Genomic DNA, 144179 nt, shown 5'->3' with positions numbered 1-144179 from the left:
AAGTAATTGAGGATACAAAAAGGACCTTGAGGAAAGTATTGCTTTAGAATCAGTTTGGGGTTACCCGTGAGAAAACTCGGGATGATGCTTCTAAATCTAGTCTAAAACTATGAGCATGCCATCCCAAGGTGATCAGAAAAAGGTTGATACCCCATATTTTTCAGAAGTGCGGACAGTTGATTAGATAGAGGAGAATGATCCAGAAGATGCTAGGGATGAGGATATATTTTTTGTAAAAGATTTTGTAAGGCAGTGAGCCTTCCAGGGTTGTTGCCCTTCTTTCCTTGAGTAGTGAGCTCTATGCAGTGTGTCTGAATGCATGTGCATTCCCAATGTAATATTTTTATACTTCTAATACAGTATAATTAAATTGTGGGTCTCACTCCCATCGTGGTTTTCCCCTTAACCAGGTTTTCCACATATAAAATCTGGTGTTGTTGCTTATTATTTGTGTTTCTGCTTCTTCTTTCATTCATTTTCATTAAGTGGTTTTAAAGGAAAAGTTAATAAGGTTATAAATTGTAGAACAAAGATTCACCCCCCCACCCCTCTCAGTGTTCCTTAATTCCAACAGACCTTCCATCCATAGTTGATCAGTATTCTTTACACTATCGGAACAGGCAATTTTTATTTGCATTTTTATCTTGCATGGTTGAGGAGTGTCAATGTGGTCACACATGCAGATTCATATGCCATTTATATTTTTAACTAATAGATATTTTTCTTTTTCTAACATCTAATCATTATCTAAGTAGTGTCTTTAGGGGAACTCATGCAGATTTTTGTCTTCTTGATCCTAATCATCATCGTAATTTTAGAGCAGGTTCTTCATTCAACACTATAGTAGTCCTTTTTTTACAGTTATTTATAACTTCTCTATGCTTCAGAGGAGGTTCTTCATATTCTTATTTTTTATGGTAATTTTCCTTAGAGGCTTCTTAGTCCCTCATTCTCATTATCTCTCATTTGGAGAGGAGTTTTTCCTGATGTGGTTTTCTCATTTTCTTTATTTGTTAGAGATCTTTTAATTTTTACATGCATACTTCATCTAGCCTTTATTTTAGGACCCATCCTTTGAATTCTATGCATTTTCATTTAGAAATTTTGTGCTTCACCCTAAGTTTCACTCAAAGGGGGTCTTAGTGCATTTTATATTTAAAAGGTGTGCTATACTTAGGTTATGTTCACTTAGGAATTTTTTGACATGATTTTAGTTTCCTAAATATGGATTCTGTTTCTCTTAATTTTCTATAAAGAAATTCTTTGTTCCTTTTTTTATTCATTTTGTACTCTTTGTTTTGGAGGAATTTAGCAAAGCTTTTGTTTGTTGCTCTTATTTGTGGAAGGTGTTTTGTCTTGTTGTTTTATTTTGCAAGTGATTTTATTGCAAGCTTCAATAAGAATTTCATATATTTGTGTACAATATTATATTATTCCTCAATATCAATATAATATAATGTTTAATCATTTTTTTAATATTAAATAATTGAATTAATGAAATAATTCCTACATACTTTTCTAATATATCTCTCCCAAAATCAATTCTTTTGGGGTGGGACTCTCATCCACCGTATGGTGCAATAAATTATGTATGACCTAGGGTGGCCTTAAACAAATTGTGACATACCTAGGGATTCCTTTTGCTATTGAGCCAAATCTCAAAGCAATGTGGGAGTGGATTAAGGAAAATATTGACAAGAAGCTTAACATATGGAACAAGCACTAACTCTCCTTGGCAGGTAGAGTACAGGTTTGTCAAAAGGTGCTCTCTTCATTCAATATATACTTCTCTTCCACTTGGCTCTTTAGTAATTATCAATTCAAAAGAAGATCAGGTGCTTGTTGTGGTCTAATGGAAAAGGAGGCAAAATAAAACATGCAATCAAATGACAATGGTGTATAATAAGGAAAGAGGTGAGGGGCCTTAGTCTGAAAGACCTGAGATGGTAGGGGATTTCTTTGGCCTCTAAATGGATTTTTAAATCCCTTAAAGGTGATGATCCTTGTAAAGTTCCTGTGAGACACAATTTGATCCGATTCATCCCCAAGAAAGGCCCAACATGGAAAGGATTACCTTTGTGTGACATTGTTGCTTAGAATTTTGACATTAGAACGATAGGTTCCACAATATTTAAATTTGTCTGGAAGGCTTGGGAAGTTGTGAGAAATTTATTACCAATAATGGGTTATGTGACATGAATGGAGTGGTTAATGGGGAACGTTCTATTTGGTGGAATTTGCACTATAATAATAAGCCTTTGGCTTTGGTTCAAGGGTGTTCAGCAAAACTGTGGGCAACAAAGGGCATATGCATTATGTTTGATATCCTTGACAATGGTCACCTCCTAAGCTGGCAAAAGTTGTTTGAGAGATACAATATCCTTCCCTCTCATCAAAGGATCTATTCTATGCTTGGAAAATCTTTCTCTCCCCTCAACCTCTCTAAGACCTACAACTCTGATCCTTCCATATTCTTGTTCTACCAATGGATTGATGGCTCATATCTATCTAATGTCAAAGCCAATTGGTGCAGGGGTACCTCTTTAACAAGCTATTCATGGATCAAATGATGAGGATTAGGATCATAGGATCATTTTGAATGTCTCTTGTTTATGCATTTTCATGTTTTGAATAAAGACCCCACCTTGTAAACAAATGCCCCAAATTAGGCATCCTATGATAGTTCTGATACTTATATAAGTACAGATCCAATAGCCAACAAGATGAGAGGGGGGGTGAATCATACAAACTTAATCATCCATAAAAACATCAGATTCAACCTCGGTAACATATATATTAGTAATATAACCAAAACTATTAAACATGCAAACTCAAAAGCATATGAACAATATAAACCTCATAACACCAGATTTAATGTGGAAACCCAAATAGGGAAAAACCACTGTGGGATTTCGGACCCACTAAGAAATATGCTCTTCTAGAGTATGCTCGGTTAAAAGCAAATCCTTTTAAAGATTACAAACACATTGCTAGATGTGACCCGGTTAAGGGATTTCCCTCAGATCTGTTAGGATCTTCACTTTGTTAGAAGTGACCTTGTTAAAGGATTTCAAACACTCAATTAGAATGTCACCTTGCTAGAGGGTTTACATATAAGACTATTAAGTCCACTCGGTTAAGAGATTTTCTGTCACTTTCACAAAATAACAGTAATAAAAATCTATCTGCAACTTCACATCTAAAATGCTAAAGTAGATTCCTATTTGTTCAATACAATCTAGACATAGAACTAATCTTGTCCATCTGCTGGGCTTCTATACTCTGTTATTCTAATAGGTCTTCAAGCTTCTGTACTCGATAATCATTATGTAGCATCCATGTGCATACACTTGCCCACATACATTGTTTATCAACAGTTTCCTATTTATAAACAATTAGGTAACCGCTTAATCTCCTTGATCACATTTCCCATGATCAATCATAGCCATCACATCTTTAATCTTGTCCAGGTTCAATGCATCTTTCGATCTAAAAATGTTTTACCCTGCCTTGGAACTTGCATAATAGTCTTGGAACTTGTGCCAAGGTATTGCGGTTCAATCTGAGCTGTAGATCTTCATGCCGACTTTCAATTGCCTTAGATTTGTTAACAAACTTCTTCCACGGCTCACCAATCATTTAATCCGCTCCAGCTCATCAGCTTCCTTCATTAAATACCGCATGTAAACATTTAATGCATTCTGTTATAGCTTAGTTACAACTCGGTAACAACTCGGTGAATACTAAACTCCACTCGGTAGAAATTATGCCTTCATTAACTGATAGCGATAACCTTAGGGTTTATCGACTAGATTCCTTAGGGTTTACCGACTAGGTTCTTTGCTTGAAAACATAGTATAGTATTAACCTTTACAATTTACAACATATGTATGGGGTGGGTGCAAGAAGTTGGGTCCCAATTCCATGGAAGTCTGGGAGCAAAAAATTTTGCTGCTAGAAACGAGTGCCCGTTTTTTAAGAAACAGGCACCCATTTAGCTTTGGAGCCTCAACCCATAAAAATAAAACAGGTGCACATTTTGAAAAATGGGTGCCCGTTTAGGATCGGACCACCGTAGAGAAACAGGTGCACGATTTTTAGAAACGGGCACCTGTTTCTAAAAATAGGTACCCATTTCTAAAAACGTGTACCCGTTTCTAAAAATGGGCACCCATTTCTAAAAACGGGCACACATTTCTTAAAGTACTATAAATTTCAAAACGGGTGCCCGTTTTTTGAATTTTAAATAACGGGCACCCATTTCATAAAAGATGGAGCGGGAAACACACCCATGCCTCATTTTTGGCTTCGGGTTAGGCTTGGTGGGACCAAGCCTATGCTTGGACCTCCAAAAAAATGGCTAAGGCACTGGAATACCAGATTTCTTCCTTGCCATAATTTTTTGAAGGTCTTCCTAATCGTATTTTTGGATGAAATAAAAACCCATTAGAGTTCTCACTGTCCTAATTTCAAAAGTATAAATTTCATAGTGATATGATTAGTTTTACTATTTTTGCATTATTTATTAATCAAAAGTGGAAGCTAAATGTAAAATAGTGAGGTTTAGTAAAACTTTAATAACTATTTTGTTTCTAGGTTTTTTTGAAAATAAATTATATGACATCAATCTACATACAATTATTTTGAATATTAAAAAAAAAATTAAAAAATATGAAATTTTCATCAAATTATGGTGGTCGTACACCAGATGTTTTGAAAATGTACTTTATAGTCAATTAAAAATAATTAAAAAAAATATATTCAATTAAAAAAAATAAAAAAATATTCTCATCAATATTTTGTGTATTAGGTATCTTTTCCCACAAGGATTTGCAAACATTCTTTTATTTACGTCAAAATATGGTGGTCGTGCACATGTGTGGTATGGTTCTGAAATAGGCATTTTGAAAAAGTGGTTTTTAAATATGCCTATTAAAAAGCAATTTCTACAATGTGGGTATTGAAATAAATTACATATTTGAAAATTAGACTCTGAGCAATACATTTTCTATTACTAAAGTTTTTTCAGATTCAAACTCTAAGTACCTCAAATTTTGACATCAATCGACAAAAAAATTGAAAAATAGGGAAAACACTTCCACTTTTTGCCCAAAAGTGGGACTCAACTTCTTGCACACACCCTATGATGTTAAAACAATATAAAACATCATGATCTCATCATTGTCTGACTCGGTAGTAGTTGCCCATTGAATACCTTGTTCATCCCCTTATTTATCATATTCTTTCTTGTGTCTTTTACCGACATCTTTATAATCTTCATATCATACTGAATTAGAAAATCAATTTCTTGACATCAATGACAAAATAATAATATCAAGATAGTAAAACATCTTTAATTAGTTATATCCATAATCATCAACAACCTTCTCAATATCCTTAAGAAATGCCAACAATCTTTCATTGTCTGTTATAATGCAATATTGCCAACATCCTGATAAGCTAATTTGGACAATTTAGTAAATAAGGGTAGGATGATATTTGTTTTGATGTTTTGTAGGATTTTAGGGTGTGTAGGTGGTGTTTGGTTGATCCAATTTGTGTGGATCCCAAACTTGGTTTGGTTGACAACTTTTGTAACAAATGCAACATTTGAAAATTGCAACTTTTGCAAGCAAAAGTGCAACATTTTGACTTTCAATTGATGTAAGCCTCTCAACGTCTCCAACCTCTTCAAAATTTGGTTGGAAAACATTTGGAGAAGGTATATATACTTTGTGGAAATGATTCCCAAGGTTGGGGGCAGTTGGTGATTGAAATTTGAAAGCATAATAGGATAGAAAACTGAGTTTTTCCCTGAAATTCTGAACTCACTATGGTTGTACGTCATTGCAGGGATTGATTCTGACAAACTTGTTCATGGAGAAGTTAGAGGATTGAGTCATCTTTTTTTTTGGTAGTGGTATGAGGTCTTGATATTCTGTGAGCAATGAGAACCCCTTGTTTTACTAATTGTAACCTAGAAAGCAAGGGTTTGGCTAGGGCTTTGACAAAAAGTGGTGATATCTTGCATCTCCTCCATCTAGAAGTTATTTCCTTTGGTTTAATGCAATATTGGTCAGTTTAATTTAAGGTTTTCATGGGTTTTTGGAGGGGAGGCTTTGCTGTGAATAATATTCAATGCAAATCTAGGTAGGCATCTCCATGTGACTAGCTTGGACAAAATTAGGACAGTCATCCTAAAATATCATAGAGGTGTATTCCAAGAATGAATCCCTATAATTAGAGGTTATTTATGATCCCCCACATTCTCATTAAGTTGGTTTTTTGGTTGATAATCTATAAATTGGAGCTGTTTTGTAAATTAGGCCTAATGGCCCTAATTAGGCCCCTTGGCTTCTAAAGGGTTCTAACCCTTGGATTGTAGATCTTGCCAATCCCTTTTGGGAATATATGTAACTCCATAAAGGGTATCTAGAATGGTGAATAGTTTTCTAGGTTGAGTTCAAGATTATGGAGTTAAGGGAAAAATATCCGTTGCATAGGGCTACTAGCCAAGGGGGTAGGTTTCCAAAGGAAGTATAGGGCATTGATGCAAAAGTCCAAAATCAATGCTTGGAATAGTTCCTAGGTGTCATAAATTGACCAAATCTAAGGTTCCCAAGAGAAAGAGTCATGGTGAGGCATGTTGGAGATGTTTAAGCCATTTACTCATCTTGAGTAGGTGCTAGTCTTGAGGAGTTGAGAGTAGTTCAAACCTTTAAGGTGTGGAGTCCTTTTTGTAGGATCGTTTCTATCATTTGAAGGGTCTAAAATAAACCTTTTGGACTAGTCCCTAGGTGTGAGAAGGGGTCTGCATCAAGTGGTATCAGAGCTTAGGATTGTCCTTTGGACCAAAGAAGAAGACAAGATGTCAGAGGAAGAGGGATCCCAAGATCTCCCATCAAGGATGACCAATGTTCAGTTAGTTGTCTTGGTGAAGAAGTAGATTGAAGAGAGAAGAGAAATTAGGGCTAAGAATCAGGCCTTGAGAAATGAAATGGACTAGTTGAAGGGCAAAGTGGAGAGGGGAGAGAGAGATTTTGGAGGAGATGAAGAAGGGGTTGAAGAGGAGATCCCTAGGCATGAAGAACTAGAGGTTCTTGCAGACCAAAGACCCTTGATGAGTGTCCTCAAGTCCATGGAAAGGAGAACAATAGATGTGAAGTTGGATCTACCAGTGTTTGCAGCTAAGATGGAACCTGATATAGTGATGGAGTGGATAGACTCCTTGGACAATTTCTTTGAGATTGAAGACATACTAGAGCACCAAAGGGTGAAAATGGTCCAATCCAAAATGAAAGGTTCTACACTGACTTGGTGGACTTTCATCCAAGATGAAAGGGTGAAAGAGGGGAAGAGAAGAGTTGCTACTTGGAAGAAGATGATGTCTTTGGTGAAGGAAGCCTATGTTCTAGTGGACTATAATGTCCAATTGCACAAGAGGAGACAAAAATTGAAGCAGAAGGATATGGATGTGAGTTCCTACATAGAGGAATTCATGAAGTTATGTGCGAAGGCAAAGGTAAAGGAGAGTGAGGATGAAAAAGTGGTGAGATATCTCAATGGACTGAGATTTTCCATTGAAGAATATTTGAATCTCAACACCTTGGAGACAATCCAAAAATGTTTTCAGTTGGCACTTAAGGTGGAGGAGAAGATAAAGAGAAGGCATGAACAAAATAGCAGAGGAAAAGGGAGACATCAAAGAGGGGGAAGAAGCCCTTTCAAAGGTAAAGGAAATGGTTTTGGATACCAAGGAGAGTCTAGTCAAGAAGGCACTAGAGGAGAGATCAGTTACAACCAAGGAGGAGGCTACAATCAAAGAGGGAACTTTAGGGGAAGAAGACCATTCTATAGAAGAAAATCCCAAGGCAGAGGACCTCCTATATGTTACAATTGTAACCAAGAGGGCCACATAGCCAATAGGTGTCCAGAGAAGGCTACAAGATCCATGGGAGAAAGGAGGAGCAACTTGGTGTAGGAATCCGATCGCCAAAGTGTGGAAAGTGCAAACACCTATCAAAGTTTCAATGCTCCTGATAGCTATGGCTACTCTGAAAGAGGAGAGGATCTGGTGATGAGGAGAGCAGTGACCACAATGAAGGTACCTGATAAGGAGCCCCCACAAAGAAAGTCTCTTTTCAAAACTACCTGCATGGCAGGAGGAAAGGTATGCAAGGTCTTGATAGACTCCACATCTACTGAGAATTTTATGTCACTTGAAATGGTAGAGAAGATTAAGTTGAGAAGGTTTTGACATCCTTATCCCTACAAGGTATCATGGCTCACCCAAGGTCATCAAGCAGTGGTGGAAGAGCAGGCTTGGGTAGAATTTCAGAATGGATCCTACAAGGATAGGTTGCTATTTGATGTAGCCAAGATGGATGCATGTCATCTCCTATTTGGGAGACCATGGTAGTTTGATTTGAAGTCTCGTCATGATGGGATTAGAAACACCTATTCAATCACCAAAGATGGTAAGGTGATAGAACTTTTAACTCTAATGGAGAATGAGATGGAACCAAAGGGGAAGGATGCCAAAGTGTTGTTGGTAGAAGGAAAGCAGTTCATGAAGGAGATTGCAGAAAAAGATGCAGTTTGTTATGGCCTCATTCCTAGTTCCAAGGTGACAAAGAAGGAGCAGTTTGCAGAGAGGAAAGGAGGATAGAGGCACATAGACCCTGGTTTCAAATAGTTACTTGACAAGTACAAAGGCATCATCTCAGATGGAATGCCAAGATCCCTGCCACTGGTAAGAGACATAAATCATTCCACAGATTTCATCCCTGGATCTATCCTACCAAATAAAGTAGCATACAAGCTTACTCCAGACTAGAATGTAGAGATGGAAAGACAAATTGAGGAGTTTCTAGAATAAGGGCTAATTGGTAAAAGTCTAAGCCCATGTGCAATACTTGTTGTCCTTGCACCCAAGAAAGAAGGCACTTGGATGCTTTGCAGAGACTCAAGGGTCATAAAAAAGATAACCATAAGGTATAGGTTTCCAATCCCTAGGATAGAGGATTTACTTGATTTCTTGGGGGGTGCAAAATATTTTACCAAAATTGATCTAAAAAATGGATACCATCAGATTAGAATAAGGCTAGGGAATGAATAGAAAACAACTTTTAAGACCAATGAGGGGTTGTGTGAGTGGAAATTCATGCAATTTGGGTTTTCCAATGCCCCTAGTACCTTCATGAGGTTGATGAATGAGGTCTTGGTGGAGTTTATAGGAAATTTTGTAATAGTGTACCTAGAAGATATCTTGATCTTTAGCCACACAAGGGAAGAGCACCTCAAACATGTAGATATGCTCCTCAAAAGGTTAAATGAAGAGAAGCTAATGATAAACTTGGATAAGTGTTTGTTCATGCATGAGGAGATCATTTACTTGGGCTTTGTAATCTCACAAGGTGAGTTGAAAATGGACCAGGAGAAGGTAAGTACTATACTATCTTGGCCAACACCTAAAACCATGAATGATGTCTAAAGTTTCCATGGCTTAGTAACCTTTTATAGGAAGTTTATAAGGGGATTCAGTCATGTTTGTGCACCAATGCTTGACACCATAAAAGAAGGACAAAAGTGCAATTTCAGTTAGACCAAGGAGGCAGATGACTCATTTGAGACCTTGAAGAAGAAAGTTGCAGAACAACCAGTTCTTGCCCTACCAGACTTCAACAAGATATTTTAGGTGGAATGTGATGCAAGCCACGTGGCTATTGGGGTAGTACTCAGTTAGGAGGGTAGGCCAATCACATTTTTAGTGAAAAACTAAATGATTCCAAGAGGATATATTCATCCTATGATTTGGAGATGTATGCTTTAGTCCAGTCATTGAAGAAGTGGAGACACTACTTATTGACGAAGGAGTTCATAGTTTTCACTGACAATCAGGCTCTAATTTTCATCAACATTCAAGAGAAGTTGAATCACAGGCACATGAAGTGGGTAGAGACCCTACAAGCCTTCACCTTCAACCTCAAGCACAAAAAAGGGGTCAAGAACAAAGTTGTAGATGCCTTAAGCAGGAGGGTCTTAACCATCAACCAAATTAAGATGGAAACTGTTGGTATTGACTCCTTGAAGAACATGTATAATGTTGATCAATATTTTGGAGAGATCTACAATGTATGTGAGTCTTTTGGTGAGAGGTATCATGTTGAATTTTTTGAGTTTTTGATCCAAGAGGGATTTCTATTCAAGAGTGGACAATTATGCATACCTAAGTGTTCAATGAGACTGAATATTAGTAGGGAGAAGCATTGTGGAGCAATGACACGTCATTTTGGCCTTGATAAGACACTACTACTGGCCTAAGTTGTAGGTAGATGTTAGGAGATTTGTAGAGACATGTGTGATCTGTCAAAAAGCCAAAGCGAAATCCACCAATTCAGGCTTGTACCAACCTTTACCCATTCCTTCTAGGCCATTGGAAAGCATAAGCATGGATTTTGTGTTGGGTTTGCCTAGGACAAGGAAGGGGTATGACAGTGCTTTTGTAGTGGTGGACAGATTTAGCAAAATGGCTCATTTCTTGCCATGCAAAACCTCTTGTGATGCCTCATATGTTGTAGACTTATTTTTCAAAGAGATAGTCAGGATACATGGGTTGCCCCTAAACATAGTCTTAGATAGGGATGTGAAGTTCATAGGACATTTTTGGAGGACCCTATGGAAGAATTTGGGAACCAACCTAGCTTTCTCATCAGCTCACTATCCCCAAACGGATGGACAAACTGAAGTTGTAAATAGGTCCTTGACGAACCTATTAAGATTCTTGACAAGACAATATGGAGAAAAATGGGACAACATACTATCACAGGCAGAGTTCTCATATAATGACACCATAGATAGAAGCATTGGGAAATCTCCTTTTCAAATTGTGTATGGCATCCACCCAAGAGGTGTGTTAGAGTTGAGGGATTTACCTAAAGAAGATTCCATTAGTGCAGGTGGTGAAGCTTTTACCTCAGCCATCAAGGAGGTACATGATCAAGTGAAGTCTCATCTTTAACAATCTGTAGAGAAGTACAAGGCTCATGCTGACAAGAAAAAGAGGGATGTGAAGTTTCATGTTGGGGACTTAGTATGGGTGCATTTGAAGAAGTAGAGACTCCCAAAAGACAAACACACAAAGCTCATGCAGAGAGAGATTGGATCATGTCTGATTGTGAATAAGTATGGGAAGAATGCTTATGAAATCCAACTTCCTCCTGATCTTGGATTGTCACCTATTTTCAATGTATGTGATCTAACACCTTATAAAGGCAATGGTAATGAAGAGGAGGAACCAATGCAGGTTGCAGTAGATGATGATATTCTAAAGAATGATCCACCAAATTTGAGCAAGGTTTTGGACACTAGAGTCACAAAGAGAAAAACAAGGAGTACAAAGAGTATTTGGTGGCTTGGCAGGAAAAACCAGACTCTGAAGCAGTTTGGATGATAGAAAACCAAATCTCCAACCATGGTGTAGACCACCAAACCCTGATCTCAAGTGGGCTTGAGATCTCTTCTCCTAGGGAGTATGGTGCATGGGAACCTCTTAAACAAGAAATTCATGGATCATAGGATGAGGATTAGTATCATAGGATGATAGGATCATTTTGAATGTCTCTTATTTATGCATTTTCATGTTTTGAATAAAGATCCCACCTTGTAAACCAATGTCTCAAATTAGGCATCCTGATAAGTCAATTTGGAAAATTTGGTAAATAAGGGTAGGCTAATGTTTGTTTTGATTTTTTGTAGGATTTTAGGGTGTGTAGGTGGTGTTTGGTTGATCCAAGTTGTGTGGATCCCAAACTTGGTTTGGTTGACAACTTTTGTAAAAAATGCAACTTTTGCAAACAAAAGTGCAACATTTTGACTTTCAATTGATGTAAGCCTCTCAACCGCTCCAATCTCTTCAAAATTAGGTTGGAAACCATTTGGAGAAGGTCTATATACCTTGTGGACATGATTCCCAAGGTTGGGGGTGGTTAGTGATTGAAATTTGAAAGCATAATAGGACAAAAAACTGAGTTTTTTGCTGAAATTCTAAACTTGTTGTGGTTGTACATCATTGTACGGATTTATTCTGATATCCTTTGTTCATGGAGCAGCTAGAGGATTGAGTCACCTTTGTTTTTGTGGTGGTTTGAGGTCTTTATCTTCTATGAGCAATGAGAACCCCTTGTTTTACCAACTTTAACACAGAAGGCAAGGGCTTGGCTAGGGTTTTGACAAAAAATGGCCATATCTTGCATCTTCCCCATCTAGAAGTTATTTCCTTTGGTGGAATGCAAGATTGATTAGTGTAATTTAATTTTTTCATGGGGTTTTGCAAGGGAGGATTCGCTATGAAGAATATGATGCAAATCTAGGTAGGCATCTCCATGTGACTACCTTGGACAAAATTAGGACAGACATCCTAAAATCTCATAGCGCTCAATTCCAGGCGTGCAACCCTAGAATTAGAGGTTATTTATGATCCCCCACATGCTCATGAAGTTGTTTTTGTGGTTGAGAATCTAGAAATTGGAATTGCTTTGTAAATTAGGCCTAATAGCCCTAATTAGGCCCCTCGGCTTCTAAATGGTTCAGACCCTTAGGTTGTAGATCTTGCCAATCCCTTTTAGGGATATGTGTAACTCCGTAAAGGGTATTTTGAATGGTGAATATTTTTCTAGGTTGAGTTCAATATTTTTGAGTTAAGGGCAAAATACGCATTGCAGAGGGCTACTAGCCAAGGGGGTAGGTTTCCAAAGGAAGTATAGGGCATTGATGCCAAAGTCCAAAATAAATGTTTCGAATAGTTCCTAGGTGTCATAAATTGACCAAATCCAAGGCCCCCAAGAGCAAGAGTCATGGTGGGGCATGTTGGAGATGTTGAAGCCATTTACTCATCTTGAGTAGGTGCCTTGAGGAGTTGAGAGTAGTTCAAACCTTTAAGGTGTGGAGTCCTTTTTGTAGGATCCTTTCTATCATTTAAAGGGTCTAAAACAAACATTCAGGACCAGTCCCTAAGTGTGAGAAGGGTTCTACATCACAAATGTTGTTTACTCTACTCTCACCTATGAAGGTTCCATCCTCTCTCATGTCGAGTCATGTTGGGGGCTAGGTCTGGATCATAAAGGTTGGCAAAAACTCTTTATTGTTCTATGGAAAAGGCCTAATGAACCCAAAAATTTAACCTTTCTCTGGCTCCTTCCCTTGCACAAGCTGCCTGTCAAGAATCTTGATAATGAGATCTCCCTTTGTTCTTGTTGTAAAGTTCGTGAATCAGTCTCTCACCTCTTCTTTGATTGCCTATTTTCCAAAGAGGTCTAGAATTTGTTTGGTATCAACCTAGGTCATAATGTTTTATTCTCAGTTGCTGTAATGGGTAATATCCAAAGCTTATCTAGAGTTGTTAATTTATTTTGGTCTATATGTTCTCTTAAAAATCTTTGGCTAATTTAGACTTATAGGAATGATGATCTATTCAATGGTAGAGTGAGATTCTTTAAGAGACTTAGTTTTTAAAATTGATATGCAGGTTTCGATAACAATGAGACTCTCCAGAAGAAAATTTGAAAGTTTTTGGCAGGATGGGCAGCCACGTTTCTTCATAGAAGAAATGTCTCATATATTCACATATTCACATAGGCTAGAACCACAGAGGAAAGAACACCTTTTGAAGAAGGATTGAACAATTTAATCTAGGAGATTAGAGCTCAGGAGAGGTGTATATGTGATGTTGCTCAACCTGCTGCTCCAGTAATCAATCCTCAAATTCTGGTGGCTGCTCCTGCTAATCTAGCTGTACTTGTTGCTTTTCCTATCATCCATCTATATGCAGGCCCCATCCTATGGGGGAGATAACTCGAATGGGCAGATGGCCCATTAGGTTGGACAGCATGGATTGCAACTGTTGGTGATTCATCCTTTCCTAGTGTGGATGTTATGTAACATCTCTAGGACTATTATAAAATTTCCTTTTGATCTTCTTTTTGGCCTAGTTAATTGCATATGGTATAAGATCATTCGGGGATGAACTATGCGATGAGAAGTAATTCTTTTTTTTGGGGTTGGATGTTGCATGACAACTTCCTCTTTTTTTGTATCTTTTGTTGTATCTATTATATTTAATGTAAAAAAATATATATATCTTTCTATGTATGGTGTCTATAATTAATTTAAAATTATATTTTATTCTAAGTAACTTGTGAAATTGACAAATTATATGATACAATTTATTTTCCTTTGTTGCTAACTTCGAAATAAGGGAAGGGTTTAGACTCTTGGGTTACACAAATAGCTATTTTGACATAGCCTTTTAATCCTTTGATAATTATCTAATATTTATGATTAATATCATTATAAAATTATTTAAGCGAATACATTTTAGTTATAACCACATTTCATTTTCAAGGTGGTCTTGTCATAGGTTTCTGTTCTAATTTCAAAAACCATCTGACTGCAATTGATGTTAAAATTCAAAAACATTTATAAAAAACAAAAAAAGTCATCACCACTATTTCGTACATTAGTTTGAATATTTTACATGTTAGAGTTTTAGATTTAATTGAGAACAGTCTCGAGTGTGAAGTGTTTTGGAACATTTGTTTTGTTTGTAGAAAACGAGTCCAAATTTGCTTAGACAATTCCATTTTGACGTTGATTGTCATCTCAGCTTAAATCTCGGCAGATATGTCACCAACAATCTTTGAAAACAACTTTCCAAAATCAATTTACCATCAGTTTTCACAAGTCAATTCAGTGTTATTGGAGATAACCCAGAAAACTGAAAAGATTGTGTGAGTAGCGTATGCAATAAGTATTTTAGAATTTCTGGGAAATTAATTTACTATTGCTATCTCTGACCAAGATATTATCGCCCATTGGATAATCATACAAATATACATCATACAAATATTGTTACTATTTGATATCAATTTTATAAATAGTGTCTAAAAATATAATCCTCCATCATTAACTACTTGATACTCTACATACCATTATAATCTCCAATCTAGATGGTAGTGTCCTTAGAATGCCCAATTTTGTATTTTCATCATGAAAGGTGGTTTTTAATCATTTTTTTCGGAAAAATAATTAATACAAAAGTTGTTCTTCTCAAACCCAAGAGTCCTTTTCATGATATTGCTTCATTGACAAGTGTTGTACACCAATAAATATGGTATATTCTTGCTTTGTAAAGTGTGTCATCACCTAGAAGTGTCCAATTGTGCTTTCATTTTAGTGGTTTGAGATAATTAGTTACGCAGTCTCTTATGTAAATTGACCCTTTATTTTATATAATTTATGAGATACCGTTGAGTGGAATTGAGGCAGATGTACCCTTATCCCACTCCTCGTCTTAGAAATTGGTAATGTCATCATCTAACCAAGCATTGTTGGTGTCAACAATTTGATTCTATTGTAAATTGTTATGAATTATGTGTATGCATTGGTGAGTTTTTAAATTATTGTAAATTGTTATAAATTATGTGTATGCATTGGTGAGTTTTTAAATTATTGTAAATTGTTATAAATAATGTGTATGCATTGATGAGTTTTTTCTCATTTTCATTGAATTCCATCGTGCACATTGTGGTGCACATACAACATGTTGCTAACACGTTTTTATGGTTGTCATTGAACATGTGCTAAAAAAATTAGCATAAATCTCAAACAAACACAAACATATTGAGAACACACTTTTTCATCTTTACAAAGGAATACATTCTAGTTATAACCACCTTTCATTTTCATAGTATCCTTTTCATATTTTTATTCTAATTCCAAACATCATCCTGACTGCAACTGTTGTTGAAATTCAGTTTGAAAAATTATTTACGACAACAAACAGTCATCATCACCAATTTGTATCCTATTTTGAATTATTTACATGTTAAAGAAGAGTTTTAGATGTATTTGATAACTTTCTTGACTGTGAAATGTTTTGGAATATTTTATTCATGGCGGCAAAACAGTCCAAATTTCTATATTTTCACGTTGATTTCCATCTTGGCATAAATCTCGGAGGAATATGTCACTAGCAATCTTTGAATATGCCTTATTTCCAACATCAATTTACCATCAATTTTCAAAGTCATTTCAGAATTATGGAAGATACAAACAAAACTGAAAAGACTGTGTAAGTAGCGTATGTAATCAGTATTTCAAAATTTATTGGAGTTTTCATTCTTGGTAATAGTAGGGATTTATACTCTCTAATTCAATTACTTTACATATTCTGTTACTAAGATTGTAAAATGGTAAATCTTACTATTAAGATATTTTGTTTGTGTTCAAATAAATTATCTGATCATTTTTCTCTTACTTTTATTTACATCATGTCTATATTTTTTATGATTTTTAATTTAATTTATGTTTCTTCTTCTCATCATTGTTTTTCTCTTTTATTCATATGTTTAATATCGTCGTCCTTTTCGTTATGTATGTCATGGGTCTTAAATATTGTTCTTCCTTATATGAAAATTTTCTTTATATGAACATTTATGATTGTCTTATTTATGTTTGTTTATCATTTTTTAGTTTGCTTACTTGACTATGGCTAAATTCTTATTGTAGTTTCCTTTGTGCACTAGCAAAAACATTATTCTCTCCAAGTTTTCTTAGGTTTCAATAACCTCAATACAAACTTAATATTTTTTAATGTATAAGGGAAACCCTATATAAAAATTGAATGTATAAAGTCAAATATTTTAAGAAGAGTAAATTGAGTATTGACAAATATAAAGTTTATGATTGTACTCATTAATCTCAATATTTTATGACAATTTATAATGTAATTATTTGATTTTTTATGATTATTTTTATTTAACATTTCTTTATATCAAAGTTAAGAAATAAAGACAAGTTGATAATTAGAATCACAAGATTTAATAATTTTTCTACCCCAACAAAAATCACACACAATAGATTTTTGTGCATGAGATTCAGTTATAACTTAATTAACCTTGAATTCATATTTCTACCATCATCTTGGAATACATTGAATTGGTGTTTATTAGATCAAGGCCCTCTCTTTGCATTCTTAATAAAAAAAATATTATAGAATGAATCAATATTTCACTATAACTTTATACAATCATTTCCATTATTTGTTATTTTATGAAATCTTATTTCTTTGTCAATCTCAATAATTAAAATCTATTTTCATAGTTGTAATTAGTATTTTATAAGTGATTTTTATAACATAAATAAACCACAAAATAAATTTCACATATGATTTCATTCTCTCTCTCTCTCTCTCTCTCACACACACACACACACACACACACACACACACACACACATATATATATATCACATAATTTTTGGTGAGCTAAATGTATTATTCAACAATAGATTATGTTCAAATTATAGGAAGACATATTTGGTATTGTCATACCCAGCTATACGCACATGTATGAATAAAAAATGCATACATAAATAATGGTTTTGTAATGTTATAATACTAAGGGTTAGTATCAGAAATGCAAAATAAACATTATTGAATGTGCAATAGAATGGAAACATATTGCACAAGGAAAAGAGAGTAAAAAGTTCTAAGAAATTATAATAGAACCTCAATCACAACACATTCGAAAGATGTAGATAACTAATAATAAGGAATCAACATCTTTATGAATGATATTGGAAGGGAAAACTTAAAGTCTTGTTTTTCCCTCTAGGTTTACAATGTTAACATAAAACTTATCATCGAGGTAGCCAAGGGAAATTCGGGGCTGGGGCTGGCTAGGTGTGGGGGAGTGATAAGAGATGAAAATAATAGATTCTTAGCAGCAGTGGCATCCCCTTGGGAAACCAAACCAACCACCTTGTTGAAGCCATTTGGGCCTATCAGACCTTACTACTAGTCGATAAAATTAATGGTAAAAATGTTTGGATTGAAGGGGATTTGAACAATATCATCCAATGTCTTAAGGGGACCAATAAGGCTTCAGGGACCGTCAACAATTGGATCGATTTATCGAAAGAGATAATCCTCTCCTTTGATAAATGTTTTATATCCCATGCTTATAGGGAAGCTAACACCATGGTGGATTTTTTTGCCAACAAAGGTGTGATAGACAATAGGAGGATGACATGGAATTTCGAGGATAGCCTGGAGAATGATGTCAGATCTCTCCTTCAATATGATAGATAACATGGGATACGTGGTGGCTCTCTATCAAATTTCTATTTTGAATGCGGTAAAACAATTATTACTATTCATGGCTGATATCATGGGAAGGTTGGAGGAAGATGACTTCATTATTGCTCACACACTTTCTGGGTCTTGAGTGATCTCTTCTGGCTTTTAATCTGCCTACAAATTTTGCTGAACTATTCTAAACCTCAGAACTTTGTGAATGCTAAAATGGGTGGTGATAGGCACCATGTTGAGCCTGTGGATTGTGAAGGTGATGTAGGAGAATTCCCGGTTCGTAGCAATCTTGCATCAACCAAAAATATTTTTTTTCTATTTTTCTTTTTGTTTGCAGTTGCAACTTTTCTTTCTGTGTGTCCCAGTTTTGTGTCACCAGATCCTATGGAGTTGGATTCTACTTGAAGACTTGATCATCTTTCTTGTTTCCAAACCACATCACATTTGGATGATTTTTCGGCAAGATATTGCTATCGGTTTCCTTGATAGTTTCCTATTACCGGTTGACAGTTCTTGTTACCAGTTGATAGTTCTTGTTAGTAGTTGCCTGGACCTATTTTGGTGATCTACTAGAACCTCTTCCGAAGCTTTCAGAGCCTTGGGAATTGATTTTGATGTTCCTTGGTGTGTGCGACCTTTTCCCACGATCTACCTTTCATCCTTTGGATTTTCTGGAGGAATATCTTGGTGGAGGTTGACCTTGTTATTTTACATGTTAGGTCTTGTTCTTCGGGTTTTGATCCCTTTTGGGCTGACTGGATCCTTTGGATCGATATATATATATAATTGTAATTGTGTATTAGAATGAACAAATAGAAGATTCAAGTAGTGAGACTGTGCGTAGAAGATAGATCTTAATATTCAAGGTCATGATTGTGACCTATTATGTATGTTTTGCTAGGTGTGTGAGTCAGTTATGCTGTCACTCGGTTGTTATTGGTTGGTTGTAATCAATTTTCATGGAATTAAAAAATCTGTTCTGTAGTGCCTCCATCATATCTTTGTGTTTCTGTTATGTTACTCTTACTGACTAGTCTGGATTGATCTCTTTGAGGTCCCTCCTCACCAATGACTACTTCAAGTGGTATCAGAGAAAAGTTTTGTTCCAAAGGTTATGTGTCCTGAAATTTTTGTTGTAGGGTGGCGGATTGCAGATCTGACCTATAGCTGCAGAGGACCGACATGAACGATGGTGTGAAGAGGAGCTATGAATGGTGAAGCACATGGGAATACATACCCTGCTATGATGGAGATGTTGCGAGGTATAGCAGCCCAGTTGGAAGCCGTGGAGACAACCCAAAGAAGAGGCTCACATATTGAAGATGTAAGTGAAGATGAAGGAGAAGAATCCCTGATAAAACATGTGAGTGAAGAATTTTTTTTTAGGTTTTTTAGTAGGGTGAATACTAAACCTCATTTTACTCCACCAGAATATGATAGGACATTGGATTCAGATGAATTGATGGATTGAATTTTGAAGATGGAGAAGTATTTTGATTTTGAAAACATTACAGAAGAGAGGAAGGTGAAATATGCATGTACCTAGTTCAAAGGTCATGCATCTCTTTGTTGGGAGCATTTTCAAGTTGATAGAAAGAGAAGAGGTAAAGAGAAGATTAAGACATGGGAGCGAATTATTGCTAATTTGAAGTCGAAGTTTATGCCAGCTGATTATCAAGTGAATCTGTTCCAGAAGTTACAAAATTTGAGACAGAATGAATCTAGTGTGAAGAAGTGCACTGAAGCCTTTTACAAGTTGAATATCAAATCCGAACATTTTGATGATGAAGTTAAACAAGTTACAAAATGTTTGAATGGATTGGGGATGTCTATACAAGATGAACTCAGTTTGATCAAATTGGAGAGTGTTGAAGAGGCTTACCAGTATACCCTAAAGGCAGAAGATAAGCTAAACAATAGACATGAGTAGAAGCAACGAGGCAAAGGTAGAAGGTTTGTCGGAGGAAGATTTCAATGAGGAAGAGGATATACCAGAGATAGAGGAACCTATACAGATCAAAACAAGGACAACGAAGTGAACAAAGAAGGTAATTCATACCGAGAGGATGATAGAAATTTCTACTAGAGGAGAGAACTGGATGGCTACCAGAATGAAAATTTTGGAAGACAAGACAAGAGAACATTAAGAGGAACTTGCTATAAGTGTGAAGGAGAAGGACATCGTGCATTCGAGTGTAACATGACAAAAAATATTGGAAGAGAAGCAGTGGTGGAAGAAAATCCCATCGGATCAGACAATAAACCGGAAGATGGAAAATAGTTGGTGATGAGGAGATCTTTGTGTAATACAGGAGGAGATGAAGAGCCCTTGTAGAGGAAGAATATGTTCAAGACCATATGTAAGGTATCTGGTAAGTGTTGTAAAGTTGTTATTGATAGTGGTAGTTTAGATAATCTTGTTTCAGAAGAGATGGTGAATAAGTTGAAATTGGAGAGATTGAAACACCCTAAGCCTTACCATATAGCATGGATTCAGGATGAACATAAGTTGTTAGTAAGTGAGAAATGTTTGGTGAAATTAAAAATTATGAATTATCATGATGAAGTCTTGTGTGATATCATGCCTATGGATATTTGTCATCTTTTGTTGGCTAGACCTTGGCAGTGTGTGATGGGAGGAAAAATACATACACTATTGTGGCGAATGGGATGAAGCAAACCTTGTTACCTTTGGAGGAACCTTTGAAGAATGAAGTATGTACAAATGCTAGAATCTATTTAGTAGATGGAAGGAAATTCTTGGATGGACTGAGACATGAGAATGTGTGTTTTGCCTTAATTCCTAAGAAGACTGAGAAACCAGAACCAGAAGGAGAACAACCAAAAGAGATACAATAATTTTCTGACATAAAATAAAGACATCATTTCAGATAATGTACCTGATGGATTGCCACCTGTGAGAAGTATTAGTCATTGCATGGACTTGGTTCCCGGAGCTAGTTTTCTGAACAAAGCTGCACACTAGTTGACACTGGAAAAGAATCAAGAATTGAATAGACAAGTGCAAGAGTTGTTGAAGAAAGGTTTGATTAGGGAAATTCTGAGCCCTTGTACAGTACCAACAGTATTAGCACCTAAGAAGAATGGAGAGTGGTGAATGTGTACTGATTCTAGAGCAATAAATAAGATCATAGTGAAATATCAGTTTCCTTTGCCTAGGATGGATGACATAATGGACTGTTCGACTAGAGAAAAATACTTTACAATGATAGATTTGAAGAGTGGATATCATCTGGATCGGGATCAGAGAAGGAGATGAGTGGAAGACAACATTTAAGACAAATGAAGGACTGTATGAATGGTTGGTGATACCTTTTGGGTTGACTAATGCACCAAGTACTTTCATGAGGCTGATGAATGAGGTATTGAAGAAATTCTTAGGTAAGTTTTTTATTGTGTATTTGGATGACATTTTGATTTTTAGTAAGACAAAAGAGGAGCATTTATTGTAGTTGAGACAAGTTTTACAGAGATTGAGAGAAGAGAAGTTGTTTATCAACAACAAGAAGTGTACTTTCATGAAGGATAATCTATTTGGGATTTGTGATATCTGAGGATGGTTTGAAGATGGACCCTAAGAAAGTGACCACAAAAGATCTTCATGCTGCCATAGAAGCTTTGGCCTCAAATCCTTTTGATAATAACCTACAACTTCAATTATCCCAGCTCCATCATCAGAAACAATTTGTAGATAACTATTCTGCTAGAGGAGCTCAAATCAAAGCCAAGTTACATTGGCTCAAGGTGGGTGATAGGGCCTCCAAAGCATTTTTCCTGGCTTTGCATGCCCATCATACCTCTGTAGAGATTAAGAAAATCAAAGAAGGGCATGCTATTCTCATAGATCTGCCCAATATTCTACAAGCCTTTGTCCGTCATTATGAGAAGGTGTTCACAATGCAAGGAAACTCTCTTACCAGAGGCCAAGATTTGCAAGATTGCTTAGCTATTGTTCCCAAAAGGCTTTCCGAGTCTCAATAGACATTTTGTGATCTCTTACTGACCATTTATGATCTCAAGGAAGCCATTTTTTCTAGATGGCTAATGATAAAGCCACTAGGTGTGATGGTTTCCCTTGCAAGTTTTATAAAGCCCTTTGGCCTTGTATTGGTCCTGACCTACATAAGGTCTACCTTGAAGATTTTCACTCCTAGTCCCTGGGAAAGATGCTTAACCAGGGTAACATCAAATTTATCCCTAAGGTTGGGGATCCAAAGGACATTTGCAATTGGAGGCCTATTACCTTGCTCAATGTCTTGTATAAGATCATTGCCAAAGCCTTGACTCTCAAGATTCGTCATCTCTCGCCCTTGGTTGTTCATCCCGAGCAGACTAGATTTATCTAGTCCAGGTCTATTCTGGATAATATTATTGTTGTTTGGGAAGGGATGGATTGGGCCCGATGCTCCAAACAATAAACAATCTTCCTTAAGATTAACTTCACTAAAGTGTATGATCACATTGAGTGGCCATTTATTTTGGCTATGCTCAAAGCTCTTGGCTTTTGCCCCAGATTCATTCAGTTTGTCTAGATGTTATTCAGAGATGCCTCAGCCTGCATCACCATCAATGGTCATCAATTTGAGGCTTTTGGTCTTTTCAGAGCCATTCACCAGGGTTGTCCTTTGGCTCCTACTTTATATGTTCTCACAGCGGAGGGTTTTGGGTACTTGCTAACACCATCTCTGCTGGGCGTGTCCATGGAATTTCCCTACCTGAGTCACCTTCTCAACTTGTCAATGGCCAATTTGTAGATGACTCCTTTCTCACTCTCACTAAGGAAGAAGATAATGTTCAAGCTACTCTTCAATGTCTGGACACTTTTTGCTTGGCTTCCAGGTCGGCCATTCAATGGCACAAGATGCAATGTTATAGACAATCTTTTATTCCTGCCCCACCTTGGATTATTCAATATGGTTGGAAATGGCTTCGTCATGGTGAAATTTTTCCCTTTTTGGGCATTACTTTTTCCTTTCAAGCTTTTCCTGTGGATCTTTGGAATGTTATTTTAACCAGGATTGAGAAAAAATTAGCCTATTGGATAAGCCTCTCTCTCTGGCTAGTAAATTTCAAATTTGTTTGAAGGTTTTGGCTGCCACTCATGTCTATTACTCTTCATGTTGGGCTCCTTCTAAGGCCTCTTACATGAAGTTGGAAAGACTTCTGCGTGCTTTTCTTTGGGCCTTTGATTTTGACCATCAAGGTTTTCACAGAGTCACTTGGGAGTATTGTTGCCTTCCCAAGGAGTCTGGAGGGCTTGACCTTATTTCTACCTAGAAACAAGGGCTTTCTTTTTGTGCTAAATGGATCGTTAGAGCCTTATCTAGTGACGAGGCATGGAAAATCCTTCTTCACCATTGCATTTCTTTGGGGTTTCCTACCAATAGGTTGACTTGGAAGGTAATTTCTATTCAAACCCTGCTCATTATAAAAGACCCAATTCAGATCTAGGGTACTTTTATTGTTAAAAGCATCTAGTGTGTTTGGGAATCTATTAGACTTTGTCTTCAGTGGGCGGGTGATGGTTTTCGTGATGGGATCTCCATGAATCAATAGAACCTCTGGTGGTCACCTCTTTTTCAGGTGCAAGGATTACCGCTGGCCAAAATTGAGGGTGTTAGTGCTCCGTGTTTTCACAAATGTGGCATTCAAACACCTAAGGATCTATTCTCCATAGTTTCTATGAGTCTCTGGTCATGAGATGACCTCCAGGTCCTCTTTCGTCTGTCTTGACCTGATCGACAAACTTATGACCTTCTGGTTTCGGCCTTACCCTCACATTTATTACATAAGATTGGTATTCAGTCTATCAGACCTTGGTGGAAAGATTGGAAGTGGTATCCTTGGACTCCTTTCACCAGCTACAAACCCAAAATGGGTTATTTCTAGTTGGTACCCCCATTTGCGTATGGTCCATATTTTTAACCAGCAGTGGCATTTGCAATCTTCTCATAAATTCTGGAGACTCGGGTATCTTGATGTCTGGTCTGCCACCATTGAACCCAAGATTGCACACTTTTCTTGGTATGTAATTTTTCAACGGTTGCCTTTGGGTTCCACACTTAAGCATTTGGGGGTTCCTAATCCCTAGTACCCTTTTTCTGGTCAACCAGAAATTTTTATGCATATTTTTTGGTTCTGTAGAAGAGCTCAATAGTATTGAAGCTAGATCCATGATTTCTTTCGGCCTTTTCAGCCTGAGCCCTTTTCTAGGCATATGGCTCTTCTCGGAGATTCACCTAGAATCCCCTTCAAGTTTTCCTAGATATGGCATACTTTCAGAATGAAGATCCTATTTACTCTTTGGAAAGATAGAAATGCAGTTCTTTTTACTCACAACTCTTTCAATATTAATGTCTCACTTTATGCTAAAGCTTACATTTGTAATAATGTATTAATGGAGATTCAGGTACAAGCAAATAAAGTGGCTCTTGAGGTGGGCTACTTATAGGAGCTCCTTCAACATTGGGGCAATGTCCCTTGTGCGGTTACCAAATGCCATCAAAATTTATTTCTGTCGACCGTACTCTGCCTTGTGGCTGCCACTATGGCTGAAGTTCCTCTACCCAATGCTTTTAGACCCCGCGGTCCCAAGCTCCTTGCCGCTCCTCTGGTGGGAGAGACAACGCATGGAGGTGCCACTCGACTTCTCCTCCACATTGTGGCTCTGCCTTGGGGTGACCTTTTGTTGCTCCTTTTACTTTGGCTCTTGTTGTCAGTGATGGCTCTGGGTGGCCTGCTACCACCACCTCTAAGTTTCCTCGCCTATATTTGGCTATTTTGCCTCCCAATAGGGAGGAAGGAGAAGAAGTAAAAGACCTTGAAGATGGATGGTATGTGCCAGACCTGACTCCTAGCTCCACTAATGTATGGGGCAAGAAAGATGATCCAGATCCTCCCCCCTCGGCTTCCTTTGGTTGTTAGACACAATGTACCACTGAGAGGGGGGTGAATCAATGGTTTGCAAACATTTCTCTTTAACTATCCTATGTGTCTATACTAGTTAAAAGATATAACTGAAAGAAGACTTACTTACCGGTTAGATGGGGGACTAGCAAAAATGCACTCACACGTATAAGGGACATCACATAACACCAACATATATGAGAAAAACCCAAGATGGGAAGAACTTTGGTGAGAAATGTTGTTGGAGACTACTACTCCAAACCAGCCTCACAATGAAACTCTGATTATAATGTTTAGGGCATCAACCCAAGGACAACTAACCCTTGATTTAGGGCACCAACCCAAGGAGCTACAACCTCTGCACCGAGCTCCAACTCAATGATTACAAATTTTTTTTTTATACCAAAGTTATCTTCTTGTTACAAATGAATTTTGTAACTCTTCTACAAATCTCTCTACTAGATCTTCAATCCAGTTCACTGCCAGTTCTCTCTCTCACCCTCTGAATGCTACAACCTTACTCTCTGCTACACCTACACCGGTTTAGTATCTTCTTCCTCTTTGTCGATTCTCTCTACTGGTTCTCTCTCTGTCACACTACTGCTATCCGCCACCTGTCTTGAAAAATCAGTCAGATATCTACCATATGATTCCTGCCAATTCTCAGCATGCCTTCTTTGTAATCTTTTATGACTCTTCTCTGTCAGTTTGGTCACCATCAGTTTACTCCTCTATCAAAATCAATGGTTGTCTATCGGTTGCCTCACTGTTGCCGGTTGAAATCTTCAACCCTATTCTCTTTCACACTTAGTCTCTCCTTTTATTCTCATTGAGTACTTGACTGATTTTCTCTCACGTGTAGCAACAACACTCTGTCATTCAGGAGCACAAATAATATCTTTGGCTCACATACTTATAGCCATATTTTCCTACCAAGACATGAGTTTGAACATTGGCATGGTTACGGTTTCTGCCATGCACTGAATCTTCATCCGATCTGATCTTTTATCATCGTGACATGTCAAATCTAATCTGATATCATCCTTGATCGATGTTCAGCATACAATCAATGAGCATTTCCCATCTGTCTACCTTACAAAACATGTCTTCTCTATTTATCCATTTGTAACATGTATTTAGGCCTTTTGTGTGATCGATCATGTTACTAATGCGGTTTCCTTCACCCTCTTCGATATTCAAGATCAACCTTTTTTGGATCTCTGATGTTTCCTTCATCTCAAGCCTCAATTCACTTCTTTTCTTCCTCGAGCCTTGTAGTCATCATAAATGTTGGACCAGTCACCAACGACATCAACGACACATCACACCAACGTATGCATGCATGCCACTTCACCTCCATGTGGCCCCTTTGTTAGCATCCAACTTTTCTAGGTCGGTTATGTCGGTCCAGACAAGATTACCGACCAACCACTCCACCGGGTTCATCTACCGATTCACAGACCTATTGGTTAACCCTAACTGGTCAACCTTCAACCTTGCACTATGCTTCTCTTCTAGTGGAGCACCAAAACCAGTTAGCACATATGCCAACCTACCTCATGATCACCTTCATCAGATGGGAGCCTTCTACATCTACACTTTGTTAGCATTAATAGTGAACATACTTACTAGTAAACACCTTGATGACACCATGTCATCAACCTTCAACTGCCTCCATCTATCTGCATCTGTGGCAACACCTTTCTTCACCACTAGACTGATTTTTCTATTAACATGTTTGTCAAAGTGACAACCATATCCTTCAATTCTTGTACTATCAACTCAACATGTCTACCTAGCTGATCCGGTGCATATCCCTGATCTCATGCACCTAAGGCAGCTTAGTGTTTCACCAGTTCATTCGGTGTGAGCCTTCAATCAACCACCTTTAACATTTTGTCTTATCTAAGAGGACTATGATGCATTCCATGCATAATAAGAGATAAGCTCCACTTACCAGTGTTAGTGGATCCTTGTCATCTACATCCTGCAATGCACTCATGTGGCCTCCCTCTTTATATATCATATCTTCAAACAGGCACATGCGATCTTGTTGGGGCTCACTCACTGTCAGTCATCAATTCAGATGGTGGCTGCATCTTTATCTGGTGGGAGTCCTTCTATTCTGCATCCACACAGTATATTGGTGATCTATACATCATTCTCCTCCTGCATTGATGTGATTCAGGTAACATTTTGGCTCTTCATCACAAACAATAGCTCAACATCTCGCTCATCCTTCTTGTACAGTGGTCATAAGCTTGCTGGATGGCAACTACTCTCTATCAACACATCACTTACCAATTGACATCCTTTCCTCACTGGTGATAGACTATACTGGTAACTTGTTCATATCACCAAAACAAGTCAAACACTAAGTTGTGTACAATTGACTCCAATGGTCATTTACCTGAATGGCATTTCCTCCCTTACCGGTGACCTGCAACACTAAGTGACATCAAAGATATCACATCCGATATGTACCAATGATAGTGTTGCACATACATCTCCTATACTGGTAGCCCTTCTATACCGGTTGACATCAATGACAACACAATTCCAACAATCTCCCCCTTTGGCATTGATGTCAACACATGTAGCATCTGACATACTAGATAATGTCTCTCCCCCTTAGTGTGATCCAACTCCCCCCCTTTGGATAATCCATTGATTCTCACACATGTAGTATGTGGTATACTACAGAACCAAATTCTTCCCCTTTGACAACAATGGCAAAGGGCAATGTCAGAGTCTTTCACCTCCTTGTATTTAGCAGTCACTGTTAGATATTTTTCTCCCCTTTTGCTCTTTACCAGATGCATCTCCTCTTTTGATACCAACTGGTACAATTTCTCAAGTTACAACTCTTGAGATGGAGGAATCAACCATCAAATGACACCAATTGAGCTTGCAAAATTGATATTAATCGTTAAACCTATCAATTTTACAGAAGGGTGTGTCAGTGAATACTACTTACTTTCTGGTCACACTGCATCACCTCCCATTTGATCCCAAATCTCTTTAGAATCAAGTGTGACTATACTATGAATACAACCAACCAAATGAAATGTAGATACCCTTAACCATAAAATTCTCCTAGGTATTCCTACAACCATTTCCATCATCTGCAGTTTAGGCAGTCAACACACTTGCAAGTTCAAGCATGTTGGCTCTGCTTCATAAGCACTTGAACTCCCTCTGATTCATACATCTCTGGTCCTCATTATCTATCAGGTCCAATATTGGGGGTCCAATCAACTCCATATACCAATTGAGTTGTGCATATGTGATCATCTGATGATCTTTCAGCTCCATTATATCCACCATAGCTTATGACATGGCCCTGGATCTTCACAATGCCATACAATATCATCATCATGCCATGAATCAAACCAATTAGCCCAAAATCATGCATGCCTGAATGATCAACAATCGGACCAACATATGTCATTCAGGTCTTCGTCAACACCACCCGAGACATAAATTCCTCATTCCATGTTATCGGGGCTAATGCAATGATCTCGAACCTCATTATCTTACATAACCTGCAAGTACCTATCAGTATTCATATCGGTAACATCCTGTACATACCGGTCCATCTTCACTATCGGAGAACCTTCCTATAACTCCTAACATTTTGTGTCACTGTACATCTGATTCCAATTGTAAACCTCCATCTATTGACACATGCAGTAATAAACCAACTCTATTCTATAGGTGTGTAGCCAAGGTAGCCACTACACACACTTATCTTCTCATTTGCTTCCTTCATACCAGCAACAACTTGTTCTTCCATGTGTCCTTCTTCACTGAGGAGGTGAATGATAAGTTCACTATATTAGTCCCCCTAAGATCATGCATCTCCTTTAAGCCTTAGGAGATATCACCTGTGCATTGAATGCACAGTTCCAGTCCATAGTCTTCTTCCTCCACACCTGCTTGGTCTCATTCTTCTTCCCATTTCCAGTCTTGGGAGAATGTCTTGCCTTCTTTTGTTGATGGGTCCTTACATTTTTGAATTTTGCATCACAACTCAAAGTAGTCCTATAGTAGCAAACAACATCCATGCCAACCTCATGATTTGGGAACTTTCTCACATATCGGTTTTACCATCTTCTTCTATTCATGTTTTTGTGACTGGCAACCAAAACCAGTGGGCCTCTTGATCCTACAGGGACATTTCTCCTTTGGTTCCATGCAGGTGTGTCACTTCCATATGCTCTATGTCCACTTCTATGTTGATCATAGTTGGTATATCGACTTCCATGTGACTACAAGTCCTTCCTGCATGCATAGCTTCTATGGCCTCATTTGTTGCAATTATAACAGATACTATTTGCATAACCAAGAGAGGAAATATGCATGTTTCTTTTCCTTGATACATTTTTCTCAAATGCATGAAACCTATGAGATCTTAGATTATTTCTTATAGACCCCTTTCTACATTCTTCTGCCCTATGGCCATGACCATTACATTCAAAGCAATAACCAAAGAAGAAAGGTTTATAACTTAAAAATTTATTTTGGCATGCATGGGGAGATCTTACTGGTTTAGTATCTCCATTTCTGGTTCTCCAGGGATGGATCCTAGGTTGTCCATTCTTTGCATTTCTTCCATCTGATCTTTTCTTTTCCCACACTTGATTTGTCTTGTGGGCAGTAGCATTTCGCTGATCTCTGCCAGTAGGAGGTGTTCTTTGTTGTCTTCTCATGTTCTTGCTTTTGGTGAGGCTGTCTTCTCCCACCTTCTCTTTTCCTTTGGGATCTATATTATTTCTCCTTCTTGTAGCACCAGTCTTCATCCTTGTCTGCATGTCTTCACTAGTTGTGTTTAGATCAACCTTCTTTTGGGGAGCATTTTTAATTCTGAAGGTATGACATATGTTATCTCCATTTGAGGAGACAAATAAAATGTCATTGTGGGGGACATTCTTGTTGGTGGAGCATTCACTAACACCACTTCCTAAATCTTCAGTGTCCTTGGCATGCTTTTTCTTTTTCAACATTTTGTCCAAGGCATCACTATTGCCATCAAACTAGATTCTTTCCTTGAGCTCATCCTGACACTTCTCAAGGTCATTTCATAGAATCTCCATTTCTCCAACCAACTTATGATATTCTTTATCTTTTACTTCTAGCTCAAATGCTAGATCACTGCACCGACACTCCTTGGTGTCTTCTTATTGAGTATTTAATTCTGAGACACATTTCTCAGATTCTTCAAGGCATTTGATCAACCAGTTCTGCTCCACAATAGTAGTATTCTTGAATAAATTGTATTCATTTCTTACTCTACTGAGTTCTTCAAGTGCATTTACAAGCTCTCTTTCAAGATCAACTTATGCTTCCTCTTCTTCTCCATCCATGGCTATGCATCGGACAAAATGGCCTATTTCCATGCCTTCTCCATCGGATGCCCCCATGCCATGCCATGCCATCACGCCTGTCGATGGTCGTCCAATCAAATGCAAATGGTTCCATCAACCCATACATCACACAGATCTCCCTGCCATTAATCCTGAGCGCCCGGTTTTATGCGCTCTTCCTGCCATTAATCCTCAACGCACAGTTTACCTACTCTTTCATTAATGCACTCCGCGCGTAAATTTCCCCCTCCAAATGGACTCGGAGCAGCAAAAAAATCCCCCATTCTTCCACAGATTTTGGTAAACAAGCAGTAATGGAGACTCAGACAACCAGAAGATAGAGTCGATTGATGAAAAATGGTTCCTTAGTTCAAAAACAGATTATCCCAGTTATCTTAAACCATGGTAGGTGTGTAATTTTAGACTGCATTTTACGCTACCAATGTTTGCGATTCCGTAAATATGAAAAACTAAGCTATTTTCCATTTTAAAGGCTAGCTCCAATGTTTAAATCTAAATGGCTTTGTTTTTTCTGCTAATTCGTCAAATATGAAATAAGCTATTGAAAATGGAGATTCAATCTGAATGGCTGAGTGTTTTTTTGATAATTCATTAAATATGAAATAAGCTATTGAAAATGGAGATTTATAATTGACACAAGTTCTTGGTTTCGTAGATTTTTCATTATTGTTAAATATATGTCTTATATAATAATTTTTGTATTTTTATTATTTGACTTTTGTTTACACTTATTTTTTTAATGATAAATTATTGTTTAAACTTATGTTAATGAATTTAAATTACTAATCAATTATATTTTTAAATATTTGTAGGCAACTAAAAGCTATTTCCAAATCAGACGTGGTGAAGCAAGGGCATCTCTACATATTGCACACCAAAAATCAGGTAAGTTTGTCCATAGTAGCTTTCTTCTTCAATCTTTAAAATGCAAATACTTTCCTGTAATAACCCCATTTTCTATGAATTTAAAACAAATGTTAATTGTTTTATAAGGAGTTCAATGGTTTGGTTAATTTTTTAGTTTGATGTCTTGTAAATTGTATGTTTTTAATTTGTCATTTAATCCAACTTACTCTTGTCTTTGAAGTGTCATATCATAACTTGATCAAAACATGTATTCATCACGTATTCATTGGCCTCCATATCTAAGATATAGACATCATAACATGTTATGTTTGCATCCTTATACACTTCCATTATTATTCTTTTTGCAAAATAGGCTGAAACCTCCATAAACATTTATCTCCTAGGTCAAACCATCACATATATATCACCCCATTTAATCAAAACCATTTACATGTAGACATGATCAAACATTATCCTTCATCTTGGATAGTCAAATTTTATCCAAAAATAACTAAAAACAATGAAAAAATGAAAAACCTAAAATAAAATAAGAAAAGTAGAGTCCATAGGCACATGCCATTCATTACTAAACCACACAAAAGGAAAAACATGAAACAAAATATCTTACATCTGCTTCTAACAAAATATCAAACAAACCTTTAAACCTTTGAACCACAATATATGAAATTCTATATTATTGAGGATTTAATGATATTTCTATAATTTTAATATTAGTAAATTATGTAGAATTTCATATATTGTGGTTCAAAGGTTCAAAGTTTTGTTTGATATTTTGTTACGAGTGGATGTAAGATATTCAACATTAATAATATTTTTTAATTTTTCATTTAATCCAACTTACTCTTGTTTTTGAAATGTCATATCATAACTTGTTCACATCATTGTAGACATCCATATCGTAGGTTTGATCACAATCCATATTGTTGCCATCTATTTGTCCTATCAAAAGGGCATCATGTATTCATTGGCATCCATATCTTAGGATATAGACATCATAACATCTTATGTTTGCATCCTTATACACTTCAATTATTATTCTTTGTGCAAATTAGGTTGAAACCTCCATAAACATTTATCTCCTAGGTTTAGACCCATCATTGTATGCATCTTAGGTCAAACCATCACAGACACACACACGCACACACACACACACACACACACACACACACACACACACACACACACACACACACACACACACACACATATATATATATGTCATAACTTCTTATCATATCATATACATCCAACATCCCCCATCACATACATAGACTAATAAAATTACATTTACATCCACACCATAACCTCATATCCTACCATCATTATATCCCTCAAAATAATATATACATAATATCATCACATTTGATCAAAACCATTTACATGTAGACATTAAACATCACCCTTCATCTTTGATAGTCAAATTTTATTCAAAAATTAAAAAAAAAAGGAAGTAAAACCTAAAAGAAAATAAGAAAAGTAGAGTCCATACGTACATGCGACTCATTACTAAACCACATAAAAAGAAAACTATGAAACAAAATATCTTACATCCACTTGTAACAAAATGTCAAACATACCTTTGAACCAAAATATATACAAAATTTTATATTATCGAGGATTCAAATGCAGATAGTTGTGTTCAATTAGAAGATCAAGATGTGTCTGGAGTTGTCATTGGTGAAGACCAAAGAATGGGTAAAATTCTAAATCATCATTTTATAGTCAAATATTTAGATTCTTTTAATTATTTTTTTACTTAATCACATTTTTTTTATAATATAGATGATTGGAATTCATTTGATGCTTCCTCTAATAAATTTCAAAATTTCGTTCATTATTTGAATTCATTACTCCAAAATTTACCAACAAGAGCAGATGAAAGAAATATTTTCAGTGAATGTGTTGAGAGATTTAGAAAAGATATTGATGCATCTCTTTCTTCCAAATTTACACCAAACCCTGGGTCAGAGAACATGCCTATCAAACAAATGTCACCATGGTTTAGTCCAAGTAAAATGCACAAACGTCATTCTATTCATCAAAGACACAATGTCATTTCTCAAGACTTGAACAAAAGAATGGAGTGTGAAAATTTTCAATTCCCCTCTATAGGATGTAGAAAGAAGAAGAAAAAGAATGTCACTAATCACTCAGGCATAGTGATACAAGAAGAAAGTCTTATTATCATGCAACAACAAAGTGAGTACATTTATTATAAAGTATTTTGGTAATTTACATAGCAATGTCTTATTTTTATTTCATATATTAAACATATGTTATTGTAGATTTGGATGATCAAGCAAATACTTGATGACGTCGATTACCTTTTTCATTGATCTAAACCAAACAATAACAGATGAAATAGACCATATAGATGGTAATTTTTTAACTATTAAATGTATTTATTAATTCTATAAAAATATACTCAATTCATATGTCTAATAACTTTTATGTCCTTATTCAAACAAACTAGATAAAATTTGTGGAGATCAATCATCAATGGCCAATGTTATCCCCACTCAGACATTTCGACAAGCCAATCTAGGTATTAAATAATATAATATTCTTCATATTAATTACATAATGTGGCTTTACGGTTGAACATTTTATCTAAGTTGATGTGCATGTTTTTGCAGTTTTAAATGATCAACAAATACATGAAGAACATATGTTGCCCTTTCCTATGGATCTTAACCAAACAACAACAATGGATGCAATGCAAACTAGAGATGGTAAGAAAATTGAAAGTTAAATTTCAATCAAATTTTGGATCTTTAACTTCTAAATTAATTTTATTTAAGTTGACATGTTAAATATGCATGTTATTGTAGCTTTAAATGATCGGGAAAAAAATGATGAATTGAACTTCAATCAATAATGAGTCTTTTACTTGTAAAAACATTATGAATTGAACTTCAATCAATAATGATTCTTTTACTTGTAAATTAATTTTATAACTAGCTCATTATATGTGCAGGTATTGATGATACTATAATGGAGGATCGTGGTCAATATTTTCCTGGATAACCATTATGGTGTATGATACTTTATTGTAATGGATTATTTATTGAGTGTGTAACTCTATTTAGAAATTGGATCTTGGATGGAGTGGCTTGTGTTTTCAAGATAGAGACATTATTTGCATACTATATTTTTGAGTTGGACTTCTATTGTGTATGTGAGAAATTTGCTAAATCCATTATGAATTTTATTCATTTTATGCCATTAGCATGCAATTTTCTTTGGGTCATGTTATTTTTACATGATACTTTAAATATGTTTTGACATCTAACATGTCATGTGTTGTGTAAATTTTTAATGATTTTGAGGTGTACACCAAAGAAATTGTCACTTGATTAAGAATGCAAAACTATAAACATTAACCAAAACTAATAGAGACATGAACTAACTTGTCTAGAACCCTTGATAGTAAACAAGTCAATAAAACACTATATAGGTGTCTAGTAGGATTTTGATTTATTTGACTAGTACTTGTCCATACATATCTTAGCCAAATATAATCTTCTCCCAATTTAAAACTCATTCAAACTAATAATTGATTTAACTATGAAGTGGGTTCTATTTAAATCTTCAAGGAAAACATAGAACTTCATATTGAAATATTCAAAGCATCTCCATTTTAGAAAAGAAAAGACATCATTAAAATGACAATATTGTTTATTTTATTCTATCGAATTAACAAGCATGAGTATTTGGTTCTATTCTTTATAAGTAGGGCAGGATGTATAATTCACTTATTTCTCTATTTATCTTACATCATAGTCCAAAAACAAGTTGTCTAGAGCTTGATTTGGTATAACTAAGTTATCAATGATAAACATAGGTACAACAATAAATGAGAGAAAAATGGTTAATTTATTCATGTATGAAACATTAATTTAATTTTATGAATAATACCACTTTTATTGTATAAAAAAATTCTATTTAATTTTGTATAAATCATTAATTTAATTTAAAATTATTAGTACATTAAAAATATAGTTGTTGAATAATTTAAAATTATTAGTACAATCAATTGATAGAGAAAATATGTTAGAAAAATTAAAATATAAACATGGAAAAAATAATGATATATAATCCTTAAAATAGTAATTAACAACCCGTTTAAATAAATTCACTAAAATGAAAAAATATTTTTACATGCAACGACAATCATTATAAATTTATTTGGATTAAAAAAGAAACATGTTGAATTAATATATTTATTTTGATAATATATTTTTTTTAAAATCAACATACATTTTTTCCAAATTTCGTAAAAAATAATTCAATTAAATAAAATAATCCAAAAACATGGAAACAAAATTTTTGAAAAAAATATTTTAAAAAAATTATAAACATTTTGTTTTTATTAATATTTTTTAAAGCAGGTAAACCGGGCGTTGAGGATTAATGTTAGGAAGAGCGCGTAAAACCGGGCGTTCTGGATTAATGGTAGGGAGATCGGTGTGATGTAGGGGTTGATGGGACCATTTGCGTTTGATTGGATGACTGTCGGCATGATGGCATGGCATGGCATGGGGGCATCTGATGGAGAAGGCATGGAAGCGGGCCATTTTGTCCGTTGCATAGCCATTGCCCACTATTACTGCCAAACACATCTTGCCGGTAGGAGTGATCTACATGATCATCCTCAGATGTGTGCCTCTCATCTTTTGATTCTTGAAACATGAAGAGGTGGGTTCCTTCTTCATCACTGTTGCGGCTACTAGTAGATCTGCCTTCATCATCTGCAGATACATGAGATATATTTGTCATCCTATCTTCACAAACTGGTTATGTAGTGGTAGGCTCATTTCCATAGAGCTTCTTCAATTTGTACCATAATATTTTTGCCGATCTGCATCTATCCACCTATGAGGAGACATCATCTGATAACCCACAGAGTATAGTCTTCATTGCTGCTTCATTGCACTAGTTTCTTTTTTCTACATCAAAATCGATGGGAGGACTGACTTTACTAGGGCAACCGTTTACAACAGACATCCACACATCAAACCCTAGGGAGGACAAGTAAACATCCATTCTGCAACTCCAAATGGAATAGTTTGAACCATCAAATACTGGAGCAGGGATTGACACTAAACAAACCATTGTATCCTTAAGCCAGAGTCTACCTAAGCTAGAGAAAGCTTATCAACCGAGAACCTAGGGCTCTGATACCAATTGTTAGACACAATGTACCAGTGAGAGGGGGGTGAATCAGTGGTTTGCAAACTTTTCTCTTTAACTATTCTATGTGTGTATACTAGTTAACAGATCTAACTGAAAGCAGACTTACTTACCGATTAGATAGGGGACTAACACAAATGCACTCACACATAAAAGGGACATCACATAACACCAACATAAACGAGGAAAACCCAAGATGGGAAAAACCTCGGTGAGAAATGCAGTTGGAGACTACTACTCCAAACTAGCCTCACAATGAAACTCTGATTACAATGTTTATGGCACCACCCCAAGGAGCACCAACCCAAGGAGCTACAACCCCTGCACTGAGCTCCAACTTAGTGATTACAAAAACATATTTTATACCAAAGTTATCTTCTTGTTACAAAAGGATTTTGTAACTCTTCTGCAAATCTCTCTACTGGATCTTCTATCCAGTTCATTGTCGGTTCTCTCTCTCACCCTCTCACTACTGCAACCTTACTCTCTACAACACCTATACCGGTTCAGTCTCTCCTTCTTCTTTGTCGGTTTAGTCTCTTCTTCTTTATCGGTTCTCTCTCTGTCACACTACTGCTATCCACCACAAGTCTTGATAACTGAATCAAATATGTACTATCTAATTCCTATCGGTTCTCAGCTTGCCTTCTCTACAATCTTCAATAACTCTTCTCTGTCGGTTTGGTCACCACTAGTTTACTCCTCTATCAGACTCAATAGTCGTCTATCGGTTGCCTCACTGTTGTTAGTTGAACTCTTCAACCCTATTCTCTTTCACACTCAGTCTCTCCTCTGATTGTAGTTGAGTACTTAACTGATTTCTCTCACATGTTGTAACAACACTCTCTCATTTAGCAGCACAAACAATATCTTTGGCTCGCATACTTATAGCAAAATTTTCCCACCAAGATGTGAGTTTGAAAATTGCCAAGTTTAGGGTTTCTACCATGCACCAAATCTGCATCCAATCTAATCTCTAATTATCATGACATATCAAATCCAATTTGATATCATGTTCTTGATCAATATTCATCACACAATCAATGAGCATCACCCATCTGTCTACCTTGTAAACCACATCTTCTCTATTTAGCCATTTGTAGCATGATTTTTGTCCTTTTGTCTCATCGATCAAGTGACTGATGTTGTTTCCTTCACCCTCTTCGATCTGCAAGATCAACCTTTTCTGGATCTCTATTGTTTCCTTCATCTTGAGCTACAATCCTCTACTTTTATTTCTTGAGCCTCCTAGTTGTCATAAATGTTGGACCAGTCACCAACGACCTCACCAACACATCACACCAACATGTTCATGCATGCCACTTCGCCTCCACGTGGCCCCTTTATCGGCATCCACCTTTGCTAGGTCAGTTATATCTATCCAGACAAGATCACTAACCAACCACTCAATTGGGTTCATCTACTAGTTCACAGACCTGGTGGTTATACCCTAATCGGTTTGCCTTCAACCTTGCATGTTGCTTCTCTTCTAGTGGAGCACCAAAACCAGTTAGCACATATGCTAGCCTACCTCCTGATCACCTTCATCAGATGGGAGCCTTCTTCATCTACACTTTATCAGCATTACCGATGAACATACTTACCGGTAAACACCTTGATGGCAACATGTCATCAACTTTCAACTGCCTCCATCTGTCTGCATATGTGGTAACAAATTTGTTCACCACTAGACTGGTTTTACTATTAACATGTTTGTCAAAGTGAACACCATATCCTTCAATTCCTGTACTGACAACTCAACATGTCTACCCGGCTGATCTGGTGCTATCCCTAATCTCGTGCACCTAAGGCAGCTTAGTGTTTCACCAGTTCATTCGGTGTTAGCCTTCAATCACTTGATTTTAACCTTTTATCTTATCTCGAAGGACTATGATGCATTCCATGCATAATAGGAGATAAGTTCCACTCATCGGTGGTAGTGGATTCTTTTCATCTCCATCATGCAATGCACTCATGTGGCTTCCTTGTTTGTGCAACATATTTTCAAATAGGCACATGTGATCTAATTGGGGCACACTCACTCTCAGTCATTCCTTCACATGGTGACTCCATCTTTATCCGATGGGAGTCCTTCTATTCTGCATCCACACAGTATATCAGTGACCTGTACATCCATCTCCTCCTATGTTAATGTGATTCGGGTAACATTTCGCCTCTTCATCACAAACAACAACTCAACATCTCGCTCATCCTTCTTGTGCACTGGTCATAAACTTGTCGGTTGGCAACTACTCTCTGTCAACACATCAATTACCAGCTGACATCCTTTTGTTACCAGTGATAGACCATACTGGTAACCTATCCATATCATCCACACAAGTCAAACACTAACTTGTGTACCAGTGAGTCCAATGATCATTGTACTGAATGACATTTCCTCCCTTACTAGTGACTTGCAACACTAAGTGACATCAAATATATCACATCTGGTATGTACCAATGACAATGTTGCACATACATCTCTTATACCAGTAGCCCTTCTATACCGGTTGACATCAATGACAACACAATGCCAACACTGCTTTGGCTTCTTGAGGAAGTTTTTTGATTAATAGCTTTGTTTTTTGACTCCGGCTTCTTTCCGTGTGACTCTCATGGGGTGATTTTGTATCCTCGGCCTTTTTTTGTGAATATGTACTTTAATATTATTATCTAATAGAGAAAGTCTATTTGTAAAAAAAAAATTCAATAAACAAGATTGAAACCAAACAAAATATAATGAAAACTGAATTAAAATATTATTTATTATATTAAAATAAATAAAAATATACTAGATCATTTTATTTGAGAAAAAAAATACATTGAAATTATACCTTTCAACCTTACAACCAAATAAACTTTGATTATAACTATAATTTATTTTCAAAGTGGCCTTGTCATAGGTTTCTGCTCTAATTTCGGAAAGCATTCTGACTGCAATTGTTGTTTGAAATTCAAAAAAATATTGAAAAACAGATATAACAAAAAAAAGTCATCATCAGTGTTTTGTACATTAGTTTGAATTGTACACATGTTATAGTTTTCGATGTACATGAGAACAGTCTCGAGTGTGAAGTGTTCTGCAACATTTTCTTCTTTGTGGAAAAGTACTCCAAATCTTTTGACGTCGATTTCCATCTCAGCTTAAATCTCGACGGATATGTGACTAGCAATCTTTGAATATGCATTTTTCCAACATCAATTTCATAGACAATTCAGAGTTATTGGAGATACGCAGAAAACTGAAAAGACTGGGTGAGTAGCGTATGCAATAGGTATTTCAGAATTTTTGGGAAATCTATTTGTTTCACAAAATTAAATAAAAGAATGAGTGGCCATCCTTAAATTACACATACTAAGTAGCATGTTAAGTTTAGAGAATGTCAATCAGTTTTGATTGTGTAACACTTTTAAGCTTAGAAGTCAAAACTTAGTGTGTGGTTTAAGCTGTCAAGAATGAGTGTGGTGACGATAACAATATATAAAATATCTTGAATTTAGTCTAAAATATTTTTTGTTCAAACTTTTTAATGCATTATAAAGAAATTTCTACCTTTTCATCTAATACCATTCTTTTTTCTAATTACAAGATTATTTAAATGGTTAGCATTTTACTAACAAAAAATTAATTTAATATGCAAAATTTATATGATTGTAGAATGACTTATAAAATTGCTATAATTGTTTTATTTTTTCAAATCTAGAAGTTAAATATTTTTATTTTTATTTTTTTGCATTCCTTAAAAATAGTTTTTATTAAATAAATTTATAATTTAAAATGATTTTAGGAAGTGCATTTTCTTGTATAAATTATAGTTGAATATATAATTAATTATTTCAAATCTTATTAAATAAAATTTTAATTTCATTATATTTAAATAATTTATCTTAATATTTGTTAAATTATTAAATTTATTTTAATGTATTTCTCCACAAAATTTATTATATTGGTTTTATCTTCCTCTTCTTACCTACACCATATATTTTATATTCTATTGCATCACCTAATTTTCCAATGATTTTTATTCATATTCATTCTTCTTCTTATAACTGTTGTTTGTCTCTTACAATTTAGCTTTGTTTCGTCTTGTCTTATGGTAGCTATTATTATTTTAAACTTTCTTTGTATGCATGCTATTGACTGTAAATTCTTTTTCTATATAAAAATTTATGATATTAGTATTATAAATTATTAACCATTTCATCACTTGTTTACTAGAATATGGATAACCTCTTATTATAGTTCTCTTTGTATACTAGCACACAAAGACTATCTTGTGCAAGTATCCTTAAGATTGCATACCCTCACTAGAAACTTATACATAATTTTATTATGTAAGAGAAATAATAAACAAATTTAAAATGCATAAATCCAAATGTTTAAGTATAATGAAATGAGTGTTTTTTATTAAGGTAAACGGGTTTTACAGGGACCCAAAACCCAAAAGTTTTACCAAAAACCTGGAAATAAGCATTAAAGTTTGAAACCAGCAGCAAAAGAAAAATGAAAAATGGTCCAAGCCCACAAAATAATCTACAAAAGACCAACGATTCAGACCAACACAAACAGAGACCTACTGATAAGAATGCATCAAATCTGCATTTTTCTGAATCACCTTCCTGTTGATATCCTCCATCTCGTCCATGATAAATCTGGAGTTGCCTTGCTCCGGGTTCTTTCTCCTAGTATGGGTACAAAAATGAGTCATAGTTTGGGATGTAGGTGTTTGACCACCTACACTTTTTACAATCTTCTTCTGCTTAGAGTATGAAGGTGTCACACTAGCAATGGGCTCAACCTTGTAATCTACAATCATGTTGTTGACCATCAACAAACCTTCCAAACTATTATTCATGGTGGCCTTGCCGATCTCAACCAGGTTTTTCAGACTACCTTTGATTTCTGCAACACTCACATCCAAATTCCATATCCTACTTGTTGGCATTAGAGATGAATTGATTGTCTTGCATTGATGTTTTGTCATTGATGTCAACACTAACTGTTATGGTTAGTTACCGACAGACAAGTTTTGGTTACCGATAGAAGATCTAGTGTTACCGGCATAAGAGACCATCAGTTGGACACTTCCAGCATGTTTGGATCAATGGAGTATGTTTGATTTTTTGTGTTACTTGTTCCTTGAGAATATTTTGATTAGTTCGTATTGACTTGATAATTAGATGCTATCATACACTCTTACCGACATTGGTTTAAGGTTTAACCGACAAAGATTTTACTGAGGAATCTTAACAGGATGCATAAGTGGTGTTGGTGTGGCTTCTAGATGGATTTCAGGATGCTGAAGATGTTCTTTGATCATGCTTCAACTACTTGAAGACATTTCTTTGGCATGGTGGACCCAAAATAGGTCCAGTTCCTATCTAGGTTATGGACCAGTATCATGTTAATGTGTACTCTACATGTTACCGGGATATTTTGAGATGATTTATGGATTTGTTATTGTTGTTTTGGTCTTAAGCCAACATGGCATATCATTGCAATATGAATTTATGTAATGATCTTATTGTAATATCTTTTAGGTGGAAAACCTACTTGGTTTAGGCCTTAGGGTTGGTATAAAATGATATAAGATCTCATTGTAATAAGTGTTCATGGTCATGGAATGAAATATCATATGCGAAGTAGATCTGGTCAATCATAGGTGATCAAATTGGGATTAAGGAAGAGGTCAAAGGCCTCCGGTATTGAGCTTAACTAGAACTGTAATCAGGCATGGTAGATGCTATCTCTAGCATTTCATTATTCTGGATTGTTGTCCATATATCTTGAGGTGGTTTTAACCTCTATAGTTAGTGAGACTCTTTTTTAATGAGCAGTATGCTCTAGGAAGTGTGCCTTCCTGTATGTGCAGGCCCCTCATTGTAACACATACTTTATGTAGAAGTATCATTTGACTGTGGGTAGGCTCCCCACCATGGTATTTCCCTTTCCAAGTTTTCCATGTACAAATCATGGTGTTATGTGGTATGGTTGCTTTGCATTGATTATCTGTTTAATTGTTAAGTTGCATTGTTTACCCATATCTATTTTTTCTTTACTGGTACTTAATCTGGTTAAAGGTTATTAAGTGGATTAAATGTTATAATCTGTTAACAACTAATTCAACCCCCCCCCTCCCAGATGTTCACCAGTTATCCTAACAATTAATATCCGAGCTTTGGTCCTCTTTTGCAGAAGCTTAACCACTTGAGGTAGATCCTATGGTAGCTAACACTTCTAATCCACCAACAACTATTTCCAGAAGAGATATCCCTAAGCTTGATGGAATAAATTATGGGATATGGAAAATTTGAATGGAGACTCATCTTAGATGTCTTGGCAAGGATATTTGGGAGATCACTGAGAAAGGATACACACCATATGATCCAACATTTGGCAATCCTGCTCCCGCAGACAGATAAGAATATTGAAAATGATTGCAGAGCTAGAGAAGCCCTCTTGTGTGCACTGACTAATCAACAGATCATGAGATTGACTAATAAATCATTGACAAAGGTTATGTGGGATAAATTGTAAACTCTGAATGAAGGTGACCCTACTATCAAAATTACTAAACTTGATGGTTACCGGGTAAGATATGAAAACTTGAAAATGGAAGATAATGAAAGAATTGTTGTGTTTATGGAAAGAGTAAATGAGATTGTTATGGGAATTCAATGTTGTGGTCGATTTTCGAGTGAAGATGAAATAGTTTCCAAAGTATTGAGAGCCCTTCCACCAACTTACAAGATGAAGTCAACTAGAATTAATGAGTTGGGGACAATGGCTAACCCTTCAGTTAACAGAGACATTTTGATTGGGAAATTATCTGCTTTTGAGATTGAAGAATGTGGATCTTCTGGAGCTGTAAAGTCTGAACCTGCTTTTCATGCATCATCATCATCATCTACTAGAAAAAGTGATTGGAAAGTCTTATATGCAAAAGAATTGGAAGACATGAGGAAAGAATATGAAGAATTTGAGTAACTTGAAGCCTTATTTTCTAGAAGAGTACTTAAAGGTCCAACATGAAGTAAGTACGAAGGAAAAGAACCTTTTAAATGTTTTACATGTAATAAGATTGGTCATTTTGCACCTAGATGTCCTAAAAGGAATGCAAGATTTGAGGAAATAGCTAAGAAATCATTTAAGCCTAACCAGAATAGATATAGATTCAAGAAAAGTAAACAATGCTATGTAGCGGATGAGGAAGGAGTAAGCGATGACTCTCGAGATGAACTGACAAAAGACTTTGCTATTGGATCTGGAAATGGAAAGGAATGGGTGTTCTATAATTTAAAGGAAGATGAACTAGAACCGGCTATCATGAATAAAGAAAAGGCCCTGGCAGCAAAAGTTGAAGATAAGGATGAATGGGTAATTGATAGTGGATGCTCACATCATATGACTGGAGATAAAGGAAATTTCTATCCCTGAAAGAATACAATGGTGCTCAAGTCAGATTTGGAGATGACAAAGCATTTATGATCAAAGGTAGAGGTATTATTTCTTTGGATGGAAAGCATATTACTGATAATGGTTATTATGTAGAAGGTTTAAATCATAATCTTTTGAGTGTTGGTCAATTGGTGGACAAGGGTTTTCAACTGCAGTTTAAAGATAGAAAATGCAAAATCATTAACAAGATTGGTTTGGAGATTGCAACTGGTATTTAGACTCAAGGTAATATCTTTCACTTGAACACTAGTAATAAGACATGTTTGATTGCTCATATTGATGAGAGTTGGTTATGACATAAGAGGTTGTGTCATGTTAATTTTGATTGTATTGTTAAGATTAGTTCAACTAAGGCAGTTAGAGATATACCTAAGATTATGAAGCCTCATAATCCATTATGTAAGGAATGTCAAATGGGAAAGCAAGTTAGAACTTCTTTTAAGAGCATACATGATAAATCTAATGATGTACTTGATTTGATTCACACTGACTTATGTGGTCCAGCAAGGACTAGAAGCTTTCAAGGTGATAGGTATTTCATGTTGATTATTGATGACTATTCTAGAATTATGTGGGTGACTTTTCTAAGGGAGAAGTCTAAAGCCTTTCAGAAATTCAAGATCTTTAAAGAAAAGGTTGAAACATAAACTGGATTGAAAATCAAATGTCTAAGATCATATCGAGGCGGTGAGTTCACTTCTCATGAATCTAATAGTTATTGTGAGACAAATGGAATTAGGAGACAATTATATGCACCTAGGACTCTTCAGCAAAATGGAGTAGTGGAAAGAAAGAACATAACCATTTTGGATGAAACAAGATCTATGATGATAGAAGCCAAATTGCCTCACATCTACAAGAGAGAAGCAGTGAGTACAATAGTCTACACATTCAACAGAGTTCACATCAAAGGTGAAAGTGGTAAGTACTCATATGGTGACAAGTGAGAAATTATCTATCAAGGATACTTCTACACTGGTAAATATGACAAGGTATAAGTCTATGATTGATGGTTTGTTATATTTGAATCAGACTAGATGGGATGTTATGAATGCAGTAAGTATTGTTTCAAGATATCAAAGTAACCCCTAAAGAAAATCATGAATGTGCAGTAAAGAGGATATTCTGGTATTTACAAGGAACAACAAAATATGGTTTATGGTATTCTAAAAATGATGATTTCACTTTATGTGCATATACAGACTCAGATTGGGTAGGAGATACTGATGAGAGGAAGAGCACTTCTGGTGGAGCTTTCTTTCTTGGAAAGAAATTGGTTTCATGGATCAACAAAAAATAGTCATGCATTTATTTATCTACTACATAAGATGAATATGTTGCAGCAACAACTAATTGCACTCAAGTCTTGTGGATGAAGCAAATATAGAAGGATATTAGGGTAAATTGTAGTGAACTGGTAGTTATCTACTGTGATAACTCTGGAGCTATTGACATGTCTAAAAATTTGGTATTTCACTCTAAGACTAAGCATATATCAATAAAGTATAACTTTCTAAAGGACAAGGTAGAAGGAAAGGAAGTCAAATTGGTTTATGTGAACACTAAAGAACAAATTACAAATATATTCACTAAACCATTGTCTAAGGAATCATTTGAGTATTTGAGAGATAGGTTAGGGGTTTCTGCCTCTCCGGAGGAGACTTGATTGATGGAGTGTCATCATTTTGACATGCATTATTAGAGACATTATTCATTTCGATAGTAATGAGTGGTGGTACTACTTAGGGGGAGTAGTCAGCTTTGAGATTCAGAGGTTTACATTACTGCTTTGATATTTTTGTCATATTTCTGGCATTGATGTCAAAGGGGGAGAGATATTGATGTCAAAAATAAATAAAAAAAGTGAGTTGTATACATTAGGGGGAGAGTTACTGATATTGTTAGTTGTCTTCCATAGGGTGAGACTTGTTTGGCATTTCTTGGTACTTAGATGTTTTTCACATCTAGTGTTGCCATCAATGCCAAAAGGAGAAATTGTTGGCATTATGGATGAATTGATTATGTGTTACATTGATGTTTTGTCATTGATGTCAACACTATCTATTATGGTTGGTTACCGACAAATAGGTTTTGGTTACCGGTAGAAGATCTAGTGTTACCGGTAGAAGAGACCATCTGTTGGACACTTCCAATATGTTTGGATCAATGGAGTATGTTTGATTTTATGTGTTACATGTTCCTTGAACATTTTTTGATCAGTTGGTATTGAGTTGGTAATCAGATTCTATCATACACTCTTACCGACATTGGTTTAAGGTTTAACCGGCAAAGCTTTTACTGAGGAATCTTGACATGATCCATAAGCTGGGTTGGTGTGGCTTCTAGATGGATTTCAGGATGCTGAAGATGTTCTTTGATCATGCTTCAGCTACTTGAAGACATTACTTTGGCATGGTGGACCCGAAATAGGTCTAGAGCCTATCTAGGTTATGGACCAGTATCATGTTACCAAGATGTTTCAGGATGATTTATGGATTTGTTATTGTTGTTTTGGTCTTAAGCCGACATGGCATATCATTCTAATATGAATTTATGTAATGATCTTAGTGGAATATCTTTTAGGTGGCTGACCTAATTGGTTTAGGCCTTAGGGTTGGTATAAAATGATATATGATCTCATTGTAATAAGTGTTCGTGGTCATGCAATGTAATATCATATGTGAAGGAGATTTGGTCGATCATAGGTGATCGAAATGGGATTAAGGAAGAGGTAAAAGACCTCCAATATTGAGCTTAATCAGGACTGTAATCAGGCATGGTAGATGCTATCTCTGGCAATTCATTATTCTGGATTGTTGTACATATACCTTGAGTTGGTTTTAACCTCTATAGTCAGTGAGACTCTTTTGTAATGAGAAGTACACTCTAGGCAATGTTCCTTCCTACATGTGCGAGCCCCTCATTGTAACACATACTTTCTGTAGAAGTATCATCTAACTGTCGGTAGGCTTCTGACCATGGTTTTTCGCTTTCCAGGTTTTCCTCGTACAAATCATGGTGTTATGTGGTATGGTTGCTTTGCATTGATTATCTGTTTAATTGTTAAGTTGCATTGTTTACTGGTACCTATTCCTGCTTTACCGATACTTAATCTGGTTAAAGGTTATAAAGTGGATTAAATGTTATAATCTGTTAACAATTGATTGACCCCCCTCCCCTCTCAGTTGTTCACTAGTTATCCTAACACTACTTTCATGATTCAATTTTAACTTGTCCATGTCCTCGCTCACTTTTTGGGTCAACTGGAGGATTTTTTTCTGATTTATTTGGTCCCAAAGTGTTTGTAAAAGTATCAACAATACCCTTAATACCTTATTTAAGGACTTCGATCTCCATACCCATTTTCTGGAGGCACTCCATCTGACTGCTGGTTGTAAGGGAAGTACAATCATCCAAGTCAAGGTCAATGACAATCCTCCCCTATTTCCCAAGATCAAAATTAATGTGGATTTCAATTTTAATCTACTTTTCATTATCAATGTTGTCCCCCCTTTCCATATTTGGGCTTCTTAGGTCTGGGAGAGACAAAGTCAATAGGCTTAGTCCCTAAAATTTGGTATTTACTAGAAGCCCACCTAGGGTGCTTGTTGTGTCTACTACTACCCCTCATAGGGGTAAGAATGGGACCCTCACCAGTAGATGGACAATACTTAGGATCATCAAATAAGTCTTGATCCTGCCAATCCTTGACAAGCCTAGAATCTTCCCCTTCCGAATTCGTATCATAAACTACCTAGACCTTTGGTTTGGATGAAGAGACATGGGTATTCAAAATAGGGGATGCCTTGACTTCATGGGCCTTAGCATAATTCATAATGAGACAAATAAGGCCCTCATGGAGGACCAAGTTGTCCACATTCTCAACATGTTTCTCCAGAATATGCTTTAAGGAAGACAAAAGATAAAAAGGGATGAAGATTTTCCTATCATGTCTGAAGTGATTCAAAATGAAAAAGTGATAGAAAAAATGACCGCATACCAACCATCAAGAGTAATGTATCACATGATCACTTCCGCCACATCAACCTAGGGCATCTGAAGATCCTTTTGATTATAGCCACCATCAGCCATCTTTTGAACCTTATTCCTCTCCTTCAGCTTGTCGAAGAAGGTTGAACTAGCTTCATTTGCAGATTTCCTCTCTCTATACAACTTCCTTCTCTCCATCTGTAGGCCAGTAATTTCAGCAATAAAGTCTTCATCAATCCTAAATTCTACACTGTAGACCTTCAGGATACCATTATCCCATCCATTCACAAATTATTCAGTGGCATTTGATGAATAACCCTTCAACCTTTCAATATATGGCACTGATCCTCCATCCAAAATCTCATTCCAAACCGCAGAGTTCCTTTTCCAATTTTCAAAAGAGGTGGGTTCCATCCTATTCTTGTCACCCCCCATGAAATGCCCAATTCTGCTAAAACTGGAAAGTACACCCAAACCACACATCAACAAACCAACCCAGAAACAAGTGAAGCCTCTAGAATAGCAGGAGTTGGTCGTTGAGAAAACCTTCCACCAGAAAAAATTATCCCAATAGCTTTCAGTCATTATGAATTGGTGATGAGTGGCCGCTTAATTTGGCATCCCTTCTAGATAGTTCTCACAAGTTCCTTAGTAAACTTTCTATTTCCATCCACCATTTAGCCTCCATGTAATCCACCCCAAGATTTGCCATATAATTTGCAGGGGCATTCCCTTCTTGATATGTCTGTGAAGCTTCAAAGTCCTCCAAGTTGGCAATCAAATGAGTGTTGATAGTTATGAAAAGGATAATTCTATTAATTCTATCTTAATATTTGATTATTAATTTGTACAATAATTTTTAATTTAAGATTATGTTTATATGAAACTAAGAAGTAAAGATGATTCATTATAATTGGAAGCTTCTATAAGTAATTTGCCTAATCTAAACCACAAAAGATATAATTTCACGTGAGAGATTCTATTATCACATAGATGTTCATTCCAAAAAAGTGATTTAAATATATATGTTTTGTAGGTCATGAAAATATCATGCAAATCATAAGATAAAATATTTGTTTCCAAATACTTAGTAGAATAGAATTTTGTTCAATATTTTAAACACTTAACAAAAATTACCAACAAAAGTTAAAGGTTTGAGATTTTTTATTTATTTATTTCAGGATGAATCTTATAGTTTCTCATCTAGGCTGACATTTTTGCAACTTATTTATAGATTTTAAATAGACTTTTTGTTTAAAAGATTTCTAACATTTGAAGTATGTAATATTATAGGTTCCTAACAAGTAAGATCCTTAGCAAAAATCTATTCAATAATTTACACATCATCAATAAATAGCATATTATGTTGTTGAATTAATATTTAATTCTAACTTTAGATAATTGCTTAAATTATTTGATTATTTCTATCAAAACTCTTTTTGCATTTCAAATTTTAAGAATTCAAACCATCACAATTATAGGGGTTTATGATGATTTACCTAGCATTGATCCAATAAAAAATAAATTTGTACATGAGAATAATTTTTATCTATACAACTAACTTTGCACACATGGTTTGTTTAAAACTTTTTAAAATGATCAAATAGTTAATTACATGCTAAATGTGCTACTTAACTATCTTTTTTCTTAATCATTATATTATAACAAAAATCATAAGAAAAAATGTTTAGTGCCAACAAACGCATTGTACAAAATAATCTTCAATATTTCATAAGAAAAGTTGTTAAAAAATCATAAAAAATAAAAATATTATATTTTTTTAGATAATGTGATTCAATTATTTTATTTAGGGGTTCAACTATTGTGGCTTCTAAAACTTTACTAGCTATACATCTTAAAAATATTTCTACCATCTGATGTGCATATTTCTTAACTTTTGTCTAAAAATATGGTTCACATCATGAAATACTTGGTATTTTACAAACTGTTATAAGCTCTAGTCTATACTAGTGTCCTCGGAATGCTCAATTATGTTGTTTAATCATTTAAAAGTGTTTTATAATAATTTATTATTGAACTATCAAATTAAAAATTTGTTCCTCTTTACCCCAACATTCTTTTCACGATTTTATTTCATTGATGAGTGTCATACATTATGAGTTATGGCATCTCCTTGCTTTGTAAAATGTGTGATCAATTGGAAGTAACTTATCAACTTTAATTTAGTGGTTTGACCATCTTGGTTGGGTAATCTATTGTGTAGGTTGGCCTTTGTGTTGATTTTTTCTAAGGTAGTGTTCAGTGGAATTAGGGTGGATGTAATGTCATCCTACTTCTTGTCTTATAAAATGATAGTGCCATTATTTAGTCAAACGGCGTTGACTCCTAAGCATCTTTTGTAGGTGTCAAATTTTTGAATAAGTTTATTGTAAATTATTGTAAATTATTTTGGGGGGCATGGATTGGAGGTTGATGATTTCCTAATCATATCCTTGTATATTTTCTGTCTCTCTCTCTCTCAATCATCCATTTAGGTCCTCTATGTTGTTGAATTCCATTTGACACTTGTGTGTGCATTAAGGTGAGAATGAAATATGTTGTTGATGGACCTTCGTGGTTTTCATTGTTCTATTTAAAAAAGAAGTTTTTCATCAAGATTTACCTTGGTCATTCCTATGAGGCATTACATTAGTCATACATATATAGAGCTTTCTTATATAAAATAGATAAGAACTTATCCAAAATTCTTAGTGGTTTTAAGAAAAAGAAGAATATGATGATGTATGATGTATGCCACTTTTTCTAAGAAAATAAGGTAATCTAAATAGTTGGTAATGATGGCTCTCATGGTGTGTATGATAGAATTCATCTTAAAGATGGTGAAATTATAAGAAAAGATGTTTTGTATAAATATGGCCAAGTGTTTGTTGATTTATTTAATATTTTCATGGTAAATTGTATCCATGGGCCTCTCTTTTAAAAGTCATCTTTGATTGAAACTTTGAGTTCATGAAAATGAGATAGGGTTAGATTTCCTATTTAATGATTACAATACTTCTTCTGCATTCATTTTACCACTAAACATAGGGATGTCATCTTTACACTATGAGGATTCTCTGCCAATGTACTTTAGGACCTCAACAAATACTCTCTGATCTGTAGGTACCTTAGCTTCCCACCTTGGGGTTTCTTCTTTTCCCCCCTGTTCTTCTTCTCCATCAAAGTCACATTCACCTTCCTTTCCTTTGCCCTTGGCCTTCTCTAACTCCCTCACTCTGTTTTCAAACATCTCTTCAAATAAATTCTTGATGGCATCTTGAGACATACTCTTAGGATGGATGTTTCTAGCCTCTCCCTCACTTCCTTCCATGGACATACACCAAAAATCACTTTCCCCAAGTGATCCAACTCGCTCTGATACCAATATGATGGAGAACCATTCAACAACTAGGTGATAACCTTCTCTCACCCACAACTACTATTTCCAAATCAAGTTGTTTTGTTTGTTCAAGGTGTCAAACAACACACCTACCAAGTTCTTAACTCACACAACAATTTGTGTGACCGGATCCATAAAGGATTAATATCTTCTGGTACTAGTGGGATGGAAACACTCAACCCTTGTGTGCATGGTAGACAATCTTCTAGTACTGGTGGGATGGAAACCTATTGGATTTTGTCTAGGGGGGTACTTGTCTCACAACTCTCCTATTTTACTAGTAGCCCTACCGGTTGAGTTCTCCACACACAACTTGATAAAATTTTAAAGGAAAAGAAAAACTAAGGGCAGAATCATATACCCTTTATCAAGTTACACAATTACCCAAAGGTGTAGACTCTAACCCCAATTTTAGAGGTCTATACCCTTAGTGTCCTTCCAGACCTAATTAAGCCAATTAGGCCTAATTTACGAAGCAAGTACCCCTTGTATTAGTCCCCTGACTAAACCAACACTTTTGAAAAGTGGGGTAAGGTGTCAAACCACCAAATTCAAGGTTTCGGGACTTGATCTCGTCTCCTTTTTCTTTTGCAAATGATTTTGACTTCTACAGTTCAGGCATCACATAGAGATGCTCGTCTAAGGTCAGTTCAATATTCTCAAGCTTGGAGCCTCCCTGCAAACCAACACAAAAATATTATGGTACAATGACCCCTCTAACATTTTCCCATGGGTTTTTTGGTCCTCTGGTGAAAATATCAAATTAAGGGCATATTTTCAGTGAAATCCTAGGTGTTGGCAGGGTTTGTGACCAGTTCGGGTAGGTTTTGATCTATCTCTACAACCTAATTATTTCAAGACATCAATTTTTTTTCAAATGAATTGTAAGAGAGTTACCTAACTCATCCAAATGGTTCCAGGCATCCACCAATCCATATAGGTCATAAATGAACATCAAACATGCAAAATTTCAAGAAACTCCAAGTATATTATATTGCTCCAAAAACTCGAAAACATCACCAATTTCAACAATTTCAATAATTTTCCCTAGAATCAATCCAAGTGGGCCTAATATATCTTTCCTAACAGTTTCCAACCACTTTTGAAACTTGGGAATCATTGGAGGATTAATTGCCCCTTTTTACAACATTTTGCAATGACAACAAAAGTTGTCAACTTGCAACTTTCAAATTTTGCAAGTCCAAGGTATATTTGGCCTATTCCAAGGACTACTTTGTTGTTTCTAAGAACAATATTTATTGCTTGACTCATGCCTAGACTCCTATTGATTGACATGGTCATTTGTCCATGGTGGCTTATAAAATACAACCATGACATGCCTTACATCAATTGGGTCATATTGACTCACAACCCTATCAACCTACTACATATGACCATTTTCACCTCATGGGTGATATTAGACTCTTTAGGCTTCATGTGTGTCTTTGGGTGCTCCTTCACCATCATCCCTTTTATGAGGATAGTCACCCACTACAAACACATCTTACAACATTATCATCATAAAGTAGGGTTAGTACATAAAATGATACAATCAAATCTTCATAAGATAGACTAATCTAGGAAAATACGATCCTGATACATAAAATACAAGGTGAATTAGGGAGAGAAACTACATCCCCCCCCTCCTTGGGATTGACTTACTCCTGGAAGTCACCAAGCGTTAGATTGAAATCATACACTCAACAACTCAAAACCTCTTATTCCAAATATTTCCTAGTTCAAGTAAGATAATAATGACAATTTTTTATTTATTTTTATGATTCAATTATCCCAAGTAAATATGTCACATAAGGGACAAAACAAGTCTCAAAACTCTTTCTAATTATAATGAGCATGTAAAATCATTAAAATATTTCCAAGAAAACCTTATTTAACCACATTTTGAAATACTAAAACTATAATTCTCGCATCTGAGTTAATATCTATAAGAGAGAATTGCAATAAATTGCGCTATTCAAGCATGGAAATACTTCCTTAACATCTAATTTTATGCAATTAAGAAGATAGATATACATTTTACACAATACGCTACACATATGAATATCCTTAAGAAGCCACATGTTCTACATCTAAATGAAGCAAATTGCACAAACTTCCTTCATGACCGAATAAAATCAAGAAATTCTCAGAATTGTCAGAGATCTAGGCTCTATAATTCCCAAAAGAAATCAAGATTTGCATAATTCAACCTACTCAGTCTCTACCACACTTCCACTACACTACTCTTATTCAAACATTTACATAGATATCATCAAATCAATTATTCAAAGGAACTCTAATTCATTCACTTGCATGATATAAAGACATAAACATTCAATGAGGATATGAAATAAACAATTTCTTTTTCTTTATCTACTTCACATTTCACAAATTCTTCCAATCTACTGCACTTCTAATAAATATTTCATGAAATCTATAAAATTCCAATATATGACATCTTACCAACATATTTCATATTCTACTAATGTCATTATTATCTAATTGTTCTCTAGGGCTAGTGCACTTCTCCACAGTGTCCTCCCTTGCACATACTATCAGAGGTTTGAGATGAACATGATAGAACAATATTGACATAGAACGAGGGCTCACAACTCGATATATAGAATGAATGCTATGGACAACAAGGGGAAAATCCGAAAGGAGAATATCATTGAATACAACATTAAATCATAAAAGAGAAAATTTACCGGTGAATCAACCAGGAAATAAATTGTTACAAGTGCCACCACAAGAACAAAACAATTGAAAGAAGAATTTAGTGGTCAGTCCTAAAGAAAAGAGATCCAAAAATCAAACTAACAACACCATGAAAATAGCTCAAATCAAAATAACCAATTCACCAAAATCCTTATCATGAGACGACCAACATCAGTCACTCTAAAAGGAGGAGCCGCTACACAACACCCAAGATTAGTGCCTTGGATATATTAGAGAATTCACACCAACATTTAAATCATAAATATATTTACATACTCAAGTTACTTTAACCATTATTGTTGCAATGCAATCCTTTAAGATAATCTCGACAACTATCCATTATGAATGAATACATATGCAAGAAGATATACAAAGACAAGGCATAAACTCACACATGATTTATATTCAAGATATCTACCTATAAAATGATCACCTTTACTAAGTTATAGTAGAGACAAGTGTTGGTTCTTCAATTAATCACTTAATGACATAATTTAACACACATAACATTAATCAATCAATTGCCTATATTAAGCATGAAACTTGATATCACAACCTTGCTTGCCACCACTTAATTTCTATTTAATGCCATGCACACAAATTCAACTACATACATATATTTTTGTACTCAATTCTTATATTCTACTATCCCTTAACTATAATCTTTCACAAACCAAGCATATCTAGTGATCAAGAGGCACATTCATATGGAATTGTAATACCACTTCATACAACGCACTATCAATTCATCATGCTAGAATTCATGGAACAAATACTTTCTTTTGAATTTGAATAGGATAAGGAGATATCATCTTGTCTTTAATCTATGCATTTGATCAAATTGAACATTTCAACAATCCACACCACACCTACTTAAGACTAAGGCTTTTATCTCACCAACCAAATAAATACATAATGATATGATTCCCAAATTTTTCCTATACTATGCATGCAATGCATCGATTTTTTTTTTCTTCGTTCCAATATATGAGTATTAATATGATCTTTTAATCCATTGATTCATAAAACTTCCTACACTTTTCATCCAATATGCATTCTATCTAATTAATTCTTCCTATAAGAAACATCATGGATGCAATGCATAAATCTCAATTTTTAAACAATCTCATTTATCAAATATTTTCCTTAAATAATGCAATACCATACTACACCAATAAGTATCCAATGCTTCTACTCATTATCAATAAACTCCTAAGAACTATGATACTTTTATCCAAGTGGAGAGAAGAGGAGGAAAAACACTTTCCAATCAACCAATGTATGCACACAAAAATTATGCATGAGCAATACGAAATTCCTAGACATGTCATGGTTGTCATACTATGCAGTTATACACATCATTTTCTTAGATATGAAAATTCAACTTCCATGAGGTCTCCTAATATTTCAAATGTAGTTAGAAATCTCAAGCCATTACTAGAAGATGATTTATTCAAACAATATTTTCTCGAATGTAAAATCATGCAGATATAAAAACACCCAAAAGTTATATTTGGTACCCATACTTCACTAGTTAAAGCCCCTTGCATTTACAAAGAAGAATACATGAAAGAGAAGGGAATCAACAAGTACTATTTTCTTATACAAGTGCATAAGATACAAGTTCTTCAATTTCAGATCATGATTTACACAAATCGTTCTTATATGTGTAAAAAATACACTCTATCTTTCTATTCATAAGGCTTAACATAACAAGTTGATCCTACGAACATAACATTAGTTAAGAGAACACACACAATTCTCTTTCATCCTATAGCATGATCATTAATATAGGGAGAAAAACTTCTAATATTCAAGTAAGCATTAAAAAATCGTAAGAACGCATAGAATCGTATAGACATCACTCTCATCTAAGAATCGTGCATAAAAAATGAATACACATTTTGCACACAATTATGATTTTTAGGAAGAATTAGGGAGAAACACAAGGCATAAACATACAAGATCTCCAAATATTCCAATAACATTTTGCATCACAAATCTCGAGAACAACTCAACTCAAGAGAACATTATAGTACATCACACAAGACTAAGAGAAACAACCTTAACCAAAGATCCCAATGTTTGCAGCATGGGCTCTGATACCAGATGTAATGCCTGCCAAAATAACCTATAGAAATACACCTAATCTAACTACAAATAGAGGTAATTTTTTTTTAAATCTCATCTACTAAAGAACACATACATCTATAACAATCATCTAATGCATATCAAATACATCATCTACTAAATGCATCATTACAAATTACATCTTTTGCTAATTACATCAAAGAATAAAACATCATAACACAACTACGCAAGAGAAAAAACACATCATATCATCTTTTCCCCTAGGGTATCTCATCCTCAGTACATTTAAGAGTAACATCCTATAAACAAAGTTCATTTTAGAGCACCAATTCAAACGTTTCAAATCCCCATCATTACGAATCTATTCTATTCATTATGAATCTAAATGCATATCCCTTCATAGAGATAGTGCTAGATCATAATCTAAGATTCAAAAAGCCTAACAATATGATTAATAACATATACAATTACATGAAGTATAACATCAATGCTTAACTATTTTAGGTGCATGATGCCACCTAAGATACCTATCTCATTTCAATCTAATCCATACATAATAGCATCTCTTAAAAAATACCATATGAAATGTCAACAACATACTATTACAATTTCCGTTCAACTTCAATCTCTAAGATCATCATTTATGACACTAAAAATGCTTCGCATTCACAATCTTACAAGAATCATCTAACTTGTAATGAAACCACATATCCAACTCTATAAGTGAAACTAGATCATTTCTTAAAGGTACATATATCATCACATCAAGATTACTAACCACATACTCATAGACAAAACATAACAACGAGTAATAACCCTTCTTAACACATAAATAATGTCACTTTCACAATATAAATCACATGGCATAACATTATCTTAACACATTTAAAGGTCATAATCTTCCAACATCATATTACAAGATATTACAAATCACAAGAGCACATATTTTGTATCCACATCTAGCAAATCATCATGATACAATGTTAACCCTAATGGATAGAAATAAGCTCCATAACACAAACACATAATAGAAAATCATTGAATTCATACAAACCTACAACTACTCATTCATTTGCATATCCCAAGAGTAACTGACACTAAGGATTAACATCCTAAGGCATACATGATCATTATTATATTCACTACCATCCACAAGATATACACAATCATTGCAATCATTTAATTCGTACTAGCTGGAAATTACATTCATCATGAATAATAATCTTATCTTATATATCTCATTTTGAAATTGATCTTCTACAAGTCTCAATACACATATTCCAAGATATTGGTTATATGGCTTCGTTTACAATTACATCCTTTTCAGTTACATACTACATGATAACAATCATATTTACATAGATTATGTTCCAATATACATCCATATGAAGACATAATAGAAATCCAAGTCCACACATGCAACATCCAATGAAGAACATCCCAATGGAAGAAGGCATCAAACCACCCCACCATGTGGAACCAAATAGGAAGCACCCCCCATGCTAGGAGATCACATGGGGCTCCAATGCTCACTCAAGACCTAGGTTGACACCTAATGACCATGGGGCTCAACATAACACATAATGAACTCAACCCATCAAAAATCACATATCACAAATAATAAACTCTCCTAGAGGCATACAATAAATCATGGTATGTGGACATGGTCACATGTAGGAATGGAGTGTCATCAAATTTTGTCCCCATATAGAAGGGAATATGTCCACCCTTACTAGTCATGCTCCTACATGCTAGCCTCACAAAGAAGGTAAATATGCACCCATAATAGACCTGTATGCTATCCTCATAAAGAAGAGTAATCCATACTCCTAATAGTAATACATGCTACCCTCACAAAAGAAGGGTGAAAATAATCCCTTAATAGACATGTGGAGTCATCTCAACTGGTGCAGGAGCAACTAAGGGTGAGAAAATACCCTTTTCAATTTTGGCAATTTTGGCATTAGGACTAGTTCTAGTCCATTAGGTTGTCTATTTGGAGCTTGGAGTGCATTTTGACTTCTTTTGAAAATTTAATGTATCGGCTATAATTATCTTGATAACTTGATTAGGTACCATCGGCTATCGGTGGGACTATTTTCACCCTACCCCGATAGCTCGATGAAGTCGCTAGCAGTTGGAGCGAGTCAAAGCGGAACCATAGGCTATTAGAGGAAGTCTTTTCCACCTACCCCGATGAGCCGATGAGGTCGCCAATGGAGTGGAGCCATTGAGTATCGGCAAGAAATGTTTGATGCTAACCTGATGATCTGATGGGAAACCATACGGTTTGGAATGCACCATCGGCCTTCGGCAGGAGGTGTTTTAGACTACACCGATAACCTGATGGGAAAGCATTCTATTGGGAGTGCACCATCGGCCATCGGTAAGTGTGTTTTAATGCTAGCCTGATGACCCAATGGAAACCCGTGTGGAAGTGCGCAATGTGTGAAATGTCATCGGAAATCCGAGTAACTATTTTGAGGCTACTCTGATGACCCGATAGAAAAACAAGTGAGTTGTAAACCGCCATCAGATGTTGGAATAAGAGATGCGGTGCTAACCCGATGACCTGATTGAGGTTGAAAGATAGTTATAGCAGGAAACCGATTGTGTTGAGTTTGATCTCGTCCGTTAGGGATGTTTCCTGACATGTCGTAGAGGCTATAAAAGAACCAATGGGCATTTTATAAAGGGGTTAGAAGGAGGTTGGATGAATTCTATTCCACGAAGAACAAGAACATCTTTTGAATAGCAATGTGTAAACCATTTTTTGGTTCTTGTCACAGAGTTCAATTTTTGTTTGTAAATTGTAAACATGGCTTAAATCCTTAAGTGCTAATGTAGATAGGGTAAGTGTGCTTTTTCCTTGTTTTCTAAATTCCAAGTTGCATTCGTGCCAAACTCGGCTCTATAAATAAAGTCACCTTTTGTGCTCTTTTTTTTTGTTTGTGTTTCACATTTGTGAACATGGCTCTGTCTTGACTCTCCATCACCCATTAGAGGTTGTCAAGAAGAGCCAGTCATGTACAGTAGTGTTCTACATGTAGTAGACTAGAGAATGGCATCATCCATTTCAGCAGACTGGCCCTAGGCAAGCTTGATGATAGCCCGGCTAGGTATCAGTGACCAAGAGGAATCACTTGTAGGGTAGACTGGAGTCTAGGCTGTTAGCCTCAAACCAGGGGAAGATGGGATCAAAGGGAGAGAAGATCCAAGAATGAGGAGAAAAATAACTTAGCAAAAGTTGTAGGTATAATCTATGGTACATCAAACCTTGCAAGGTGTCTGGTGAGATCCAGTGGATTAGTGAGTTGGTTGATTTACACAAGTGAATTCACAAAGAGTAGAGTATCAAACCTCAGTAGTGAGGACCTAGAGTGGATTAGGGGAATAGAGAGGAGCATTCCCGAGTTAGGCTAGGAAAAAGGCCTTGGTGTGAGTCAAGCTAACTCAAGAAATCTAGGGTCCTCCCTATCAGATTGGTATCAGAGCGAGTTAAATATTTTGGGTGAAGAGTGTAAGACTGATCTAGTATCAGAAGGAGTAAAGATGGTGACCAATGCAGAATTGGCTAAGTAGGTCACTGACCAAGAAGGTGAAAACTGATTGCTCAAGGAAAAGTTGGAGTAGTTGGAGCAGAAACTAGGTGTAATGGAAGTCATGATAGCAGAAGTGAGTGGGAAGATAGAAGAGAGGGTAAAATGGTGGCAATAGAGGATGAAGTCCCTGCCCCAGACCCTGTAATTGATCAAGAACCATTCTTGAAGGCTTTGAAAGGAAATAAGTTGAAATTATTTGGAAGGAGTATCACTTTTTAGTGGCAAGATGGAAGCAGAGTCGATAATGGAATTGATAGAGGGTATGGAAAATCATTTTGAGTTTGAAGGTGTGACTGAGGCCAAAAAGGTTAAAGTGGCTAAGTCAAGAATGAGAGGTGCTGTCGTTACTTGGTGGAAGTTTATACAAAATGAGAGAGAAAGAGAAGGTAAGATCCCCATCTCTACTTGGAAATGGATGGTAAGCAAAATTGAAGAGACTTATCTTCCTGAGGATTATGAAGTGCAGTTGCATAGGAAAAGACAAAACTTAAGGCAAAATGAGTTAGATGTAAGTACCTACACTGAAGAGTTCCAGAAGTTGTGTCTAAGGTCAAATGTGATGGAGGATGAAATCATTAGAGTAGCAAGGCATCTTAATGGTCTGAGATGGAACATACAAGAGGAATTAAGTTTGTTGAGTCTAAATACTATTCACAAATGTTATCAGTTGGCCCTGAAAGTAGAAGAAAATAAGAAGAAACATGAAAGCACTAGTAGAGGTAGAGGTAGAGGCCGAGATTCAAAAGGTTATAGAGGAAGGTACAGTGGTAGAGGAAATGAAGTAAGATCTCAAGGAGAGTCAACATTGACTGAGCAGACTAATGAATCCAGTGGAAGAGGAAATTATGGTAGAGGAAGAGGTCATAACAGTAACAACAGAGGTAGATCTGGAAGTTCTTGTGGGGGTTCATACTTTGCAAACATGAAGTGTTACCATTGCAGTAATTTTGGTCATCCTGCCTATAGGTGTCAGAAGAAGGCAACCTCATCACGTTAGGAGAAAATAATCAATTATGTGCAAGAGGATTCTAGTAGTGTGAAGTCTTCTGAAGTAAACCTTGATTCAGAGAATGGTGAGAATCTAATGGCTAGAAGGGTACTAATCAGGGAACCGATTAAGGAAGAACCTAAACAAAGGAAGTCTCTTTTCAGAGTAAAGTGAAAGATACTTGGCAAGGTCTGTAAAGTGATCATTGACTCAAGATCAACTGACAATATCATCTTCGAAGAAGAAATAAGTAAACTTGGGTTTAGTAGCATGCCACATAGTCATCCTTACAAGGTCACATGGTTGAATAAAGGATAACATGTGCTAGTAAATTAACAAGTATGGGTTGAATTTGCAATTGGGAAATATTCTGACAAAATTTTATGTGATGTTCTACCCATGGATGCCTGTCATTTGATGCTAGGTAGACCATGGCAATTTGACAGAAAAGTTATCCATGATGGAGAAAAGAACTCCTATGCATTCACAAAGGAAGGAGTGACATACATGATTCAATCTTTGGTAGAGGATGAAGGAACCAAGACTAGTGGTCCTAATGTGTTGTTGGCCAGAGGAAAAGAATTCTTGAGAGATCTCAAGAAAGGATATGGAGAACATTATGCTCTCTTAGTAAAACCTAGTCAGGAAAAGAAGATTGGACAAGAAAGTTTACCTAAAGAGGTTTAGTAGTTGTTAGAACAATTCAAGGACATTGTGAGTGATGGAACATCCGCAATACTACCTCCTCCTAGAACAGTAAGTCACCAGATAGACTTTATACCCAGAGCATCACTTCCTAATAAGGCTGCATGCAAGATGACTCCAGAACAAAACAAAGAAGTAGCAAGACAAGTACAAGAGCTTCTTGACCAAGGTCTAATCAAATAAAGTATAATTCCATGTGTTGTAGCAGTGGTGTTAGCAACCAAGAAAGGAGTTAAATGGAGATTATGTATTGATTCTTGGGAAATAAACAGGATCACCATAAGATACATATTTCCTATCCATGGAATTGAGGATTTAATGGATTATCTTGGAGAAGCAAAGTATTACACTAAGCTGGATTTAAAGAGTGGATATCACCAGATCTGGATTAAAGAAGGGGATGAATGGAAAACAACTTTTAAGACTACAGAGGGGTTATATGAGTGGTTAGTTATGCCATTTGGGCTTACTAATGCCCCTAGTACCTTCATGAGGTTGATGAATGAGGTGTTGAAGGACTACATAGGTATATTTGTAGTGGTATCCCTTGATGATATCCTCATATTTAGCAAAACAAAGGAAGAGCATATTGAACAATTGCAGATTGTATTAAGGAAACTACATGAGGAACAGTTGGCAATCCATCTTGAAAAATGTGAATTCATGAAACAAGAACTCATTTATCTGGGTTTTATTATATCCCAAAGCACTTTGGAAATGGATCCTAGCAAGGTGGAAGCGATACAGAGTTGGCCTACACCGAAAACTGCTACTGAGGTAAGAAGTTTTCGTGGACTTGCCCAATTTTATAGGAAGTTCATTCGAGGTTCTAGTGAAATTTGTGCTCTTGTTCTTGATACAATTAAGGGTGGCTTGAAAACTAAGTTTAGGTGGATTAAAGAAGCTGACCAGGGGTTTGAGTTGCTCAAAAAGAGGATAGCTACCCAACCCATCCTAGTTTTACCAAATTTTGATAAGTTGTTTACCCTAGAATGTGATGCTAGTCATATAGCAGTAGGAGTTGTTTTAAACCAAGAGCGAAGACCAGTAGCATTCTATAGTGAGAAATTGAATGAAGTCAAGAAGAGATACTCATCCTATGACTTAGAATTTTATGCTTTAGTGCAAGCGCTTAGGAAGTGGAGGCATTATCTTTTTCCCAAATAATTTGTAGTTCTTACAGATAACCAAGCCCTAAGTTTTATCAATTCCCAAGAAAAGTTTAGCAATAGACACATCAAATGGATAGAATACCTGCAGGCATACACTTTCACTATCAAGCACAAAAAGGGACAACTAAACAAGGTAGCAGATGCCTTAAGTAGAAAAATTTTCACTGTCCAAGAAGTGACTTTGTAGAGCATAGGTGTGGAGAGTTTCAAGGAGCTTTACAGGGAAGATGCATACTTTTCTGAGGTATACAAGGTATGTGGTGAGTTTAATAATCATTTCAATAGCCAGTATGTAGATTACACATTGCAGAGTGGTCTTTTATTTAAGGGATGTCACTTATGTGTGCCAAGAGGATCTATGAGGGAAAATATCATACAGGAAAAACATAATGGAAGTCTTAGTGGACATTTTGGTCTGAATAAAACACTTGAATTGGTGCAAAGATTTTATTATTGGCTGAAAATGCATAAAGATATCAGGAAGAATGTTGAATAGTGTATTGTGTGTCAGAAAGCCAAGGGTACTAGTTCAAATGTTGGACTATACAAACCTTTACCAATGCCCAAAAGACTGTGGGAGTCCATCAGCATGGATTTTGTTGTGGGATTGCCAAAAACCAAGACTGCCCTGGATAGTATTTTTGTCATTGTTGATTGGTTTAGTAAAATGAGTCATTTTGTTCCATGCAAGACTACGCATGATGCTAGTTATATTGCACATTTATTTTTCAAAGAGGTGGTAAGAATTCATGGGCTGCCTCTTAGTATAGTTTCAGACAGGGATGTGAAGTTTATGGGACACTTTTGGAAAACTCTGTGGACAAGACAAGGAACTAACCTTTCTTTTGGTTCTTCTTATCATCCACAGACAGATGGTCAAATTGAGGTCATTAACCGAGTATTGGGTAATCTTCTAAAGTGTCTAATGAAAGAGTATGGACAGATGTGGGATCAAGTGCTACCACAGGCATAATTTGTATATAATGACAGTGTCAACAAAACTACAAGTAAGAGTCCTTTTGAGATTGTTTATGGACTCCACCCACTTGGTGTTTGTGAGCTTCACGATTTGGGAATCCTGGAAGGAAGAAGTGGACATGTAGAGGATTTCTCTTAGTCTATGAATGAGGTGCATGAGCAAGTGTAGAGAACCTTGATCAACACTACATAGAGGATTAAGGCTAAAGCAGATGAGAGGAGAAAAGACATTCAATTTGCAGTGGGAGACATGGTTATGGTACATCTGAACAAGGAAAGATTGTAGAAGGGAGTCCCTAGTAAGCTTTAGATGAGGAGAGTAGGTTCTTGCATAATTTTGGCTAAGTATAGCTCCAATGCTTATAAGGTAGACTTACCTACAGATTTGGCATTGTCCCCTATGTTTAATGTCCAGGAATTGGTTCAGTTTAAAGGTCCTATAGCAGTGCTAGATGGACTGAATCCAGAAGTGGAAACTACTCTTAATGATATTCCAGTACCACCCATTTCTAAACCACAAGTAGAACAAATTTTGGATTCCCAAGTGATGACGAAAATGAGGCATGGTGTGTATATGAAACACTTAACCAAGTGGTGCAAGTTACCTAAAGCCGAAGCCACTTGGGTTGCAGAATCTGTTTTCAAAAGACTGGTCATTGATGTCACCTTGCCCCCCCTAGGGGGACTTGATTTTTTGTGTGGGGAGTATGGTGTAGGAGCACCTAAGGGTGAGAAAATACCCTTTTCAATTTTGGCAATTTTGGCATAAGGACTAGTTCTAGTCCATTAGGTTGTTTATTTGGAGCTTGGAGTGAATTTTGACTTCTTTTGAAAATTTCATGTATCGGCTATACTTATCTCGATAACCCGATGAGGTGCCATTGGCTATCGGCAGAACTGTTTTCACCCTACCCTGATAGCCCGATGAAGTTGCCAACGGTTGGAGAGAGTCAAAGTGGAGCCATAGGCTATCAGAGGAAGTGTTTTCCACCTACCTCGATGAGCCGATGAGGTCGCCAGTGGAGTGGAGCGAGCGAAGCGAGTTTGGAGTGGAGCCATTGGGTATCGACAAGACATGTTTGATGCTAACGCGAAAAGCATATGGATTGGAGCACACCATCGGCCATCAACAGGAGGTGTTTTAGGCTACGTTGATAACCTGATGGGAAAGCATTCTATTGGGAGTGCACCATCGACCATTAGTAAGAGTGTTTTAATGCTAAGATGATGACCCGATGGAAACCAATGTGGAAGTGCGCAATGTGTGAAATTTCATCGGACATTGGAGTAAGTGTTTTGAGGCTACTTCGATGACCCAATAGAAAAAGAAGTGAGTTGTAAACTGCCTTCGGACATCGGGATAAGTGTTGCGGTGCTAACCTGATGACCCAATGGAGGTTAAAAGATAGTTACAACAAGAAACTGATTGTGTCAAGTTTGATCTCCTCCATTAGGGATGTTTCCTGACATGTCATAGAGGCTATAAAACACCCAATGGGAATTTTTTAAAGGGGTTAGAAGGAGGTTGAATGGATTCGATTCCACGAAGAACAACAACATGTTTCCAATAGTAATTTGTAAACCATTTTCTGGATCTTTTTTGCACAGTTCAATTTGTGTTTGTAAATTGTAAACATGGCTTAAATCCTTAAGTGCTAATGTAGATAGGGTAAGTGTGGTTTTTCCTTGTTTTCTGAATTCCAAGCTGCATTTGTGCCAAAATCGGCTCTGTAAATAAAGTCACCTTTTGTGCTCTTATTTTTTGTTTGTGTTTCACATTTTTGAACATGGCTCTATCTTGACTCTTCATCATGGGATCCGCACAACCATTAGAGGTTGTCAAGAAGAGCTAGCCATGTATAGTAGTGTTCTATATGTATCAGACAGGGAATGGCATTGACCGTTTGGGCAGACTGGCCCTAGGCAAGCTTGATGATAGCTTGACTAGGTATTAGTGACCAAGAAGAATCACTTGCAGAGTAAACTGGAGTCTAAGCTGTTAGCCTCAGACCAGGGGAAGATGGGATCAAAGGGAGAGAAGATCCAAGCATGAGGAGGAAAACAACTTAGCAGAAGTTGTAGGTATAATCCATGGTAGAGTAAACCCTACAAGGTGTCTGGTGAGAGCCGGTGGATCAGTGAGTTGGTGGATTTATGCAAGTGAATATACAAAGAGCAAAGTATCAAACCTTGGTAGTGAGGACCTAGAGTGGATTAGGGGAATCGAGAGGAGCATTCTCGAGTTAGGCTAGGAAGAAGGCCTTGGTGTGAGTCAAGTTGAGTCAAGCAATCTAGGGTCCTCCCTATCATCAACCTATGTGAGTACAAGGGAGATTGACTTGCCATCTCATATGGCCCAACCAAATATAATTATCTTATTAGGTGAAACCCAAATACAATAAATTATTAAATTTTATCATTGAATTACAAAAAAGGAAAATGTCCATTGTGCCTTGGTGGTCTAGGTGCCAAGCAACCTAACTCATGTGACCCCAGTCATCACAAGGAAGTCCAGTCCCCCTAATCATATGCCAAGCCATAGGGTAACACATAAAATTACATCACAACACATAAAGAATGCTCACAAAAGACTTTCAAGAACACATAACATCACTGAGAACATACTACACGTAGTGCATACATATGAACCATTACAAGCATAAAGCCTTCACCAACGCCTCATAGGCATAGTAACAATGCAAGAACATTAAACATAAGAACATCATAGACTACTGAAAATACTCAACAACAAGGTAAAAAACATCCCACTCGAGTCATAGAAACAATCCTCAAATAGCAAGGCAAGCACCTCTTGCTGGAGCAACTTTTGCATAAGAAAAGTACTCCTCAATAGTAGAGCATGATCCCACTTACCAAGGCACAAAATTCATCATGAAACATCATAGAATATCATGAATCACTTGAAATTACTCAACATAGACTTCACATGCCTCTGGGAACATCACACGATCCAAACTAAGACTTTACAACACAAAAATTGACCTTTCTAGGCCTCACAGACTAGTTCAGCTCTCTTGGTATGTAGATTATCACCCCTGGTATGTAGGGTAGCGTATTTTCTAAATTTCATAGCATTTTTGGTCCAGTGCACAATGTTTATGGTCCATTGGTCAACGTTTTAGGTTTCTAGGTCAACTTTCTCAGTCTGAAGGTTAGCTCTCTTGGTTACTTTGTCAACACTCTCAGTAGGAACTATGGCATTCTTGGTATTCACAGTGGTGTTCTTGGATGGTATGGTAGCGTTTATGGTAGTTTTGGTGGCATTTCTGGTAAGATGTGCAAATTCTCAAGTTTGAAGGATCCTGAAGGTAAGGTAACTGCCCAGATTGACCGAGGAGACAAAAACAACCTCAAGGGAATGACTAGGAGGTTGGATAAGCATCAGATAGGGTGTACACATGGTTTACACATCAAATTTAACTCACAATAATGAGTTTCCAACTCAGTGCATAGTCCCAATGACTAGATCTACATTTGGGAGTCTAAGTGCATGGGAGATAGATCTAGCTCTGCATAGGCCAAGTGGACTTAAAAAATGCAACTCCATACACTCAAACACACTTAAAAAATGATTATAGTATATTGAAACATGACATAGATAGTCACAGGGAGCTTCATGACCTCTTACATAGTGACAAAAATATTCAAAACATAGAAAAATAGCCCTGATTACAACCAGGAGTTCACAAGGAGTATAATACCCAAATAAAAATTTAAAAGCCAATAAGAACATTCTACAAACATACAAAATATTTATATACATATATGCATTTATCCACTATTCACTACATAGAAAAACCAACTCAAGAATCTCCCTCATACATAGGAGCCAATCTGCAATTTCCCTCCTTTCATTCATTTTGATTCCAAAGGATTTAAACTATAATGTCTTTCTTTTCCCCATCCATTCAACAATCACAAATAAATCATTTCCACTGGAAGACATAGAGAAGACAAGAATTTCAAAAAAATTTAAAAAAGATCCAAAATCAATTGACAATAAATAAAATTAATTAAATAAAACAACAGTCAATAAATCAATTAAATAAATAACAATCAATTAAAGATCCAAAATAAAACCAATTAATTAATATATCAAACATTAATAAATTCAATAATAATAAATCAGATATCCATTAATTAATTGATAATTTATAACGAATAATTTTTTTACTCAACATTAATTAATTAATTAAATAAATATTATTCAACCATAGGATAATTAATACAATTGTAGCATCCTAAAATTGTGACACTTGCAATTTTGACTGCATTTGGGTCTCCACGAAGGCGATGCAACACAAAACCTGAATGGAGACCCCGAAACTTGTCCACAACATCAAAAACTGCATTTTTCCAACACCCTGCCTGATCCCTCCTTGCACCCTGCTGTCCCGGGAGGTGGGACCAGAGCGCCCAGCGCCGTGGTCCTTCAGGACTAGGGCGCCCAGCGCCCTGGTCCCCCAGGACCATGGCACCCAATGCCTTGGTCCCTGGCCCTATTTTGGGCCCGGTCTCCTATGGGGCTTCGGGTCTTTAAGTTTGCAAATTGGAAAATAACACTTCCTGGTCGGCCCAAGGTCGGAAAAATCAGTCTATCGGCCTAATTGACAAGTATATAAACTACATTTTCCTCTCCCATTTGGAGTAGAGATAAAAAGGAGGAAGGACATATGTGTACAAGATGTGGAAACGATATTCAAGCATTCAAGCATTCAAGCATTCCTTCAAGCAATTGATCAGTCTAAGTCTCCATTCAAGGCTAAGTGTTGCATTCAAGACAAGGATTCAACCATTGAAGAGGAGATCAAATATCACATACCACATACAACAACATCTACACCTTCGCATGTAAGAATACAAACATTCTTACAACAAGGTACTAGTACTTGTTTTACAATCATTTACATTTATAGCATTTCTCATTTCTTGGTTAATTCCAAAACTGGGGTTTGACCTAAGGGCAAACCCCTAATCCCTAACCCCCCAATCGTCTTCACTTTTCTGTGTGTAGGTTGCAGGTACGCAACTGTAATTCAAGATCTGGAATCCTTGTGCAGAGACGAACAGACCCCCCTTCATTTTGCGGATTTTTCGGAGGACCGTGTGCACGCCGGGCACCATCGTCCTGTCAACTTTCGTTCAAATTTGTAGGATAGCACCGTCTCGACATTTTACTGCTAATTCCAGGTCCGCAGCTTCATATCATATCCCTATCTCTATTTATAAGTGAATCTTTCTTGCTTCTACATGCATTTCTTAGTTCAATCATTCTTTCCACATTTCTTTACAAAAGAGGGTATCCTTGCTATAACAACCCTTGAAACCCACAAGATCCAATCCCACAATACATCCCATTCATATCTTTTCAAGATACTTAAAAATTTCTTGACAAATTTAGCTTTGCCTTGAAAATTTTTGATATCTTTCTTGCATGACTCATAGTGAGGGAACCTTACTACTGATAGTCATGGTTCTCCCTCGTGATCTTCCCTTTTACTTTGTCAATCGAAGTCGTAAGATCCTTAGTCCACTGGGGGCTTGGTGTATCTTGCCTCCTTGACGTGGTGAAAGTTTTTCAATGTTGTTTCCTTGAACTTTACCAGAAGTATGAGCGTACGCTTATACTCCCGCTAAAGTGGGGGCTAAATGTAGCGTCCTAAAATTGTGACACTTGCAATTTTGACTGTATTTGGGTCTTAACAATGGAAATGCAACATGGAACCTGAATGGAGACCCCGAAACTTGTCCACAACATCAAAAACTGCATTTTTCCAGCACCCTGCTGTCCCGGGAGGTGGGACCAGAGTGCCCAGCGCCGTGGTCCTTCAGGACTAGGGCGCCCAGCGCCCTGGTCCCCCAAGACCATGGCGCCCAGTGCCCTGGTCCCTGGCCCTATTTTGGGCCCGGTCTCCTATGGGGCTTCGGGTCTTTAAGTTTGCAAATTGGAAAATAACACTTCCTGGTCGGCCCAAGGTCGGAAAAATCAGTCTATCAGCCCTAATTGACAAGTATATAAACTACATTTTCCTCTCCCATTTGGAGTAGAGATAAACAAGAGGAAGGACATATGTGTACAAGACGTGGAAACGATATTCAAGCATTCAAGCATTCAAGAATTCAAGCATTCCTTCAAGCAATTGATCATTGTAAGTCTCCATTCAAGGCTAAGTGTTGCATTCAAGACAAGGATTCAACCATTGAAGAGGAGATCACATATCACATACCACATATAACATACAACAACATCTACACCTTCGCATGTAAGAATACAAACATTCTGACAACAAGGTACTAGTACTTGTTTTACAATCATTTACATTTACAGCATTTCTCATTTCTTGGTTAATTCCAAAACCGGGGTTTGACCTAAGGGCAAACCCCTAATCCCTAACCCCCCAATCATCTTCGCTTTTTTGTGTGTAGGTTGCAGGTACGCGATTGTAATTGAAGATCTGGAATCCTTGTGCAGGGACGAACAGATCCCCCTTCGTTTCGCGGATTTTTCGGAGGACCGTGTGCACGCCGGGCGCCATCGTCCCGTCAACTTTCACTCAAATTTGTAGGACAGTGCCGTCTCGACATTTTACTGCTAATTCCAGGTCCGCAGCTTCATATCATATCCCTATCTCTGTTTATAAGTGAATCTTTCTTGCTTCTACATGCATTTCTTAGTTCAATCATTCTTTCCACATTTCTTTACAAAAGAGGGTATCCTTGCTATAACAACCCTTGAAACTCATATAGAATCCAATCTTGCATTGTGTGGGATTGGATCTTGTGGGTTTCAACCCCTCTTTTGAATGTAAAGTCTCCCCTAAGTGAAAACCATCAACCCTAGTGACTCCCCCTTCTCTCTCCTTGGAGTTGGGGAGGGGAGAACGACTAGGGTTCGATTTTTCCGCTTTACATTTTGGTGAACCTGACATGAACATCCTTTCTAATTATTCATGGTTAGATCAGAAAATTTTGCTTTCCTAATTATATTTCCATGTTTGATCTTTTGCAAATTTTAGAGGTTGATTGCATAAAAACCCTAAAATTTTCTTTTTAAGTAATTAAACTTGTGAAATGTTTAATTGTTAATACTTGTTTCAGATCTACCCTTCTATTGCAAATTGTCAATTCATATTTGTTCTTTAATTCTGAAAATTAAGTGGTTAAATGTCAAAACCCTAATTTTTAAGACCTTATTGATTCAACCTTTGACTGATAATTTCACTAATCAAAACACCTCCAAATCGGCTGTAACTTTGGATTCCGCAATAAAATCACAATATCTTTCATCCCTGAAAATTTGGAAAAAAGTTGCGAGGACCGTGTGCACCCCGAGCGCCATCGTCCTCGACATTTTTTCCGAAATTTTGGGAGCTAGATCTTACTGTATTTTTCTGCTAAAATCTAGAATTTTGGCTGATTTTATCAATTTTAACACCTTCAAAATTACAGTCAAAGTTGGTCTAGCGATTGCTTGGATTGAGGCCTCTAATCATTCAAAAATTGTTGAAATTGAAATTCATGTCAAAATTGTGTTTCTTACAGTCCTAAATTTGAAAAGTGTGTTGGCATTCATTTGAAATTTCAGTGATTTATTCAAATTTTTGCAATTTGTGACTTTTGAAATTAAGTGCTTAATTACAACAACTTTGATTTCCGCTTTCAAAATTGAATTTTGCGTGAAATTGAGTCAATTGTTAAATTTCAAAACTTTCATTGTTTTCAGCATTCCCTCTAAAATCATAAAATTCAAAGTTTCAGTTTCCCTCTCTTTTTCAAAATTCAAATTTTGCATTTTTCAACAATCTGGGTAGGGTTCAATTTTGAGATTACAACTTTAATTTGGCCTATCTACAGACCGTAAAATCACTCAATTCTTTCAGGTTAGCTGTAAAATCATCATAACTTTCATCCTTGCAAATTTTGAAAAAAGTTGCGAGGACCGTGTGCACCCCGAGCACCACGGTCCCTGACATTTTTTCCGAAATTTCGGGAGATTGTCCTGATTGTATTTAACAGCTTAAATCTAGAAGATTGGCTGATTTTACTGAAATTTGCTACCTCTAAAATTCAAAATCTTGTCTCTTTCTTTAGTGCATGAGTTTTACAACAATAAGTCCTACTTACACTATTCCCGTTAGACGAAGCCTTAGAATTAAGTCCTTCCAAGGTTTAATTACTGAGGAGATGGAATCTAATTTGAATGGCCTTTTTAATGAGGACATGGGTAATTCCTCTAATCCTCTTAATGATGAAGAAGCTCTCCATGAGGTTTCTGTAGAACAACTTTCAAAATTGGATAACCAATTTGATGATTTTCGACAATGGATGTCTCAAGAATACCCTGATAGTCAAGCTCTTCCTTTAATTGAGGGTCTAAAACGTATGCTTCAAAGTGATAAGAATGGAATTGATATTTTGCGTTGTATTGCACACATTGTGGATTCAAATGTGATGCCTATGAAGAGTTGTGCTGAAACTTTGGGTTATACACAACCTCCTACTCAAGATAATCATTCTATTCCTTTGACGACTTCTATTGCTAGTATACCTACTTTTACATCAAACATAATGACTACTTCAATACAAGACATTCCTCCTATGATCACTAGTCATGGGGGCAATCCCTCTTCTTCAATCAACCCTCTTCCTTCATTCAATCTGACTTCTTCATTCATTCCTTCAATAAGTGTTCCTATTATATCATCACAAATGAACATGACACAAGGGGGCAATTCGTTTTCCATTCCTCCTTGTAGTGTTCCTCCTGTCCAATCATCTCCTATGACTAACTATCATAGTGTCCCACCACCGTACTCTCTACCTTCTTTCAATAACATAACACCTCCATCACAATCTAACACGTCTAATATGAACTCTTCGACTGAAGTGACCATTAACAATCTTGCACAAACTGTCTCTTCTTTACAGCAACAAATTGCCTCTATGAATCAATCTAAGTTTAGTGTGCCCACATTTGATGTTGTGAGCCCACTTTCTCTTGACATTGTCCGAGCTATTCCCCCTAAACATGTTGAAATTCCACATTTGGAGCTTTATAATGGTAAGGGTGATCCTCTAACACATGTTAAGACTTTTCAAACAATATGTACTGATTTTGGTTATGACCAAAGGTTGCTTGCAAAACTGTTTACTAGAACATTAAGAGACAAAGCCCTACAATGGTATTGCTCATTGCCTTCCTATTCTATTTCTTCTTTTGAACAACTTGCAAATGCTTTCATTCAACAATTTCAAAACAATATAAGTCCTAAAGTTACTTTGATTGATTTAATGCATTGTAAACAAGGTGTTAAAGAAAAAGTGACTGATTTCATTGGTAGATATAAGCATTTGTATGCTCAAATTTCTAGTGCCTGACAATGATATTCAAAGAATCTTTATTTCTAATTTACAAAAAGATATTAAAGAAAAACTTTTGTTTTCTGAGTTTACTTCTTTCCAACAGTTGTGTGCAACTCTTCACAATTATCAACTGACTGTGAGTCAAATGGAACAATCACATCCTATGACTCCGAGTGATAAGGGTGATAGTAGTCAACAACCATTTGGGAAGTTTAAACCGAATAGAGAGTCCATTAAATTCAATGAAAACATCATCAACAACAATGTGAATGCAGCATCAGGTTTGCCTCCTATTTCTAAGTTTTTTAAGAAAGAAAGAAAGTTTACTCCTTTGAATGAATCATTGCATAGTATTATAAATAAGTTATTGCAACAAAATGTGCTTACTCTTCCTCCTATAAGCAAATAGATCCTACAAAGATTAATTCACCCTATTTTGATAACAAATCTTTTTGTCAATTTCATCGTCAACCTGGGCATGATACTGAAAAATGTTTTTCTTTAAAGGGTAAAATTCAAGATTTGATTGATAATAATACTATCTCTGTTTCTGGAGTGAATGATACAGGCAACACATCTGTAGCTCCTCCTAACCGAAATCTTCAGATTTTTACTGATCCATTACCTTCTCATACCTCTAATGCGATTGATACTAATGATTCCTCTGTCTCACCTGATGATCTTGTGTCCATGACTCTGAATGTGATTAACTTTGTGGAGCAGCAGAAAATCCCTAAAGAACTTTCCATCACCTTTGATTCTAGTGAAACTATCAGGGCACCTGATGGTCCTTTATATATAGTTGCAAAAGTAAAAAATACACCTTGCCGTGGAGTGCTTATTGATCCTTCTTGCATGGTTAATGTCATTACTGAAGAATTCCTTTTTACTTTGCAATTGAATCAAGTGATCTATGATGAAACAAATGTGGTTGTGAAATTATTTGATGCATTTTCTTCTCCTGCAATTGGTTCTATTACATTACCTATTGAGGTCCATAACAAATCCCTTGATGTGGACTTTGCTATTATTCCATCATCTGAACAATTTCGTGTGAAGCTAGGCTATCCTTGGCTATCTTCCATGAAAGCTATTGCTTCTCCTATTCACAAGTGTTTGAAATTTCCCCATAATGGTGAAGTTGTTACTGTCAATCATAGTCTCTTTAAACCAACTGAAAGAACTTCTAGCATTCCTATTGATTGCTTTTGGCCTAAACAATTCCAATCTCTTCCTCCGCAAAGTGATCATCTTTTCAAATCTTATCAAAAGTGGACTAAAGATATGATTCTATCTCTAAGTGAACCTAGAACACCCAAACTTGATATTCCTATCGTTCTTGAGAAGGAAGTTCTTCCTTTGAAAGATAGAACTAATGTCTTTCCTCAAGAAGATTCCCAACCCATCCCTATGGATGTGACTATGCCTATATCTAATAAACTTCCTAAAAGTAGACCTATCCCTCCTCGTCATGATGGACTTCGTCTCCTTCCTAAATCGAGTATTCCTCCCTTATATGGAGCAGTTCCTCCTCCTTCCTCTTATGGAGAGAAGAGACCTTCCTCTTCTCCTATTGTTCAGCCTAAGAGACCACAACCTAAACACCCAAGTGATAAGGATGAGAACATTCCTCCTCCTCAATCTTCTCAACTTCCTACTAAGACTAGATGAAATCATTCTGCACGTGAACGCTGACGAAAGCATCATCTTAGAGCTCAGGCAGCTGCCTCTCAAACTTTGCAATCCCCAAAAACACCTTCAACAAGCATTATTCCATTTTCTCCTCAGCCGAAAATTGAGCCAAAATCTCCTAAACATAAGATGCATGATGATCTTGATCCTGTGCGAGTTAAAGATCCTATTTTTATAAATCTTGATGATGATATAGATGAAAATGTTATTCATGATGAAAATGTTGCTTCTCTTGCTTCTGATAGTGAATATGAACTTGTTGATATTGATAACCATTTATCTAATGAATTTTCTAAAGCACTTATCCTAGCTCCTAGACAAGAACAATGTGGCTTGGAACATGAACATAGCCCTTGTTTGGATCTTGTGATAGCTCCATCTGCTATGTTGAATGTTCCTCCTCTAGCGTGTTCCCTACCTTCCCGAAATGTTGATCAGCAAGATCGGGGGGTAGATGACGTGCTAGACTAGTTCATTAGCATAGCAGATTCTCTCCTCCTCTCTTTTGTTACTTCTTCTATTTGTTGTCCTTAGTGTTGTCTACTTGAGGACGATGCAAAACATTGAGATCTCTTTTGGTCTCTCTCATGTTGACTCAAAAGATACATGTGTTCCCTTCTTCTAGGTGACCTTCCTTGATTGGGGAATGAAGAACAATTATGCATACATACATATGATATACATGAATTATCATACAACATACTGACTCTGACAAAAGCGAAGTCACCTTGTGCTTTGTGTTTTGTGTCTATTATCCTTGGGCTTATCTCACACTTGGGGCTAAATCCTTGTGATAACGTGCTCCTTTCTCATTTCTTATATGTATCACTACCTTAAAGCAATCACCCCCGGTGAGGCATGTGCAATCGCTTTAACATAGGGGGGCATACATCCCGTTCATATCTTTTCAAGATACTTAAAAATTTCTTGACAAATTTAGCTTTGCCTTGAAAATTTTTGATATCTTTCTTGCATGACTCATAGTGAGGGAACCTTACTACTGATAGTCATGGTTCTCCCTCGTGATCTTCCCTTTTACTTTGTCAATCGTAGTTGTAAGATCCTTAGTCCACTGGGGGCTTGGTGTATCTTGCCTCCTTGACGTGGTGAAAGTTTTTCAATGTTGTTTCCTTGAACTTTACCGGAAGTATGAGCATATGCTTATACTCCCGCTAAAGTGGGGCCTAAATGTAGTGTCCTAAAATTGCGACACTTGCAATTTTGACTGTATTTGGGTCTTCACGATGGTGATGCAACACGGAACCTGAATGGAGACCCCGAAACTTGTCCACAACATCAAAAACTGCATTTTTAAAGCACCCTGCCTGATTCCTCCTTGCACCCTGTTGTCCAGGGACGTGGGACCAGAGCGCCCAGCGCCCTGGTCCTTCAAGACTAGGGCACCCAGCGCCCTAGTCCCCCAGGACCATGGCGCCCAGCGCCCTGGTCCCTGGCCCTATTTTGGGCCTGGTCTCCTATGGGGCTTCAGGTCTTTAAGTTTGCAAATTGGAAAATAACACTTCCTGGTCGGCCCAAGGTCGGAAAAATCAGTCTATCAGCCCTAATTGACAAGTATATAAACTACATTTTCCTCTCCCATTTGGAGTAGAGATAAAAAGGAGGAAGGACATATGTGTACAAGATGTGGAAACGATATTCAAGCATTCAAGCATTCAAGCATTCCTTCAAGCAATTGATCATTCTAAGTCTCCATTCAAGGCTAAGTGTTGCATTCAAGACAAGGATTCAACCATTGAAGAGGAGATCACATATCACATACCACATACAACATACAACATACAACATACAACAACATCTACACCTTCACATGTAAGAATACAAACATTCTTACAACAAGGTACTAGTACTTGTTTTACAATCATTTACATTTACAGCATTTCTCATTTCTTGGTTAATTCCAAAACTGAGGTTTGACCTAAGGGCAAACCCCTAATCCCTAACCCCCCAATCGTCTTCACTTTTCTGTGTGTAGGTTGCAGGTACGCGACTGTAATTCAAGATCTAGAATCCTTGTGCAGAGACGAACAGATCCCCCTTCGTTTCGCGGATTTTTCGGAGGGATGTGTGCATGCCGGGCGCCATCGTCCCGTCAACTTTCGCTCAAATTTGCAGGACAGTGCCATCTCGACATTTTACTGCTAATTCCAGGTCCGCAGCTTCATATCATATCCCTTTCTCTATTTATAAGTGAATCTTTCTTGCTTCTACATGCATTTCTTAGTTCAATCATTCTTTCCACATTTCTTTACAAAAGAGGGTATCCTTGCTATAACAACCCTTGAAACTCATATAGAAACAACTCCAAGGAGAGAGAAGAGGGAGTCACTAGGGTTGATGGTTTTCACTTAGGGGAGACTTTACAACAATCAATAATAAATCATACAGACACATATAACCAACCACACATAGATAGAATGAGATACCAACTCAAGACTAGACAACACTTACACCTGACAAGACTGACAAGGTGAGCATACAAGACCATGAGTAGGTGAGGGAAAGCCAAATCATCTCCAACAAATTCCATTGGGATTAAAACACGCTCAGACCTATGAGACCAGGTGGAGTCAATGTGCGATACCTTCAATCCTACATCCACCGAATAATACAAAAGAACATATATACAATATCATAATATACAAGACCAAGAAGGTGAGCATACAAGACCATGAGTAGGTGAGGAAAAACCAAGTCATCTCCAACAAATGCCATTGGGATTAGGACATGCTCAGACCTGTGAGACCAGGTGGAGTCAATGTGCGGTACCTTCAATCCTACATCCACCAAATAATACAAAAGAACATATATACAATATCATAATATACAAGACCGACAAGGTGAGCATACAAGACCATGAGTAGGTGAGGGAAAACCAAATCATCTCCAACAAATGCCATTAGGATTAGGACACGCTTAGACCTGTGAGACCAAGTGGAGTCAATATGCGGTACCTTCAATCCTACATCCACCGATAAACACAAAAGAACACATATACAATATCTTAAGAGTTGGACAACATTTAGTTCAATCAGAAAGTCATCATCAACATACATGGGCGGGAGAGCATTAGGAAGCTCTGCTAGGGTTTTGAGGGATTGTGGCTCTACAGAGACAGCAGATGATGGCGGGGAAAATGAAGATGCAGATGGCGATGGGTGGAAACAGAGGGTTGTATGTAGTAGGGAGTGGTTGTCGGAGGTTCTTTGGCACTTGGGGCCCCCTCTTCCCTTCCCTGCCATTGTCTCGAGTTCTTGCAGGGGCCGCCCTTGTGTGTGCTCTGCCTTTGGAGACCTTGCGATGGAGGCTTTGTCTCCTATTGGTGCCTGCTATGTTCGGACTTATTTTGTGTGGCATGGACCTTTCATGGTTCCTTTTTTATGTGGGGTTTGTTTTGTATAGTCTAGGCCTTTTGTGGGTCCTCTGTTTAGCCTCTCTATCGCTGTCTTTTCCTGGACATTTACCTTGGCTTCTCTTTATGAGTTGTTCTCCTTTCCTATGGAGGTGGATTGGACTTGCGTGGATTTTCCTAAGGTTACAGTGTCTTTTTGGCTTCCTTTTTTGCTCTCTATGCCTGTAATGGTGGTGTTATCTCCTATTGAGGTGGAGATATTCTCTGGGTCTAGAGCTGGAGTTTCCTTTTCAAAGGTTTTTTTTCCTGACAGAGGCTGGTTGGATCTCAGGTTGTGGCTGGTGCGGCTTCTCCTTCTAATGAACCTTTTTCCCCCTTTCAAGGTGGGATTTGTTCCTTTGGTGATGGAGCTAAACACTTGCGGCACACCTGATTCTTTGGTGTATACCCTCGATGCTTCTCCTACTAGTATCTCTCTGAGGGCTTGTTTTCTTGTTGCTCATTTCCATGGTTTTCCTCTTAAGGTAATTTGCCCTCCTATGGAGGTGGAGTGGCTGCATGGTGATCGGGTGGTTTAAGGGCCTTCTTGGTCTTTTGACCAGTATTGTGGAGGGTGGGTTGGATTTGCGTAGGGTTGTCAATGCCTGATTTTGTCTCTATAGGAGAACCAAGGATGGTAGGTTGGTTGGCTTTCTTTCTCTTTCCCCTATTGAGGTGGGGTTTTTGAAGGATCTTTTGTGGTTTTCTTTGTTCATTTTGATGGTTTTGGGAGGCATTTTAAATCCCATTTGGAAGGTTAGGGGATCCTTTCAAACCCCCCATTTTTATTTTTATGTTTGGTTGGATGCTGACAGTTTGAAAGGGCCCAACTTAGTTTGTGTTGGTTTTTGGTTAAGGGACAGGTTAGCCTTTTGCTGCTTGATTTTTATGTATATGGGGAGGGGAAGCCGGAAAATCCCTAATGTTTAGATGAGGGAGTTCATCAACTTCACTAATAGGCTTAGGCTATGTTAAGAGTAGATTTTATAATGATTTTCTTTTAGTCTGGCTGGCTTTTTCCTGATTGTGGTAGTGGTGACTTTTGGCTGGCACTTTCCAAATTGGATGATATGGTCTGCTGATTTTATGGGCCTATCTCTACTGGCAGAAGATTCTCTGTAGGTTCCAAATCCTGGCAAAATCTGAGAGTTTTGGGTTCCTTCAAAACCTGGAGTATAGGGTTTCTGGTCCCCTCAAAACCTATTTTCCCTTAATCAAAAACATGCAAGTGAAAGAGAATCGCAACACCTTGTCATGCTCCCGATGAGAGATAATGCATCATCCCTTTCACGAAGACAGTCACCCAATACAAACATATCTTACAAAATCATCATCATAAAGTAGGGTTAGTACATAGAATGATACAATCAAATCTTCATAAGATAGACTAAGCTAGCGAAATACGATCTCGATACACAAAATACAAGGTGAGTCAAGGAGGGACAATACAATATTCATGTAGAGAAATTCAAAAAAATATTTAATGTCTAATTTGGGAAAAAGACACTAAATAAGAGGTAAAAGTTTATGTATCAAAGTTGTAATTTTGTATAATTTCTTAATGATAATTTAGATATGGAGACTACAAATGTTAACCAATAGAATTTAATCATAGATCAAATCGTTTTGGTGTGTGATGGAGCTAAACCTCTATATGTAAGAAGTTAAGCCCTAAGTTGTGGCATGGTCATGATAATTTGATTCTAAAAATGTATAAGGATGGTGATTAAAGACATGGTCGTATCTCACATTAAAGGAACGCTTGAGGTGGTGAGTGGCTATACTCTTTCATATTTTGAATATGATCATTAGAATCACTTAGTTAGGTGTTTATATTTAATTAGAGGCATTATCTTTGATAACTTAGATGATTCTATAATTTTTTTCATTGTAGGTCAAGGTGATCTTAGTTTTTAATAATACAGTTCAAAGTGGGCCTTCCAGTAAGAGGAATTTGATCCCTAGTGATGGTGTTGTCTTCTGATGGTGTTGGCATTCTACACTCTAGTGAGAAATGATGGTGTTGTCATTGATGCCAACCTACTGGCAACCTACCAGCAACCTATAGGAAGCCACCAAGAATTCATCTGGTAAATCACTAGCAGACACTTCATCGAAAGCCGTAAGAATGTATACCGACACCCTAGCCGATAGGAACAACTTTTGTTTATTGTATTTAATTGTAAATATCTTTTGTAAAGCCGACATGACATATTGTAATAAGACTCATATATGTATGAGATCTTGTAAATCATTTTGACATAGGATGGATACATGGATAATGTAGAAGTGATAAGCGAATCTTAAGGCATATTTTGTATAAGGGTTTATGGTTATAGTATGAGCTTAAACCGGTACTAAACCTGGCATAGAAGATGCTGAATTGTATTAGTACATTATATTGGATTCTCATAATCCATTTTGTAAGTCAGTGAGACTTCCATTTGTAATTGAGTAGTGAGCTCTAGGCAGTTGGCCTTCCTTCATGTGCAGACCCCTCTTGTAAGTAATATTCATTCATAGGCCAGTGAGTGAATATTGTGGGTCACAAATCCCACCGAGGTTTTTTCCACACCGAGTTTCCTTGTTAAACATCTTGTGTTATGGTGTGTTTTCTATGTTATCTTTACTGTTCCTATTTACTGTGTTAATTCTTGTTTACCGGTACACTATTTTGGAATGCAAAATTCTTAATAAGGTTAAAGATTTTGTTAACCGGTTAGATACTGATTCACCCCCCTTCTCAGTATCTTTGGGACTATCATTAATCCTAACAGATGGTTGGTTTTACAATTGCAAGGAGGTGGTGAATTGGATGTCCATCCTTGATTTTAATCATAGTGCATGTGTTCAAGAATGATATTTTTTTCTATTCTCTCAATTGTGTCTCAGTATATTATATAGGTATTCTATTTTTTATTTAGTCTATATTGTTATGGTAGCATTTGTATTTAGTACTTTCTTTTTAAGTATGTGATTTCTTGTGTCGTTTTTTCACTCAAGTGATTTTCCTCAATAATTTCATGTATTTTAATTATCGCATTTGTTTGTTGTCTTTTAGAATCACAAAAACTAATAAAAGGAAAGAATATGAAATGTAAATATTAGGTGGATTGAAAATTGATCGTAATAACACCTACACATGTAACAATATTACTACAATTAAGAAGTATTGAAATGTAATAGTAATAAGATTTGTAATCTATAATTTTTAGGGAAAACCTTAAAGGAGTAGATAATTACAACTAAAAAGGGAACATTAGACAATATTGTAATAATACATGTAAATATCTAATCTTAAAAGGAGATAATATTTTTCTAAATTATATTAATTTTTTTCATGTTCTTTTATAATTATGAACTAAACATTTGGAAATTTAGATAGCAATAACACACTTATATGTTATACAATGAATATATGAAGAATAATATAATTTCACTTCCTCCTAAAAATTACAATTATTTAAATTATAATTTTATAATTGAATAATATATATAACAATTATTAACAAAAAAATTATGATGGTGATGTATCTCTAATTGAAGTTTCTAAAGGGGTTCCTACTTCTCCTCCTCCTCGACCTTTGAGTGTAGTTAATAGCTATGGTTGGACTCTAATTCAAAAAAGGAAGAAAGATATAAAGGTTCATAAGATTGATTCAATTATTGTCTAATTCCAACTTTCATTATTTAGTCTTGAGTAATTCTACTATTTTATCTTTATAGCATAATTTGAACCCTACCAAAAACCCATTTATCTTAATCAAACACAAATATGATTCCGACCCCTAGATTGTGATTATTTAAATATGATGAGAGACCAAGTCAAATACACCCTTCTCGTCAATTTTAATCTTTTGAATTACAAAACAACTTACAACGACTTCTCGTGTAGCAAACCACGCGTCCGGCGAATATAAGGCGATTTAGAAATGCTACCAATCTTTCGTTGAAAATTCGAACTTTGAATAAAGATGCTACCTAGAATTTTCTTTTCCACATGATAGAAATTTCCCAGTACGTACGCCTTCAAAATTCCTTGTGGACCACGCCAATTTTGCTGTGTACGATGACCAGAAACTTGCGCAGGCATTCAATTTTTCTCGTTTGTTGTCGACCAAAGCCCGCCTATAAATGCAGCTCCTCACTTTGCTTTGTTCTTCACAGCTCATCATCTCATATCTTCAATTCTTGTCCCTCAAGTTTCCTCTCTTTCTTGCTTTTTATTTTGCTTGAGCAACAAAAAACTGTGTAGATTGCATTAACAGATGGCTTTTGAAATGAGAGCTGCATTCGCCATCTGTTTGGCGCTTTTCAGCTTGCGAAGCGTTATGGTGATGGGTATGTAATTCTTGTTTTTAAAACATTATCAGATGAAATAATGGTTCTCTGAATATTTGTTTCTGTTCGTATGAATACAAAAGTTACGTACGTTTTCTTCGGACTAATTTGAACAGATTCATAATTACAGCCAATATATTATATTTAGATTTAAAAATCGTTAGATCTATATATGTGTGAAATCGACCGTGACCTGTTGTAAGGGCTAGGAAGAAACCTCGGATCTATCTACTGGTTTTTGAGTCTTTTCTAGTAAATTAGTTTTCTATTTTGTAGAAAGTAACTTTTAGATCTCTTGGTCAAAGTTACATAGGTTGAAAGAAGTCAATCAGATGTTATGATTGATGAAAATTAATTAGGTTATGTTCAAAAGTCGTTAATGGTGATTGTTATATGCAGGTGAAGGAGGTGTGGAATGTGAAAAACTGCCAGTAGAGATGTGTGCTTTCTCTGTTTCATCGTCCGGAGCTCGTTGTGTGCTGGAGAAGAAATACACTTTCGTCCCCTCCACACACGAATCTTCAGTAGAATACCAGTGCCAGGCAATACATCCTCTTACAAAACTCACATCTTTTTGCCTTTTCTTCTTTCAAGGATAATTTTATTGAATAATGAGTGGTGCATGTGCAATTATATTCCAGTCATCGGGCGTAATGGCGGAGAAGATGATGGAATGGATTGAGAGTGAGGAGTGCCTTCAAAGCTGTGGTTTGCAGAGAATGAGTGTGGGTATGTCCACTGACGATCTCTCCGCATATTCTGATTTCACCTCTAAATTGTGCTCAGACAAGTGCCAAAACAGCTGCCCCAACATTGTGAATCTGTACCTCAATCTGGCTGCAGGAGAAGGTAAGTGCCCCATCATTCTTTATTCACTCCTTCTGAATATATTTAGTTTATTGAGAGAGATGGTAACAAGAATAAGGATTGCAGGAATATATTTACCTCACCTGTGCGAAGCTCACAAAACACGAAGCAGGAGAATGATGTTCGAGAGTGTTGCACCTGGGCCAACTGTGAAGACCTTTTCCCTTGCTGGAGTTGCCCCTGCACCCTACTAGAACATATATTATATGCTTCTTTGCCAATAATATTGTATTTAATCAATACTATGTTGTCCATTATTTATAGATTAAGTAATCTATGGATTTAGAATTTCGCATGTTGTCAATCTAAATAATGTCAGGCATTTATGGTTCTGTGTACGATCTACATGAAGGATTTTAATTAAGAAGCATATCAGTACGATTTGCTGGTATCTTTTCGGCTTTTAATTAGTTTGTATAAACAAATTTCGCCCTCTGAAAAGTTATGAAAAGTCTTAGGCCAAGGTGTTAATTTTATAAAATTCTCTTTTTATTTCAACTTACCATGACGAACGACCTGAATGAAGTCATACGGTAAACGTTAATTAGATAAATTTCACAATTTGTTACAGATAATTGTATCGTTGACTCCATTTTGGTTTTTAATATTATATTAATTTAATTTAATTTGATAAACTTTATGTATTAATTTTATGGAATACCAAAATTAATTTATATGGCAAAGAGATATAATATTAAGAGGATAAGTGAGTGAGGGGTACGTCCAAATAAAAATATAAAACAAAAAAAAGTTAACAATGTATTAAAGAGAATGATGAAATGAAAACAATTTGTGAAAATAATATTTTGGATGTTTAACATTTAAAAAAAATGTGAGATGGACTTCAAAGTTAGGAACTATATAAGTATATATTTTTTAGATGTTACAAATCTTTCAAAATATGGTGTCTTAAATTGGACACAATTTCCAATGCACTTATTACATGTCATTTGGCAAAAATATTAAATCAATAAAGTATCTATAAATCTTTGTTTGACCTATCAACATGGTCATACAGCTTGTCATAATATCCCATCTCAAAATATATACCACATGGTAAATAATATTAAAACTTGTCATGGCTAGTCATTATTTTAAACTAACTCCCCTTGTTCTTATCTTCTATATGTCAAAAGATAGCACCAGAATTGCCATTGAATCCCAAAAAAAGTGGTGTGTTGCAAATCCTTTATATTTATCCATATTATGATAATGGCTCAGAATCCAAAATATCAACACAACATTATATTCCTTACAAAAATTCCGACACTTCATTTGAGGTAGACTAAACTATTAAGTAAAATGCAATTAAAATATGAAATTTAATTACGGGGAACTACCTAATAATAAAACAATCCAATAGGGTACCTACAAAGGTTGAAAAACCTTAAACATATCGCACCTATTCTTTCACTTTGATTTTTTTCTATGTGTAAAGGTTCACAACTATAATCCTAGTCATCTTAGATAGATCTCAATGTTAGATTACCATGCCTACTTTTTTTTGACATATGAAGAGGAATTTAACTTTAATCCATAATGTAGAATGAAAGAAGTGTAGATAATAGAAAAAAGTAGTGTAAACTTTGTTTGACTCAAGCAACCAACCACAATGAAAGAAAATCTTTCCATTTATATGCACTTCTTGTAAAAAAAATCCAAGGTATAAATCTTGACATCAAATTAAATAAAGATACATAGTGAAAGATCAAGAAAAATGGATTGGGTGATTGTGTAGATCTTAGAAATATCTTCTATTGATTCTCAATTTGACAATGTCAAATTCTATTTGAATAGTAACCCCCATTATCTATTTTGGTCTTATAATATTAATCATTGATAACGAATCATAATGGGTCTCTTTTTGTAAAAGATCTCACATATGATGTTATCACTTATCACCCATGTCTATATCAATGTGTTAAATTTAATAAAGGTTTGAAAAATTCTAAGTACAAAGGTTTTATATTAATAATTTTATGGACTTTATTGAATGCCAAAGTTTAAAAGTTTCCATCTTGTTCCCTTGTCCATTTCAACTTATTGGACTTTCTCATTCCAACCTACCTTTTATTCATTCTCCACTTAATGCCTTTGCCTTAGAACTTTAGATTTTTCCTTCTCAATATTTCTATCATACATTCCCCACTTTCTCCCTTGTCTTTGTAGGTGTTTAAAAATTTATCTTAATAGCATCCTTTATATTAGAAACATAATTGACTAGTAATTTGTACCAAGTGACCTATTAGAACTTTTCTTTTTTTTTCATTCCTTTACCCAAGTACCATTTTTTGGTATCATTGATCTCTAGTTTGTTTTTTCTCTATGATAAATTGATTTTAGAGATATAGGATAAATTATAATGTGGAACAAGGTATTAAGTATCCTTGAACTCATATAATTTAAAAATTTTACTATCCCGTGCTATTCAAACCATAGGTTCTAACATGTCCTTAATTGGGTAACTCATAAAAGGTAATATCAATTGTTTACACCTAATCTCTCAAACTATATTACATTATTAGGATCACAACTTTGAAGTTATCCCTATTTGCATGTTGTTATCACAAATGTTTGCACCCCTGTTGAGATATCAACTTAGCAAATTTTTAAAACATAGGAATAACTATGAAGTGTGAGACCTTGTGCAAGGGGGTTGAATCCCTATAAAAGGACAATTTCATATCTAATCTAGGTGTAGAGTCTTGAGCCAACCTAGCACTTTGAAATCATACTCTAACCTAATCTACCAACTTGCAGAGGAAAAGGAAAGAAGGAAAGACATGAAAATTAAAAGGGAAGGTCATACAACAAGATGAAAGTATGTTTCTCCCTGCTCAAATTAGCATAATGCATAAATGAACATGATTGAAGTAGTATCACGTAGTTCTCTATTTTTACCAATTTCTAGTTGTGGATATGTAGGCTAGGTTTTGGTAGAATATTCAAACGAAGAATAATTCACAAAACAAAATTCACCAAAATTTTCATACATCATATAATATAAAAACCCAAAAATGTATCCAAACATAGAGGCAAGAGAATTAACATAGTATTTTTGGATTGAAAAGAGATTGAAATTCAATGATTTAAATAACATAAAGGCATGGAGCTAAGTTACAATGATAGAGGTAAAAAATATAAGGTTCTATAAATAACTAAAACGAATAACCCTTTGAAAAGATTACAAAATTGCCTTAATAGATCAAGAATAGCTTAGATGTTTACATCAAGTTAGAACCCTAACCTAGTTAGGGTTTACAATAGAAGATTCAAGCTAATGTGCAGAGGAATGGAGATCGATCTTCCAACCCAGGTAGATAATATTAACATTAATTTAGTAGTTGAAGAGGGGGAATATCTTAACAACCATCTTTGTGGTCATTCTCTAACAAAAGATGACTTATGTAGGCTCTCAATAGATATAGTTGTGAGCAGTTGGAGCCTGTGGTATTATGAAATGCATTTAAGGATACTTAATGGTGTTGATTTTCTATTTAATCATGAGAGAGATGGTAACCTAAATCATTGAAACATTGAATCCATCCATTGTGTCAAGCTCCAAAACAAATGTAATCCACCTCCTAGCTATTGTAAGGGTAATTTTTTTAATGTAGGTTGTCAATCACATCTATTTGGCACAATATTTGAGAAAAATTAAAAAATTTAGGCATTGATCATCTAGATCAATAGCTATTGTGCTATCACACATTAGTGGTGGGTCATATCTATCGATCCATGGGCACACTTCTACCACATCTCATCCACTTGTGATCCCGCAGGCTTCCTTTGGTCTTATGAGAATGTGTCGACCATCAATATTGAAATCCCTTGATCTTCATTCTAAAATTTATGGCATTTGAAATTGTTTCACGATCATGTGTTGACTCCCCCACTGGTCAAAAGTGGTTAATGGGAAAGATGAAATAGCCTCCATGGGGGTTTGGGGAGATATAATATAATGCATAAAATGGATGTCACTTGGTCATCAAAAGGATTTCTTTCCAAACTATGGGGGTCAAAACATAGGGATTATACCTCATTATGGGCTTGCAGGCAATGATGAAATGTAAAGGCTAAATTCGTGAATTAAGTTATAGAGCTACAAAGTTAAGGATTATTTTATATAATTTACAAATCTAAAGAAAATGATTAGGGGTAGGTGTTGGTTGATTCATGCTAAAATAGACACAATTCATAACTTAAAATCCTAACAATTTCTGATATCAAGTAAATGATAAAAATAATGTAGGGCTAGCTTGTGAAACAAGGGTTTAGGGTTAAAGGGATTGATCAAGGTTTATCCCTTAATGAGGGCCCATTTTATTTTTATAAGGTTCGTTATCATCAATGGGAACTAATGGGGGCATGAAAGTGCCAACATTTTGGTGACTTGTACAAAATCCTTTCTTGTGAAGAATGGAGAATCTAGATGCCTTGTAATCCATTGAGAATTGTTGGAAATTGTTGGACATTGTTGCTGTTAGGATATGTTGTTGTCATTGATGTTAACATATTCCTATGATTTTCTCTAGTGATTGTAGATTGAGAATATCTTATGATCCGATTTGACAGTTTTGTTTTAGAGTTTTGGTGCTTTGTAGAGATCAGTATTTCCTTCGGTATATTCCGGTGTGATTAGATCTTGAACTGATATTTTGGGAGATTGTTTAGGATGGTCTTGTGTATCTTTATTTCATATGGTTCGTTGTTTGTTTCTCTGCAACATATCTTTCTTCGTGACTGTTGATTGATTGATTATGTTCTTGAGCTTTTAGGCATTGACAGATGAAGATTTGATAAGTGGTGTTGGTGCAACTCTTCTTGATGATTCTGATGTTCTTTTTGGTGTCTCCTAGTCATGTCCTATTTGTTCTAGTGTGTCGCATTGATCGTTGTGCAATTTTTTGATGGTTTCCTTGAACCAATGATGATTTTCGTGTTATGTGGCATTTCTGGTAGTGTAGCGTGTTGTGATTTTTCTTGGTGTGATTTCCAGTGGAGTTAAGCATTCAAGAATTTTAATTAAGTCCATGTTATGTCATGTAAATCATTATATTGGTCTGGTGGTCGATCTTTGTATCATGTGATGTAATTTTGTAATTGTGAGTTGAGGGTTTAGCCGACCTTATTGTCAAGGTTGATGATTTGTATATATAGGTGATATAGTCAAGTAATTTAGGTGTCAAGGTCGTGTTTGCATTATCAAAGAGTTGTGTATGTGCGGTCAAGTGATTAATCTTTCAGTGTTGTGATTAAGGAGAGATTGGTGTTGCTGAGAAGACAACTGTGCTTAACCAGAACTGTAATTAGGCATTTGGAGATGCTATTCTTTTAGTTCATTTATTCCATATTGTAGTCTGAATCTTATTATAAGTCAATGAGAATTCCCTGAGGGTTGTAGCCTTCTGGGTCATTATCTTTTGAGTAGTGTGCTTGAATGTATGTGCATTCCCCATTGTAACATTTTTACATAATACTGTATATGGTGAAAATGGATAACAATAATAACAATATTGAAAGGCTAAATGAATTCAACCACAAAACCCTAGCCTAACAATCAACAATGATCCACCATAACATATGAAGATTACCTAAGACAATGCAAATCACATGAAATCACAAAGATTATACCATCACATGTCCCATAGGGTTTTGATCTCCATTCTTCCTATCTCCATTGATCTTGCTTGATATATTTGCTCTCAGATTTTTATGTGCACAAGAGCTCAACAAAGAACGGAATGTGGTTGCAAGTAGGATCGTAGTGTAGTCGAGTCCTCCAAATTGTCGATTAGGATGAGTGATTAGGGTTTGATAATGAAGGAAGCATCTCCTTAAATAGAAGACACAATATGAAATGGAGGGATAAGATTAAGAGGTGTAAAAGGAGGTCGGCTATGATTAGAGGGTAGGTAGAAGAAATAATAAAATAATGAGAGGGGTAGGTAGTGTATGAATTAAGAGATGAATGACATGTGTCATAGGTGGAAAAAGGTTAATGAATTAATTAAATAGATAAAGATTTATTTAATTAATAGAAGAAGTAGGATAATTAAATAAATAAGAATATTTATTTAATTTAGGAAAAGGATAATTTAAATAAATAAATGTATTTATTTAAATGAAAAATAAGGCTAGAAGAGGATAAATGAATTAATTAAATAAATAAGGATTTATTTAATTAATAGAAGAATTAGGCTTAGATAATTAAATAAATAAAATATTTATTTAATTAGACTGGACAATTTTAGGTGGCTACATTTTGCCCCTCTTTGAGACAATGCGGCTTGTCGCGTTGTTTCAAAGAAGATAAGATGAACTGATACAGAGTTGCCCCAGAATGGGAATGATATGCCCCCTCGAGAGATTGGATGAAAATGTCTGAAAAGATTGCAGACAATCTCTCGATAAGAAAGAAAGGCTAGAATGGACTGACCGGATAAAGTGACAAAGTCACGGGGTGAGGAAGACTGACTCGGGAAATGAAAGCTAGGGGTAGTCTATAAGATAGACCATGGGGGAAAATACATCCTCATTGTCATCTACACCTTCACAAGATCAAAGTGGAGAGCAGGAAAAGAGCAGCAGCAGTCAGCAGCGATGGCTTCCGTGCACAGATTCGACCGCGTTTGACGATTTCAGAGGCCAGCAGAGGCAGGAGAGCCGGTAAGTACCACCAAGCCTCCTCGTACTTTGATGCATTTATTGTTGTCATTAATGCATGCTAGTTAGAGAAATAAATGCACTAGGAATAGGGTACAAAAAAAAGTCTGAAAATGTGTAACCGCGTCTGCGTCGGTGTCAGGCGCGTCTGTATCGGTGTCAGGCACGTCTGTGTCTGGAACCACGTTTGCATCAAATGCGAGCGCATCTGCGATGTGCAGGGGCGTTTGTGTAGTAGTAGAGTCGCGTTTATGCCAGGCATAGGCACGTTTGTGTCATACAGGCGCGTCTGTGTTTTTCAGGCACGCTTGTGCAGTCTGGAGGCGCGTTTGTGTCATTCAAGCGCGTTTATGTCCGAAAATGCAAGGTTGTGTCTTCTTGGTCAAATCGACAGTTCTGTGATGAACATACGCTGTCGATTGGATAAGCTGCTGAGAGGATACACTCAAGCAGGTCCTCTAGGAAGACTAGGATAGATCAAGGCACTTTGTGATGAACAGTGAGTACCAAGATAGAGTACTTTGTGATGAATAGGGAGTACCCAAAGTATGAGCAGCACTTTGTGATGAACAGGGAGTGCAAATGTGAGTAACACTTTGTGATGAACAGTGAGTGTCACACACGTAGTACTTTGTGATGAACAGAGAGTACTACTAGGATAGAAGCAACACTTTGTGATGAACAGTGAGTGTCACTAGGATAGATAACCATATTCATTTAGATAAAAAGTAGCATTTTGTGATAAACAGTGAATGCCACCATGACTGACATGATTGATTTGCTTGACTGTAGGAGTACTTGCCTATGTTGGAGTCACGGGAGAGATTCCCATCGACACAGAGATTGCGACCTGAGTTGTCATTTCAGGATAGAGCTGCCATCGAGGAGATGGGTTTGAGACATTTATTGTATGTGCCTGAGTTTCGGGCAAACATGGGTTTGCTGACTGCGCTTGCTGAGAGATAGCACTCGGAGACATGCACCTTCCATTTGCCGATGGGTGAGATGACAGTCACCCTCGAGGATGTCTACAGGATTCTGCGGATACCGATTGATGGAGAGTTGATTCCATATGATCAAGATGGAGACAGGGAGGCATTGAGACGAGTGTTCCAGGATCCCAACCTAGAGATGAGGATTTTAGCATGACTGCCACAGGGTTAGCATTGCCGGCCATGATCGGAGGAGCGACCAGTGGATTTCTATGCCCAGACAGGGCGACACGGGGATTGGCTGTGGGCTAGGGGGGAGCGCTGGAGACACTGATGATAGATCACACCAGATATGCCTGGGGACCATGTGTATTGGCCCACCTGTACTATGAGCTTCACCAGTTTGTATACCATGGGTCAATGGGATTGGGCTGCGGGGTGACACTACTGCAGGTTTGGGCCTATGAGCATCTGCTAGTGACGAGGCCGATACACTTCTGAGGCAGGGGACATGGATGCAACTTTGTTCACTTATATGACATGATCACCTCGCAGCCGCGGATTGGCAGGTTAGAGCATTGGCGGCGAGTGCTGGATGATATTGATGTAGTCATCTGGAGACCGTATCTAGGATGTGAGGAGTGGGAGGATGATGCAGTGGAGCTGCCATACACCTTCTGGAGCAGGTACCTGATTGGGCGGACGCCCTATGTATTAGAGAGGCAGCTTGTGGATAGGGTATGCAGGCAGTATGGCAGGATCTAGAGGATGCCACGAGGCTCGGGTATGTATGCCCGTACAGTTACGGATCAGGCGCAGTTTGGGCCTTTATTGTCATATGATCAGGCTGTCACACAGCTGGCAGAGATGCTACCCCTACCCTGGGACATGTGGCCAGAGGTCGACGATGCTGGGATGGATGCTGAGTATTCAGCATATTGGGCGGAGCATCCATTCCCACGACTGACAGATCCAGGGGAGCTGTTGGAGGGAGATGGAGGAGGAGATGATGATGATGCGGGTGGAGGTGATGGGGGTAGAGGCCAACGGAGGTGGAGGGGAGTAGTTGGGGAGAGGAGGGTTGCACCTCGGAGAGAGGGTGGAGAGGAGCAACAGGCTCGGGTGGTGAGGGGTCACGGAGGATTACCCCTACAGGTACTAGCAGCACAGGGTCCTGGGCAGAGATAGGGACAGGGACAGGTACAGGGACAGGTGCAGGGACAGAGGCATGCACAGAGATAGGTACCTGTACAGGCACCAGTACAGGTACCGATATAGGGGCAGGCACCTATAGAGGGAGAGCCATAGGCCGAGGCAAAGGGTGTGGATCTAGAGGAGGATGAGCTGATTGAGCTCAGGGAGATCTGCCAGGGTTAGGCAGATGAGATACAGGAGTTGGAGAGGGAGAGAGATCGGCTCCGGACCAGGCTCAAGGATACTGAGCGAGAGAGAGATCAGGTGATTCAGCGCTACACAAAGGCTGAGACAGCGCTGAGGGCAGGGAGGCAGGCGGCGGAGGACACAGGGGCAGGCTATGCATATGTCCTGTGGGCAGGAGAGGATATTGGATACTGGAGGGACCTCTACTACGGTGTAGTGCCGGTAGATCAGCGGGCGAGGAGCTTCCATAGACCGTCACGTATAGAAAGAGCTACGGAAGGGAGTCCGAGGAGGCAGGCATCGAGTGGTGGGGTCATGGGTCCTCCACCACGACTAGATAGAGGGGGCAGGCAGGATGATCTTAGGGTGGGTCCCTCGGGGGCTCAGATTCCGTCGAGGCCAGGTGGCTCTGAGGGAGGGAGTTCGTCATAGCCTTAGAGGGCTCCCATTGTATCAGTTTTGTACCATTGTTTTGTATTGTAGACACCTGCGGGTGCTTTTGTAGCCATATGTATTTTTGACATCATTGTATCATGACACTTATGATTATATATATATGAGATGATTCATTTTTGCGGTAGCTATATGCATGTGTACCTATGTTATGAGATGTTCTTATGTGATGCTTATGATATGGATGCAAATATGTATATGATGCAATGCAATATTTTTGTTCTTTTATGTTTTATATGTGTATGCAGGATGAAAATGTGAATGTATGTAATGCAGATGAATATGATAAGGCAAATGTAAATTGTGCTAATAGGTGTTGTGTGCAGGATGTGATGCAGTTGTGATATCTATATGTATGTATGAAATGCTTATATGTGGTAATGTAGGTGCAACTACATGAAATGCAAATGTTTTTGGTGTGTCATTATACTCAGTCATGTGATAGCAGGCTATGCGGACTCGAGAAGGATGATGGAAGTCAATCAAGAAAGGGGGATGGAAGACAGAAGATATGAAAGTGAAAGAGCTTCTTGTGTGTTATCATCATTGAGCTTTATTATGGCAAGTAGGTTATGACAATCGAGGCATATGTTCGACCCAGAAAGTCATTGTACCTGTTTGCATGGAGATAAGACAGTCACAAACAAGGAATGCCCCAGTTCACACTAGACTCACAGTGTCCTCATATCCTTGGACAAGTCATAGCATTACTAAGAGACAATCCACAGACAGCAAATACAAATAGGTGACGATACCCCATCCTCGCCTTTCTAGTCAAAGACATCCTAGAGATAGAATCTCTAGTCAAAGACATCCTGGAAAAGCTAAAAGACATGTCACCAAAAAGATAAAATCAAAAGAAAACCAAGACTCGACACCAACATCCACTGTAGTCCTCAAGTTTAGTGTCTCTTGTCACTTGTATAAGTCTTATTTGATTGTAGTCACAATGTTCACTTTTACAGAAATGATAGATAGCACTGAACCATAATGTTGTCTGAGTCTGTTGAAAGATTTGTTTTGTTGAAGCCCATTGTTGCTGCTGTGTCTCATCTGAAACTGACTGAATCCATGAAACTGATACTTTATTGCGAAGAAGATGAAACTTTATTGCGGATTGTGCGTGAATAGACTGAAGGAAGCTGGAAGAAACTATACTCCTCGAAACATGTGATGTTCTTAGTTCCACACCCATCACTAGACGTAGGATTTGCCTTAGCCACAGATAGGATCTGATTTATTATGGATGGAAAGGGATGAAAAGGGAGGTTTATTATGAATGGCTAACCAATCTTGGGTAGATCAATAACAAGCCATGATGGGAATGGGTAAGTTTATTATGGATGAATAGGTTGTGAGTGTGTGCAAAGTGAAATGATGAAGAGAATCCTGAAGGAGGGAGGAGCAATGTCTCTACACATGGTGCTGGTGACCCAGTTTTCACCATGGTACTTGCCCAGGATGCCATCGAAGTGGTTTTCACTGTTGGACGAAATTATTTCTCTTTACTTTTTTCAATTTTTCAATTTTTTTTGTGTCACAAGGCGCCTGTTTGCCATGTTTTCACCAAGTAACGATTTTTTTTGTTTTATAAATTTTTTTGTATTTTTGAAATTTTTGATTTTTTTGTATTTTTGAATTAGGATATTCCGAAGAGCTATGTGTAGAACCTGCAAAGGTGCATGCTATTGATAGGATCCTCCAAAGGTTCACCTTCTGTAGTTGAGAGTTGATATGCCCCAGATCCATATGTCGCTGTAATGATGTAAGGACCAAGCCAATTTGGTTCAAACTTACCCTTCTTCTCTCTCTCTTGCTGATTCTTGGGGTTTTCTCTGAGAACCAAGTCACCTACCTCAAATGTGCGAGGCTTGACCTTGTGGTTGTAGCTGCGACTCATTCGTTGTTGGTAAGCCTTGAGATGATTAAAAGCAGTTTGTCTTCGTTCATCCAGTAGTTCTACTTCTTGTAAGCGAGAGACCCTGTAATCTTCATCAGTGATGATGTTTTGCAAAGAGACCCATAAAGAAGGTAGCTCGACCTCAATAGGCAAGATGGCTTCAGAACCATAGACTAGGGAATAGGGTGTAGCTCATGTAGGTGTGCGGACACTTCTGCGGTAGGCCCAAAGTGCAGGATTGAGTTGGATATGCCAATTACGGCCAGCGTCGTTGACTGTCTTCTTGAGGATTTTAAGAATTGTTTTATTAGATGCCTCAGCTTGGCCATTACCTTGGGGGTAATATGGTGTGGAGAAACAATGGGAAATATGGAAGCGGTCACAGAATTCACGAACATCCTGATTTTTGAAGGGACGCCCGTTATCAGTAATAATGGAAATAGGAATACCATATCGGCATATGATATAGTTAAGGATGAAGGTAGCAATCTGTTTTCCAGTGACTTGTGTGAGAGGCATGGTTTCAATCCATTTTGTGAAATACTCTGTGGCTGTGATAATGAATTTATGACCATTAGAGGAAGGAGGGTGAATCTTGCCTATGAGATCGAGTCCCCACTGACAAAAGGGCCATGGAGACGCAAGTGGTTGTAATTCTTGTGCTGCCGCATGTATGAGGTCTCCATGAATTTGACATTGCTTACATTTCTTGACAAACTGATATGAGTCTTTTTCCATATTGGGCCAGTAATATCCAGTCCTAATGAGTTTCTTGGCCAAGGTAGGACCACTAGCATGTGGACCACATATCCCTTCATGCACTTCATGTAACGCAATCCGAGCTTCGTCGCTTTCTAAACATCTAAGAAGAGTGCCATCTAGACCTCATCGGTATAGGATATCAGCTAAAATGACATATCGAGAGGATTGGCGAATGAAAGTGCGACGTTGGTTATTTGATAGATCAGGTGGTAAAGTATTGTCACGTAGGTATGTGAAAATGGAACCATATAACTGGGATTCGGGACCAACAATGCATATCATTTCAGTAGGAGTGATCTCATATGAAGGAACCAACAAGTTGTCCACCAAGAACTCGTAGCAGGTCTCATTTTGAGGTAGATCAATCAGTGAAGCAATTGTAGCCATGGCATCTGCAGCACAATTCTACTCTCTTGGTATCTGCTCAAAATCTATCTTTGTGAAGTGTTGTTTCAAATCATCCACCATTTGCTTGTAAGGCAGTAATTTTTCATCTTTTGTTTGGTAATCATCAGTTGCTTGACGGATGACAAGTTGGGAATCCCCGAAAACATGAAGTTCCTGGATCTTCCACTGAACTGCAATTCGTAATCCAGTTGTTAATGCCTCATATTCCGCTATATTGTTAGTGCAAGGAAATAATAAGCGGTATGATTTTGGTACAGAATCGCCTTGAAGAGTTATAAAGAGAATACCAGCTCCTGCCCCATGCTGTGTGTATGAGCCGTCAAAATATAGTTGCCATGGCTTTGCATGTGATATTGTTAAAATGGATTCATCTGGAAATTCTGAATTTAGAGGAACATCATCAATCATGGGGGCATCTGCTAATTGATCCACGATGGCTTGTCCTTTTATTGCTTTTCTGTCCACATACTCGATGTCGAATTCACTAAGTATCATTACCCATTTGGCCAGCCGCCCAGTAAGTGTTGCTTTATTGAGGAGGTATTTCAATGGATCGATCCTTGCAACTAACTTAGTCTTATGAGTAAGCATGTAGTGTCATAATTTTTGTGAAGCAAAGACCACGGCGAGACATGCACGCTCGATTGGTGTGTAGTTTAGCTCATATCCCACCAATGTGCGACTGATATAGTATACTATTTTTTCCTTGTTGTCAGCAATTTGTTGTGCTAGGAGTGCCCCCAGTGCTGTTGGAGTAGCTGATATGTATAGTAGCAAAGGTTGAGCTGGAATTGGTGGCATCAAAACTGGCGGATTCAAAAGATAATCTTTGAGCGTCTGAAAAGCTTGTTGACAGTTATCATCCCATTTAAATTTGATATTTTTATGTAGCAGGTGCTGAAAAGGATTACACTTATCTGCTAGTTGTGCTATGAATCTTCGAATGGACTGGAGTCTTCCTTGTAAGGATCGAAGTTGACTAATATTTCTGGGAGGCGGCATGTCCAAGATAGCCTTGACTTTTGTTGGATCGGCTTCGATTCCTCGTTTGGACACAATGAATCCTAGGAGCTTCCCGGAGGTTACTCCAAAGACACATTTCTTGGGGTTTAATCTTACTTTGTATTTTTCCAACCGATCAAAGACGACTGAAAGTATGTCCAAATGTGTATCTCTGTCTACTGATTTGCCCAAGAGGTCATCAACATAATCTTCCACAGTTATGTGCATGAGATCATGAAAGATAGTGGTCATTGCTCTTTGATATGTAGCACCTGCATTTTTTAGCCCAAAGGGCATGACATTCCAACACAAAGTTCCCCACGGACAAGTAAATGTTGTTTTGTGTTGATCTTCGGGTGCGATCCTTATCTGATTATAGCCAGAGAATCCATCCATTAATGATAGCATTTCGTGACCTGCTGTGAGATCAATGATCAAGTCAATATTTGGTAATGGGAAGTCATCCTTTGGACAAGCTTTGTTGATGTCTCTGAAATCTGTGCAAATTTTGATGCTGCGATCTGGTTTACTGACAGGTACTAAATTGGAGATCCATTCAGGATAATCAATTGGGCATATGAATTCAACATCCAATAACTTCTCAAGTTCTGCTTTGACTAGTAATGCCACTTGTGGATGCATTTTTCTTAATTTCTGTTTCACTGGCTTTGCCCCCGGTTTGACTATCAAATGATGCATTACCAAATCCAGATCTAGTCCAGGCATATCAGCGTATGACCATGCAAAGTTGATTTGTCGTTCCTTGAAGAAACTTATGAACTGTGACCTTTCGGACTCTGTCAATGATTTAGCCAGGAATATGTTGTGTGGAACCTCTTCCGTACCAATGTTTGTTTTGATAGTCTCCTCTACTAGCATGGATGACTTTTCCTCATACGAGGCTGGGAGAATGTCGAGCCTTCCATCTTCGGGTGCCTCAAAGAGGTTTTTGCCCTCAGATATGTCCTTTCTTTTTACTTTTTTGGGATCAGATAGCGCCACAGTGTGGTTTTTGCCATAAGATCATTGATTTGCTCTTATTTTCACATTTTTGCGACTGGAAGGTCCGACACCCTCACCAAAATATGCCATGTTGTTGAGTTCTATAGTGTATCCTGCTTTATGGTCTCCAAGGGGAAGATCATCTCGTACGTCGAGATAGTCAATAACAGCTTCATCATTTTGGAATGTGTCAAACGGTCCTGGTCCTTCATAATCCCAGTCAATGAGTTGGTGGTGAACAAGGGGAAGGCCTTTGATGTTTTCGGAGCTTGCAGGTTCAAGAGTGAAGATGTGGTTATATTCGGGTATGTCGAGGTAATTATCGAGGTCATCGATGGCACTCTCCTCATCAGTCTCGATCATGAGCAAATCCAAATTATCATCACTAGTAGCGCATTCCGGAACAGGTGTTCTCATCCTATGTGATTTCAACCTAGAACCTTGAGACAAGGACTATGTAGACTCCTCATGGGTTGTTTCTTGACCAACTCTGAATTTGTTATAAAACTCCTCCTCTTCTGTGGGTTCATCTGGCTCTCTAAATGTCTCGGTGAGCTCGTAGTCACTAGAAGACTTGTCGGAACCCCATTCCCATTCATTGGAATCTGTGGAATAGCAATTCTCTTGTTGAATTTTGGCAGCTTTGATTTGTAAGGCTTCTTCTGTCCTTTTAGTATGGATCTTGGAAGTCAGAAAACCAAGTCCTTTCGAGCGTTCCCTTTTTATAGTCAATTCAGGTTGTAAGGGCTCCATAATGCCTTCTTTGCATAACCCAAGAGGGCTTTTTCCATCATACCCGAATTTTTGTAGAATCTTGAAGCCTTTGCCATATTTCTCACAGGGTATATTGATCTGTTTTTGTGTATCATCCTCAATGTCTTTGTAGAGCATTTTGTATAAACCTTCCTCTTCCAGTTCGCCCCATCTTTGAAAGGTAGTAGGATCCCATTTGAATGCCATGATGGATATTTGCTTGTTAGGATGTGGCCTTCCATATTCTTTTGGCGAGCTCATGACTTGTCGTAGATACATGGTCTGATTTAAAGTGTATTCTCCCATGCCTTTGTCCTGAAATTTGCCTTTAAGTTCACCCTGTTTTGATGTCGAAGGTTTCAAAGACTCAGGGTCAATGTATGTCGAAGAAGGGACAACTTCACGATTACTGGGAATGATGGTCTCAGTATGCGATCTCAAGTTATTGCAATATATGAACATATTAGGATCACCGTTAACTGTTACTTCGACTCCATTGTGAGGAAACTTAATGCATTGGTGATATGTCGATGGGATTGCCCTCATTTCATGAATCCAAGGACGTCCTAGCAATATATTATAAGTGAGGTCTAGATCCATGACTTGACAAATCACATCCTTTGTAACTGGCCCAATTCTTAGAGGTAAGGTGACTGTGCCCTTGGATGAGCGCTCTTCATCATCATATGCCTTGATGGTGATTTGATTTGTAGAATTCACAGCTTTATCAAAATATCCCAATTGTTTAATGGTTCTCAATGTACAAATGTTTAGACCAGCTCCTCCATCTATCAGGACTCGCTTTATTCGATGTTTGTGTATGAAGGCTTCAATATGTAATGGCGCATTGTGTGGCTGACTTATGGAGGCGTCATTGGCTTCTGTGAATGTAAGGGAATGTGGAATGGAAAGGTATCCCACCATGGCCTGAAACTGGTCCACGTTCAGATTGGTAGGAACGGTGGTGTCTCTCAAGATTTTGTCTAGAATAGCTTTATGAGCGGGGGATATGCGTAAGAGTTCAAATATGGAGATGAGCGCGGGTGTCTTCCCTAATTGTTCTACAAGGTCATACTCAGGTTTGGTTGATGAAGAAGCGGTGTTTTTAGTTGAAGCACCTGGAAAAGTAATTTTACCTCGATGGGTTGTAACATGACACTCAGAGGTAGGTTCGGAAGAAGATCCAACACCTCTTAGGACAATCTTGGGTCGCTGAGGAGGATTCTCAGGATTTTTGTTCTTGATGGTAATAGTAGAGATATGATTGTCCATGGAGATATGATTGATAGTTGAATCATAGTTGTAAGGTGCTCTAGTATAGTTGGCTTGATCATCTGTGACTTTAGCTTTTCCATTGTCGTGCTTTGGGAATGGTTCCTTAAACATCTCATGTTCTTGATTGGATGAGTGTCCCTCAATCTCAATGTCACCTCTATCAATGAGATCTTGTACGATGTTCTTCAGTCGATGACAATTTCCTATCTTATGACCCTTGCTCTTATGAAATTCACAATACTCATCATCATTCCACCAATTTGGTTTAACCTTTGGTTCATATGGAGGAAAATCTGGAACTGTGATCACCTTGTTTGCCACTAGCTTCTTGAAAACTGACTCAAGTGGTTCTCCCAATGGAGTGTACTTCCTTCATGATCTGGAAGTTGTTTGAGTATTTACTTGATTGTTTGTAGAACTTGATCCTAAAAAGATGAATTTAGGTTGCACTATGTTGGCATCAACAACACCATCATTGACTGTGTTCTTGTTTTTATTCCAAAATCTTGGCTTGTCTTTTCCTTTAAAGTCATCTTTGTTTTCCTTGAATATCTTAATGACTCCTTGTTCAATTAGGACCTTTTCTGTTGCTAAACCTTTTTCAATGACGTCCTTGAAGGTGGACAAACAAGCTTTCCTTAAGTCATAGCCAATGTCTTTGTTAACATTTTGTGTGAACATCTCTACCATTTGTTTTTGTGGAATTTCACAAGAGCATCTGCTAGCTAGATTTCTCCATCTTTGCAAAAATGATGCAAAGGACTCTCCTTCTTTTTGCTTAGTGTTGCACAAAGTAGTGACTGATATGTCTATCTCTATATTGTAGGAGAAATGTTGAATAAATGCTTCTGCTAGGTCACCCCATGACTTAATACCAGGTGGAAGTTGGGAGAACCATTCCATAGCTTGATCACCTAAGCTTTGTGGGAATAATCTCATCAAATATGTCTCTTCTGCTGCTACCTCAATGCAAGTTGTGAAAAACTGTCTTATGTGCGCCTTAGGATCCCCTTTTCCTCTATACTTATCAAATTTAAGCATCACAAAGTGTGTAGGAAAAGGAGGCATTGGAATGCTCTTGTCAAATGGATAAGGACATATGTCTCTCATTGTGTATGTTGGCTTCGGTGTATTTATGTCCTCCATTTTCTTTTGTAAGTCCTTGATTTGTTGTTCCAAACTGCTCTTAGGTGGAGATCGACCTCTTGGACCATATCCAATGTTTGAGGTACCCATTGGAGGAGGTGCATGTTGCATATATGGATGATATTGATCATACACATGTTCATATGGAGGAGGTCTATAGTGATGTTGCATATATGGACCACTTGGTATAGATTCATGTTGAGGAACCCCATATCTATTTTGCGCATGTATACCATATTCTACAGGCATGTCATGTTCCATTGTGTTGCCCCCAAATTTGACATGAGGTTTCCTTGTGTCCAAATTTTGAGCATGCCTTGGAATATCCCATTGCTTTGGTGGTTGATCCTTAGCATTGATATGTGATTGAGCATATTTTTCTCCATAAGACTTCCATAATGGTCTACGAAGGTGAGTATCATATGTTTGACCATGTGTATGTGGGACCTCTGGTTTTTGAAGCAAAGCTGATGGTGATTCAGGTACCATATGTGGTCCTCTATTTCCTCCACTATTAGGTCTCCTTTTATCCATATTGGAGTGAGGTTGTTGCAAAGGTCTATGTTCCATTATTTGAGACATGTCAAAATCATGAGGTATCTTGGCTCCACTTTGTGCCATCATTTGTAAGAAGTATTGGCTATCCCTCCTCATTATTTCCTCAACCAATCGATTGAAATGGGGATTCATAATGGATTCTTCCACATCTGCTGAATGTATTGAAAAGTTGTCCACATTGTCATTTTGTGTAGCATTGTTGTTTGTAGTGTCTATGTTTTCCACATTTGGAATGTTTCTATAAACATCCATGTCCGGCAATGTAGTGTGATCAGTATTGAAAAATAAATCATTGTCATACTCATAAGAACTCATGTTTGCAGACTCTTGAGCCTCTTTAGTTTCTCTCCTAGATTTTTGAAGACGGGTTTCAACCATGAACTAGGTATTGACCAAGATGTGTGAGACTAGATGAAAAATGGAAAAAGTATGGAAGACCAAGAGTTGGATGAAATGTAAATGAATCTGAGGTGTACTTGCAATGTCCAAAGTGTAAGACCAAGTATGTATGTAGTAGAGTAGGTGTGACTTCCAAAGAGAGGATAGTTTCTCTTGATGAGGTAAGTTGACCTTGACTCTAAGTAAGACCAAATGAGACCCAAAGGTAGGAAACCTTGATGAGGGACCACTTAGCAAAGTGTTGTTGTATGTAGTATGTTGACAAAGTATGATGAGGACAAGCAAGTGACCTTTTGACTCAAGTTTAGACAAGTATGAATGTAAAATGAGATGTGAAGCAATGATGGACCATGTGAGACCCAAAGACAGGTTGAATGCTAGATGAAACCTGGAGAAACAACCTAGGAAGCTCAAGTATTCCGAAACTGATTTCTTTTGTTTGCTGGACTGTGAAATTTTTCGTGCAATTTTTGAACACAGATGCGCCTGTATACTGCACAGACATGGTTATCTGACACAGACGTGTTTCTATTCAACATAGACGCTATTATAAACACAAACACTATTCTGCCCTTCACAGACGCGTTTATATGACCTAGACACGATTAAAACAGACACAGACGCGTTTCTGTAAAATTTGTGCAATTTTTCCAATATGTGAAGTCATTTTGTTGTGACCAAATCCGAATGTTTGACTGTTTTTCGTGATAAGAGGACACAATGTTGATGAGGACTCAATGTTTGCAAGTGTCTAGACTCAAAATGATTCTAAGAAAGTCTGTTGTTTGATGTAAAATTGTTTTGCATACACTTGAAGACACAAAAGACACAATGTTTTGCTGTTTGGTCTTGAATGTTTTGAATGTTTAAAATAAGTCAAGCACAATTCTTATGGCTGGCCAAGACAATAGTTGTTGATCCCACATGGGGTTTTACCCCCGAGGCTACGCTATTCAGAGCAGATACTTAGATACTTGACCTCACTGGCTCCACCCTCGGCACTCACTTCTCGGGTCAGCCAAGCATCAGTCCCCATGAAAACTCCCCATGGCGAACTTTGTATCTCTACTAAGAACCGTATGTGTGTGGGCCGCTACCAGAGGTCTGACCTCCTGCCCCAACAACTAGAAGGATTTGGGCCTCTAAAACAAAATGGTGCTAGTAAGGGCATCCGCTCGTGTTGCCATACATGCAGCACTTTCAGCTCTGTAAATACAGAAGGCTCCTAGCCGGTAGGGGTTACGCCCTACAAATGATCAAATAAATTTGATCAAACGGGTTTATGGGGAGACATAGTGTCGGCATGAACTAATCAGCACATGTTATTCATAGTTTTCACCATGAATACATTTGATTATAGTGGTTCGGATGAGGTGGGTTTTCCTCGCTACCACTTGGGTCGTTCTCTTCTCACTAGTAGTCCTAATGACCACACGGGAAGACAGGCCCTCTAAAGATTAAACAAAAAGAGCCTATTGCTCAAGACACAAAAGACAATGATTCAATTTTAGTGCACCAATGGAAGTGTTTGCTATTCTATGAAAATAAAGCATACAACAAAATTCAAAAACCCTAGCCAAGGACTTGCAACAAAAGTTGTTAGTAGTTTGGTTTTTTTGACATAATCACCCCTTCCTGCAAACACACAAGTTAGGAACATTTTAAAAACCCAAAAGACTTTGTGACATAGGGGCCTTCAACAAAACATTTTGCTTCCAAGACAAGCTGCACCAATTTAGTTAGCTAGATCTGAAAGTGTTAGTCCAAAAATAAACCAGATCTGAAACCCTAAGTACAAAATCCAAAAATTGGATCAATGAAAACTTCAAAATTTTGAAACAGTAAATACACAAACACTGTTACCCTCAACACAGACGCGTCTGGAGAACACAGACGCGATTCTGTGATACACAGACGCGCCTAAAAATCACAGATGCCCCTATACGACATAGACGCGGGTAGAAATAACGCAGACGTGCTTAGGAAACACAAACGCTCCTTTCTGGAACCTACAAAATGAAGTATTGAAAAAATACAGACGCGGATCCAATTGTCACAGACACGCCTGAAAATAAAAAACGCGATCCGAAAGTGCGCAGGCGCGAAAATACCGAAAATGCTGCCAAAAATGTCCGATCTGCAACTTCAAAAACACAAGATCTGCAACAAGGAAGTTAAATGCAAAGGGACAAGAGTCCCACCGGGCATGCCAAAATGTATATGGTGAAAATGGATAACAATAATAACAATATTGAAAGGCTAAATGAATTCAACCACAAAACCCTAGCCTAACAATCAACAATGATCCACCATAACATATGAAGATTACCTAAGACAATGCAAAGCACATGAAATCACAAAGATTATACCATCACATGTCCAATAGGCTTTTGATCTCCATTCTTCCTATCTCCATTGATCTTGCTTGATATATTTGCTCTCAGATTTTTATGTGCACAAGAGCTCAACAAAGAACAGAATGTGGTTGCAAGTAGGATCGTAGTGTAGTCAAGTCCTCCAAATTGTCGATTAGGCTGAGTGATTAGGGTTTGATAATGAAGGAAGCATCTCCTTAAATAGAAGACACAATATGAAATGGAGGGATAAGATTAAGAGGTGTAAAAGGAGGTCGGCTATGATTAGAGGGTAGGTAGAAGAAATAATAAAATAATGAGAGGGGTAGGTAGTGTATGAATTAAGAGATGAATGACATGTGTCATAGGTGGAAAAAGGTTAATGAATTAATTAAATAAATAAAGATTTATTTAATTAATAGAAGAAGTAGGATAATTAAATAAATAAGAATATTTATTTAATTTAGGAAAAGGATAATTTAAATAAATAAATGTATTTATTTAAATGAAAAATAAGGCTAGAAGAGGATAAATGAATTAATTAAATAAATAAGGATTTATTTAATTAATAGAAGAATTAGGCTTAGATAATTAAATAAATAAAATATTTATTTAATTAGACTGGACAATTTTAGGTGTCTACAAATAGTACAGAGTATCATCTTACTGTGGGTAGGTTCCTACTGTAGTTTTTCCCTTATCCAGGTTTTCCATGTCAAAATATTGGTGTTGTGTGTTGTGCTTTCACTTAGCTTATCTTTGTTGTTAGTGCAATTTATTAGATTGGTATTTCTGATTAAGTTTGTAGATTCGGTGAAGACTGATTCACCCCACCTCTCAATCTTCCTTCATTGTTGCTGCCACCAATTGGTATCAAAGCTAGATCCTCCGAAAGAATCTTAATTGCTTAAGGAGATCCAGGATGGTAGCTGCAGGTGTTATCTTTAAGAAGGATAGTCTAAGATTTGATGGAAGTAACTATTCTATATGGAAGAACCAGATGGAAGTGCACTTGAAATGTCTTGGACAAGATTATTGGAAGATTACAAAGAATTCCTATTCTACTCCTCCGAATGGATCGGTTACTGTTGATCAGATTAAAGAAGTTGAATACAATATTAGTGTGAAGGAAGAATTGCTTAGTGCCCTAACTGATTCTAAGATGACAAATGTAATCGGACTTCAGAGTGCACATGAGATCTGGGGAGAAACTTGATATCCTGTATGAAGGGGATAAGAAAGTGAAAGTTGCTAAGTTACAAAGTTTGAAAGGAAAGTATGAGATGCTGAAGATGGGAGATGATAAGAACATACATTCTTTCATGGCTAAGGTGAATGATCTGGTCCTAGGTATTAGACGTGTCGGTGGAACTCTTGAAGAAGATGAAATTATTGCTAAGGTGTTGATATATTTGCCTCCTACTTATAAGCATAAGGTTGCTGCTATTGATGAGATCTGGATTGTGACTACAATGACAAGAGATATGCTAGTTGGAAAGATTGATTCTTTTGAGCTGAGAATTTGGAGAATCACATTGAAAGTCTGAAACAACATTATGAGCATCGACATCTATATCTAAAAAGTAGAAGTATGATCCTGATGAGTGCAAAATATCTATATATGAAAGAGAGAGAAGAGAGATGGAAGAGCAAGAAAGAGAGCTGGATGAGCTTGAAGCATCGATTGCTAAGAGATTGCCTAAAGGAGCTGGTAAGTATGCTGGAGAATTGCCTTTGAAATATTTCTCTTGCAATAAGATGAGACAGTTTTCTTCTAGATGCCCAAAGAGAATGACTAAGTATGATGGGTATGATAAGTTTGATAAGCACGGTAGGAATGGTAGATATGAGAAGCATGACAAGTATGAAAATCCTTATAATCCGAACCGAAAGTATAGAAATTAGAAGAAGTTCTATTATGTTGTTGATGAAGGTGTTATAGATGATGAATTTGAAGGGGATGAAGTTGTATTTCTTGCCATTAAGGAAAATGGACCTGTACCTGTCTATTCTGCTTGTTGTACTAATGAGGAGAAAGCTTTAGGTGCTAAAGTTGAAGAGAAAGATGAAAGGGTGATTGATAGTGGTTATTCACATCATATGATTGGTTATAAAAGAAAATTTGTGAGTATGGAAAGATATGACAGTGGAGTAGTGAGATTTGGAGATAACAAAGCCTGTGTGATCCTATAAAGTGAAAAAATGGACCCTAGTGGTTCCCCACCTAGGAGAGAGAAAGGAAACCACTAGGATGATTTTCACTTGATGCAAAAATGCACTTTACATTGAAAAGGGATTGAATCCACTAGATCCAAATCCAAGGAAAATAAGGACGTGAATACTAAGCTGATTGTAAGTGTTGGAATGTAATTTGCCCTGTCTTGTAAATAGATATGTTGACTTGTTGACTATGTAGAAAAGGAAGATAAAATAGATGAAACAAGGAGCTACCAATTCGGGATCGCATTGTAACTTCGGATTTGAGATGCTTAGACTAATATAGATCTGCTCTGTAAATTTGGAGAAAAGTCGTTGGGACCATGTGTAAGTTATGCACGGTCCTCCGAAAAATCTGCGAGTCAAAAAGGGTTTTTTCGTCTTTAGAAATGAAGTCTAAATATGCAATTAAAGCTGCGCACCTGCAACCTACACATAGAAAATATGGGAAGAAGGGTTGTGGATAGGGGTTTTCCTTAGTCAAACCCTTGTTGAGAAATCAACCTTGAAAGAAAGTAATTGCAAACACTTAAATGTAAATAATGCAAATGTATACCTTTTAGATCTACAATTTGTTGATGATGGTTACTTTGCTTCTTGAATGTAATCATAAGTGTTGCATGAAATGACATGTAACATGACAAAACCATAGCACACACACATGCTTGCAAATGAAAGTTGTAATGTTGCTCCAATGTAAGAGTGAAGAAGACACATGAAGAAGAAGACTTGGTGGATGCTTGAAGACTTGAACACTTGAACGCTTGATGATGATAATAGAGACCTTCCACTTGTTTACCCACTTTTTGCTTATATTCGCTTATTAGAATGAGAGGAATAGATCCCCTTTTATACTTTCCTTGGAGGGTTTAATTTTTCTCTCACCAAAGGCCGACATAGGGGAGATTTAATCCTAGATAGAAAATTAGGTCCAAGGGTCGGATGGACCCATTTTGGGGCCACACAAAGAGGGAGGAAAAGGGCGGCATGCCCTTGTCCAAGGGTGACAAGGGTGCCACACCCTTGTCCTAAGAGGACGGGGGTATCACGCCCCTGTCCTGCCCTATTTTGGGGCTTGGACAGGGTCACAAGGGCTAAAGAAGGAGGAGATTTGGAAGAATGATGTAGAGATGGGTCCCAATTGAGTAGGGAGATTTAGTCTCTAGGGTGAGGACCTAAAACATAGTAAAATTGAAAAGGGTCACAATTTTATGACACTATAGATCTATTGGAGAGGTTCTATTTCTTTTGATGGTAAGCATAATACTGATGACGTCTTGTATGTTGAAGGTTTGAAGAATAATATTTTGCATGTTGGACAGATGGTTGATAAAGGTTATGATCTACAATTCAAGAATGGAAAATGCAAGATCCTAAATGCCTCCAGTATAGAGCTTGCATCTGGAACTAAGACTGACGGTAACATTTTTCATTTGAATGCCGGTGAGAAAAGTTATTTGATTACTCATATTGATGAGAGTTTGTTGTGGCATAGGAGAACGTGTCATGTAAATTTTAATTCAATGATTAAGATCAATTCTACACAAGTTCTTGGAGATTTTCCTAAGATTGGTAAGCTTGCTAATCCTCTATGTAAGGAATATTAGTTGGCTAAGCAAACAAGGATTTATCTCAAGAGAAAACAGTAACATCTGATGGATTGTTATATCTTGTGCATACTGACCTATGTGGACCTACAAGTGTTAGAAGTGTGCAATGTGACAGATATTTCATGTTGCTAATTGATGATTATTCGAGGATGATGTGGGTTGTCTTTTTTAAGGATAAACCAAAAGCATTGAACAAGTTCAAGATATTCAAAGAAAAGGTGGAGAATGAATCTGGATTGAAGGTTAAATGCCAGAGATCTAACAGAGGTGGAGAATTATGTTATGGTGAGTTCAATTCATTTTGTGAGAAGCATGAAATTAGAAGACAATTATCTGCTCCTAGAACCCCTCAGCGAAATGGAGTTGTTGAAAAGAAGAACAAAACTATCTTGGATGTTGCAAGGACTATGTTGATTGAAGGAAATGTTATGAAAATCTACTAGAGAGAAGCTATTAGCACTGTTGTTTATACATTCAACAGAGTTCATATTAAAGGTGATAGTGGTAAGACCCCTTATGAGTTATGGTTTGGTCATGTTCCTACTATGAGATATTTTAGAGTATTTGGTAACAAATGTTATATCAAGAGATGTGAGGATATAGGGAAGTTTGATGCTTGAAGTGATGAAGGAATTTTCTTGGGATATTCAACAAAGAGAAAAGTGTACTGGTGCTCCAATAAAAGACTGAAAAAGATAGTGGAAAGTGAAAATGTGAAGGTAGATAATAACCTTGGGAAAGAGATTAGAGCATGTGGATATGATGATGGTCAACATATTGTTCTAAACCCTATTCAGACTGAAGAACCTAAGTAGACTAATCCGGTAGACATAGTTAACCTGGATGTTGCTACTGTCGGTGAAGAAATGGAGGAATTTGAAAATTAGAACAATCCGAAGACTCCGAGGTATGTAAGGTTGAATCATTCTAAAAATATGATTATTGGTGATAAAAATAAAGGTGTGATGACTATAACAAGGTTAGCTGCTGAAGAAGTATGTTTGATTTCTAAGTTGAGCCTAAAGATGTTGTTGAAGCTTGCAAAGATGAAAATTGGATGAGAGCTATGGATGAGAACTAGATTAGATTGAAAAGAATAACACATGATAGCTTGTGCCTAGACCTAAGGATAAGGATGTTATAGGTACTAAATGGGTATTCCAAAATAAATTGAATGAAGCCAATGAAGTTGTCAGAAATAAAGCAAGAATGGTTTGCAAAGGATATTCTTAGAAAGAAGGAATCGATTATGAGGAGACTTTTTCTCCGATGTCCAGACTAGAAGTTGTTAGAATATTTCTTGCATATGGTGCTTAAAAATATTTCAAGGTATATTAGATGGATGTCAAATCTTCTCTTTTTAATGGTGATCTTGAGGAAGAAGGCTACATTGAACAACCCGGTGGATTTTCATTATCAGATGATGGAGACATGGTATGTAAGCTAAAGAAATCTCTTTGTGGATTGAAGCAAGCCCCTAGAGCCTATTATGCTAGACTAGATAAATATTTATTAAAATTGGGATTTAATAAAGGTGTTGTTGATAGTAATATGTACTTTAAGATTAAGAATGATAACATCTTTATTGTTTATTTTTTTGTTGATGATATTATATTTGGAGAAGATGATGACTTGAGCATGAATGTTACCGGTGATATGCAGAAAGAAATTGAGATGTCTATAATTGGTGAGATGAAATTCTTCTTAGGTTTGCAGATTTCACAGACTAGAAAAGGTATATTTATATCTCAAATTAAGTATGTAAAGGAATTGCTAAAGAAGTTTGGGTGAGATGACTCCAAATTGGTTGGAACTCCAATGGTGACTGGTTGTAAATTGTCTAAGAATGATGAATCTCTGAAAGCTAAACAAATTTTATATAGATCTATGGTTGGTGGACTGTTATATCTTACTCAGACTAAACCAAACATTATGCATGCTATGTGCATGTCTACTAGATATCAAGCAGATCTGAAAGAGAGTCATGTCACTATTGTGAAGAGGATATTCAGATACCTGAAGGGAATTGTGGATTATGGTTTGTGGTATCCGAGGAATGATGATTGCATGTTGTGTGCCTACATTGATGTTGATTGGGTCGGTGATGATGACCGGAAGAGCACTACCGGTGGAGCATTATTTTTGGGTAAGAAATTGGTTTCATGGGCTAGTAAGAAACAAGATTCACTATCCTTATCTATTGTTGAAGTTGAGTACATCGTTGCTACTAGTAATTGCACTCAGGTAGTTTGGATGAAGCAAATGTTGAAGGATATTAGAGTTATATATGATGAGCCTACTATTATATACTATGATAATTCCAGTTTTATTAACATTTCAAAGAATCTAGTGCAACATTCAAAGACTAAACATGTGTCAATCAAATATCATTACTTGAGAGAGCAAGTCAGTGAAGAAAAAGAGAAGATGGAGTATGTATCTACAAAGGAACAAATAGTTGATATTTTCACTAAGCCTTTGCCTCTAGAAACATTTGTCTATTTGAGAAACAAGTTATGGGTATCTACCCCTCCTATTGAGGACTAGATACATTGAGTTGCATCAAGCTAGTGGATGTTAGAGCCTTATCTTTTTATCCGGATTGATGAATTGGTGTTGCTCCTTTGGTGGCGTAGTCTATGTTTTAAGGGGAGAAATTTCTGAGATTCCTGGTTCATGTTTCTATTTTGAGAGAGTTTGGTTTTCTATTTTAAGATCTTTGGCATTGTTGTCAAAGGGGGGGAGAGATCATGTAAAAAAATGCTTTATTTGTCTTGATCTTCGGGGGAGTTTGCCAAAGATATCTTCTTTCTTTGCATTGACTATTTTTCACATTCATATGTTGCCATCAATGCCAAAGTGAAAGATTGTTGGAAATTGTTGGACATTGCTATTGCTAGTATATGCTTTTATCATTGATGTCAACATATTTTTGCAATTTGCTCTGGTGATTGCAAATTGAGAAGATCTTATGATTCAATTTTGCAGTTTTGGTGCTTTGCAGAGCTCGGTATTTCCTCCAGTATATTCCAGAATGATCTGATCTTGAGCTGATATTTTGGGAGATTGTTTGGGATGGTCTTGTGTATCTTCATTTTAGATGGTTTGTGATTTGTCACTCTACAAGTTATCTTTCTTCGTGATAGTTGCTGATTGGTTTTGTTCTTGAGCTTTCAAACATTGACAAATGAAGATTTGATAAGTGGTGTTGGTGTAGTTGTTCTTGATGATTCTAATGTGCTTGCTGGTGTCTCCTAGTCATGTCCTATTTGTTTTGGTGATCTACATTGGTCATTGTGCAATTTTTTCATGGTTTCCTTGAACTAGTGATGATTTTCATGTTATGAGATATTTCTAGTGGTGTAGCATGTTGTGGTTGTTCTTGGCATAATTTTTGGTGGACTTAAGCATTTGGGAATTTGAATTAGGTCCATATTATATCATGTAAATAATTATATTGGTCCCATGGTCGGTCTTTTTATCGTGTGATGCAATTTTCTAATTATGAGTTGAGGATTTAGCCGGCCTTGTTGTCAAGGTTGATGGTTTGTATATATAGGTGTCAAGCTTGTGTCTAAATTATCAAAGAGTGGTGTATGTACGATCAAGTGATTCATCTTTTAGTGTTGTGACTAAGGAGAGATTGGTGTTGTTGAACAAACAACTGTGCTTAACTAGAAGTGTAATTAGGCATTTGGAGATGCTATTCTTTCAGTTCATTTCTTCCCGATTGTAGTCAGAATCTTGTTTTAAGTCAATGAGACTTCCCTAAGGGTTGTAGCCTTTTGGGTCATTATCTTTTGAGTAGTAATATCTAGGAAATGTTCCTAAATTTATGTGCATTCTCCATTGTAACATTTTCACATACTACAATAGAGTATCATCTTGTACTGTGGGTAGGTTCCCAGCATGGTTTTACCCTTAACCAGGTTTTCCACTTCAAAATCTTGGTGTCATGTGTTGTTCTTTCAATTTTCTTAGCTTTTTTGTTACTACACTTTATCCAATCAATATTTGTGATTAAGTTTGTAGATCCGGTGAAGACTGATTCACCTCTCCTCCCCCCCTCTCAGTCTTTCTTCATTGTTGTTGCCAACATGAATAAAGTCAATCCTGATCCTTAAGTTCATTAAAATCCTCCACCTCTCTTCCCTTCTCAAAAAGGGATCAAGGAATCAAAGCCAAATACCTAAATAAGACAAAATCCAAAACCTCTTAGAGGGAGGAAACCTATGAATGAGAACTTCTTGGAAAGAAAAAAAACCTAATATTTACATAATTTACATGGAAAGAACTTTAAACAAGTTCATTGACTAGATTATTGATGTAACTTCCTTTATTGACTAAATTTCAACGTTCTTCATATCTTTGGACAATTAGTGAGGAAAACAAAAGGGATTTACATCCAATAAACCATTAGACTGCCTCTAAAATGTAGAGAAAAAAGAAACTCACTCCTTTGTAAATATTGACTTCTTGTAGGGAACGGGTAAGAGAATCTCAATATTCTTTGTTGGTGTAACTAAATAAACATCATGGATATTATTACACTTTACTTTTAAGTTAACTTACGATAATGCATCTCTTCGTAGTTTGGATTTGAGACACTTAGGGAAGTGTGCACATGGGGATATAGCTTGTAGGAGAAATTCCACCTTTTGTGGTCTTATTTTGTTGTTCTACTCCACATTCAGTGGGTCATCCACCTCTTGTGGAATATTATATTATTTCTCCTACCTACCCCTAGTATTTCTTACCTACCCTTGTTTCTCATTGAGCCACATGTCATGATTCTGTGCTCGTACATCCATATGTGCTTGCCTATATAAGCAGGCCTATATTCATTGTATTGGTTAATCCAGTTGATCATTTACATATTGATGAGAATACAGTTTGTTCTTGTCATTCTTTTGTCTCTCTTTTATAATGTTCATTGTGCCTTTGATCTTGGCAAAATCTCACATGGTATCAGGGCCATTGGGGCTTCATTGATTGATTTTTGGAGACATCTTGGAAGGCTTCTATTTTCGGATCTGAGGAATTGTGCTTTTTGGAGCCATCTTAGAGCATTTTCGACCTCACCATTGTGTATGGGAGGCAGTTTCCATAAAAATTGAGTATAAACTCGACCTATTTTGGCGAAAATCAAATTTTGGGTGTTGGAGGAATTTTTTGCCCAATTCGGGCAGTACAGTACGAAATTTTTGGATTTGAATTTTTTTTTTTTTTTTTTAATATTTTTTTCATTTTCTGAAATAAAACAAAACAAAAAAAAGTTTGTTTGGGGGTTCGAAGATCCCCATGCCCCGTCGTACCATGCAGGTTGTAGGTTCTTGTGCAACGACCACCGTGTAGGTTGTCTCCCACCGGTGGTAGTTCCTTCGATAGCCTCCTGTCATCGATAGTTCCCGCGACCCTATGCAGGAGCGTCATTGCGATCTATCGGCCCTCCAACCACCACTACCCTAGTGGCCGCACCACCGCCAACCCTAGTCGACCCCTCAGTCGTCGGCCCCTCTGGCTCTGGGACTCGACCCCACCGTCCTCCAGCAGCCCGTCGGCCCGTCAGCCATGACCTCTGGCCAACGACAGCTTTCCAGCCATCGCCTACCTGACCTCTAGCGACTGCCGATAGGGCCCACCTCTGCCTACCACACAGACAGCCACCTGCCACCTCTACCTAACACGTTAGCAGATCAGCCCAGCCAGCGCCACCTTGCTTTTTCTGCACAGTCAACTAAGAATTGCATGACTCTTGGAACTTTGCGTAAGTATGTATCAGATGACCTCATTTTTCACATTGAGAAGTGTACTACAATCAAGAGGCTTGGGATATGTTTCAGAAATTTTATGGTCAAGTTGATGAAATCAGAAGTTACAAGATTGACAATGAGCTCACCAACTTGGATCCCAATAATTTTGATACAATCCAAGATTATGTCACCAAAGCAAATGAGTTAAGAGCAAAGCTTAAGGATTGTGGAATTGACAAAAAGGATGCTCAGTTGATATTCAACTTGTTGGACAAGCTTGCACCAGAATATGTAGCATTTGTTGTCTATCTTCCAAACTCATCGTTTGACAGTGGGGAGTTCCTACATTATGCCTTCATTTGATGCTTTCATAGAAATATTGATATTGGGAAAATCTAAGTTGTTGAACATTGGGCTTCTCAAGTCCTCAAAGTCCAAGGCTTTTGTGGCTAATCAAGGGAGTCAAGGGAGTCAAGGAAAAGATTCCAACAACAAGAAGAAGCAATCTAAGTCAAAGCCATAGCAGGAAAAAAGGCAATCATCCTCTCCATCACAAGGTGATTTTTCATCCTTTTCCAAGAAGGGGACTCCACCTAAGAAGGATAAACCAACTTGTGCATATTGCAAGAAGTATGGTCATGATGAGCATCGATGCCACACCAAGCAAGTTGATGAGTTGACAAATCTTCTTAAGACAAACAACATCAACTTGCCATCCGCCTACACAAAGAAGGATTTGTCTCTTTCCTCTTCCTCAAAGTCCAAGGGAAAAGGGCAAGCATTAGTGGCTACAACAGGTTCTTCACAATAGTGGATACTTGACTCAGGTGCCTCTTATCACATGGGTTCTACAAAGGAGCAATTTTCTTCATTGGAGCCATCTAAGGTACCTCACATTTACATTAGTGACGATACACAAGTGAGGTTGAAGGGAAAGGTTCAATTGACATGGATGATGGAACATTTGAGAATGTTCTTTATGTTCCTAACTTGTCTACTAACCTTCTCTCTATCTACCAAATCACTCACTATGGGAATGGGAAAAAGGTTGAGTTTACACTTGATTCAGTTGTGGTAAAGGAACTTGATGATGATGCCTTGGTAGTAGTGGGACAAGTCAATGACAACTCAAGGCTTTATTCATTCTCCCACTTTGTGCCAAGTTCTCCTTCTAGGGCCTTGCTTACTCATTCAAATTCAGAAAGTAAGCTATGGCATGAGCAGTTTGGTCACCTCAACTACTGCTATCTTCAGCAGCTCAGCACTAAAGACATGGTCACAAGTCTACCTCGAATCAGTTTTTCAGAGGGTGTATGTTGAGGTTGTTCCATGGGCAAGCATCGCGAGGAGAAGTTTGATAAGGAGAAATCTTGGAGAGCTTTGGAAGTTCTTCAATTTGTTCATAGCGATGTAGCAAGTCCATTTCCATCACCTTCATTTAGTAAGGCCTGCTATGTCCTCACCTTCATTGATGACTACTCTCGCTTCACTTGGGACTACTTTCTTATGCATAAGAGTGAAGTATTTGACATATTTTAGGACTTCAAGACTCGTGTGGAGAAGCAATCCGGGAAAGTGGTCAAGATTCTTCGTACAGATAATGGAAGGGAATATGTGAACAAAAGACTTGAAGATTTTTGTATATTTGAGGGGATTTATCTTCAGCATTATGTTGCATACACTCCACAGCATACTAGAGTTATAGAATGCACGAATATAACTCTCAAAGAAATGGATAGCTATATGATACATGCAGATTCTCTTGATCCCACCTTTTGGGAAGAGGCTATCAGTTGTGCCACACACATCCAAAATTGGGTTCCTCACAAAGCTTTGCAACGTATTACTCCTTTTGAGGCTTGGGCTGGTAGGAAACCGATTGTGACACATTTCATAGTCTTTGGGTGTCCAACATGGGCTCGCATACCTCCGCAGAAATGCAAGGCATTGGAACATCATAGTAGGCCTTGCATATTTGTTGGATATCCTGAGGGTGTTAAGGCATATAGATTGATGGATCCTAAGACACATGAGGTTTTTATTGAGAGGAGTGTTCACTTTGAGGAAATATTTCGGGATTACATTGACTTGGGTCTTTTGCACTACTTTCTTGGGATAAAGATTTCACAGTCACCTTCTAAGATTACACTATCGCAGCCCAAGTATGCTCTTGATCTACTTGCACACTTTCATATGGCTGATTGTAAGCCTGCACTGACTCCCTTTCTTTCAGGAGTCAAGCTTGAGGCTCAGTGTTCTTCTCCACTAGTTGACACCACATTGTATCGTCCCCTTGTGGGTAGTCTCATCTACTTGACTCATACACGCCTTGATATTTCATTTGCGGTTGGCATGGTTTCCTGCTTCATGTAGGAACCACATGAGCTTCATTATAAAGCCACCAAATGCATCCTTCATTATCTCCAAGGTACACATCGCTATGGGATTCACTATGCAACAGGCATAGGACTTTGTTTGGTTGGTTACATAGACTCGGATTGGGCTGGCAATATTGATGATCATAAGTCTACTTCAAGTTACAGTTTTCACCTTGGTTCAGGCCCCATTTGTTGGTAGAGAAAGGAGTAGCATGCTATTGCTCTCTCTTCGATTGAGGCTGAGTATCGAGGAGCTGTTAACGCAACGATTGAGACCATTTGGCTTCAGTAGATTCTCATAGAGTTTGGATTTAGCACTCCATGGTTGACAATTCTATATTGCGACAATCAGAGTGCTATTGCAATATCAAACAACCCGGTCCAGTACCAGTGGACCAAACACATCGAGATCCATATGCACTATATCCGAGAGCTAATTCAGGAGTAGGTCATTGATTTGCAGTATTTTCCTACAATGGAGTAGGTTGCTGACATCTTTACCAAACCTTTCACCGAGAGTAAGTTCCAGCAATTGTGAGCTCTCTTGGGAATGTGGGATGTCTCATTTGGGGGGGTCAGCTGACTTCTCCTTCCTCTCTTATGGGGGTACTTTTTCCTCTTTGAGATTTTGTCCATCTTTTTTGAGAGTCTTTTGTACATTCATCTCTCTTTTGGGGGGGAGTTTTTTCCCACTGGGTTTTCTCCCTTTCTCCATTTGTGAGAGATTGCACTCCATAGTTTTTCTTGCATTTACATATTGTACATGGGTACCTATCATGGCCTAGTAGCCGGGACCAATCTTGCATTGTTGACTTGAGTCTTCATTCCCCTGAGTTGCACTTAAGGGGGGGTGTTGGTGTAAATAAATATTCATCATGGATATTATTACACTTTACTTAAGTTAACTTAGTATAATGCATCTCTTCATAGTTTGGATTTGAGACACTTAGGGAAGTATGCACATAGGGATATAGCTTATAGGAGAAATTCCACCTTTTGTGGTCTTATTTTGCTGTTACACTCCACATTCAGTGGGTCATCCACCTCTTGTGGAATATTATATTATTTCTCCTACCTACCCCTAGTATTTCTTACCTACCCTTGTTTCTCATTGAGCCACATGTCATGATTGTGTGCTTGTACATCCATATGGCCTTGCCTATATAAGCAGGCCTATATATTTATTGTATTGGTTAATCGAGTTGATCATTTGCATATCGATAAGAATACAGTTTGTTCTTGTCATTCTTTTGTCTCTCTTTTATACTTTTCATTATGCCCTTGATCTTGGCAAAATCTCACATTCTTGATGCTTATCTTCATGCTTAGGAGTAAGAATGACCAAACATGAATTCCATATCTCTTATTTAGTTAGATTCCTAATAGGATATCCTCTTGAAAGTGTAAATTCTAAATAATCCCAATTGAACTTATGATTGTGCCATGTTGCCTTGATGTTTTGCTAATCAACAAAGGTTGGTCTTGATAACTCAATAGATGGTATCGTAACACCCTCTCTTTTTTTCTACTTATATTGATCCTCTAACTTAGGAGATAGATTGATTTCAATACATGAGCATAAAACTTCTAACTCATGCCTAAATAGATCTTCAACAATCTCCTCCTTGATACCTTCTAGGAAAGGAGTTGTCTTAATATCACAATAGTGCTCATGATTATTTGAATATAACTCAAGAGTATCCTCTTGAACTATACTCTCTATGATATCATGCATAGGTTGATTTAAAACGTCATTTATATCAAACTTCTCATCCTTAAGAATAAGACTTTTATCATGATTTCTCCCATGTTCACAAGGTTCACCATACTAAACAACATCTTCTTCTCACTCTAAGACCTCAATTGATATAGGAATAGGAACATCCTCTTCCTAATCAATGAAGCAAGGGAGACCATCAAATGTGAGAACTAATTCCTCTTCTCCATTGTTTCTATACTTGGTCATTCTCTATATATTCTTGCAACAAGACTAGTCCTTCCCTCTTGAAGCACATGAAGACCGAAAAATAGTTGGATAAAACTCCTTATACCTCTTATCACCATAATAATTAGCTTTCCATATAACAATTCAACCATAGAAGACTGAAATAACATTAGGACAAGAGAGTTGAGCATGCAAGTTTTTCTGCAAAAAGAACTAAGGAGCTTGAAATTTTTTATTAGGGATAGGACTTTGATAGGGTACATTGAACCTAAGAGGTTCATTTGGAGGATTAGAGGACTTCCCCTTCTTCAAGATTGGGATTTAAATATTAGGAGCTTTAGGAGTTTATTTCTCCTCTTACATGAGATGCATCTCTCTGGCTACTATTTTTCTGACTAGTTCCTCTCACAAAGTAACCTGCCTTGTAAGGAAATCCTCATAGTATTGCCTTTGAGCCTCCATTTGTTACTATTGAATTTGAGTTTGATAAGAAATTTGATTATATTGTATACTAAACTCCTACTCCCTCTTAATATTTTTTTAACTATTATGGGAAATTTAACACTATATCTCTAATGCTAACATTCTCCAAGATTCTTATGTTTTGATGTTGGGTGGGAGGATGGGTATGTAATATGAGAGTAAAATAGGCCTCTCAAGGTCATTGATAAGAATGGTTAGGTTGCCAAGAAGGATGAGCTCGAGAGAGAGTGGTAAACATTGGGAAAATAATGATATATTGTTGTAGCACAACTACTTGGGATAAAACTAGAAACCTAACTAGTTTCGTATTGCTGATAAGGAGGAAAAATTCATGTAATTTTATAAAATGGGAAGAAAAAAATTTCTATTAATAATATATTTCTATGACTGAATCATAAGGAAAGCTAAAGATATTTTAAAATTATGCTTAAAATAAGAGCAAATATCTTCTCAAATCAGAGAACCAAGTACATACTAGTAGAGTCATCCAAAATTTGAATATGTAGTCTTTCCAAGTGCTTGAAGGATACCTCTTTAAGGCTATATACACTGAATAACACACCAATATTTAGCTTGATGAATAATGAGTCCCACCAAGAATCCTAGAAAATGTTCTATAACTAGTGGAATAGTCAACAAGTTCTTGACTAGTGAATATTAGTAGAGAAAACTTACAAAGAGTGTCCCACCAAGAATGCCAAAAAATGTTTTTCCATGTTTCACAGGGTTGCTTAGTTGATAGCTCAACAAGGGTGGAAACGTTTGTGGCAACACATGCCTTAGGGGAGGAATTCCTTAGTAACATAATGCAAACCTCTCTTCTATATAGGTGTGGGTGTATGTCAATTAGAGTGTTTCCCTTAAAATTTCATGATCTATTATTGATCTTGGAATTTGATCTATATTTGTCATTCTATACTTAAAATAGACTTGTGATCCCTATATAAAGAACATCTTTCATCCTTCATAAGGTTTATAAGATTAAATTGCTACAACCTAATCCAATTTAGATAAATCTTACAAGGAATGAGCTATAAAATTGAAACACAAAAAACATCAAGCATTTTACACTCATGTATATGGATTCATGCTTCTCATTTATTATTATCGAATTATTGTGCTACCACTTGTAGGACTTTCAAAATATTATTGTATCACTACCTTTATATGGAATTCCTTGAGAGGGTTTCATACCCAAGGTCATCTTATCATGTTAGTATTACTTGGTCTCTTTCTCAGTAGAGAAAAGCTCTCTTTCAATCATTATTATTGTTGTGGAGGTGGAAAGATCAACATGGGGATTAACTTAGGTAATCCCCTATACAACACAATCATTTTACTCAATTTTCCTTGTGTATAGGTGTATATTTGACAAAAAGGAAAGTAACAAATGAGTATAGAATATAGTGATAGACAACAATATACTTTTAATGAACAAAAAACCTCCAAAATTTGTGCACCAAACACCCTTGTCTTTCTATAGTTTCTAACTATCTTTCAAATCCTCCATCATCCTCAAACTAGAGCATCCAAATCTTCTATTTATCATAGTCTACTCTGAATTCTAGCGAAAGGTTTCTCTCTATATCTTTCTCCTAGATCTTCTTTACCATTTCCATTTTCTATTATATATTTGCTACATATTTCTATATTTAGTCATTTTACTACTGTTAACCTAGTCCAAAAAAAAATAAAAACCATTACCAAGTATCTCTAACAATATTATCTCATGGTGGAATATCTTCCTCACATGGCAGAGGGAGTTCAAAATTTGAATGCTTAGAAGGCAGGAAATTACAATGAAGGCGAAAATGGAAGAGGAAGCATGATGAACATCTTGGGGGAAGAGGATGAGGACGAAAAGGTTGATGGGGGTGGTAGGGATTCCTAGGATGGTGGTACTCCGCGCATTCCAATGTGCCACAATCATGCCTCGTCCAACAGTTTTGACAGCTCACATGGTTCTAAGGGTCCCAGTGACCTTGCTAGGTGCTAGATTTCTTCTTCATCTTTTTTTTACTGCAATAAGAAATGGATAGCCTTATTTGGTTTATGCCCAAAAGGTAAGTCAATTTCCCCTATTTCTCATGACACTGACCCCATTTTTGCTATTTGTTCCATTTCCATTCTAGATCACATTATGGATAAAAATCATGCCACTATGGAGTCTGTTTTGGTGGGCAAAGTTTTGGGGTTGCGTCCCAATATTGAATCTGTTAGGTCATGGGTTGCTCGCAAATGGAGAGGAAAAGGACAGATTAAGGTTACTGCAATGGCAAATGTTTTTTTCTCCTTTTCCTTTACCTGTGATGCAGATTTAAAATCAGTGTTAGCTGGAGGACCATGGCTGCTAGGTAAATCCTCCTTGGCTCTGAAGAAATGGGAAACTGGTTTCCACTCAAAGGATTGGCAATGCAATGAAGCTCCTATCTAGGTTCGATTGTCAGGTCTCCCTTTGGAATACTGGGATGAGAAAATCTTTTGTGGGCTGGTTGCTTGTTTTGGTGAATTTATTTCAATGGACCCAATGACTGTGGCTAAAAGTAGATTTGTGTATGCTCGCATTTGTGTGAATATTAAGAAATCATCTAACCTTCCCGAGGAAGTCACTTTCAACTCAAATCTTGGGAAATGGATTCAAAAGTTGGAATATGAATTAATTCCTTTTTCTTTCTTTCATTGTAAAAAGGTTGGTCATTGGGCTAGAAATTTGCCTGCCAAGACTCAGTCTGAGAAATTTCGGAGGAAAAACTCTTCTAACTCGGTTAGTGTTGTGGAAATGCATTCTAGGCCTCAATGTTCTCAAGATCCTAATATGGTGGCTCTAGATCCTAACAACTAGGAGTGTTAAATGGGGCAGGGGGAAGTTATGGGGAGTGATCTGAAGGAGGTTCCCTTGGGGTCTCCAACTTAGGAATGTCCTGCTTAGGGAGAGATCCTTCGTCCATTGGAGGAAAATAAATGGACTTTGGATGCTACCCTTCCCAATGTTGTGGCTGAAACAAATTTGACCCTGATTGTGGATATAGGTTCTTCCCATGAAAAGTCCGGTCAGTTGGACTCTTCTTCCTCTGATGCTTCTCATCCAAATTCCCCTTCGAATTTTGGCCCAAATACTGAGGACCCTAGTCCTTTCATTGAAATTAGATTGAAGAATCGGTGTCGAAGTACTCCTCCCTCAAATGTTGGGGTGGCGTCAGGATCTATGGGTGTCAAAATGAGGAACAGGTATAGATAAAATTGTGGCTCAGAACCAAGAGGGGTTAGAAGACCCCCAAACCTCTTTAGTGTAGATAAGAAAAGTAAGTCAGATATTGCTAGTGGTTCATAGTAAACTCTTAATTAGGATATGGGGATTTTCTCCCCTGATCGTTCTAAGTGAAGATCATCTCATGGAACATAAGGGGGCTCAATAACCCCCACAAAACATAATTTCCTATGAAATATGATTCGAGATCATAGACCAAGAATCTGTCTTGTCCAAGAGACTAAAATGCATTCTGATAAACTTTTAAAGATGAAGTTGGCTATTTTTAAGGATTGTGGTGTTCATTGTGTTGATGCAGGTGGTACCTCTGGAGCTATTGCTATTTTTTGGAATCCAAGACTTGTTCAATGTCCGACAATTATATCCAGTTCAAATCACATTGCCACCAGAATCACTAATCTTCTGGATGGGTCTTCTTGTATCATTTCCAATATCTATGCTCCTAATAGTAGGAGTGCTAGGAATATTTTGTGGAATTATTTGGTAAGTTATAGACTCCTTTTTAATAATGAGAAGTGGATCCTGATGGGGGATTTTATTTGCCCTATTTCAAATATGGAGAAAAGTGGTGGGGCTCTGATTTTTGAAGATAGTAAGTAGGATCTTTTGGATCTCATTAATACCCTGGGATTGGTTGACCTAGATTTGAATGGGTCTAAGTTTATGTGATCGAATAGGAGGAGTGGGATGGATCTTATTCAATTCAGATTTGATAGGGGTCTTATTTCCCCTTATTGGCTATTAGATTTTTCCTGTAATTTATCCTCTTTATCTAGGATTAGATCTAACCATTTCCCAATTATTTTGAGTATTTCTTCCCTTAGTAGGAAAAAGGCTTTCCCATTCAGATTTGAAAAAAAATGGACTCATAATCCTATATTTATGGAAAATATTACGGAGTGGTGGAATATTGGAGTCCACAATACGACTATGTACACTGTCGCCAAGAAATTGGCTAATGTAAAAACTAATGTCCAGAAATGGAATACGTCCTCCTTTAGCAATATCTTCCAAATTAAAGTATATGAAAAGGGAGTTGGATGATATTAAATCTTTCATTCAATCCCAAGGGCATTGCCCCATCATAATGGACAAAGAAGTTGAGCTCCTGTCCAAATTACATGATATTATTTTTAAAGAAGAGGAAATTTGGAAATAGAGAACCAGAGCCACTTGGCTGAAAAATGGGTATAAGAATACTAAATTTTTCCATATGACAACTCTTAAGCATAGAGAATCTAATAGAATAAAGAAGATCTTTGTTAATAATAAATAGATTGATAAGCAGACGAATATGAGATCTGAAGTTGTTCGCTATTTTTTTGACCTTTTATCTATTGATGATCTTGTTGACTTGGTTACTCAAGAGGAAATTCTCAATTAATTCCAGGCATGTATTTCTCTAGATATGAATTATGAGCTAACTAGAATCCCTTCTACTGAAGAGGTCAAGCGAGCAGTTTTTTCCTTTGAAGGGAATAAAGTTCTGGGGCCTAATGGTTTTCCTATGTTCTTCTTCCAGTTGTTTGGGTCCATTGTGGGAGAGGATGTTGTTTGTCCTACTCAGGGGTTCTTTGGATCTAGATCCCTTCTTAAAGAGATTAATCCCACTATTATTGTGTTGATTACTAAGAAAGTTGATGTCAGTTGCTTCTAGGATTTTAGGCCCATAAGCTTATGTAACTCTATCTATAATATTTTTTCTAAAATCTTGGTTTTTAGGATTAAGAAGTTTCTCCCCTTCTTGATTTCTAAGCAACAAAATGGGTTTGGTCTGGGATGTCAAAATTTGGACTCCATCATGTCGGTTCATAAAAACATCCATTCCCTTTCGCTGAACAGGAAACCTGGTTTCTTTGATTAAACTTGACTTGTTAAAGGCTTATGACAGGGTGGAATGGAGTTTTATAATCAGGATGCTTCGTGCTTTTCATTTTGGTGAACGCTTCATTCAATTGATCAATTAGTGCATTTCAACTCCCAAGTTTTTGATGTTGATTAATGGATCTCCTTTTGGTTTTTTCTCAGCCTCGAGGGGTCTCACACAGGGGGATCCCATCTTATCATTTTTGTTCATCATTATGGGAGAAGCTCTGAGTAAGATTATTCTAAGGGGAGTCAGGATTGGTAGACTTAAGTGTCTTGGACCATCTTCAGGGCCTCAAATTGGTTTTCATCAAAAATTTGTGGATGATACATTGTTGATGGGGAAAAGTTCGGTCTCAGATGCTAAATCGTTGAAACAAATTCTCTCTTTATGAAATGGGTTCAGGGAAGAGGATTAGTCTCCCTAAAAGTTCTATCTTCTTCCTCAATACCCCTTCTCATAGACAAATTAAGATCACTGAGATCTTGGGGTGTAAATTGGCCTCTTTTCCTAATATCTATTTAGGGCTCCCTCTCTGCCAACATCCAGCTCTAGATGCTTTCTATTATAATCTGGTTGATAGGTTCTAGAACAAAATTATTGGCTGGAAGGTTACTTTTCTGAGCTAAGATGGCAACCTTCAACTGATTAAAGCCTCATTGTAGAATCTCCCAATTTATGCCATGAGCCATTTTAAAATCCTGGCCAAATTTGCTAATCGAATGAAAAAGATCCAAAAGAACTTCTTGTGGACAGGTACTAAATCTAAGAATTCCCTGCATTTGGTTGCTTAGGACTAAGTTTGTATGCCAAAGAAACTCAGTGGGCTAGCCATTAGACATATCTATGATTTTAATATGGAATTGTTGGCCAAAAAATTATGGAGAGTGATTAAGGAATCCAATGAATGGACTACTATCCTTGATAATAAGTACCTTCGTTCATCTCTATCTACTCAAAATATCCTTGAAGGTTTTTGTCTGGCCCAGAATGCTTCTAGCCTTTGGTCAAGTTTTCTAAATACTAGAGCCCTCATTTCAAAAGGGTCAAAGTGGTGCCTTGGTAATGCCTAAGATGAGAAATGTTTTCCCTACTCTATGTATTGTGTATTTTAGCATTTATTTATTTTAGTCCTATTCCTAGAGTAAAATCATAGTATTTGTATTTATTAGAATTTTTTGGCAGTTTATGTTTGAGAATGTAAAGAGATATGTGGGTTGTTTACTCAATAATTCTAGTTTATGTATTGTTTGTATTTTTATTATTATATTATTTTGTAGCCCCTTAGGAAAACACAATAGCTTAATGAAAAGAAAAAAAATAAAACATGGATACTTTCTAAGAGTTTATAAAATTAACAAGCATAGATTGAAGGATATTTAAATTAACATTTTGTCATGTATCCATATTGTTTTTTTGCAAATTAGGAGGGTGCACTATTGTAATAACATTGAGACATATACAAAAATATTATTAATAATAAGATGGATTGATTGAAAAGTGATTATGATAACATAAATACAAATCTCTAATTATTTATGGGTAAATTTAAGGAAGCAACTAATACAACTAGTAAGGATGTATTGATAATAATGAAAATAGCATTTAAAATTTATAATTTTTTAAAGGAAATTTGAGAAGGACATGCAATATTTCTTTTAAAGAATTTTCCTTTTATTAATTATTTTTAATTATTAGCTAAATTTTTTAAAATTTTAATAACAATAATACATTCACTTTAAAGTACTTTAGATGTTGGTTATATGTTTTATATAATGAATCCAATACTTTATTATAAGAAAAAATGTTATTTTACTTCCTCTTACAATTTATGATTATAAAATAAAAAATTATTTAATAATATTAATAAGTATTATGTCAAAAAGAAAGAATATTGAACCACAAGCCCAATTTCAAAAGGAAAATTTTGGCAAAGGGATAGTTATTAATGAATTCATCTCTATGGAGTCTTTTATCTATTGGTCTATGGGGTTTGAATGGACCCTTTAAAACCCTAATGTTACTATGATAGCCCCTAAGTCCTCCATGCCTTCCCCGGGTTTCCCTCCTCCCTCATTTGTTTCCTCTCCTTAAGAATGGGAGTTGTCGAAGGTTGCTGAAAAAGTGAATAAACTATGTGGAGCCTACAATAGAAAAAATATATCATTCACTAGCTCCTTGCCCATCCTCATATTGCTAAAGGAAATATTAATAGATTGGAGGCATTGGTTGAGATAGAGGCTAGGGATTTTGACTATGAAACATATGATAAAGATGAGAGAGTCTAGATATTTGGTAATGACTTTGAAGAGAAGCTTTTGAGGTGCACAACTTAAAAAAGGAAATAAAATCCTTAAACGCCAAGATGGCCCTAGAAGATGATAAAAAAGAAATGTCTAGGGAAATAAAAAAAATCTAGGACAATTAGGAAACTCTGAAAAAGAAAACTAGAGGAGGTGATGGCATACAATAGTGAAATGGTGTGCAAAAGATTGGCTTCAATGTAGTCTGTCCAGCAGGATCTTGACCAAAGATATGCAAAGAGGAAGTGATCTATGGATATTGCGACTAGTGTTGTTCTGGAGACTCAGACTATTGTCACAATGGAAACCAAGTTCCCTACTACTCCATCTAGCAAGGGTTTGATTTAAAGATTGTCTTTTCATGAGAAGGTAAAAAAGCCTAGCTAAAATTGGTAAACTATGAAAACCCCTAGACTGTAGGTCGTTGGTTGGTAGCTTTTATGGGTGGTGTGTTTTGTTTTTTCTCAAATTTGTTTTAGTGTTCTCGTCATTTATTGGTCTTTGATTGGTTCTGTATTTTTGTTGTGTCTTTGGTTCTAATGTTGGGTGCTCTCATTCCTTGTGAGACCCCAGTCTTTTGGCATGTCATTGTTATGTAAGGGTTTGGGCTAGCTCCCGCTTTATCTAATCAAAATAATTATTATGTCGAAGGAATATTCCACTCACATATGGATGTTAAGAAATCCTTCAATAAAACCTAAAAGAATTTAATTTAACATGTTTTTAACACTTAAATGCATGAAAGCCAAAAAATCATTTCAGTATTGTTTTTTAATATTACAATTATTTTTTAACAAGATTAGTACTTAATATTCTTAATAAATAGATACAAAATTAAAAAAATATTTTTAAATTATTTTACATTTATAATATAATAATATAGTAGTATAATAGATAGATAAAAAATAATAATATTAATTATGGGGAATTGAATGTGTCCCTACATCAAATTCAGTTTTTTTCTCAAGTATAAGGATAAGATCGAATATAAAATAAAAATATAATGACTTAATAATATAATAATAATGTAGTCAATAGATTTTTTTCTTTTATAAGAGTTTAATACAAATATAAAAAATGTAATAATAAAAATTTGGTAATAAAAGTTTTTAAAGCTCTAATAGAAATATATAAATATGAAAATATAACAACAAGAACTTATTAAAAATTAAATAATATAATCATATATTAATAATAATTTAATATTAATTACAATACCATAATATGATAATGATTTAATATTTATATTACAATATTATTATATAGTAATTTTCTAAGTAGATTAATGAATAAATATGATATGTTTTCCGTAATTTTATTTTATTCCTCTAAAGATAGGTGTCTTATTATGTATGTATGTACACGTGTGTGTCTACACACACACACACACACACACACATATATGTATATGTATATATATATATATATATGTATATGTATATGTGTATATATATATATATGTATGTGTATGTATATGTATATGTATATGTATATGTATATATATATATATATATATATATATATATATATATATATATATATATATGTATATGTATATGTATATATATATATATGTATATATCTATATGTATGTATATGTATATATATGTATATATGTATATGTATATGTGTGTATATACATATACATATATACATATATATACATATATACATATATACATATACATATATACATATATATACATATATACATATATATACATATATACATATATACATATACATATATATATACATATACGTATACATGTACATATATACATACGCAAGTACATATATATACATATACATATGCATACACATACACATACGCGTACACGTACACCTACACATACACACACATATGTATATCAATATCTATATATATTTATAATTATAAATTGTAATATAAATACATAAATTCTTTTATTACATAGATAAGTCAATCACAATTTACAATTATAAATAAAAGATTTATTTTGGGGCTTGTAGAATCCCTCCCACTCATGGTCTCCTACTCCCAAATTTCTAATTCTAGTAACTTGCCCATTGCAAGCTGCGACATCTTCCCTGCTAGCGGTTCTCTTGCAAAAGGTTCCCTAGTTTGCAATATTTTTGTGGACATTTCTGATATACTCTCCACATAGAACACTCAACCCAATACCTTCATGTCATTTTTTTCAATACACTCCTCATTTAAGGGTTCCTTTGTAGAGGAGCTCAACAAAATCCCTAGTGGCTCTTCAGCTCCATTGGTTCAAAGGGGTTTCACTAGATAGACAATATTATATCACGTGCATTCATATTGGGGGGTTTAATATCCAGAAAATGAGGGTACAATATCTTGCCTATTGGTGAAAATAAGAGGGTTTTTAATTCCAGCTATGAAAAAAAGTAGTATTTGGTGAAAATATGTGGGCTTTTAATTTAGCCCGTGTATTGGGAGGGGGTGACAAAAAAGGATTTTAGGGCAATACTTTTTGAAAATAGGGGAATTGTTTGCTATGCCATGAATGCATGTGCTATAACCTAGGTTCATTAAGTGAAGCCCCCATGTATTGGTTAAATGCATTCCCTATGCTTTCATGATCCAAAAGGTCGTCCTTGGTTGAAAATTTTTGTATTGCATTTCCTACTTCGAGAAATATGTTCTTTTTGGCCATTTCAACTGCCTTTGGTTGTCTCTTCCAACATGCCATTCCATGATTTCAACCCACTAGAACACTCTAGCATCTACTGAGTAGGAAATATAGCCGTGCGCTCGAGGTTTTTTTGTATAAATAAACTATTCTATCTCAAGGCCCTAAAATTGGGATTCCCATCACTTAGTTCTCCACCCCTACATCCTTCCTTTCAATCCAATTATAGACCTTGATGAAGTCTCCCCTATGTGAGTGAGGCTTCCACACCTCTCTCTTCACTTCTGGTGCTAGGTTGCCTTTGCATCCATTAGTATTATTCTTGATCACTTTATTAAAGTTGATCCCAGTGCTAGTCTTTTCTTCCACACCTCCTTTACTAAAATCCTGGTGGACTTGGACTTTTCCAAGCTACATCCTCTTGAGATTTCTCTCAAGGTTGCTAATCTTCAATGGCAATAGTGGGTGGATTACGAAGGCCTCTTGTTTCGCTGCAAGTGTTTCTTTGCTTTTGGCATCTTGCCTTGTCGTGCCCGCATGTGCCTTGTTTCCGCTCGTCTCCCACTTGGTGAAAGGATGCTAAGAGGTGTTGTCTTACTGTTTTTCCTACTGACTTTGTTTTGGATTCTTTGACAACTTCAAAGCCCCCCTCCCCAACACAGCTATCCCCACCTTTGTAGCTTGTAGTTGCTCTTTCCCTGTGGCCCCTACCTAGGGACTTTCAATTTTCTATGGTGACTGATGCTCTCTTTAGTCATGGTCCATAGGTCCCTTCCAGAGCTCTCTCGAGCACAAGGCTTACTCATTTGTTTGTCCTAGATTCTCTCTCCTTGGATTGCCAGGTTCCTATTATGGGTTCGACGACTTAGCTTTCAGACACAACCTCAAATTCAAAGGTTTCAGCTAACACTATTTCGCTTGACTATCTTGATAAGGACCTTTATGGAAGATTGTGCATAAGGAAAAAGTGTCACTCCCTTCCAACCCAGAGATCTGGATCCGCTCCTTTGAGCTCACTTCTTGGCCTCAGTTAGGGTTTTTGGTTTCCTTTCAAGGTAATATTTTGTTGTTGAGTAATCTAGACGTAAATATATTCTTGATCTTAAATTATTTATTTTATTTGTATGTTTATCTTAAATTGTCTAAGCAAGTTGTACTACGCCTCCTATGATCGTGATTATTAAATACAAAAGACAGGCCAACTCATGTACAGTCTCTTCAATTTTTTATCGTTGTATTATGAGACCACTTGCAACGACTTTTAGGTCTAGCGAATCCGCGTGCTATGAATGCTACCAATCTTTCGTTGAAAACTGGTGCTTCCAATTAAAATACTGCCTACATTTTCTTTTCCACGTGATGGAAAATTCGTAGTCCGCCTTACAGATTCTTTGTGGACCAGGCCGTAGGCAAAGACTAGAAACTTCTAAGTTAGAGAAAGATTCAACTTTTTGGCTTGTGTAAAGCAAAGCGTGTCTATAAATGGAATTCGTTACTTTTCTTTGTTCCTTACAGCTCATCATCTTACATCTGCAATTCCTCTCACTCAAGTTTCCAGATTTTCTTGGGCAAGGAAAGAAGTGTGGAGACTGCAATAACAAATGGCTTCTCAATTGAGAGTTGCATTTACTATTTTCTTCGCACTTTTCGCCTTGCAAAGCGTTCTGGTGATGGGTACGCACTTACTGTTTAGATATTATCAGATGAAATAATGGTTCGCTTAATTTATGTTTCTGCTCATAGGAATACATAAATTACATTGTCTTCGGACCACTTTGATCATATTCATAAAGACAGGCAATCTATATTATACTTAGATCTACAAGTTTTTTGGAGACGGCCCTGAACGGTTTTGAGGGCTAGTAAGAAACACCGGATCCATTTGCTGGTTTTTGAGTCTAGTTTAAATTAGATTTCAATTTTGTAGCAGGTGAATATTTGGTCCCTAGGTCAAAATTGCATAGGTTAAATGACGTTACTGGTAACTTTTGATAACAGCGTGATAAGTTGTTCTCATTGATTAAATTTAGTTTATGTTCAAAAGTCGTTAATGATGATTGTATGCAGGTGAAGGAGGTGTGGAATGTGAGAAGCTGCCAATAGAGATGTGTGCTTTCTCTGTCTCATCGTCCGGAGCTCGCTGTGTGCTCGAGAAGAAATACTCCTTCGTCGCCTCCACACACAAATCATCAATAGAATACCAGTGCCAGGCAATACAATCTCTTACAACACTACAATCGATTTTCTCTTCTTTCTTATTTAACAAATGTATGGATGATCTTATTGAATAATGAATGAGTGGTACGTGTGCAATTATATTTCAGTCATCGGGCATAATGGCAGAGAAGATGATGGAATGGATTGAGAGTGAGGAGTGCCTGCAAAGCTGTGGGTTGCAGAGAATGAGTGTGGGCATGTCGACTGATGATCTTTCCGAATATTCTGATTTCACATCTAAACTGTGCTCAGACAAGTGCCAAAACAGCTGCCCCAATATTGTTAATCTCTACCTCAATCTCGCCGCAGGGGAAGGTAAGTGCCCCATTTTTCTTTATTCCATCCTTCTCAAGATACAGTATTATGTTATTGAGGGAGATGGTAACAAGAATAAGGATTGCAGGAATATATTTACCTCACCTGTGCGAAGCCCACAAAACACGAAGCAGGAGAATGATGTTCGAGACTGTTGCATCTGGGCCAGCTGCGCAGACGATTTCCCTTGCTGGAGTTGCTGCTGCACCATTGTAGAACACATATATAAATCACTGCCAGTAATATTGTAATTGATCAATGCTATGTTTTCCATTATTCTTAGATTAAGTGATCTGTGGATCTAGAATTTCCCATATTGTGGATCGAATAACGTCAAGGATTTCTTGCTATGAAGCGATTTACGGTATTGAATACAGCCCACCCAAAAACTATAATAAAACAACAGTTCATTACGATTTGCAGGAATGTTTTAAAGATTTTTATTGGTTTGTCTTTAGTCAAATTTTAGTTTAGAATTATTTCTTGTGGTGTCTCATTTTTAATAATGTCAGATTCTTGCATTCAGCAAGACAACTTAATTTCTGGTGGGCTCATTAAGAACCATTCAACTTGACCAGAAAATCAAAAGTTCATGGACAATTTAATGATATTTGGATTTCCAATCTCATGATTAACAGCTCGAATAAGTTATAAATGACACATTAATAAGACAAATTTCACATTGTGATCACAAATATTTGTATCCTTGCCCTTTTTAAATTTTGTTATATTGATTCAATTTAATTGAACTTATGTATTAATGTTTGTGAAAGATTAAACTAGATTTACATAGAAAGGTATAACGCTAAGAGAACAAAAAATTAAAAGATACATCAAAAAAATATTATCAAATAAAAATTTAACAATGTAACAAAGAAAACACATTAAAAACAATTTGTTAAGGATTTAAGTAATTCTTTTTTACAATCAACATTAGAAAAAAGTGTATTTGGCATAAAGTCATAGGGATCACCAAATTTGTAATGTCTCATCAATCTACAAAGTTGGGTAGGGGTGTAGAGACAAAAACAATCAAAACTAGGTACGAGTGTAGACACAAAAATCACATCCATTGCAACTTTCACTCTACATATTGAACTAATTCTAGTGCCTAGTACATAGTATGTTCCAAGACCTATTGCAGTTTATTTATTAATCATAATTAATTTAAATAATATAATCATAAAATACAACTTAGATGTAATCACACTTCAATTTTTAAAATGAAAATATTGGTTTTTCAACTTGATAGATTTGACTTAATTTTTGTCTACACAAATAATGTTTTTATTCTTCTAATGCATAAATTAACTATCAAGATTTCATTATAAACATTCATTGTGACCATGTCATTATATCATTCTAATCTTCATGCAATCTTTCCTTTTATTTTGCAATCTTGGAGATTCTATTATTTTTCTTAAAATTATTTTGTATTCGTTCAACAAAATAATAGATCAACCTATTCCTGAACGAGATTTTCTTTCAGCATCTCATTATTAACAATTTACATATTGTTGATTCATTAATCTTAAATCTTATTTATTATGATATATATAATTAATAAATTATACTATAAAAATCATTTAATTTTCTCAGTACTTTTTATCTATTTTCAAGAAGAACTAATCTACTACTTTTAGTTTAATCTTTATTTATTACAGACATTTGCAATCTTTACTTCAATCTCACTACAAAAAAGGGTAATTGGACTGCTATTATGTATTTGTTCCTTAGTATCTATTACTAAAATATTGATGGCAACATGCTATGTAATCTACAGAAACTAAAATTGATGAGAATTATAGAAATAACAGGGACTTAATTGATGTGAATAGGGCAAACAAGAGAACCTACTCGGCATTTTCTCAAGAAAATAAAATAAAACCAGAGAACCAAGACTCAATCAGAGAACAGAGGTTTTTCATTCATTTATCTCTATCAATGTGTTGAATACAAAAGCAATCAATCCTTTCAAATTATCATTCCCTTCTTCTTGACAATTCGGGCACTCTCTCTCCCCCTCCAAAATCTCCCATTTGTCTATAGAAAATATACCTTGAACAGTTCCACATGGGTTCATAACCAACCCAAAACTAACCAAAAACTACCACTACTCTTTAACAAAACAAACATAACATAAAACATAAACAAACTCTGAACTAAAACTACCTTTGATACTTAACAAAAAAAATGAAAAAAATAACATGGATGACAAAAAATCAAAAAAAAGTTTAAAGGAACATGATGCCCTTGCATCAGACTCCCTAGGCACCAAAAATATTCATGAGCTCCTACTCATGAGTTCAATCACCCAATGACTCGGATTTATAAGTTCTAGTTTAGTAAGCTAGGAAGCATCCTCTAGTGGGTGATTGAGCCACTTGACTAGATAATTGATGTATTCTTATCTTTGGGTCTTCTTTAACAATTATTTATCCAGAATGCATTCTGTCACAAGTGGATTTGAAGCGGTTCCTTGCTTCTCTTTGTAGAATGGTAACTTTGTCTCTATTGTACCTTCTTCCCCATCCCCTTTGTAAGGGTACATTGAAGATAGGAGAAATGGCCAAGTCTGAAGGTAGGGCTATTTGATAAGCATTGGGTAAAACTTTTCTGAGAATTTTGCAAGGTCCTGCATTCTTCATTTTTAGTTTCTTGTATTCACCTTTGGAAAACCTCTCCTTCCTAAGGTAAGCCAACACAAGATCACCCTCCTGAAACTACAACTCTCTCCACTTCTTATCAACATGTTGGTTATAATTTTAATTGTTCGCTTCTATGTTCATCTTCACCTCTTCATGAAGATTATGGATGACATTTGCATATTCCTCACCATTTGCACTTCTTTTCTCCATACTGCCAAGATCTCTAAGTTCAAATAACCCCTATGGACGCATACCATATACAATGTAGAATGGGATGAAACTTGTACTCTTGTTGTACTCTTGTTTGGAGAATCATTATACAAAAATCAACTTGTGCTAATACTATATCCCAATAACCAGGTGTACTACCAACAAGACATCTCAACATGTTTCCAAGAATCCTATTAACAACCTTTGTTTTACCATTTGTTTGGGGTCAAAAGTAGAATTGAAACTCAAATTTGTTCTTAATTTCTTCCACAAAGTCCTTCTAAAATTTCCCACAAACTTAGTATCCCAATCAGATATTACACTTTTTAAAATACCATGTAATCTCACCACCTCTTTGAAAAACAAATTTGCAATATTAGTAGCATCACTAGATTTCTTACATGGTATAAAATGAACCATTTTTTAAAAACCCACAACTATAAATATTGAATCATTTCCCCTCCGAGTTTGAGGCAAATCCAAAAAAAATCCATACTTATAGAGTCCCATGGTCTATATGGAACCAATAATGGTTGATAAAAACAAGTATTTTGGCTCCTTCCTTTGGTGTGTTGACAAGCCCTACATTTCTCCATGTATTTCTTGATATCTATTTGCATCTTTGGAAAATAGTAATGAGTACTTAACTACAAATAAGTTTTATCCTATCCAAAATGACCAACACGGCTACCGCAATGCTTTTCCTTCAACAATTTTTCCCTCATAGAACCTTTAGGCATGTATAATTTATTTCCTTTGAACAACAAAACTTCCTATAGAATTTAATACATCCATGGTTCCCTATCTCTAGTGATAGGGTTGTTGCAAGCTTCAAATGCCTCCTTCAAATCTACATCATTTCCTTCAAATCTACATCATTTGCATATAAATCCTTTAAACTTTCAAAACCAACACAATTAGACTAAATTTCATGCAACAATAGACTCTTCCTACTTAATGCATCAACAACCTTATTCATTTGACCACTTTTGTGCTGCAATAAAAAGTTAAGGCTTTGGAGATACACTACCCATTTAGCATGCTATTGGTTTAACTTATGCTAGCTATTAATAAATTGTAAAGCATGGTTATCCATATAAATTGTGAACTCCTTAGGAAGAAAGTAACGCCCACATTTCTTCAATGACTGAACCAAATAATAGAACTCAAGAGCATAAGCATAATATTTCCTTTCTGTATCATTCAATTTCTCACTAAAGTACATTCCATAGGTTTACCTTCTTGACTAAGAACAACCCCTATAGCCAATTCACTTGTATCACACTCAACTTGGGAAACCTTATCGAAATTAGGCAAAGAAAGAATAGGTTGTTCGCTCACCTTTTGTTTTAAAAATATAAAACTCTTCTCAGCCTCTTTTAGTCCATTTATATTGCCTCTTATTCCCCTTAATGGTTTCAACAATGGGAGAAACAACATGATGGAAATACTTCATAAACTTCCTATAAAAAACTAGCAAGACTATGAAAATAACTTACATTGAATTTATAGGTGTTGGCCAAATCAATCATGGATTGATCCTTTTCTCTATCCATTTTCAATCCATCTTTGGACACCAAAAACCCCAAGTAAATCAGTTCAGTCTACGAAAACACACATTTCTTAAGGTTGATCTACAACTTTTCCTCATCCAACCTTCTCATCACCATCTTCAAATTCTCCAAATGTTCCTCCTTTGACATGCTAAACTCCAAAATGGCATTAAGATATAAAATCACAAACTTTCGTAGGAATTTTTTCATAACCTCATTCATATGCCTCATAAAAGTGCTAGGTAGATTAGAAATACAAACAACATAACCAACCATTCATAGAGTCCATCACTTGTCTTGAGTGTTGTTTTCTACTCATCTCAAGGTCTGATCCTAATCTAGGAATAGGAAATCTATATATAATAGTTATCTTATTAATAGCCCTAGAATATATACACATCCTCCATTCACCTCCTTTCTTAGGCACTAATACAATATGAATAGCATGATGGCTAAGACTTTCCCTTATCAAACCTTTCTTGAGTAGTTTTTGTACTTGCTTTCTAATCTTCTCATTCTCTTTTGGAGTCAATCTATGTGCATCCTTATTTGAAAGGCTAGCCCATAGAATCAGGTCCATATGGTGACTAATACACCTCATAGGAGGTAACTCATTGGGAAAATCAATTGCTACAATATCAATATGCTTCTCCGAGATTTCTTGTCTCTCCTTAGGCAAATCATCTAGTTTTGTAAAGGTGAGAACAATTTTAGGTTTAAGAACCAAACAAAATCATTGACTTGGGGTTTCCCTTCCTCCATGTCACTACCCTCATTAGTCACCAAACTTCTACTTTACGACTACTGCATGGATCCAACCATGCAGTGATGTTCTGTAAAATTTGATATACTCCTAAGCATTCTATTCTCTTCTACCACCTTCCCTATTCATTCTTCTTGGGGTCATACTCTCTATTCCTCAAACTCCCAAGATCTTAAGGAAATGATACCAATATAATGGTACCCTGCACCTCAAATTTATGGGAATTACAAAAATAACAAGGATTTACTTAGTCTAAATAGGGACAAAAAGAGAATCCAATCAACAGTAACTCAATAAAATGAAAACAATTCAGAGAAAAAAGACTCAATCGGAGAACAAAGTTTTTACGTTTAATTATGTATGTCAATGTGTTAGATACAAGTTGATCCTTTCCAAGGATCATTCTCTTCTTCTTGATAATCTAGGCACTCTCTCTCCCCCTCTAAAATCCACCTTGAATAGTTTTCCGTGGGTTCATAATCAACCCAAAACTAGCCACAAAATGCCACTGCTCTTTAACAAAACAAACACAACATAAAACATGAAAAAACTTCAAACTAAAACTACCAACAAGAACATAACAAATCAAAATAGAGTTTAAAGGAGAACAATGCCCCTGCATCAAAGACAAATAGAAAGATATTACCAAAATGGCTCAAGGAATCGAAGAGAGTTGTGAGAGATAATATAACCCAGGATATTTTTAGGGAACCTCCAAGAGAAAATGTTTACAATAAAAAAATGGATTTATAAGTGAGAAGAAGAGGGAGAGAAAGGGTCATTGAGCTATCTCATCATATTCCAAGCTAGTTTCACTAACCTAAGTAGGTCACAAGTGTAAAAAACTTAGAAGCAACTTTTGAATGACAAAATATTCTAGGACACTAGCATGGAATGTGGATGTCCATGCCATGTTCTATTGTCTAGAAAAATCACACTAAAAATGAGAGGTGATGAGAGAAACATGTGTTTAGTGTATAAAACGTATCTATTGAAAAGGACCCATGACATCTTAGGATGGAAGAGGCAGATGTAATGATTGAAATGAGCCTACATAAATACTACAGTAATAGAGACTAATGTAGGTACAAAAGTGTAGGTGAAATCACAAAGGATATACAATTTCTGATAGTATAAGAACATGCATAAAATCATTCATGAAATTAAGGTTTACATAAATTTATCCATGCTATCATTTTTCCTTCAATACTATATATATATATATATATATATATATATATCACCCATAGCATTCCTAGATCTATTAAATTTTGAAGAAGAGGTAATTGTATACAACTTAACTAAGGATATTGAATCTCAACAAAGATCACACTTGTAACCTTTTTGGTGAATTATGGAAGATTCCCTCTTTGTGTCATCAATATCATAAGTGGGATACAATGAATATGACTTTGAGAAGGTTATTTGTGAGGACCATACCAGTAGTGTGGGTACCACAAATACCATTATGAACTTTGTATAATATAACTAATGTCTTTTATTCTTAGAAACTATAATAAATAACCATAAGAGCTTCAACAATATATGATTCCACCTAGAAGGGTGTATTGATGAATGCTAGTAAAAATATTTGTGTTTATTGTAAGTAAAATTAGGTGGAAGGATACTATCTTGTAGGAAAGTTTTATGTCATTGTACCATAGGAATTCATGTAGGTTAGAATATTAAGAATTTTCATGTCCAAATAGTCTTGTATTCCAAGGATTTTTTTTTCCAATTGTTTCTTGACTTGCAAATATGTAATGAGAATGAAGGTGTGATAGGTGACTAAAATGACATTTGATTGGGATATTCAGTGGATAAATTATTTTATTACAACTTTGGAGATAGGAGAACATAGGGTTCTATGAGGTAATAAAGTTATTTTTCTCTATTATTTACAATATCAAATTTGCCTAAGAGATGTGGTAGTGTGGATTTACTTAAGAGATGTTAGATTTCTCAATTAAAAAGAAGACTATCATATTGGCTAGATGAACTAATAATGAGGAAGAGACAAATAGATAACAAAGAAAGATACAAGTTTCACTCAAACAATATTAACCAAAGACATGCATGATCTAATCACAAGAAGACATGCAAAACATGCATACAAGTGATAAGATCAATCAAGACATGGAAATTAATATAGTTAAATGAGCCCAAGTTGATACCATCTATAAATAGTTGGATAGAAAGAGATAAAAACCTGAAAGGGTGAAGGACTCGTTACCAATAGTATCCAATATGCATCACCTCAATCAGGTCAACCATAGTAAATGGATGTACACTATGAGTAACTTTGCAATATAATAAACAAGCCCTACACTACACTAACTTATGTTTGAAAAATCTTATGCTAGGATGTATGAGGCTAAATACAAAATCATCTAAATACAAAGATATTATAAGCACATGAATAAACATTATCTTATCATACAAGTGGATTAGTAACATTCACCAAAAAGATCAGACCAATGCTACACATCTATTCATGGTATTGTCTACATTTTGAAGCTTCAATAGAGACAACATGACTATATTAGGGTAAAAATATCACTCTACCTCCATTTTATACTCTAATAATTTTGGTGAGGTTAGGCATTGATCTGATGAAATCTTAAAGCAAGATTCCTCAAGGGAAAAAAATCACTCATTTCTTTTGATCTGCAAAATCACATGAAATGTAAGGAGAGAAAATACATGTAAGTAGGGATCTTGGGTAGCACAACAATACTTACATTTATTTGTGGTTTATTATCTTCAATATTTATATATGATGCAAGGAGAGAGAATGAATTAATAAAGGACCCCAAATATGAAAAATAATTAATTGACCCTCTATGCCACCCTAATTCCAAAATTAATGAAAACATTTAAATCTTTGTTTGTGAACCAGTAAAATATTATGTTGGGAGTTCCATTTTTATTGATCTCTGACTAAGGTAGGATACTTAAAACATGTTAGTTTGATCACAAGCAAAAGAAATTTAGATGGTCAAATTAAAAAATAAATAAATAAATCTATGTAAATTAATTAGAAATTAAAGCATATTTATACCGTACAGAATTTTTAAATCATAAATCATAATTTGTTTGAGTAATCATAGATTTTCCATCCCTAAATGTCTACATTTTCTTCATTACATATCATATTCACTTGTTTGTGGATGGATTGTCTAAATGCCCTCCCCTACAACAAATTCACCTATTTATTCATGCATTTGGTGAAATGTAAAATGCCTTTATTGATATTGAGTTGCATTCATTTATTTTATTTTTTTGAAATCTTAGGAGCCCATTCACATAAATATTCTCCCTTTTTCCTTTTTACAATATGATTTTTCCTAAACTACAACATATTCAAATATCGATACCTATAGGTTATGAAAACTAAAAGCTACCAAATGTTGATTATGAAGGCCATGATGTGGTTCCTACTATGTGTTCCATAAATATGGACATGAAATTATGTTTCAACACAATTGATATAGCAATAAAAACAAAACATTACATAAGAAAAAGAATACCATTAAATTAGGAATGAGAAATCAAATAAACATATAGAATTTAACAAAATTGCACTTTTTTATACATCTGATTGAGTAGGATTTTTAGAAATGATAATTTTGATGTTTGTTCACTTGAATATTACATCATAATGATTCTCTAATGAAAAGATGAGTGATTCAAAGAAATAGATGTATTGATATGAATAGATAGGAGGTTAGATGTAATGGACAACCAAGATAGGAGGATGAGGATCAATAGTAGAGATTTGGTTTGATTTTTCAACTCATGATATTCTGCCAAGTGGTACAGTGGGAGGAGTTGAGAGGAATGAGGGTAAATGATAGGTACCTTAGGTAAGGAACCTCGTAAAGGAAACAATGGCCTTCTCACTCAAAGAAGATGAAAATGGAATTAAAAAATCCTTTTTGCATACTTGAGAAAGAAAAACCCATGTCCTCAAGGACAAGGGATTATTTCGAAAAGGGGATAAATTTAAAGTGAGAGAAAAAGGTAGTTGGATAAGGAAATCAAAATGGATAAGTCAAATACCACTTAGTTTGGGACTAAGCATGTGAAAATGAATAATGAAGGGGTTGAGAGAGGTTTGAGAGAATAATAAAAAATGACATGTAACATGTGGGGAGTTAAATAAATAGATTTCTTTTATTAAAATTTTGGAGGAAGGGTGATAAAGATAGATAAATAATTATTTCTAATTATTTTACCTTATCTTATACCTTAGGGAAATAGATGGATATAATTTAGGATGAAGATTGGAACTATCAAATATTAGCTAAATAATAGGTATATTATTCAATTAATATAGAAGGTAGAAATAGGGCATAGTAGGATAAACTAATTGAATATAATGATCAATTTGAGGTGTCTACAGGAATAAGTTCAAGTTGTGATTTGTTGCATAGTCACCATAATGAAATTATAGCGATATTTAAGTATGTTTATTGAAATGTTATCATGAGTCAAAATAGGAGAATGTTTGGCGTGCTAAGAAGCTATGCACTTCTTTATTTTGAACTTACCACTATTCTTACTCACTGATGAAACTAAAATTAATCAAAGACATCCTCTTTGATGGTATAGAGGATTCTTCAATGTTTATGTCGCTATAGGTCAAGGTTGTCCTAGTTTCTAGTAATAGAACCTTCTATATAGGTATTATGTTGGGTGGTATCTGATCCCTGGTGGTATTGTTGTCTCTCGATGGGGGTTTAAAGTTATAAGGAGGTGTTGGTGTAGAGGGTTTTCCTTGATTTCAATTATGGTGCCTAAGGTGATGAATGTTTTTTCCTTGTTCATTGTATCGAAGGTATGTAGCTATTTTAATTTTGTATGTTGCCTATAATAAATTAGTGTTGTTTAGAATATTGGTATTTTTTATTGGTAGTCGATCTTTGAGTATGTAGTCCCTTGTTTGGGTTTACCACTAAAGCATTTTCATTCAAGTATTGTTCGTCTTTCTATTATTATATATTTTCTTATATACCCTTAGTAGAACTCCATAGCTTAATAAGAAAGAATCTAAGTGGATTAAAAATAAGTGTAATAATATTTGTAAATCTTTAATTAATAAAAAGAAAAATGAAAATGAGACATTGCTTTCTTTACTAAAATAGTTCTATTTAATGATTTGTTTTATTTTTTTTAAAGAGGGGTAAATGCTTATGATAGGGACCTCAACCCCAATACAACCGTTCAACAATTCCATCCCAATAGGATTTGAACACCTTGATGACAAGGACAGCAACATTACAACTTAACCATCATACCATATCAATATCAATAATATCTATTGCATGATTAAACTTAAAATATTTTTAATATTTATCTAATTCTATATATAATCTTTTCACAATTTACAATTATTAACAGAAGATTTGTTTTCTTTCTTTTTACGTATCAATACAGAACTCCGTCTGCTATGATCGTGATTAAATGAGAGACCAACACATGTACATCCTTCTCGTCAATGGCAATCTTTGAATTATCAGACAAGTTACAACGACTTTTATATGGAGCAAACCACGCGTCCCGCAAATATAAGGTGACGTAGACATGACGATTTATCCAACAAACTTTGTTCCTACGTTTGTTTTTCTGCATCTCACAAAATTCGTAGGACGCCTCAAATTCATCGTGGGCCAGGCTAGCATTGATGTGCACAAGGACCAGAAACTTCTAAGGCACAGAAACAAGGGATTCACTTTTTTGGCTTGTGTCCAACAAATCACGTCTATAAATGCAACTCCTTACTTTGCCTTGTTCTTCACAACTCATCGTATTATTATCTGCAACTCTTGTCTCTCAAGTTTCCTCTCTGCTTGGGCAAGGCAAGAAGTGTGCAGATCATATTAACAGATGGCTTCTGAAATGAGAGTGGCATTCGCCATTCTTTTGGCACTTTTCAGCTTTCAAAGCGTTCTGGTGATGGGTACGCATTTTTTTGTTTGTAAACAATTATGACATGAAAATATGAATTCCTTATGTTTTGTTTCTGCTCATAGGAATATATGAATTAGATTGTCTTCGGACTACTTTGAATGGATTCATAATGAAAGGCAATCTACAGTTTCTTTAGATCTAAAAATCTTTAGATCTATACATTTTTTAAAACGGGCCTGCTAGTAGGAAAACTCGTACCCATCTACTGGTTAATAGTGATTTTTGATAATAGCACAATATGTTGGTATCATTGATGAAACTTATAATTGATGAAATTTAGTTGATGCCCAAAAGTCGTTAATGGTGATTCTATTCACCATTTCAGGTGAAGGAGGTGTGGAATGTGAGAAGCTTCCAGTGGACATGTGTGCTTTCTCTGTCTCGTCGGTAGGAGTTCGCTGTGTGCTCGAGAAGAAATACTCCTTCGTCACCTCCACACACGAATCATCAATAGAATACCAGTGCCAGGCAATACATTCTCTTACAACCCTCCAATCCTTTTCTCTTCTTTCGTTTTCAACGACTGCATGGATAGTTTTATTGAATAATGAATGAGTGGTACCTGTACAATTATATTCCAGTCATCGGGCATAATGGCGGAGAAGATGATGGAATGGATTGAGAGTGAGGTGTGCCTACAGACCTGTGGGTTGCAGAGAATGATTGTGGGCATGTCTACTGACGATCTTTCTGAGTATTCTGATTTCACCTCTAAACTGTGCTCAGAGAATTGTCAAAACAGCTGCCCCAACATTGTGAATCTGTACCTCAATCTGGCTGCAGGAGAAGGTAAGTGCCCCATCATTCTTTATTCATTCCTTCTGAATATATTTATATTATTGAGACGGATGGTAATAAGAATAAGGATTGCAGGTATATATTTACCTCACCTGTGCGAGGCTCACAAAACACGAAGCAGGAGAATGATGTTCGAGAGTGTGGCACCTGGGCCAACCCTTAATACGTTCTCCCTTGCTGCAGCTGCCCCTGCACCATACTAGATCATATATACACTTCATTGGCAAAACTATTGTTATTGTTATTGAACAACGCTATGATTTCCATTGATCGTAGAACAAGTAATTTATGGATTTGAAATTTCTCATATCGTAGGTTTAAAATTTCAGGCATTGTAGTTATGAAGGGATTTATGATACTGAATACATCCTACCTAAAGTTTTTAATAGAAAATAAATTTCGTTACGATTGTTACAAATGGTTTTGGCTTTTAACTGGTTTGTCTTATATTTTATCTTGCATAATATTAACTGTACGTACAAATAAAACCTATGACAATACTTAAGCAAGGATTTTATTTTTTTTAAATTTAATAGTATTATGATTTCCAACTCTCTTAACGAACGGCTTGAAGGAAATCATACGGCATAGGTTAATATGACAAATATCACATTTGTTGTCCCAAATAATGGTATTCTAACCCCTTAATTTATTAATGTTTGTGAAAAATCAAAATTGATTTATAAGGTGTGGAATATAATGTTAAGAGAATAAGAAACACTTTATAAAGAAAATACATAACACATAAAGTAAAAATAAAATAAAGTAAATAAAGAAAAGAAAGAAAGGCTGCAAGACACTAGAAATGCTAGTATCAGAACAAAGGCTCCAAGTCAACTAATTAATAAGGAGGTGGAGGTCCATTGTCCAATAACTAGCAAGTTGTGGTATGCTAGGGGTCTATAGGAAAGCCACAAATTCTACTATATAA

At 36.4% G+C, this 144179-nt stretch overlaps 2 protein-coding genes across 4 annotated transcripts; both read left to right on the top strand.

Annotated features, from left to right (window-relative positions):
- Positions 1-82260: 82260 nt before the first annotated feature.
- Positions 82261-131735, top strand: LOC131074584 (uncharacterized). 3 transcript variants are annotated; one of them, XM_058011220.2, is made up of 4 exons: positions 82261-82451; positions 82851-82993; positions 83093-83300; positions 131392-131721. In XM_058011220.2, the coding sequence occupies exons 1-4, from the start codon at positions 82379-82381 to the stop codon at positions 131517-131519; spliced, it is 552 nt and encodes a 183-aa protein (XP_057867203.1). In that variant the 5' UTR covers positions 82261-82378; the 3' UTR covers positions 131520-131721. The 3 variants fall into 3 exon arrangements, with proteins under 3 accessions (XP_057867203.1, XP_057867202.1, XP_057867204.2); XM_058011219.2 differs by lacking the exon at positions 131392-131721 and adding an exon at positions 83385-83725 and having other exon boundaries at positions 82262-82451; XM_058011221.2 differs by lacking the exons at positions 82261-82451; positions 82851-82993; positions 83093-83300 and adding exons at positions 130297-130445; positions 130839-130981; positions 131096-131303 and having other exon boundaries at positions 131392-131735.
- Positions 131736-142270: 10535 nt separating this feature from the next.
- Positions 142271-143666, top strand: LOC131074577 (uncharacterized). Its single transcript, XM_058011212.2, has 4 exons — positions 142271-142439; positions 142776-142918; positions 143032-143239; positions 143324-143666. The coding sequence occupies exons 1-4, from the start codon at positions 142367-142369 to the stop codon at positions 143449-143451; spliced, it is 552 nt and encodes a 183-aa protein (XP_057867195.1). The 5' UTR covers positions 142271-142366; the 3' UTR covers positions 143452-143666.
- The last annotated feature ends 513 nt before the right edge of the window (positions 143667-144179 follow it).

The sequence above is a fragment of the Cryptomeria japonica genome, chromosome 7 (assembly GCF_030272615.1).
Source record: "Cryptomeria japonica chromosome 7, Sugi_1.0, whole genome shotgun sequence".
Classification (NCBI taxonomy): domain Eukaryota; kingdom Viridiplantae; phylum Streptophyta; class Pinopsida; order Cupressales; family Cupressaceae; genus Cryptomeria; species Cryptomeria japonica.
The sequence above is the reverse complement of the archived record's forward strand: the minus strand, read 5'-3'. Positions and strand labels throughout refer to the sequence as shown.

Excerpts from the sequence above, each read along its gene's own strand:
- LOC131074584 (XM_058011221.2), top strand. The coding sequence starts at position 130,373 with ATGGCTTCTCAATTGAGAGTTGCATTTACTATTTTCTTCGCACTTTTC. Across the intron at positions 130,446-130,838 it reads GCAAAGCGTTCTGGTGATGG|GTGAAGGAGGTGTGGAATGT; the intron begins GTACGCACTTAC and ends GATTGTATGCAG. Across the intron at positions 130,982-131,095 it reads CAATAGAATACCAGTGCCAG|TCATCGGGCATAATGGCAGA; the intron begins GCAATACAATCT and ends ATTATATTTCAG.
- LOC131074577 (XM_058011212.2), top strand. The coding sequence starts at position 142,367 with ATGGCTTCTGAAATGAGAGTGGCATTCGCCATTCTTTTGGCACTTTTC. Across the intron at positions 142,440-142,775 it reads TCAAAGCGTTCTGGTGATGG|GTGAAGGAGGTGTGGAATGT; the intron begins GTACGCATTTTT and ends TCACCATTTCAG. Across the intron at positions 142,919-143,031 it reads CAATAGAATACCAGTGCCAG|TCATCGGGCATAATGGCGGA; the intron begins GCAATACATTCT and ends ATTATATTCCAG.